The sequence below is a fragment of the Hemitrygon akajei genome, chromosome 4, assembly GCF_048418815.1.
Source record: "Hemitrygon akajei chromosome 4, sHemAka1.3, whole genome shotgun sequence".
In the NCBI taxonomy this organism is placed as follows: domain Eukaryota; kingdom Metazoa; phylum Chordata; class Chondrichthyes; order Myliobatiformes; family Dasyatidae; genus Hemitrygon; species Hemitrygon akajei.
In genome coordinates, this window is record NC_133127.1 from 20,644,456 (window position 1) to 20,757,834 (window position 113,379).

Consider the following 113,379-nt stretch of genomic DNA (forward strand, 5'->3'; position numbering starts at 1 on the left):
GAGAAGCTGGGAGGTGATAGGTGAAGCTGGGTGAACTACATATACCTGTCTGGACACGCCCCCCCTGCTGACTGCTCCTGTGGCTCCTCCCACAGACCCCGGTATAAAGGCGATTGGAGGCACTGCTCCTTCCTCAGTCTCCAGGATGCTGTGTGATGGTCACTTGCTGCTTGTGCTTTCTTCCAGCCAATAAAAGCCTACCTTAACCCACGTCTCAGAGTTATTGATGGTGCATCACTGGGCGAGGGGAAGATGGATGGATGGGTGAGAGAGGAGGGAAGAAGTGAGAAGCTGGGAGGCGATAGGTGGAAAAGGTAAAGGGCTGTAGAAGAAGGAATCTAATAGGACAGGATAGTGGATGGTGAGAGAAAGGGGAAGAGGAGAGGCACCAGAGGGGAGTGAAAAGCAGCTGAGGAGGAGAAGAGGGGTAAGAGGGGAGCCAAAATAGGAAAACAAAAAGGAGCGAAGAGGGAGGGTGAAGATTATCTAACATTTGAGACACACACAAAATGCTGGATGATCTCAGCAGGTCAGGCAGCCTCTATTGAAATGAATAAATAGTCAATGTTTCAGACCAAGACCTTTCCTCAGGGTCTTTATACCATGAGGATGGAGTCTACCAAAATGAAATAGAAGCTACCTTTGAACTTGATGGTATGTGTTTTCAATAAGATAAAGAACTCGATGATTAAACGCACACACACTGAAGACAAATATATTTGATAGCTTATATACATAGATTGATTGTATGTCCATAAAGTGACACTAGATCAGGGGTTCCTAACCTGAGGTCCTCGGATCCCTCAGTTAATGATAGGGGTTCATGGCATAAAAAATGCTGGGGACCCCTGGGTTAGATTAAGAATGATTGTCTCTGACAAAATACCATTATCTAAACAAACTGTCTGTTGGGTCACATGAGATGCTGGAACCTGGAGCCACTATCTACTGGAGGACACAAGAGCAACTACAGGTGCTGGAAATCTGGATCAAAAGCTGGACGAACTCATGGGGTCAGGCAGCATCTGTGGAGAATTATGAGTCCTGTTGAAGGTTCTCAGCTGGAAACCCTGACTGTTCATTTCCCTCCGTAAATGCTGAGTTTCTCCAGCATTTTCTGTATGTGTTCTGCTGGAGAAATTCAGTGGGTCAATCAGCAAAGGAGGAAAGGAACTGTTGACATTTTGGGTCGAAACTCTGCTTTTCTGTTAATCTTAATGCAGGTCTTGATCCCACGTGTCCTATCATACCCCCCAGCACAATTGTTTCTCAACGTGCTGGGAATTTCTCCACCATGTTGTGTATTGTTGTTTGGAACACACTGTGGCCCTGATTGGAATAGTTCTCTGTTTGGTTGCCTACCGAGGAGCTGTTCTAATGGTTTTCAACTCAAATCAAATCTGATCATTTAGCACTTTGGGAATAAACCTGGTGTTTTAGGAGCTAGATATTACTCTCCAGTGTGACTAGACCAAAATTATCTGGGGTACAAATAGTTAAAAAAGTTAATTTCAACAGTCCTGATAAGACTGCGAGACACAGAAGCAGAATTAGGCCATTTGGCCCATTGCGGCATCTCCACCATTCCATCAAAGCTGATTTATTATCCCTCTCAAACTCATTCCCGTGCCTTCTCTCTGTGATTATTGACACCATTGCTAATCAAAAACCTATCAAACTGCACCTTAAATATACCCAATAACTTGGCGTCCACAGACATCTGTGGCAATGAATTCCTCAGATTCACTATCCTCATCTCTGAATGCACACTTGTCTATTCTGAGGCAGTACCCACTGGTCCTAGACTCCCCCACTGAAAGAAACATCCTCTCCAAATCCACTCTGTCTGGGCTTTTTAATATCCAATAGGTTTCAATGAGATCCCCCCTCAGAGTAATCAAACACTCCTGATACATTAAGCCTTTCAGAATCACCATGAACCTTCTCTGATCCTCTCCAATGCTAGCACATCTTTTCTTAAAAAAGGGGTTCAAATCTGCTCACAATACTTCAAGTGTGGTCTGACCAAATCCTCAGCTTGATGAAGAGTCTGGACCCTAAATATTGACTCTTTACTCCCCTCTGCAGATGCCTCCTAACTTTCTGAGTTCCTCAAGCGTTTTGTGCGTGCTGCTGATAATTTGTGTGGGGGGGGAGGGGCATAGAGGTTAGCAGAATCGCTTTACAGCACCAGCGATCACCGATCGGGATTCAATTCCCGCTGCTCTCTGTGAGGAGATTTTACACTCTCGCTCGGTTTCCTCCTGGTGTTTCAAGTTTCTTCCAGATTCCACGGACCTGCGATTAAGGTTAATGAGTTGTGGGCTTGTGATGTTGCCAGAGGCGTGGTGACACTTGCAGGCTGCCCAGCGGAATCCTCGCTGATTTGATTTGATGCAAATGACAGATGGATGTTTTGATGTGCATGTGAGAAATGAAGCCAAACTAATCTAATCTAATTTCCGCAGCTCAGTCATTGCCTCTCTCAGATTACAACTTGGGCATTTACAGCGTCCTTTGTCCTCTCATGGGAAATTTAAATTCTTCTGTGCGTGTGAACCACCATCTGCTGTTACTGTACAGTCACCCGACCCTCTGAATGCAGTGCAGCTTCAAATGAAAGATAAGCCATGAAAGATAAAGAGAAAGATCAGCTTTATTTGTCACGTGTGCATCAAAACATTGGAACACAAAGTGAAATGAGCTTTTTGCATCATTTTAAATCAGTGTCAGTTGTGGTGGGGGCAGCCTGCAATGCTTCTGGTGCCAACTTAACATACCCACAACTTACTAACCATAGCCCAAACCATATGTCTTTGGAATGTGGGAGGAAATCAAAGTGGTCACCTGGATAATTTAAAATTTATTCCAGACCGCAGTGGCATTCAAACCCCAATTGGGATTGCTGGTGCTGTAAAGTGATTGTGCTAACCGTTACGCTATGCCACATGGCACCTAGCGGTAACTCTGTCTAGTCATCTCCTCTCTGGCTGATTACCCCTCAACTATCAGGCTCTTAAACCAGAGGAGATATCTTCACCCAACTTCACTTGCCCCCGTTCTGAACTGTTCTCATTACCTATGGGTTCATTTTCAAGGACTCTTCACCTCATGTTCTCGATATTTATTATTTTTAATTTATTATTATTTAATTTTTTTTATTTGCACGGTTTGTTGTCTTTTACACATTGGTCACTTGTCCATCATTGATTTTATTGTATTTCTTTGTAGAATGCTCACGAGAAAATGAATTTCAGGGTGGCATATTGGGACATTTATGTACTTTGATAATAGATTTATTTTGAATCTTTTTGATCTTTGATATTTGATAGCCCGCCTCAAAATGAAAATCAGATCCTTTCAGGCCCTTTTTCCATCTCTTTTGATATTTTTAAAATCAATGATCTGTCTGTCTCTGAATTAATGAAAACTTTCAATCTGAAACCCTTTCTCTTTCCACAGATGCTGCCCAACCTGCTGCTAGTTGCCAGCATCTCCTGTTTGTTTTCCTGCTGATTTGTGATTTTCATTCTGAATAGAAAACTTTGATTGTTCCCCCAGTACCAGTTTTGTCTTTCACTTCTAAAAAGCTGCACCCTAATTTTACATTTTTATCTGTCCTGATGAAGGGTTTTGACTCAAAAAGTCAACATTTTTTCTCCCTCACAGATGCTGAATTCCTCCATTGTTGCATTGTTGCTGCAGATTCCTACATCTTCAGGGCCTATCTTTACTTATTTAGAGATACAGCATGGTGCCAGATCCTCCCATCTAAACGAGCCTGCACCATCCAATTACAACCATGTGACCAACTGGTAAGTCTTTGGAATGTGGGAGGAAACCGGGGCACCCAGAGGAAACCCACACAGTCACAAGGAGAATAAAGTCCTTTCAGATAGTGGTGGAATTGAACCTGGATTGCCGGCACTGTTATAGCGTTTCGCCAACCTCAACGCAACCAGGCTGGCCTGGTTGTGTTTTCTTATTTCTTAATTTGTGATTTCCCCACCACCACTTGAAATAACTTCTCCAAATCCATTCTTCTAAATCTTTTTAACTCTAAAAACTCAGTTATGCTGGCAATTCCTGTTAATTCCTACCAATTGATGTTAGTATTTTGCATGAGTTGCTTGGATTTCCAGCATCTGCAGATTTTCTCGTTAGCAATTCCAAGGTCACTTTCTCTCTCCAACACCACTACCCGTAGCACAGACACAGGAGAGCTGGGAATAGTGTGGAGAGAGTGGAGGGCAGTCAAGATTTGGTCAAGCTATCTGTCGGCCATCCCTTCCCTCCACGACACAGGACACCCATCCACCATTTTGCTCAGAGCCATTGACAGAGCATTGTTCAGAACTGGTTGGACAGACAGGAAATGGGCACTAAAAGTAAATGTGTGTGACCAGGCAGTGCTCGGATGATTGCATTTACATATGTACCTTGTACTTCGGTGGGGCTCTGATTTCACGCCTTATGACCAAGCAGACAGTGAAATGATAAGAGCGGAGATTAGATGGGAACTGCAGTGTCTTTTTAAAGATAAAGATAATGGTTTGCTTTATTTATCACATGTTTACAAACATCAAAACATGCAGTGAAATGAGTTGTTTGCATAAATGACTAACACAGTCCAAAGATGTGCTGGGGACAGACCACAAGTATCGCCAATTTCTGGCACCGCATAGCGTGAGTTCAATTTACTAACCCTCACCATCTTTGGAATATGGGGGGAAACGGGAACAGCCAGAGAAAAACCACGCAGTCACGGGAAGAATATACAAAGTCCTTACAGCGGGAATTAAGCCCAGGTTGTTGGCACTGTAAAGCATTATTCTAACCACTCTGCTAGTGTGCTGCTCTCCTTGAAACATTATTTACTCTTTAAAGGTAAGCCCTTGGAGAATAATGTGATGGACACTGGATTGGGAAGGACCACAGTACAGGGTTCTTCCACGACTGGAGAATGAGGGGCTGGGCTGGGTGAGGAAGCCCCCCCCCCCCCCCCCCCCAGTCATCGTAGTAGTGTTTTACCCCAGGGTCCACAAGCGGCAATAGTGCTATTGGTTTTAAATAATAAAGTAGATACTCCTTAAACCATTGACTTTGAAAGGGTAGTAATCTCAGGATTGCTGCCTGTACCATGTGCTAACGAGCACAAGATAGCATGATCAGGCATATCAATGTATGTCTGAGAGACTGGTGTAGGGGGCAGGGCTTTAGATTCCTGGATCATTGGGGCCTCTTCTGGGGGAGGTATAACCTGTACAAAAAGGATGGGTTACACCTGAACCCAAAGGGGTCCAATATCCTAGCAGGCAGGTTTAATAGAGCTGTTAGGGTTTAAACTAATTTGGCAGGGGGATGGGAACCGGAGAGATAGGGCTGAGGAAGGGGAAAACAGAAGTACATCAAAGATAGCGTGTAACAGAGATGATAGGAAGGACAGGCAGGAGATGAGGCATAATCACAGCCAGTGGGATGAGTTACAGGGCAATAGAGATGTGGTGCAATTAAAACAGAATGCAACAAATACTGGACTGAAAGTGTTATATTTCTACTATTTAGATGGGGAAAGAATTCAAAATGCAGAGATGCAAAGGGACTCGGAGGGACTTGGGAGTCCTTGTGCAAGCTACCCTAAAGGTTAACCTCCAGGTTGAGTCCGTGGTGAAGAAGGCAAATGCAATGTTAGGATTCATTTCTAGAGGTATAGAATATAAGAGCAGGGTTGTGATGTTGAGGCTCTATAAGGCACTCGTGAGACCACACTTAGAATATTGTGTGGCGTTTTGGGCTACTTATTTTAGAAAGGATATACTGATATTGGAGAGGGTCCAGAGAAGATTCACGAGAATGATTCCAGGAATGAAAGGGTTACCATATGGAGAACACCTGGCAACTCTTGGGCTGTATTCCCTGGAATTCAGGAGAATGAGGGGGAAAACATTCAGAATGCTAAAAGGCCTGAACAGATTAGATATGGAAAAGTTAATTCCCATTGCAAGGGATTCTTAGGACAAGAGGGCACGACTTCAGGATTGAAGGATGTCCATTTAGAGCAGAGATGCGGAGAAATTACTTTAGTCAGAGGGTGGCAAATCTGTGGAATTTGTTGCCATGAGTGGCTGTGGAGGCCAAGTCATTGGGTGCATTTAAAGCAGAGATAGATAGGTTCTTGATTAGCCAGGGCATCAAAAGGTATGGGGAGTAGGCAGGGGGAGTGGGGATGACTGGAAGAATTCAATCAGCCCATGACTGAATGGCAGAGCAGAATCGATGGGCTGAATGGCTTACTTCTGCTCCTATATCTGATGGTCTTATGATCTTAATATAAGAATAAAATGCATTGCATAGTTTATTCTTGTAATTTTTAAAATGATGAAACAAGTTTATTTTGATATAAAAATGTGATGGACATTGGAATATCACTGGTATTAACTAGAAAGCCGTTGGGGGTAGGATGGTTGTTGCTATCTGGAACCACTGCGGTGCTGGTGATGGTGCTCTCACGGTGGTGTTAACTTAAGGACGTCCAGGATTTAAGGAGCTGTGTGACTTGGAAGGGAACCTGCAGCGTTCCCATGTGTCTGCTGCTCTTGTAGAACCGCTGTTGAAAGAGCCTTATCAAGCTGCATCTTGGAGTTCAAAGGTTTCAGAAGTACATTTAACTGTACCTCGTATTTACTGTATATATACAACATACATCCTGAAATGCTTTTTCTTCGCAACCATCCACAAAAACAGAGGAGTGCCCCCCAAAGAATGAACAACAGTCAAATGTTAGAACCCCAAAATCCACCCCCCCGCTCCCCTCCCGCGCGTAAGCGGCAGCAAGCAACAATCCTCTCTACCCCCAATGGCAAAAAAAAGCATTGGCACTCACCACCGAGCACTCAAGCATGAGCAAAGCAAAAGCAAAGACACAGACTTGTAGTACCTCAGGGACTTCACGTTTCACCCGGTATACAACATACCACAGACTCTCTCTCCCTAATAAGGGAGAAAGAGATTTCTCCGTTTCAGCGGGAGATGGGAGACATAACAAACAACTCACTGGTTTACGACTTTAAAAGTCCGTTATGTCGCTTCTTTCAAGCTCTGTGCCCAAAGATCTTGGGTCTCTGGGCACACAGCTGTAGATATTCCAACGCCCACAATTCCAACAATGATACAGTTGTCATGGGGGATTTCAACATGCAGGTAGACTGGGAGAATCAGAATGGTACTAGACCACAAGAAAGGGAGTTTGTGGAGTGCCTCCGAGATGGATTCTTAGAACAGCTTGTACTGGAGCCTACCAGGGAGAGGGCAATTCTAGATTTAGTGTTGTGCAATGAACCGGATTTGATCAGGGACCTCGAGGTAAAGGAACCATTAGGAGATAGTGACCATAATATGATATGTTTTAACCTACAATTTGAGAAGGAGAAGGGAAAATCGGATGAGTCAGTATTACAGTTGAACAAAGGGAACTATGGAGCTATGAGGGAGGAGCTGGCCAAAGTTCAATGGAACAATACCCTAGCAGGGAAGACAGTGGAACAACAATGGTAGGTATTTCTGGGAATAATGCAGAAGGTGCAGGATCGGTTCATTCCAAAGAGGAAGAAAGATCCTAAGGGGAGTAAGGGGCGGCCGTGGCTGACGAGGGAAGTAAAGGGGAGTATAAAAATAAAAGAGAAGTATAACATAGCAAAGATGAGCGGGAAACTGGAGGACTGGGAAGCTTTTAAAGAGCAACAGAAGATAACAAAAAAGGCAATACGCCGAGAAAAAATGAGGTATGAAGATAAACTAGCCAAGAGTATAAAGGAGGATAGTAAAAGCTTCTTTAGGTATGTAAATAGCAAAAAAATAGTTAAGACCAAAACTGGGCCATTGAAGACAGAAACGGGTGAATTTATTATGGGGAACAAGGAAATGGCAGATGAGTTGAACAGGTACATTGGATCCGTCTTCATTAGGGAAGACACAAACAATCTCCCAGATGTAATAGTGGCCAAAGGAACTAGGGTAAAGGATGAACTGAAGGAAATTTATATTAGGCAAGAAACGGTGTTGGATAGACTGTTGAGTCTGAAGGCTGATAAGTTCCGGGATCTGATGGTCTGCATCCCAGGGTACTTAAGGAGGTGGCTCTAGAAATCGTGGATGCATTAGTAATCATTTTCCAATGTTCTATAGATTCAGGAACAGTTCCTGCTGATTGGAGGGTGGCTAATGTTGTCCCATTTTTCAAGAAAGGAGGGAGAGAGAAAACAGGGAATTACAGACCGGTTAGCCTGACGTCAGTGGTGGGAAAGATGCTGGAGTCAATTATAAAAGAAGAAATTACGACACATTTGGATAGCAGTAAAAGGATCAGTCCGAGTCAGCATGGATTTATGAAGGGAAAATCATGCTTGACTAATCTTCTGGAGTTTTTTGAGGATGTAGCTATCAGAGGACAGGGAGAGCCAGTTGATGTAGTGTACCTGGACTTCCAGAAAGCTTTCGATAAACTCCCACATAGGAGGTTAGTGGGCAAAATTAGGGCACATGGTATTGGGGGTAGAGTACTGACATGGATTGAAAATTGGCTGGCTGACAGGAAACAAAGAGTAGCGATTAACGGGTCCCTTTCGGAATGGCAGCCTGTGACCCGTGGGGTACCGTAAGGTTCGGTGCTGGGACCGCAGCTGTTTACAATATACATTAATGATTTAGATGAAGATATTAAAAGTAACATTAGCAAATTTGCCAATGACACAAAGCTGGGTGGCAGTGTGAAATGTCAGGAGGATGTTATGAGAATGCAGGGTGACTTGGACAGGTTGGGTGAGTGGGCAAATGTATGGCAGATGCAGTTTAATGTGGATAAATGTGAGGTTATCCACTTTGGTGGCAAGAACAGGAAGGCAGATTACTATCTAAATCGAGTCAAGTTAGGAAAAGGGGAAGTACAACGAGATCTAGGTGTTCTTGTACATCAGTCAATGAAAGCAAGCATGCAGGTACAGCAAGCAGTGAAGAAAGCTAATGGCATGCTGGCCTTTATAACAAGAGGAATTGAGTATAGGAGTAAAGAGGTCCTTCTGCAGCTGTACAGGGCCCTGGTGAGACCCCACCTGGAGTATTGTGTGCAGTTTTGGTCTCCAAATTTGAGGAAGGACATTCTTGCTATTGAGGGAGTAAAACGTAGGTTCACAAGGTTAATTCCCGGAATGGCGGGACTGTCATATGTTGAAAGATTGGAGTGACTGGGCTTGTATACACTGGAATTTAGAAGGATGAGAGGGGATCTGATTGAAATATATAAGATTGTTAAGGGTTTGGACACGCTGGAGGCAGGAAGCATGTTCCCGCTGATGGGTGAGTCCAGAACTAGAGGCCACAGTTTAAGAATAAGGGGTAGGCCATTTAGAACAGAGATGCGGAAAAACTTTTTCACCCAGAGAGTGGTGGATATGTGGAATACTCTGCCCCAGAAGGCAGTGGAGGCCAAGTCTCTGGATGTATTCAAGAGAGAGTTAGATAGAGCTCTTATAGATAGCGGGGTCAAGGGATATGGGGAGAGGGAAGGAACGGGGTACTGATTGTGTATGATCAGCCATGATCACAGTGAATGGTGGTGGTGGCTAGAAGGGCCGAATGGCCTACTCCTGCACCTACTGTCTATTGTCTATTGTCTCCCCTGATGACACGCGGATCTCCTGCCGTGACACCGACCTTCGATCCGCCCGTTTACAGAGCCCTGAGATCCTAGGCCTCTAAAGTTGAGCTGAACACCTAGGCCAAGCCCTTGGCATGCCAAACAACAACGGCCGGTTATGAAACCCCAAGAGCAGGTCCCATTCCCACAAAGAACTATAGTCAGCATGTAACTCCAGGTCAGGGTCTTCAAAAGAACCCTGAAAGGGAAAAAAAAGAGATATTAGAGATGGAAATATAGTTGTTTCCAAAGATGCAAGCAAAGGAGTCGCCATTTAGTGCCATCATCACTTCGCTCCGCCCCTTCAGACACATTATAGTGCAATGTCCCTCTCCAAGGTGGCACCAAGCTGTGGTCTCCATAGAGGTTGTGGCTCAGATTCAATTCGTTATTATGGTCTTTTTAGGTTCGTAGGGATGAATTTGAGTTCAGAGAGGGTAGTTAAGGGCCAGGATGGGGATTAGGGATCGGAGTATAGGGAAAATGGAGAACAGGCCATGATTTTGTCTTTGAAAGTTAGCTGCATGGGTGTTGGATGTCAGACCAGCAGACCACTGAGGACTTTCGGGATCCTGTCATCAGTGAGCCCGGCATTTTAAGGTGTGGAATTTGTGCCCTCTTCCAGGGTCTGCGTGCGAGTGTTGGGTTGATAGTGAAGATTGAAGCTTGAAAGTTGGTTGGAAGTCTAGATCAAAGCCCAAACGTTGATCAGAGGTCCAAAATTTGACCTCTGAGTAGGCTGAGGAAGTCAGGGCCCAATGTCTGCACATCTGTGAGTCTGCTAGAGGTTGGAGGCCGAGAGCTGTGCATGTGTCTGGGTGGGGGGAGGGTGGAACAGGGATTATGTTACTGTTTGGGTTTCTGTTGCTTGGTATGTTCTCTGTTGATCTGCCAAACATTGCGGGCATGCTGAGTTGGTACCATGTGTGGCGACACTTGCGGGCTGCCCCCAGCACATCCTTAGGTTGTGTTGGTTGTGACTGCAAGTAGCACATTTCGCCACACGCTTCAGATAAATAAATTGGAATTGGAATCTGAATTAATATAGAGTCATAGAATCATTCAACACCGAAGCAATTCCTCAACCTAGCTGGTCCATGTTGACCAGAATATCCATCTAAACTGGTCCCGTTTGCCTTTATTTGATCCATATCCCATTAGGTATTTCCCATCCATGTATCTGTCCAAGTGTCTTTCTAAATGTATCTGCCTCAACTATTTCCTCTGGCAGCTCCTTCCATATACAGTACTAACCATACTCTGGGTGTAAAAGTTGCCCCTAGGGTTCCTGTTAATTTTTTCCCTCTCACCTTCAGCCTTTATTCTCCAGCCCTGGGCGATTAAAAAAAATAGTCATGTATACATGTGTACATTCCAGTTTGAGAGGACTAAAATGTAAAAGCAAGGATATAATGCCCCAGGAATGGAAGGGTTAACGTGTGAGTAGCTTTTGATGGCTCTGGACCTGTACTCAGTGAGTTTAGAGGAATGAGGGGGGTTGCATTGAATCCTACCGAATATTGAAAGGCCCAGATAGAGTGGACACAAAAAGATTATTTCCTACAGTGGGGGGAGTCTAGGACTAAAGGGTGCAGCCTCAGAAATCAGGAATGTGACTTTGGAACAGAGATGACAAATTTCTTTAGCCAGAGAATGGTGAAACTGTGGAATTTGTCGCCATAGATGGCCGTGGAGACTAAGTCATTAATTATAGATAAAGCAGAGGTTGATAGGTTCATGATTAGTAGGGGTGTCAAAGGTTACAGGGAGAAGGCAGGAGAATAGGGTTGAGAGTGGAAATAATCGGCCATGATGGAATGGCAGAGCAAACTCAAAGGGCCAAACGTTCTAGTTCTGCTCCTATGATTTAATATCTTAAGGCCTAAAAGGTCAGCAAAACATTGTGGGCCAAAGGGCCTGTACTGTGCTGAACTATTCTATGTCTTATGCTCTACAACCAAGCCCAACCTGTTAATATTTAGCAGATTTAACCGTTTTTATCTGGATTTCTCCGTGATCTGAACCGTCACCTAAGGAGACGACCGCTGTATACTTCTCTCAACAGGAACTGCCATGTACTTTCGGAACCTCAGTCAGTGTTCTGTTGCAGTTGCTATGGCTGAAAACCTATTATTTTAAACTATATTTACATAGCCTCAAGGGTTTGCATTGTGCTGGTGTGTGTCTGTGACACAGTGTCCCTGGATTAATGAGCAAACCATCTGGTTCACTAATGTCATCAGGGAAAGAAATATGCAGACCATTCAGACCATTATGTATGTCTCCAGGTACACAGTGTAAGGTTGTCTCCAAACAACCCAATGAAATGTCTGAGCAGCTCTCCCAATCTAAAGGCCATTACAGATGGGCCAATAAAAGCTGGCTTTACCTGTGTCACACAATTAAAAGAAATATTCAAGCTACAAACACTGATCGCAGCAGTAGTTAATCAAATTCTCACCTGAGCTGTCTTCAGATTCGTCTGGGGATCCAAGATGGAGCGGGTCAGACGGACCACCATGCACAAGTCCCTGGACAACGGGGGCAAAAACGTTCCCAATGTTGCCCTCACCCTGATGGCTAGCTTCGTGTGTGGCTGCATCGGGTTGTGTGTGGATCCCAGGTATGTGGGCACCAAGTACCACTATGTGCCCAGGTTCTACCTGTCGACCTGGCTACGAAGGATGGGTCTGGCCCCTCTCCCGCGCAACACCCCTGTCAGCTGGTCGTTGCCGCCATACCTGTCCTTCGTAGAGAAGTTCTTTCTCTACGATGACTACAGGGCCATCAGGCAGTGGTCAACATGTAAGGTCCTGCAGGCACTGCAGGAGAAGGACGAGATGGACACAGTGGGGTGGTTCCCTAAGCAGACTGTCCAGTTCATCTGGCAAAATGCCTCATTGCCAGACCTCACCCACATCTCCTCCCACATTCTAAAGACGTGCAGATTTGGAAGTTGTGGGTGTAGTCGCGTGCAGAGGGACGCACGGAGGCAGAGAGAGCTGAACTCAGAATTACTTTACTGATTCAAACTTGCGCGCTTAAGTCTCCCCTCCCATGGGTCCCTGCAACCAGCAGACCGTCCCTGGAAGGTCCTCCCCGAGCAGGTCGCGCGTCTGCCTGTGGCTACCGATGGCGGTTCGAGTCCCGTGTGTGCGGAACGCTACATGGGCATGTTATCTTGGCACCACGAGCAAGGTGACACTTGCATTTTGCCCCAGCAAATTGACACAAAACGACAGATTTCGCTGTATGTCTCAAAGTTTCGACGTACATGTGACAAATAAAGCTAATTCTCTCTTGGTATGGTAATTACTCTGTCCAAGACCGAAAGAAATTGCAGAAAGTTATGAAAGTAGCCACTCGAACCCGAAAATCAGCCTCTCCTCCATTGACTCCTTCGACAATTCCTGGTGCCTGAGGAAAGCAGCCAACACAAGCAAACACACCTCCCACCATAAACAAGAGAGAATCTGCAGATGCTGGAAATCCAAGCAACACACCCAGGATGCTGGAGGAACTCAGCAGGCCAGGCAGCATCTATGGGGAAAAGTGCAGTTGACATTTCGGGCGGAGACCTTTCGGCAGGACCGGCCACCGTAGTCTTTCTTTCTTCTCCTCTCAGGCCTGACAGCACCAGGCACAAAAAGGCAGCTTCCATCCAGCTGTTACGAGACTCTTGATCAGATCTCTCATAAACTAAATGAACTCTAGGCTTCCTAGTCTACGGCATTGCAACCCTTCGCAAACAAGAGAGAATCTGCAGATGCCGGAAATCCGAGCAGCACACACAAAACGCTGGAGGAACTCAGCAGGCCAGGCAGCAGCTTGTGTGTGTTGCTTTGCAACCCTTGCTCTTTATTTGTCTGCTTGTACTCGTTATTCTGCATTGAGATTTTTTTTACTGCCTCAAAGGACTTATGCCTGGCACAATTCATCCGGAGCCTTTCACTGCATCTAGGCACATGTGACAACAATTAACTAATTTGCCAATAGCTGTACCATTTTGCTTTGTTTATCATTTTAATAGGGGTGCATAGATTGTTGAGATGCATCACTAAACATACAAACACACAACTGCTACGATTAAATTTGCTTCCATGTAGCATGGCCCTCAAATGATGCAGCTCAGATGCAGGCCAACTGTGCTGCGGTTGGCTGGTTAAACAAACGAGTTCCATTCCCTTCATTCACCTCACTTGGGTCACCCATCAATGAATTGGCAGAGTGGAATACTTTCCCTATTTTTTGACCAAGAACGTTTTCTCAGCCAGAACACCTCATAATTCGCAGAGCGTTATGGAGAGGTACGACACAGAAAGAGGCTCTTTGACCCACTGAGTCTGCACTGATCATCGGAAACCAAATCCTATTGTAACACAATTTTATCATGTGCAGAGTACCGTTAGACGGCACGGTAGCACAGTGGCCGACGCAAATCTTTACAGCGCCGGCTGCCGGATTGGGATTTGAATCCCGTTGTTGCCTGTAAGGAGTTTGTACGTTCTCCCCATGACCACATGCAGTTCCTCTGGGTGCTCCAGTTTCCCCCCACAGTCTAAAGACGTGAGGGTGAGGGTTAGTGAGTTGTGGACAAGCTCTATTGGTGCTACAAATGTGGCAACAACTGCAGGCTACTGAGCACGGATTTAATTGACACAGGCAATTCCGATTCAGATTCAGATTCAGATTCAGTTTATTGTCATTTATAACCACAAATACAATGCAGTTAAAAAATGAGACAACGTTCTCCGGAATGATATCACAAAAAAGCACAAAAGAGACCACACAAGAAAAACCACATTACGTTTGGTAATCCCCAATCCAGAGTCCGGAGAGGCTGCTGCGTATCGATATCGCGCTACCGTCTTAGCACTTTCCCCGGAAAGGAGCTCCAAATCCATCAGACAAAACTAAAGCTACAAGACCTACACAAAACCACATAGTTACATATAGTTATATTTAACATATAGTTTCAACAGTGCAGACAATACCATAAGTGATAAAAGACTAACTGACAAAGACCACATAATTATACACAGTTTCAACAGTGCAAAGCAATACCGTAATCTGATAAAGAGAAGTCCACGGCACGGTTTAAAAGAGAGTCTCAAAGTCCCGGCAACTCATCATCTCATGCAGACGGTAGAAGGAAGAAAAACTCTTCCTGCCATGTTTCAAGGTACATGTGACAAATAAAGCTACCTTAATCTAATCTTTAGTAAATCTGACTGTAGGAGAATGAGAGATTATCTTTTCCTGGTGTATAAAATCATAAGGAGAATAGATAGCATTAAGTATGATAATATGAGGATGTTTGGGGTTAATGTTCTGTTTTTTTTGTGTGGGGGAATGGTTGTCTCTTGTGGGTCGATGTTCCTGTTTCATTTTACACAGGGACGGTATTGATAATCTGGATGCTGTTCTTTTTTGTTTGGGGGGGTGATGTGTTTGATGTTTCTCTCTGAATGACTTTCATGTTCTTTCTTGTTTCGTGGCTATCTGGAGAAGGCAAATTTCAGAGTTGTAAATTGATACATACTTTGATAATAAATAGACCTTTGAACTTTTGAATGCACATAGTTTTTTTTGCCAGGGTTGGGAATACAGAAATAGAGGGCATAGGTTTAAGTTGTGAGGGAAGACATTTAATAGGAATCTGAGGGGCAACTGTTTATCCTGAGGGTGGCCTGTTTCTGGAATGAGCTGTCAGAGGAAGTGGTTTAGGCAAGAATATTGACAATATTTAAAAGCTCCTTGGATAGGTACATGGATAGGAAAGGGATAGATATGGGCCAAATATGGCCAAATGGGACTAGTTTTGATAGGCATCTTGGTCAGCATGGAGCAGATGGGCCAAAGGGCCTGTTTCATGCTGTTTGACTCTGAGGCTGTGAATCCATGACTCCGTTCTCTACATATGTCCCCTGAATACAACCACTCAGCTACTCTCTAGCAATTTACAGCAGCCAATCAGCTTATCAACCGAACAAAACCAACAGGGTCACATTGGGAAAATTTGATGGCACATGCCGTGATATTAAACTTGATTCTGAATTCTGATTTCTCAGTAACTGTAAAACTATATTCCACATTCTATTATTGGTTGTCTTTTAGTACCCCTTCCATGTACTTACATATGAAAAGATTCATTTGAACAGCATGTAAACAACGCCTTTTGTTAATTACCAGTTACTGAATGCCACCCCAGCATTCACCATGCCAACATCTGTCAGAGTAGCACACACAAAGTGCTGGAGGAATTCAGCAGGCCACACTCTGACAGGTCAAAAACAAGAGAAAATCTGCAGATGCTTGAAATCCAAGCAACACACGCCAGCAGGCCAGGTAGCATCTATGGGAAAGAGTACGTCCGACGTTTCAGGCTGAGGACCCTTTGGTAGGACTTCTTGGCCCGAAACGTCGACTGCACTCTTTCCCATAGATGCTGCCTGGCCTGCTGGCGTGTGTTGCTTGGATTTCAAGCATCTGCAGATTTTCTCTTGTTTGCGACCTATCAGAGTGTTGTTTCAATAAGATCGCCTCTCGCTCTTCAAAACCCAGACACGTGTAGGCCTAATCTGCTCAACTGTCCTTTCACTTCAATGTCTTCATAGCAGAAATCAACTTGTTCAGACATTTCTGCAGTGGCTCCAGTGTAAGTATATCACTCCTGAAGCAGAAAGGTATAGTTTTAAGGTGCTTAGAAATAGGTACCGAGGAGATGTCAGGGGTAAGTTTTTCACGCAGAGTGGTGGGTGCGTGGAATGCACTGCCGGTGACGGTGGTGGAGGCAGTTACAATAGTGTCTTTTAAGAGCTCCTTAGATAGTTACATGGAGCTTAGAAAAATAGAAGGCTATGCGCTAGGGAAATTCTGGTTGCTAGAGTAGGTTACATGGTTGGCACAATATTGTGGGCCAAAGGGCCTGTAATGTGCTGTAGATTTCTATGTTTTATGAGACCAAAATGGTATGGTTTACTCTGCTGAGAAAATCTGCAGATGCTGGAAATCCAAGCAACGTACACACACAAAATGCTGGAGGAACTCAGCAGGCCTGGCGACATCTATGGAAAGGGCTGAGACCCTTCGTCAGGACTGGAGGCGAAGGATGAGATGTTAGAGCAAGGGGAGGGGGGGAACTCGAACTTCTCATCTTTTTTTCCCAGTTCTGATGAAGGGTCTCAGCCTAAAATGTCGACTGTTTACTCTTTTCCAAAGATGCTGCCCGGCCTACCGAGTTCATCCAGAATTTTCTGTGTGAAGCTTTACTCTGTGTTCCCAATGGATGTCAACATTCCCCTCCATTTGTACTTACTGTCTGTTCAACAAAGGCCGACATTGCATTGATCTTCCTAATAACTTGCAATACCTGCATGTGAACGTGTGTGTTTACCTCCAAATTCTTTTCTACTGCAACATTTTGAGTTCTCACTCTATTTAAAGTAATAATTGGCCTTTTCATTCTTACTTCTGCAGTGGATAGCCTCACATTTCCCACATTAAACACAATCACCTGCTTCTTTCGACCTCGTTAAACCAACTTCTATCCCCTTGCAGATTCTTTTTGTTCTTGCAACTTGCATATTCACATATCGTTGAAGCTGTCTACAGTGCAATCAGTGCCCTCATTAAAACCATGATAAACTGCAAATTGAGGCTCCAGTACTGATCCCAGGGCCAACTACGTGAACTGTTTTATTATCAAAGCAAATATATTGGTTTATTATTGTAACATGTACCAAGATACAGTGAAAAGCTCGTCTTGCGTATTGTACCTACAGATCACTGAGCCAGAAAAAAAAGGTAAAACAATAACAAAGCAACATAAAGAGCAAAAGACACAGGAGCAGAATTAGGCCATTTGGCCCATCGAGTCTGCTCTGTCACTCCTTCATGGATCATCCACCATCCCTCTCAACCCCATTCCCTGTATTCCCTGTATTCCCTGTCATCTTTGACACCCTGATTAATCAAGAATCTCTCAACTTCTTCCTTAAATATACCCAATGACTTATCCTGCACAACCATCTGTGGCAAAGGATTTCACCACCCTCTAAGCTAAAGAAATGTTTTCCTCATCTCTGTTCTAAATGGACATGCCTTAATTCTGAGGCTGTGCCCTCTGGTCCTAGACTCCCCCACTATAGGAAACATTGTCTCCACATCCACTCTACCCAGACCTATCAATATTGGATAGCTTTTAGTGAGATCCCCCCTCATTCTTCTAAATTCCAGCGAGTAGTGCAAAAGCGTAAAAGGGCGCCACAGTAGTGTAGCACTTAGTGAGACGTTATTACAGCTTGGGGCGTTGGTGTTTGGAGTTTAACTCTGGTGCCGTCCGTAAGGTGTTGGTATATTCTCCCAGGACTGCGAGTGCTCTGGTTTCCTCCCGCATTCAAACGACGCACAGATTCAAAGTTCAAAGTACATTTATTATCAAAGCATGTATACACTAAACAACCCTGAGATTCGTCTCCTTACAGGCAGCCACAAAACAAAGAGAGTGGTGAATCTGTGGAATTCTCTGCCACAGGAAACAGTTGAGGCCGGTTCATTGACTATATTTAAGAGGAAGTTAGATATGGCCCTTGTGGCTAAAGGGATCAGGGGGTATGGAGAGAAAGCAGGAACAGGGTTCTGAGTTGGATGATCAGCCATGATCATACTGAATGGCGGTGCAGGCTCGAAGGGCCAAATGGCCTACTCCTGCACCTATTTTCTATGTTTCTATGTAAAGAAACCTCAACAGAGCCACCAAAAAAAAGACGTCAAACACACAATAAGGAGGAAGGGAGGGAGGGAGAGTGGGACTGGGGAAGATGTAGGGGAGGGGAGAGGGAGGGGGGGCAGGAGAAGGAGGGGAGGGGGCGAGGAAGGGAAGAAGCAGAGGAAGCAGGATGGGGAGAGGGAGAGAGAGAAAACGAGAGAATTGTCCTGTGATTTGGCCAGGATTAAATAGGTGAGTTGCTGGGTGGAACAGCTCCCCGGGGAGGAGGGGCCTGTAACTCTACATAAATTTTAAAAAAAACTAATAAATGTTATTTAAAAAGTCTAGTGTAGGTGAACAATAAAGCGTAAGGTCATAACGAGGTAGATTATGAAATCCATTTTATCGTACAAGAGGTCCGTTGAAAGGTCTAATAACAGCGGGACGGAAGCTGGTGCTATGCCATTTCAGGCTTTTGTATCTTCTCTGATGGGAATGAGAATGTCCAGCATGGTTGGGTCCTCTGATTATGTTGGTCCTTGGAAAGTTGCTTTGCAGTCCAAATGAAGTGCTTTGGTCCAAATCATTCCTTGTCCATTCTCCCCTGACAGATGCTGCCTGACACGCTGAGTTTCTCCCACAGATTGGTTATTGGTCTCTAGATTCCAGCATCTGCATGCTATTGTGCCTCCAAATCATTTTAGTATTAGTTTTGTTAAGCTTTGCATATTTTTAAAGAGAAATACTTGTAAAGTGTGTGCTTCTTATGAATCATTCCTATTAAGCAAAGAGTATACGGGAAGAAGGCAGGCACTGGGGCCTAGTGTGTGAGAACAACACACTACATTACAGCTGAATGACTTAGGGCCAGGGAATGAGTTTAAAGCTCTGACAGGGGACTCTTGGTGAGTATGTTCATTTTTGTTGCATAGAGCAAGACTGAGGATTTACATGCAGCTGGAAATTGTAATGTTTTTTAAATTTAAAATGATTGCAATGTGAGGATAGATTTTCATCAGTATGGCAAGTAAGTTATAGAGTGAGCGCATTATGAATGTTGTCTGGTTGCTGGTTATGCTTTTAATAAGGGAAAAGGAGAGCCGAGGAGATTGCATGAAAGAAAGGGTTTATTTTCAGGGCTGTGAAAGCTTTTTATCCTTTAGCCGGGTTTCCTGCAGCTCCTCTGATTTGATCATGTACGGTCGAGTGTCACTGTAAAACATGGATCATATGACGGCTGTACAAGGTGCCGGTGAGACCACAGTTGGAGCATTGTGCGCAGGTCTGGGGACCCAGGTTTAGGAAGCATGTCATTAAGCCACAAAGGGTGCAGAAAAGATAGACAATAGACAATAGGTGCAGAAGTAGACCATTCGGCCCTTCGAGCCTGCACCACCATTCTGAGATCATGGCTGATCATCTACTATCAATACCTGGTTCCTGCCTTGTCCCCAATTCCCTTGATTCCCCTATCCATAAGATACCTATCTAGCTCCTTCTTGAAAGCATCCAGAGAATTGGCCTCCACTGAATTCCGAGGCAGTGCATTCCAGACCCCCACAACTCTCTGGGAGAAGAAGTTTTTCCTTAACTCTGTCTTAAATGACCTACCCCTTATTCTCAAACCATGCCCTCTGGTACTGGATTCTCCCAGCATCTGGAACATATTTCCTGCCTCTATCTTGTCCAATCCCTTAATAATCTTATATGTTGCAATCAGATCCCCTCTCAATCTCCTTAATTCCAGCGTGTACAAGCCCAGTCTCTCTAACCTCTCTGCGTAAGACAGTCCAGACATCCCAGGAATTAACCTCGTGAATCTATGCTGCACTTCCTCTACAGCCAGGATGTCCTTCCTTAACCCTGGAGACCAAAACTGTACACAATACTCCAGGTGTGGTCTCACCAGGGCCCTGTACAAATGCAAAAGGATTTCCTTGCTCTTGTACTCAATTCCCTTTGTAATAAAGGCCAACATTCCATTAGCCTTCTTCACTGCCTGCTGCACTTGCTCATTCACCTTCAGTGACTGATGAACAAGGACTCCTAGATCTCTTTGTATTTCTCCCTTACTTAACTCTACACCGTTCAGATAATAATCTGCCTTCCTGTTCTTACTCCCAAAGTGGATAACCTCACACTTATTCACATTAAACATCATCTGCCAAGTATCTGCCCACTCACCCAGCCTATCCAAGTCACCCTGAATTCTTCTAACATCCTCATCACATGTCACACTGCCACCCAGCTTAGTATCATCAGCAAACTTGCTGATGTTATTCTCAATGCCTTCATCTAAATCGTTGATGTATGAGATTCATGAGGATGTTACTGGGACTGGTGGGCTTGCGTTATAGGGAGGGACTGGAGGCTAAAGAGCAATCTTATTGAGGTATACAAAATCATGAGAGGTATGATAACAGACAGCACAGGAGCATGTTGGTTAGCACAACGCTTTACAGTGGAGGTGACCAGAATTCAATCCCCACCACTGCCTGTAAGGAGTTTTACCTCCACCCCGTGACCGTGAGGGTTTCCTCCAGGTGCTCTGGTTTCCTCCCACAGTCCAAAGGCGTGCCAATTGGTAGGTTAATTAGTCAATGTAAATTGTCACGTGATTAAGCTGGGATGAAATCGGGAGATTGCTGGGCGTCATGGCTCAAAGGGCCAGAAGGGCCTATTGTGTGCTGCATCTCAGAAAATAAATAATAATAAATAAGATGACTGGTCACCATGTTTTTCCCTCTATAGGGGAGGCTAAAACTAGATGGTATAAACTTAAAATGAAAGGAGAAAGATTTAAAGGAGATCTCAGAGAAAAGTTTTTCACCCAGGGGGTGCATGAACCACCAGAGAGTGGGTGAAGTGGGTAAAATCACAATGTTTAAAATATATTTGGATAGGTAGATGGATAAGAAAGGTTTAGAGGGATCTGGGTCACATTTAGGCAATCAAGTTCAATTCCCGCCACTCCCTGTAAGGGAATTGTAAATCTGCATCGCGTGGGTTTCCTCCAATGCTCCAGTTTACTCCCACATTCCAGACGAGCATGTTAGGGTTAGTAAGTCATGGGCATGCTATATTGACGCTGGAAAAGTGGCAACACTTCTGGGCTGCCCTTGGCACATTGCAAACGACACATTTCACTGTATGTTTTGATGTTTCAGTATACATATGACAAAAAAAGCTGACCTTTTCAATCATATAGGAAAAGTAACCTTGGGACCTGAAATACAAACTCTTACCTTTTTGTTCTTTTTCCAGCTTGACATCATGGCCCCCCAGGAACAGATCTGGTAAGTCTTCTCCTTCGAGGGCAACTATTGGAAGTTCTTAATATTGCAAATCTGTTCACTTTGTTTCCGTCTATGAACAAGGAGTATAACAAAACAATAGATACCAATTGTTCTTACATTGTGTGTTCAATGTTTATGTCTCTACTTTTGGACTCCCCTATCCTGGGATTGTTAACTCGACTATTTTGGGTCCCTTATCTAAGGAAGGATGTCCCGTCATTGGAGAGGGTCCAAAGGATATTCTGGAGAATGATCCTGGGAATGAAAGTGTTCACATGTGAGAAGCACTTGTTTACCCTAGGCCCATACTTGCTAGAGTTTAGAAGAATGATAGGGGATCTTATTGAAATCTATCAGATACTGAAAACCCTGGATAGTGTGGATGTGGAAAGCCATGTTTTCAATAGTGGGGCAGTCTAGGACCAGAGGGCACAGCCTCAGAATACAAGAACATCCCTTTACAACAGAAAAGAGGAGGAATTTCTTTAGCCAGATGGTGGTGAATCTGTGGAATTCGTTGCCACAGACAGCTGTGGAGGCCAAATAATTGGGTGCATTTTAAAAAAGAAATTGATAGGTTCTTGATTAGTAAGGACGTCAAAGGTTATGGTGAGAAGGCTGGGGAGGGTTAATCAATCAGCCATGAAGGAATAGTGGAGCAAATTTGATAAGCCAAATGGCCTAATTCTGTTCCCATGTTTTATGGTCATTTGGTCTTATGGGTTGGTGTTCGATCTGCTACTTTTCATGTTATATGCTAATGAACTTGATAATGAATTGATGGCTTTGTGACAGGATCAGAAGGTAGAATCCTTGTGAGTAGAGGTAAGAAACAGCAAAGATTAAAATACCCTGACGGGAGTCATATACAAGCCTCTGAAGAATAGCCAGGTTGTGGGCTGCAAATTATAATGGGAGATAGAAAAGGGCAATGTTATGAAGGTCATGGGAGATGTCAATGTGCAGTTAACTGGGAAAATCAGTTCGGTGCTGGAGCCCAATATGTAGAATGCCTATTGGGAGGCTTTTTAGAGTAGCTTGTGGTTGAGTCCACCAGTGAAAAGCCAGTTCTGTGTCACTTCCCCTTTACAGCACAACCAATGGGAGGTGGAGGAGCGATGTGACTGTGATGTATTGGGCAGAGTTCATTACTCTCTGAAGCTTCTTAAGCTAGTGTGCATTTGAATTGCTGTACCAAACCACGAGGCCATCAGTCAGGATTCTTTCAACAGTAGATACAGTGTGTAGAATTCACTAATTTTCTCTTTTGTCCCCTCCCACCCCAGCATGCATCTGTCACCCATGCCATGTTGATCAGTGGTCTGCAAGTTGTGTTGACATTTTCAATTGCACTAATTGTGGGTTTCACCTTCTGCATTGGAGCCAACGTTCGGTTTCTATCTTATCTCCAGAAGTCGTTGTCGTACTTTAAACCAATGACACAGCAAAATACTTCCATCAACGTGACCACGCACCCATGCAGAGTGGAGGTGACTGTAGCCCATTGCCTTCCAAACTGGACATTCAAAAATCTGACCGTCAATCTCACCTCAATCTATACGGACTTCATGGCATACTGACATCGCGCGGACTTCCCGTGAATCCATAAGGCCAATGTGTGCAATCAGAAGGACATTTTCCTGCTGCTGGTCATCGAGTCTTTGGCAGGGAACGATGACCATCGTGCTTCCATCCATAGCACGTGGGGACAAGAGAGGAGAGTGGATGGGTTCTTAGTCCGCCGTGTCTCCCTTCTGGGGGCCGTATCCATTCACAGGCTGTTCAGTCACTGGTGCATCAGGAGAACAAGGAGCACGGCGACATAATCTAGTGGAGCTTTCGCGAGTCCTTCGTCAACATCACCCTGAAGGAGACACTCTTCTGGAAGTGGTTCACCGAGGAATGCCAGGCTGTGAAATGTGTCCTGAAGGGGGATGACGATGTGTTTGTTAATCTGGAAAATATTGCGGAATATCTGAAGGAGTTTAATGCTTTCCAGGACCTCTGTGTTGGAGATGTTTCCAGTTAGGGTTGTTTCCAGTAAATAGTACATCTCCCTATTTCAGTAAGGGAAGAAACCTTATCCTCAATTCAGAAACTGAACGATGCATCCAAATACAAGGAACTCTTTGCTATCTAGGCCTAGGCCTAGATATCTAGATAGATAGAGATCTAGGCCTCATATGGAGCCAGTGATCATTAATGGAGAATGTGTGGAGCAGGTTAAGACCTACAAGTATCTGGGAGTACAGTTAGACGAGAAGCTAGACTGGACTGCCAACACAGATGCCTTGTGCAGGAAGGCACAGAGTCGACTGTACTTCCTTAGAAGGTTGGCGTCATTCAATGTCTGTAGTGAGATGCTGAAGATGTTCTATAGGTCAGTTGTGGAGAGCGCCCTCTTCTTCGTGGTGGCGTGTTGGGGAGGAAGCATTAAGAAGAGGGACGCCTCACGTCTTAATAAGCTGGTAAGGAAGGCGGGCTCTGTCGTGGGCAAAGTACTGGAGAGTTTAACATCGGTAGCTGAGCGAAGGGCGCTGAGTAGGCTACGGTCAATTATGGAAAACTCTGAACATCCTCTACATAGCACCATCCAGAGCCAGAGAAGCAGTTTCAGCGACAGGTTACTATCGATGCAATGCTCCTCAGACAGGATGAAGAGGTCAATACTCCCCAATGCCATTAGGCTTTACAATTCAACCGCCAGGACTTAAGAACTTTTTAAAAGCTATTATTAATGCTTTTTGAGATAGTGATTTAGATGCATATCATATTTTTTACTGAGTTAAGTATTAAGTTTTGCTACAACAAGTGTATGGGACATTGGAAAAAAAGTTGAATTTCCCCATGGGGATGAATAAAGTATCTATCTATCTATCTATCTATCTATTGATGATGCATTTCTGGGAATTTGTGCCCAGAGGGCCAAGATTGAAGTGATCTCTCACGAAGGCTTCCAGGCATTTGGAAATACTCTACATGATCCGTGCATTTACAAAATGCTAATGGTCATTTACTGAGTGACACCCAGTGAGCTGTGGCTGATTTGGAGCCTGCTGAATGATGCAATGAAGCAGAGCATCCACTCCTCGAAAGTTTAATGTACATTCAGTTGTTACTTTATTAGGCACACCTGTTCACCTGCTTGTTAATGCAAGTATCTATTCAGCCAATCACGTGGCAGCAACTCAATGCATAAAAGCATGCGGACATGGTCAAGGGGTTCAGTTGTTGTTCAGACCCAACATTAGAATGGGGGAAGAAATGTTTTCAAAGTGGCTTTGACCGTGGAATGGTGCCAGACAGGGTGGTTTGAGTATCTCAGAAACTGCTGATCCCCTGGGTTTTTCACACACAGCAGTCTCTCGACTTTACAGAGAATGGTGCGAGAAACAAAAAAAATGTCCATTGGGCGGCAGGCCTGAGGGTAAAAAATGGCGCGTTAATGAGAGAAATCAGAGGAGAACGGTCAGGCTGGTTCAAGCTGACAGGAAGGTGTCAGTAACTCGGATAGCCACACCTTACAACGGTGATGTGCTGAAGAGCTTCTCTGAATGTACAACACATGAAACCTTGCATTGGATGGGCTACACCAGCAGAAGAGCACAAACCTACAGAAATACGCTCAGTGGCCACTTTATTATGTACCTTCTATGCCTGTTAACGGTGCCATTGTGTGTAAAATACTGAAGAATGGTTGAATTTAATCCAAATCATTAGTTTTCTGATTTCAAGGGGGAATTAATATGTAAATGAGCAGAAATATAACATTTATATTTAAAGTCATGGAGTCGTAGAACACTACAACACCGAAACAGGCCTTTCTGCCCCTCTAGTCCACACTGAACTATTATTCTGCCTAGTTTCATCAACCTGCTCTTCTTCCATTCATGTACTTATCCAAAATTAACTTAGATGTTGAAATCTACCTTGCCTCTGGCGAAGCATCCACCACTTCTGCTGCAGGCTCGTTTCACACACTCACCACCCTCTGAGTGAAGAAGTCCCCCTTATGTTCCCCTTAAACATTTCAGCTTTCACCTTTAATCCACAACCTCTAGTTTGAGTCTCACCCAACCTCAGTGGAAAAAGCCTGCTTGCATTTCGCATTTACCCTATCTATATCCCTCATAATTTTGTAAACCTCCATCAAAACTCCCCTCATTCTCCTACACTCTAGAGAATAAAGTCTTAATTTCTTTCTCCTCTAATGTTAACTGAGGCCACCTACGCGTTACACCGGCCAACCAGGTTGAAATTTACATTTGTTTGCAGATGTAGTATTGACTCTTTAAATTTTGACACTCATCTGACACGGGATGTCTCGGATCGGGTGCAAAGTACGGTATTCTGAAGGGAGAGGGTGACCAGCCAGAAGTCTTGGTACACGTTGGTACTAATGACATAGGCAGAAAAAGGGAGGAGGTTCTGAAGAGAGAATTCAGGGAGTTAGGTAGGAAGCTGAAAAGCAGGACCTCTAGGGTAGTAGTCTCAGGAATGCTGCCTGTGCCACGTGCTAACGAGTGCAAGAATAGCATGATCAAGCATAATAATGTGTGTCTGAGAGACTGGTGTAGGGGGCAGGGCTTTAGATTCCTGGATCATTGGGGCCTCTTCTGGGGGAGGTATAACCTGTACAAAAAGGACGGGTTACACCTGAACCCAAAGGGGTCCAATATCCTAGAAGGCAGGTTTAATAGAGCTGTTAGGGAGGGTTTAAGCTAATTAGGCAGCGGGATAGGAACCAGAGTGACAGGGCTGAGGAAGGGGAAAACAGAAATAAATCAAAGATAATGTGCAACAGAGACTATAGAAAGAACAGGCAGGAGATGAGGCTTAATCACAGCCAGTGAGATGAGTTACAGGGCAATAGAGGCATGGTGCGGTTAAAACAGAAAACAACAAATACTGGACTGAAAGTGTTATATTTGAATGCACGCAGCATAAGAAATAAAGTGGACAATCTTGAAGTTTAGCTACAGAGTGGCAAATATGACCTTGTGGCCATCTCCAAAACTTGGCTAAAGGATGGCTGCCATTGGGAGCTGAACATCCAAGGATATGCTGTGTATCAGAAAGATAGGTTAGTAGGCAGAGAAGGTGGTGTGGCTCTGTGTATAAGAAATAGTAAATCATTGGGAAGAGATGACATAGGATCGGAAGGTGTAGAGTCCCTATGGGTTGAGTTAAGAAATGGCAAGGGTAAAAGGACCCTAATGGCAGTTGTATACAGGCCTCCAAACAGCAGCTGGGGTGTGGATTACAAATTACAGCAGGAGATAGAAAAAGCATGTCAGAAGGGCAATGTCATGATAATCGTTGGGGATTTTAACATGAAAGTGGATTGGGAAAACCAGGCTAGTACTGGACCTCAAGAGAGGGAATTTGTAGAATGTCTAAGGGATGGCTTTTTAGAACAGTTTGTTGGTGAGCCCACTAGGGGATCAGCTGTGCTGGATTGGGTGTTGTGCAATGGTCCAGAGGTGATATTTAAGGAACCCTTAAGGAACAGTGATCACAATATAATTGAGTTCATTTTGAAATTTGAGAAGGAGAAACTAAAAGCCTGAGAGTGGGAAGCAGGCAGGGAGAGGGGAGTCATGGTTGGGAAAAGGGGAAGGAGAGGGAATCACCAGAGAGACATTCTGTAATAATCATTAAACTGATTGATTGGAATCAAATTAGCTGGAAGTATCTTCTCCTTTGTAGGGAGGAGGGACCCACTGGTCAAATAGTGGGTATTGGCAGCCAAACTCGCCGCGGAGAATAAAAAGAGAAGAAAACTGGTTTTTGAAGATTGGGTAGTTATAGTATTATCGCCCTTTCATGAAAGTACTTGAGGCTATTTATATCCAATAAGGCTTAAGGTCTTCATTTGAGTTTAGAACTTCATGGTCAGCAAACCCGATATCATCGCACGTAAAGAGTCAGGGCAATGTTAATGGCAAGACCCCTAACAGTGCTGATGAGCAGAGGGATCTCAGGAACCAAGTCAATAGTCCTGAAAGGGGCTTCAGATTGAGAGGAAAGCATATGGCACTCTTGCCTTTACTACTCAAGGAACTGAATTCAGGAGTCTTGAAGTTATTTTCCAGTCTTATAAAACTTTAGCTAGGCTGCATCTGGAATATTGTAAACGGTACTAGTCACCCCATTTTAGGAAGGATGCCGAGGCTTTGGACAGGGTGCGGAAGATGCTTACCAGGATGCTGTCTGGTTTAGACAGCATGTGTTGTAACAAGAGATTGGACAAACTCGGATTGCTTTTCTGAAGCGGTGGAGGGTGAAGGGAGACCAAACAGGCTTTATAACATTACGAGAGGCAAAGGCGAAATAGACAGCCAATATATTCTTTCCCCAGGATTGAAATGTCTACCAGCAGACAGCATGCATTTAAGGTGAGAGGGATCCAGTCAAAGGAGATGGGCAGGGTGAGTTTATACAGTAAATGGTGGGTGCCTGGATACACTGCCTGGGGTGCTGGAGGGGAGCCAAGTACAAAACAGGCTTTGAAGAGGCTCTTTAAAAGGCACATGAACGTGCAGGAAATGGAAAGGCACAGACACTGGGTAGGGAGAAGGATTAGTTTCGTTATGTATTCAATTACTAATTTAATCAGTCTGGCACAACATCTTGGACTGAAGGGCTTCTTCCTCTTCTATTCTGTGTTCTATTTCTTAAATTCTCTGTAATATGGAACTGTAATTAATAAAGTAAAGATTTCATTATTTTACAGCGTGCTTGTTATTTGCTTTGGGTGAAAAAGCAGAATATTATTTAAACATTTGAGTTGCTTAAATGGCTGTGTAGGAGGAATGTAAGAAGGCGAAGCAAAAACCTTTTGATTCTTTGAGCCTGCTCTGTGGTTTACAGGTGATCATCTGACACGATACCAATTTCCTGATTTACCCACAAATCCCACCATCCCTTTACTGTCCAGAAATCTATTGATCTCAGCTTTGAATCCATTTAATAACTGAACATCCAAGGGTTTCAGATTTAAAGAGTTCCAAAGATACATTACCCTTCAAAGGAAAAGATTTCTGCTCATTTGAACCCTATTAGGTCTGCCCTTTTGGTTACCACTGAAATCCCTAGACTCCTGCACTTGCAGGAACATTCTCTTCACATTGAAGAGAGCAGCTCGGTAACGGAGTGATAAGTATAACATCCTACCGTGTCAGCTGTAAGATCAATATTCAATTTCTGCTGCTGTCTGTATGGAGTTTGTATACTCTCCCCCGACTGTGTGGGTCTCCTCCAGGTGCTCTGGTTTCCTTCCATATTCCAATGACATGTAGGTGAGGGTTAGTAAGCTGTGGGCATGCTGTCTTGGTGCTGGAAACATGGCTAAACTTGTGGGCTGCCCCCAGCACATCTCGGACTGTGTTGGTCTTTGACGCAAATGATGCATTTCACTGTATGTTTTAAAACACAAAAATACAACTGCAGATGCTGTGGATCAAAGAATACGAACACAACACTGGAAGAACTCAGCAGGTCAGGCAGCATCCGTGAGAAAAGGCATTCCTGATGAAGGGTCTCGGCCCGAAACGTTGCCTCCTCTTTTCTCACGGATGCTGCCTGACCGGCTGAGTCCTTCCAGCGTTGTGTCTGTATTCACTGTATGTTTTGTTGCACATGTGACAAATAAAGCCAATCTTTATCAATGCTTTAGTACAACTTCTAAAATTTTGTCCAATACAATGAGGTCACCTCCCATTCTTCTAAGATCCAGGGACTTTAGAACTGACATCCAGGAAGCCATCAGGAGAATTTTCACTGCAAAATTCTTGGTAGCAAGTATATTCTTTTTTCAGTCCAAGAGATCAAAAACATTACAATACTCTAGGGTGGACTCAAAAGACCTTACATAGCTGTAGTAGGACAACTTTATTCTTGTAATGAAGCCATCAAGCAATGAAGGCTAATGTACCACTTACTTTCCTAATTGCCTGTTGTGTCTGCTTGTCTGATTTTGGTAACAGACTCCCAGATCTCGTATATCATCGAACAGTATAGCCTTCAGCCAACTAAACTAATCCCTTATGCCTTGCCTACACAATGTCCATATCTCTCCATCTTCCTCACACTCACGAGCCTATCTAAACGTCTCCAATATGTCCCTAATATATCTGCCTCCACCACCTCCCCACGCAGAGCACTCCAGGCACCCACAACTCTCTGTGTAAAAAAAAAACTTTACCCTCGCATCTCCTTTGAAATTACCCCTTCTCACCTCAAATGCATGCCCTCTGGTATTAGATATTTCAATCCTGGGGAAAAAGATACTTGCTGTCTACTCTATCTATGCTTCTCATAATCTTAGAATTCTCTATCAGATCCCCCCCTCAGCTCCAGCGAAAACAACCTATGTTTGATCTCCTTGAATATCAACACTTCCCAATTTCTCATCAATTAAAACTTCTCAGAAATTCAGTTTTTACGAAGTGGATTTTCTCTGATTGTACTCAAGAAGTGTACAGGCCCTTAGAGTATCATTGCATCCTTACTACACTCCTATTTATGTCATCAGCAAACTTGACAATGCTTTGGGTCCCACGTTATCTTACCTTACAAACCAGCTTACTCTCTGGGACCTTATCAAAGGCTTTGCTGTCAATCCATGGGCCTATTGTGCCACCCTCAGGCTGGAGGAGCAACACCTTATATTCTGCCTGGATGGCCTCCAACCTGAAGGCATGATCATTGATTTCTCCATCTGATGATGTTAAAAAAAAATCCCTGCTCCTCCCCAATTCTTCTATTCTCCACTCTGGCCTCTTGCCTCTTCTCATGACTATCACCTCCACCGGTGCCCCTCCTCCTTCCATTTCCCCTATGATTCCCTCTCCTCTCCGACCAGATTCATTCCCCTCCAGCCCTTGTCCTTTCCCACCCACCTATCACCTTCTAGGGTTCCTCCTTCCCCTCTGCCCACCTTTTTAATTCTGGTGTCTTCCCCTTCCTTTCCAGTCCTGAAGAAGGACCTCGGCCTGGAACATTGAAATGTTGCTGCCTGACCTGCTGAGTTCCTCCAGCATTTTGATAATGTTGCTTTGGATTTCTTGTGTTTATAAAAAATCTCTGTCAGGATCCTTGCATTTTTCCCCTATAAAGGGATGTAAGCCAAAGACAAACAAATGAGACTAAATCAGGTAGACATCTGGGTCAGCATGGATATATTGTTTATTCTATGATGGTACACTCAGTAGTCACAATATTAGGTACAGTGGAAAATGGACAATCTGGTTTGGGACCATCCTGGATTGCTGTCACAATGATACAAAACTAACTTCACTGAAGACATCTGATTTAAAGTAGGCCAGTTAAGACAGCTTCATTGTTTTACATATGGATGATGCAGACGAGAAAATCTCAAGATCACGTCAATTTACAGTGGTTATAAAAAAGTATTCATGCCCCTTGGAGGGGGGGGGAAGCGATGGGGGCATTACTGGAAGTTTGAGAAATCGATGTTCCCTTGGTGTACAGTTACGTCACTCATCAAGAAATAGAAAGAATATGATACAGCTGTAAATCTGCCAAGAGCAGGCCATCCTCAAAAACTGAGTGACCATGTAAGCAGGGGACTAGAGAGGGAGGCCACCAAGAGACCTTCGATAACTCTGGGGAGTTACAAGCTTCAGTGACAGAGATGGGAGGGACTGTGCATACACCAGCGGTTGTCCGGATGCTTCACCAGTCGCAGTGTTATGGGAGAGCAACAAAGAGAAAGCCGCTGTTGAAAATAACTCACGTGAAATCTCAGCTTGAGTTAGCCAGCAGGAAGAGGGTTCTATGGTCTGAAGAAACCAAAATTAAGCTTCTTGGCCATCAGACCAAACACTACACATCATCAAAAACACACCATCCCTCCCGTGAATCGAGGTGGTGGCTGTGTCATGCTGTGGGGGTGCTTCACTGCAGCAGGCTCTGGAAGGCTTGTGAAGGTAGAAGGTAAAATGAATACAGAAAAGTACAGGGAAGTCCTGGAGGAAAACCTGATGCAGTCTGCAAGACAACTCCGACTTGGGCAAAGATTTGCTTAAAAACAACAAAGTTAATGTCCTGGAATACAAATCAGGTCCAGATCTGAATCCAACTGAGAATTTGTGGCTGGACTTGGAAAGGGCTGTTCACTCATGATCCCCATGCAATCTGACAGAGCTTGAGCAGTTTTGTAAAGAAGAATAAGGAAAAATTGCAGTGTCCAGATGTGCAAAGCTGATAGAGACCTGTCCACACAGACTCATGTCTGTAATTGCTGCCAAAGGTGCATCTACTAAATACTGACTTGAAGGGGGTGAGTACTTATTAAATCAATTTTTTTGTGTTTTATATTTGTAATTAATTTAGATCACTTTGTAGAGATCTGTTTGCACTTTGACACAAAAGAGTCTTTTTCTGTTGATCAGTGTCAAATAAGCCAAATTAAATCCACTGTGATTCAATGTTGTAAAATAATTAACTTCCGGGGAGAGGGTTGTTAAGTCTTTTTATAGGCACTGTACAAGCTATATCTCATGTGTTCTGTCAGCAAGACTGTTTGAGACATAGCTGTGCTTTTAGTCTCAAAACTGATAACTGCCTATAGTTCACAATTGAATAGTCTCTGCTTGTATTCGTATCTGTTCTGCATATAATTCCTGAAGGATCTCCCATGTCTAACAATCCCTTATACTGGGCCTGGCTCGAGTATAAACAATCAATTATCTAATGGTGTTTTTTTTCAGTAAAATAAAGATCCAGTAGCCTTTGGTATAGCTTTCTCACATGTTGATCCTCAGGGCTCTTCATTCATGCAATTCCTTTAAAAGTGCTGGTTAGGTGAACATTGTGGGAATATTACACTCAGTGACCACTTTATTAGGTACAGGAATTACCTAGTAAAGTGGCCACTGAGTGTACTATATGTTCGTGGTCTTCTGCTGCTTTAGCCCATCCACTTCAACGTTCACTGTGTTCTTCTGCACACCACTGTTGTAACGTGTGGTTATCTGAGTTACTGTCACCTTCTTGTCAGCTTGAACCAGTCTGACCATTCTCCTCTGATCTCTCTCATTAATAAGGTGTTTTCATCCACAGAACTGCCCCTCACTGGACATTTTCTGCTTTTCGCACCATTCTCTGTAAACTCTGGAGACTGTTGTGTGTGAAAATCCCAGGAGATCAGCAGTTTCTGAGATACACAAACCACCCCATCTGGCACCAACAATCATTCCATGTTAAAAGTCACTTAGATCACATGATTGGCTGATTAGATATTTGCATTAACAAGCAGGTGAACAGATGTGCCTAATAAAGTGTCTACTGAGCGTATGCTGGTGTTGGAGTGTGTGGCTGCCCCCAGCACATCCTTGCATTGTGCTGGTTATTGTATGTTTCGATGTACATGTGATAAATAAATGAATGTGAATCTGAGCTAACATTGTCTTCTCATCTTTCCACATATATCCCTCTGCATCTGTAATGTCCATCCACTGCATTATTTACTTATTGATTGGAAATATAGCATATAGATATAGCCACGCTGCCCAGCAATCACCCGATTTAATCCTAGGCCTGATCATAGGACAATTTACTATGACCGATTAACCTACCAACTGCTACATCTTTGGACTCTGGGAGCAAACCAGAGCACCCAAAGGAAATCCACATGGTCATGGGGAGAACATGCCTAGGCCGAGGCAGATTAATAGGTTGGCACAGACTAGATGGGCTGAAGGGCCGGTTTCTGTGCTGTGTTCGATGACTCTCTGCCCAGTTGGTGTAGACTTGCATTGAGTCTATTATGGATTATTGTTATTCTTTAATGGATTTATTGACTATGCCTAGCAAGAAAATTAATCTCAGGGTTGCATATGCTGACATGTATGTATTTCCAGAATAAATTTATTTTGAACTTTGACTCTATAACTCTAATGTGGAATTAGGCAGCATGGTACCATCATGCTTTACAGCACCAGCGACCCGGGTTCATTTCCAGTTGCTCCCTGTAAGGAGTTTGCACGTTCTTCCCCTGACAGTGTGGGTTTCCTCCGGGTTCCCTGGTTACCTCCCACATTCCAAGCGTGTGCAGGTTAATAGATCAATTGTTCAAATGGGAGTGATTGGGCAGCATGGGCTCATCGGGCCAGAAGGAGGGTCTGTTATCGTGCTGTATCTCTAATAATAAACTCTCTGTGTCCCTTGGGTGTGGTTATTATATTAGGACCTTGCCCTACACTGCTGCTTAAGAAGAGACCAGTTCTTTTCTATTCTTTTCTCTCAAGCCTCATAACAAATGGCTGCCTCTCTCCAGCCGTCACACTTTGATGGATAAGGACATCTGATTCCCAAAAATAAAACCCTCGGCTCCAGCCTCCTTCCCAGAGCAGGGGAAGAGCCAAAACATCCATTATTCCAGGATTTATAAAATCCCTCAGGAAAATGTTACACTTTCTGGTATCTTTTAGCAAGATCCTACTCCTGTGGTTACACCAGTGCAGCCATTATAACCTGATCCAGCATGTTGTGTTTGACAGGTTGTATTTCCCCCCTGTCCTCCGTGCTCCCCCTCACCGTTTGACTTGGTCCAGCCTGACTGAGGCAGACCATTTATAGAAGCTCAGTTTCAGGCATCTGAACGGTGTCAAGATAACTGGAGATCAGTCACTAAGGTTAAAGTCTGTCCTGTTGCACGTAGCCTCTCTCATTCCCTCAAATGACGGTGGGTGACATGGATAAGGCAGAAGTCTTCGACGCGGAGAGCAAGGGAAGGGGTCTGAAGACGAAGCAAGAAGTTTGGAGTGGGGACGTGGTCTTCGCCGAGCCAGCTTACGCTGCGGTTGTGTTCGACAAGTGAGTCAATGCGCCTGCTTACTGTACAGTACAAACCAATGCATATTGCTCCATTGTAGGTGGAAAATTCTGTCTAGGTAAACTTGTTTCGAGAAAGCAGCAATCAGGCAGTTTCCCATTGATGTCTTATTGAGCAAGTTACTTTGTGCTGAGAGCTTTTCCCTCTCCTGTTATTTTTCGTACTGCTCTGCGTAAGGAGGTTTCCCCAGACTGATTGCATTTGCAACTGTCCCCAGGATGGTGCATGGGTCTGTGGGGACACAGGTGAACTACAGGTCTCAGTAACTACACGTGGCAATTTTTGCACAGTGGAATAGAGATGTGAACTCTGCTAACGTTGTGCAGAATCCCTAAATAAGTGCCTTTCTGAGGCTTGCTATGAGGGTGTACAGAGATGGCATCCGTCCCTGCTTGTCTGTGACTGAAGCCCCTGTTATGGCATGTGCTGGAGAATTCCAGGCCTCCGAATTACAGGAAGGATATTAATAAGGTTGAAAGAGTTCAGAGAAGGTTTACAAGGATGTTGCCGGGACTTGAGAAACTGAGTTTTCAACCAGAGAAAGGTTGAATAGGTTAGGACTTTATTCCCTGGAGCGTAGAAGAATGAGGGGAGACTTGATAGAGGTATATAAAATTATGATGGGTATAGAAAGAGTGAATGCAAGCAAGCTTTTTCCACTGAGGCTAGGGGAGAAAAAATCCAGAGGACATGGGTTAAGGGTGAAGGGGGAAAAGTTTAAAGGGAACATTAGGGGGGGCTTCTTCACACAGAGAGTGGTGGGAGTGTGGAATGAGCTGCCAGATGAAGTGGTAAATGCAGGCTCACTTTTAACATTTAAGAAAAGCTTGGACAGGTACATGGATGAGAGGGGTATGGAGGGATATGGGCCAGGTGCAGGTCAGTGGGACTAGGCAGAAAAATGGTTCGGCACAGACAAGAAGGGCCAAAAGGCCTGTTTCTGTGCTGTAATGTTCTGTGGTTCTAACTGGGAAATGTGGAAGGGCAATGGAGCTCTGGTTGGGACAGCTTTGATGTTAAGGAGAACTTGGTGATGTTGGCTTTTTATTTCTTCATGGGACATAGTTATCACTGACAAGCCAACAACTGTTGTCCGTTCCTAACTGCTGATTCGAACGGCTTACTCGGCCATTTTGGGAAGTAGTTAAAAGTCATCTGCTTTGGTGGCGGCTGGTGACAGAAAGATCAGACCATGTTGGCAGCAAGTTTCATAGCCACAAAGTCATTTACACGGAAACAGATCCCTCAGCTCAATGTGTTGACCATCGCACTAATCTTCCAGCTATCCCATTGTATTGGAGTTGGAGAGTCACAGATTACAGAATCAGACCCTTCGGCCCAAATTCACGGTACTAATCCCGCTTGCCTGCATTAATCCTATATCCCTTTATATCCTGTTCATTCAGGTACCTGACCAGATGTCTCTTAAATGTTACCATTCCTACCTCCATAATCTCCCCTGGCAGCTCATTCCGGAACCCAACTACTCAGCCTTCTGCCTCTCACATTAAAACAATGCCCTTCGATTTTAAACCCCTCTACCATAGGAAACACTGGCTACCTACCCTATCTAGGCCTCCGATAATTTTATTTTCCTCTATTATGTCACATCTCAGCCTCCTTCACTGGAGGGAAAACAGACCCAGCCTATCCAATCTCTCCTTAAAACTCAAGCCCTCCAATCCGGGCAATATCCAGAACATAGAACACCACAGCATAGTACAGGCCCTTCAGCCCACAATGTTGTGCCGACCCTGTAACCTGTTCTAACTAACTAACTAACTAACCAACCAGCTTGTACTTATCTTCTGCACTTTGGCTTAGAACATTTTACTGACTTTGTCCACTTGTATGGATAGTTTCAGTGATCCATGAACTCTAAATAGTTTTCTATTTATAGAATATCAGCTTGCCTTGGTGCATCTCCCAGAATGCAAGGCTCACACCTCACTGGATAAAATCCATTTGAAACTCTTCTGTTGCTTTCGCCTGTGCTTACGTGTTCAGTAAGATGTACGTAACCCTCCTCTCACCAGTGCTCGTGTACAAACTTGACTCTTTAGCTAACTTTGCCAACAGCCACATGACTCGCCAGTGAGAAGGCCACCTTTCATAAATTACATATGATTTGGGGTTCAACCAAACAGGAACAACGTGATGTTCCAGTTAAAGGAACCTTGATTTGAGTGAATGCTGTGTAAATACTGCCCATACACAGTTATCCGTTGGCAAGAAATAACAGATTGTACACCGCATAAGATTATAAAGTGTATTTACCAATTTCAGCTTTATCAGACAGTTAATAGGAAAAAGGAAATAAAAGAAGATATAAGGACCTACTCCAATGTGGACATAACATTGGAGCTCATATTGGAGTCATAAGGGAAGTATCTCTTTATTCATGAGCTGGACCCATAGTCTGCTACATTCTAAACTTCCCTTGAAGTCCATCGCAAATGAACTGGCTCTCTCTCAGGAATGTTCACCCCTCCTCCTTGGAGCCATTCATCTGCACAAAGTACTTCTTGCCACAGGGACTCTCCTTCTAATGGCATTCTGCAGCATCTTTCCTCGAGTTCCGCTCCACAGCTCCTGCTAAAAGACTCCAAATGAGACTGTCTGTCACAAACCTCTCTCCGCCCAGCTCTCTCTGGAATTTTCTCCCGACCCCACCATCCTAATTGACTGATACAACTTTCCTAAGTTGAACAACGTGGCTTCTTATCTTTAGCTGAAACCAAAACATTCTACTAGTGGGACACACAGCTTTTACAGAAAACTTCTGAATTAAAATACCTACGGCATAGCAGTAGAAATCTTAACCAGGGCGTTACATATATAAAGCTAACTTCTGTCTAATCTGCCAACTGCTTTATTGTGCCTTCTCTTTATGGGAGGAAGTGGAAGGAATAGGTTTAAGATGAGGAAAGACCTTGGAGGCAAGATTTTCACATAAAACTCAGTGGATATGTGGAACAAGAAGTCAGAGATATTGGTAGGGTCAGGTATAATTACCTTAAAAATTACATTCAGACAGGTTAAATGTTCAGGAAGGCACCTTGGTAAATATAGACAAATTGGACCAAAGGGCCTGTGTCTGTGCTGTATAACCCCATGATTAAATCTCCAGTGCTTGACAGGATGTTTCCTAGAATGTTAAACGGAGCAAGGGAGGCGATAACTGGTGCTCTGACAGACAAAGTTGCATCTATGTTTGACACACATGAGATACCAGAAGACTAGAAAAAAATCAAATCATAATCAAAGTAAATTTATTATCAAAAGTACATTTATGTGACTACATGCTATCTTGAAATTCATTTTCTGTTATCCTTTAGTTTCATAAATGGCCATAGGGAATACCCTGAATACATCTGCAAACTTGTAGATTGGAGTCCAGCCATGCAATCAAACGTGTCCAGGGTGTAGAATGGGATGTAACCTTCTGCAGGACCATTGTGGAGGATAATTGTGTTGGAGATGCTGCTGTCTGCCCTTACTGATTGTGGTCTGTTGGTCATGAAGTCAAAGATCCAGTTGCAAAGGGAGATGTTGAGTCCTAGATCTAGGAGTGTGGAGATGAGTTTGCTTGGAATTATGGTATTAAAGACTGAATTATTCAGTTATCAAAACCATAATCACTACAGTTCAACAGCACTATGACCACGTTGATCACTTTGCACAAAAATTTATTTTATTTTTCTTTGCTCTAATCGTGTTCATTCTTGTAAAAATTTGGTATAATTTATGTTTAATTTATAGTGTTTGTGAATACTGCCTAAGTGATTCTACATACCTGTGACAGTGGTATAAATATGTTTTTCTTTTTTTTTGGTGATTTTTTTAATTGAAGTTCATCATCAAACAAACATTTCCATAAGATGTATTTCAGACATTGTACATATATATCATATAATCATATATGTCACAAATCTCCACGAAGTATTTATCTGAGGTTTACACTCATAGAAAAGAGTGGAAAGAAAAAGCAAGCAAAAGGAAAAAAAACTATGTACAAGTAGAGAGTGATCTTTTTTTTTACAACATATTCATTGATTTGTGAGAATAAAATCAGATCTTATGTAGTTAAACCACTTTTTCCGGTATGAATCAAATTGTTCCAGCTTAGATAGATAGATAGATAGATAGATAGATAGATAGATAGATAGATAGATAGATAGATAGATAGATAGATAGATACTTTATTCATCCCCATGGGGAAATTCAACTTTTTTTCCAATGTCCCATACACTTGTTGTAGCAAAACTAATTACATACAATACTTAACTCAGTAAAAAATATGATATGCATCTAAATCACTATCTGAAAAAGCATTAATAATAGCTTTTAAAAGGTTCTTAAGTCCTGGCGGTTGAATTGTAAAGCCTAATGGCATTGGGGAGTATTGACCTCTTCATCCTGTCTGAGGAGCATTGCATCGATAGTAACCTGTCGCTGAAACTGCTTCTCTGTCTCTGGATGGTGCTATGTAGAGGATGTTCAGGGTTTTCCATAATTGACCGTAGCCTACTCAGCGCCCTTCGCTCAGCTACTGATGTTAAACTCTCCAGTACTTTGCCCACGACATTTATGATTAACAGATGCTGTTATCTTCTCCATTTTGTAAATGTCCATTGTAATTTCCATCCATGCGTTTAAAGTTGGGCTCTCCTGTGATAACCATTTCCTAGTAAGAGTCTTTTTACCAGCCATAAACTTGACTATGACTTTTATCATTAGATCTGAATTATTTCATTTTGTTATCAGATTACAGAACAAGAACAGAACCTAAGGAAGATTGTTCTTAAAAGTTGCAATGACAGTTGGGTGCCATGGTGTCATCGTTGATTCATGGGTAGTGTAGTTGTCCACAGGGTTTTCATGGCAAGATACGGAAGTAGATACAGGCCAGGCCTTTCTCACACAGATACTGCTGCTGACCAGGTTGGGACCCGGCCGGATTTGAACTCAGGACTATCCGCCTCCAAGTCCAGTGCTGATGCACTACACCACCGGCCAGCCTAAATGACAGTTCTTACTCATCAGGCTCTTAAACCAGAGAGGATGACTTCACTCAAACTCACTCGCCTCATCACTGAAATCTTTCCACCATCTACGGACTCACTTTCAAGGATTCTTCATCTCAAGTTCTTGAGATTTATTGCATATTTATTTATTAATAATATTATTTTTTCTCTCAGCTCAAGCTGGTAAAAGCTGAGGTACGGGCATAGCAAAGCACACTCATCTGTTAATTGCTAGGAACTTTCGGATTACTCTAGTGGTGTTTAGTATTGTGGCTTTCTGAAGATTTACATAGATATTAAAGTGTAGCCCTAATTGTTTAATGCTATTGTGTAGTGACTTTGGGATGATACCAGTTGTAGATACTACTATTGGGACAATGTATACCCTGTTCTTGTTCCAAAGTCTTTCCATTTCCTCTTCTAATTCAGCATATTTCTGGTTTGTTCACTTATTGACTTCTGTATTTTTGATTACGATTACTTCTTTTTTCTTTTTTCTTTTTCTATTTGTCCATTTTGTTGTTTATGCACACTGGTTGTTGTCCATCTTGTTGCATGCAGTCTTCCATTGATTTTAATGTGTTTCTTACACCTACTGTGATTCCCCCAAAAAATGAATGTCAGGGTTATCTATGGTGACAATTGTACTTTGATAATAAAGTTACTTCAAACTTTGAAGAAGCCATGAATGGAAGTCATTGGTTTCTATTCTTACTGAAGTTTGTTGACCTCAGAATCCATCCTTGGTGAATAGTAACAAGTAATTGTGCAATGACACCAGCACCGGAGTTCAGTTTGCTGAGACAGTACAAAATGAATCTTGGAGGCAGAGTAAATGTAGTTCTGCTATGATGTTTGAATCCATACGTCAAATTGGATATAACTCAATTAAGGAGCACTACTTGTATTATGCAGGCCCAGTTGGCTATCGTGCAGTTTTGATCCTGAAATAGAGAACCACTTAAAGAGGTACTTTGGAAATTGACAAGCAGAAAAGATAGCATATTGGATAAAAGACAGTCTTGAGTGGAGAAAACCTGTTATCATTTAACCTCCCAGTAGTAATCAGACATCTTTGTCTCGAAAGAACACAGGCTACCAGTTTCTCCACGGGAAATTGACCAGCACTTCTACTGATATTTGTACAATGAGACTCTATTAAACAAAGTAATTTATAACATTAAGTAACAAAATTAGCTGAGAGTTATTAAGTACACTTTTATCTATGAAGTTTCTGTGAGGACAAATAAAGTTGCTATTACAAATCAACGCCACAGTTGTTCTGTTACGTGAGGTTTCATCTTCATCTGCAAAGTTCAGAATAAATTTTATTATCAAAGTACATATATGTCACCATACACAATCCTGAGATTCATTTTCTTGTGAGCATGCTCATCAAATCCATAGAATAATCACAGTAACACATATGAGGATGTGAGTGAGCATGCTGATGTGTGTCTGAGTGATACGAGTGTGTGTTTGTGAGTGTGTGTGCATGCGATTGTGTTTAGGTGTTAGTGGTGAGTGTGTGCATGCGATTGTGTTTAGGTGTTAGTGGTGAGTGTGTGTATGCGATTGTGTTTAGGTGTTAGTGGTGAGTGTGTGTATGCAATAGTGTTTAGGTGTTAGTGGTGAGTGTGTGCATGCGATTGTGTTTAGGTGTTAGTGGTGAGTGTGTGTGCATGCGATTGTGTTTAGGTGTTAGTGGTGAGTGTGTGTGCATGCGATAGTGTTTAGTTGTTAGTGGTGAGTGTGTGCATGCGATTGTGTTTAGGTGTTAGTGGTGAGTGTGTGTGCATGCGATAGTGTTTAGTTGTTAGTGGTGAGTGTGTGGGCATGTGATTGTGTTTAGGTGTTAGTGGTGAGTGTGTGGGCATGCGATTGTGTTTAGGTGTTAGTGGTGAGTGTGTGGGCATGCGATTGTGTTTAGGTGTTAGTGGTGAGTGTGTGGGCATGTGATTGTGTTTAGGTGTTAGTGGTGAGTGTGTATGGATGCACAAAGGAAAAAGGGAGGGCTATGTGGGAGGGAAGTATTAGATTGATCTTGGAGTAGGTTAAAGGGTCAGCACAACATCATGGGCTGAAGGGCCTGTGTTCTGTGTGTGAGTGTGTGTGTGTGTGCATGCTTGTACTAGACCAGGATTACGCAACAAGCTTTTGTATGGTGCCTGTAGGCACTGTGCTCAGCAGTGGAGGTGATTTGACTGCTGGGCCAGCAGATGGACTGGGATATGGGGCTGACTACAGGTCCTAGCAGAATCATCCTGGTCAGAATCAGCACCTTAAGGACAAGAAGAAAATGGGAATGGGTTTGAGGGAAGATGTAGATTCTAATGAAGGAAGAGCAGAATCACTTTACCAAATGTGTTTAGCACATGGCGACACTGAAGAGTGAGACTGCTCAACGAAACGTTAAACTTCCTTTGCTGGGCTCTGATAGGTGATATGTCAATAGAAGGTCAAAATGAAATGTCAAGTGCACTTCAACAACCTAGTGCCAGAAGGGAATGGGATAATTCTCCTGTGGAAAGTATTTAATGCCCACAGGCCCCTCATCACTTGGGGATTTTTAACCAGAACGTGACTAATTACTGCTGCTCAGGAGTCGTGTCAGAGGATCGTGGATTTAGCTGGACTCAAATGATCATCTCCTCCCCTCTGTGTCTGAGTAGGAGAATTTCAAACCCCTTGTCAAAGTTGAGAGAAGACACTCCATTCATCTATAGACTCCATCATACAGCACAAAAACAGGCCTTTCAGTCCACTGAGTTCATGGAGGTGGAGGAGATGTTTGCTATAGTGGGCAAGTCAAGAACCAGAGGGCACAGCCTCAGAATACAGCATCGACCATTTAGGACAGAGATAAGGAGGAATTCCTTTAGCCAGAGGGTGGCGAATCTGTGGAAGTCAGTGCCACACACAATGGTGGAGACCGAGTCATTGGATGTATTTAATGCAGAGTTTGATAGGTTCTTGATTAGTAAGGGCATCAAAGGTTATGGGGAGAAAGTAGGAGAGTAGAGTTGAGAGGGATGATCAATCAGCCATTTTTTTTTCACTGAAAACTTTTGATTTTTATTTCACAATAGCACTGGTGCAACAAAGCAAGATCTAGTTCTATACGTCCATATGCAAGTATGGAAAAGCCACAGACAGTAGCACCAATATAACATTAACTTTTTTTTCCATGTTTAACCAATTTCTGCACTAGAAAGTACAAACTGACATTAAAAAAAAACCCAAAATATAACTAACAATAAACAGCAAACCGAATTAAATTCTCAAAATCTGCTTGCATGGAAAACACTTGACAGTCCTTTCACCTCAAATTGTTTGTTGTGCTTCAGTAAGGAAAAATAGCATTAAGAGAGCAAGGGCTTTTTGGTCCAATTTATATTAAGTTCAGTTTTAGTAACTGCTTCAGCCACTGCCCCGTCAGAGCCATTTCCTCCACGCCCTGATCCACGATTTCCTCCGCGGCTTGAGCTGCTGTATGAATCGCGTGGAGGATAGCCTCTTTCCATTGGAACACCTGGGCCTCTATCTTGCCTATCAACACGATCATTGTGGCCAATCAGCCATTTTAATGATAGAGCAGATTCAATGGGCCAAATGGTCTACTTGTGCTCCTCTGTCTTATGCAGTCATTAACCACCTAATTGCATTCATCCCATTTTATTCTTCCCACTTGTCCATCACCTCTCACCCAGAGTATACCACCCAACTACATTAAGGGCAGTTTCATAAACTGAAGAGATTCTGCAGATCACCGCACTAAGTCACTGTTTGACTGAGAAATGCCTTTGCTTGAAGCTCCCATATCCTGCAACTATTAACATGAGTAAAGCTCAACTGAACTCCAACAGGATCCAAGACAGACCTTAGGATATATAGTGACTGGCAACAAGGATTAAAAAACTGTCAAAAAAAAAGGAAAATTATGCTATTCATTCACAACTCCAGCATCCCATGTAACTTGAGAGTTTCTGGATTATTCTCTCAGAGATACAGTCACATGTGGTCTAAAAGACAAAAGGACCAGTCAAAACTATGAAGCAAAAACAGCCTTGGATTTGATTTAATGTGCAGGATTGCGTCTTCCATGGAGATGGCAGCTGGGAACGCTAAGGAGCTCTGTCCCAAGATGGCCAGAAATATAACAGCAGGAACTTCCAACGTTGTGGTCTAGCAACAAGGTTGGTGTCATATGACCACAAGTGACACATGTCATTGTTCAAGATGGAGTAATAATTATTCACACATCTGTTTGTTTAGAGAGTCTTGGAGCTTGTCAGAAGAAAGGATCTGGTGCACATCAGACGATAGGGCACAACAAATGCAACAGTAGAGAACAGAGAGAAGTTCCTCAGAGGAAGATTCAAGATTCAGGATTCTACTTTACTTATCACTTGTGCTTTGAAGCATACAGTGAAATGTGTTGTTTGTGTTAACAACCAAAGGTGTGCTGGGGGCAGCCTGCACCAACATAGCATGCCCACGATGCTCTGCAGAACAACACAGAGCACAAGAAGTAACAAGCCCCATTCCTCCCTCCCAGCCACAGTGAGTGCTGTAACGACAGGAGAAGTCATCCTCCAGCCTCCAGCAGACTCAGACTCACAGACACTGGCCTTCAACTTTTCCAATGGACCCTCAGAGAATCAGAGACTCGGGGTTCTGGTCAAATGGGCCTCGATCTGCATTTCTGATTCAACCCTTAGAAATGTCACAGAAACGAAGGCAGTTACAGTATCATAACTGCTGCAGATCACACAGGCATCTATCTTACACTCACTTGCAACATGAGACCTCAGGACTTTAAGGTCAGCCCTGACTGAAGGAAAGCCCACTGGAGATACAGATTACCACAGCTGCAAAACATTCCATTAAGGAGAAGACAGGTATGACAAGCAGCCCAGTCATCTAACCCTGGTAAGGGACAAAGTTAGTTTCAGGATTGATTTGGGACATGTTGTGAAAGACTAGGACAGAAGTAATGGATCGCAAACAAGAGAAAATCTGCAGATGCTGGAAATCCAAGCAACACACACAAAGTGCTGGAGGAACTCAGCAGGCCAAGCAGCATCTATGGAAAAAAGTACAGCTGACGTTTTGGACCAAGACCCTTCGGCAGGACCAGAAATGAAGGGGTTAAAAACCAAAATAAGGTCAGGGGAGGGGAAGGAATACAGTCTGGCAACTGATAGGTGAGACCAGTGATGGGTAAGGTGGGTTTTGTGGAGGAGGGGGATGATGTAAGAAGTTGGGAGGTGATATGTGGAAGAGGGAAAGGGCTGAAGAAGAAGGAATCTGATAGGAGAGGACAGTGACCATGGAATGTGATGATCAGTAGTTCATCTCACCCATAGCTGTAGTGGGTGACATGGCTGGCCAACAATAATAGGCAAAGACTGGGTAACAAGGCTTGGGAAGCACAGTGGAGTTTCTGGCTGAGCCACTGCCTCACAGTGCCAACTGTGAGCACGAGTCCTGACTGTGTGGAGTTTGCACATTTCCCTTAAGACTGGTTTCTCCCAGCGCTCCTCTTTCTTTCCACATTCCAAAGACACGAGGATTATGGGCATTGTAAGCTGCCTCTGGAGTGTTGGTGAGTGGTAGGAATTGGAAGAACTTGAAGTGGGAGTATAGAAGAAGTGATTAATGGAGGATTAGTATAAATGGGGACTTGATGGTCAGTGAAAACTCAACGGGCCAACCAACTGGCTTCCACACTGTGATGAAAAACCCATGACTCTATGACTTCATGGTTACTGCTTAATCTTCCCCATCAATATGAACTTTACCTCACTACTTATTTTAATTTCTGTTTTTGCTCCACTATATACATGTACACATACTTATTGCAATTTAGTATTTTTTTCTATATCATCATGTATTGCATTGTACTGCTGCCGCAAAGTTAACAAATTTCACAACGTAAACCTGATTCTGATCAGATGGCACCCACTTCTCCCTGGGGCTGAGCTCTGGGTTACTGTTGGATGAAAGAAAGAGAAACACCTCCATTCTGTTCCCCGCACTCCCAGTGGCTGGACTCACTGCCGATGCTCCTCAACTCAAAAAGCTGGAGGGAGGTGCCCTCATGGCATCAGCCATCTCACCACCTGCCCAGCAAGGGAAGGGTCCAGGCTGTGAAGCAGAGCAAGCAGCAGATCCCCAGAAAGTTCACCAACCCTTACCTGACTGAGCACTGCAAAGGGTTAATAAATACTCTACCCTAGGGGGAAATTAGAGAGGAGCTAGAGAGATATTTATTCTTTCAAAAGACGCTGAAGTTTGGAACTCGGCCCAAATGAGTGCTGGAGATAGTTCTGATTATTTAAAACAATAAAGAATCTAGATCGCTACCTAGGATTGGATGGATCAGTTGGTACCTTCTTGACCAGTATAAACATAGTGGGCTGAATGGTCTCCAGCACAGGGTGCACATCTACCTGGATTCAATTCCAGCGCCATCCATAACGGGTTCTCCCTGTGACCATGTGGGTTTCCTCAGGGAGCTGCAGTTTCCTCCCACATTCCAAAGACATATGGGTTAGCAGGTTAATTGTTCATGTAGCTGTCACAGGACGGGCTTGTGAGTTGGACAGTCCGTTACCATGCTGTATCTCTAAATAAAAATAAAAATAAAATTAAAAATATATATGTTGTAACTTCTATTATATGGTTTATGAGGTTGGAGGCACATCTGATGTAGCTTTGCAGATACTATACATTGCTCTGAAATTCAGTTCTATTGTTTTTAATTGAACCAAATGTTAGAAATAAGTTTTGACATTCCTGTTTTGCAAAGATCAAACAGTCATATTGTTGTACAGCGTGACACAGATCCTTTGGCCCAAACCCATCCATGGCAGCCAAGCTTTGAGCTAGTTCCATTTGCCTGCATTTGGCCCACATCCCTCTAAAGCTTAGAGTCTAAACCTTTTCTATCCTTGCACCTTTCCAGATATATTTTAATGATTGTACTTGTACCTGCCTCTGTACATTTCTCTGGCAGCTCATTTGATATGTCCTCCACCCTCTGCGTGATAAAGTTGCTCCTCGGTCTACTTGAAATTCCATTTATTTATTTACCTATTTATACCTATCTATGTATTTATTCATTCATTCACTTGTTTATTGAGATACTGCACAGATTAGACCCTCCCTGCCCTTCGAGCCACACTGCTTGGCAGTCCCCTGATGTAATCCTAGCCTAATCACAGGCAGTGTTACATTGACCAATTAACCTATGAACTGGTGTGTCTTTGGACGGTGGCAGGAAACCAGACAATGCTGAAGAAACCCACGCAGTCACGGGGAGAACGTACAAACTCCTTACAGGCTATCTCCCTTCTCACCTTAGATCTGTGTTCTTCAATTTTAGACTCCCAATTATGGGAAAAGGATAATGGGATCCCACCACCAGGCACATCTTTCCCTCCCCCCCACTTTCTGCTTTCCACAGGGATTGCTCCCTATGCAACTCCCTTGCCCATTCATCCCTCCCCACTGATCTCCCTCCTGGCACTTATCCTTGCAAGCAGAACAAGTGTTACACCTGCCCCTACACCTCCTCCCTCACTACCACTCAGGGCCCTAAACAGTCCTTCCACATGAGGTAATTCTTCTTTTCTTTCTTTCCCCTCTCTCACCCCTCCACCCCCAGCATTTCTCTCCAGTCCTGCCGAAGGGTTTCGGCCCGAAACATTGACTGTACGTTTTTCCTAGATGCTGCCTGGCCTGCTGACTTCCTGCAGCATTTTGAGTGCGTTGCTAAGCAAGTAAATAAATAGATCAACAATGGCAAACATGAGGCGTGGAGGACGGGGTCCTTGATGACGTTGGTTTTCTTGTGGCAGCTCTCCTTGTGAACATGCTCAAAGGTAGGGAGGGCTTTTTCTGTGATGGACTGGGCTTTATTCACCACTCTTTGTAGGCTTTTCCATTCTTGGTCATTGGTGTTATATACAATATAGTTGGTTAACAGTGGTTCTAGCAAGCTAAGTGAATATTTCACCACAAGAACTGCTGGAATTCAGGAAATAACTCACCAGCTACTTCCTGAGGGTTTCTAAGGACTTGTCTTCACTGGCATAATTCCAGTGGGTGAAATGACTTTGGAGCAGAGGAGAATGAGAGGTGACTTGAAAGAGGTGTAAAAGATGATAAGAGGCTTATATCGACTGATTTGCTAGAGACTTTTCCTGCGGCGGAAATGGCTAATGTGAGGGGTCCTAATTTTAAGGTGATTGGAGGAAAATATGCAGGGATGTCAGAGATATTTTTACACAGAGAGTGGTGACTGTGTGGATCGCCTTGCCAGAGTGGTGGTAGAGGCAGATGTATCAGGGACATTTAAGAAACTCTTATCTAAGCATACACTGGAATTTAGAAGGTGAGAGGGGATCTGATTGAAACATATAAGATTATTAAGGAATTGGACACGCTAGAGGCAGAAAACATGTTCCCGACGTTAAGGGAGTCCAGAACCAGAGGCTACAGTTTAAGAATAAGGGTTAGGCTATTTAGAACGGAGTTCAGGAAAAACTTTTTCACCCAGAGAGTTGTGGATCTATGGAATGCTCTGCCTCAGAAGGCAGTGGAGGCCGATTCTCTGGATGCTTTCAAGAAAGAGTTAGATAGAGCTCTTAAAGATAGCGGAGTCAAGGGATATGGGGAGAAGGCAGGAACAGGGTACTGATGGTGGATGATCAGCCATGATCACATTGAATGGCGGTGCTGGCTCAAAGGGCCAAATGGCCTACTCCTGCACCTATTGTCTATTGTAAAGTGGAGGGCTACAATATGTGTGAGGGATGGGTTAGATTGATCTTAGTGTGGCTAAAAGATTGACACAATATTGTAGGCTGAAGGGCCTGTACTGTGCTGCATTTTCTATGTTCTATGAAATGTGAAGCGACAAGGTCAGAGTGAATGGGTAGGTGTGGCATTTCTGTGTGGTAGTACTTACCTACTCAAGTCTCTTCAAAGAGGACATGAGGGAACTCTGACCTACTCCCGTATCCCTCAGGGAACTAGATCTGTCAGCCTTAGTTCCAAAATTAACAGTTGACATATGTCAGCACTGGTTTGCTGAGAAGAATTCCAAACTTTTGTCACACTTCCAGTGCAGAACACAGTCCTAACTTTCCCTGGCATTTAATATATAGTCTATCAGTCATTTCTGGTCTCCCCTACCCAGTACAAGCAATAAAAACAGCCACAAGAGAAGGCCAGCTGCTCACTCAAGCACTCCCCACCATTCAATACAATCATAGTTGATCTGAACTGGCTTTGTTTTCTGTGCCAGTTCCTCATAACCTTCAATTCCCCAATCTTTCAAAATGGATCTAGACCAGGGGTTCCCAACCTGCAGTCGACGGATTCCCTCGGTTAATGGTCGGAGTCCATGGCATAAAAAAGTTGGCAACCCCATGATCTAGAGTCATAGACTCATAGAACATTACTGCACAGAAAAAGGCCCTTTGGCCCATCTAGTCCATGCTGAACTGTTACTCTACTTCGTCTTATTGACCTGCACCAGGACCACTCTCTGCCTTCCACAGGAATCACTCACTTTGTGATTCCCTTGTCCATTCGTCCTTCCCCACTAATCTCCCTCCTGGCACTTATCCCTGCAAGCAACAGAAGTGTCACACCTACCCATTCACCTCCTCCCTCGCCTCCATTCAGGGCCCCAAACAGTCCTTCCAGGCGAGGCAGCACTTCACCTGCGAATCAGTTGGGGTCACCTATTGTACCCAGTGCTCCTGATGCGGCCTCTCCTAAATTGGTGAGACCTGACATAAATTGGGGGACCGCTTTATCAAGCACCTCCACTCCATCCGACTGAAGTGGAATTTCCCAGTGGCCAACCATTTTAATTCCCATCCCCATGCCCATTCTGACTTGTCGGTCCATAGCCTGCTCTTTTACCACCCTGGCCTCTTTTACACACCTCTTCTCCTCACCTGTCCTCCTTCCCTTTCTCCCATGGTCCACTCTCCTCTCCTATCAGATTGCTTCTTCTCCAGCATTTTACCTTTCCCACCCATCTGGCGTCACCCATCGTCTTCTATCTAGTCTTCCTGTCCCACCCCACCGTTTGATTCTGGCATCCTTCCCTTCCTTTCAGTCTTGAAGAAGGATTTCAGCCCAAAATGATGACTATTGCTTCATTTCCATAGGTGCTGCCTGATCTGTTGAGTTCCTCCAACACCTTTTGTGTCTAACTTCTTTAACAGCCTGCGATCAGAAATGCCCCACCTCCCAAGAATTTGCCAAACAAATCTCCTCTGGCCTGTCCCTAATATCTATATATTTATTCTTAAATAAGGAAAACAGAAACAATACTGATAGCCTCACTAATACCTTGTACTCTATAACAACGCCTCCCTCTGTCTAAACCCAAACCTATACTTTCCAGCATTAAATTCTGTTCAGCATCCTTTCTGTACAGGGTGAGCAGCTTCAGGTTCCTGGGCATCAACATCTCAGTGGATCTATCCTGGGCCCAACATATTCAGAATCAGGTCTATTGTCACTGACATCCGTCGTGAAATTTGTTGTGGCTGCAGTACAGAGCAATACATAAAGAGAAACTATAAATAACAATACAAAATATATCATCATCATGCGCCATGTTGTATGATGTGGGTGATCATTGTCTATCCATGACCATGATTGTTCTTGGTCAATTTTTGTACAGAACTAATTTGCCTTCTTCTGTGCAGTGTCTTTACAAGACAGGTGACCCCAGCCATTATCTATACTCTTCAGGGTTTGTCTGCCTGGTGTCAGTTGTCGCATAACCAGGACCTGTGATATGTACTAGCTGCTCATACGACCCTGCTCCTATGGCGTCACGTGACCCTGATCGGGGGACTGAACGGGTGCTACACCTCGCCCATGGGTGACCTACAGGCTAGCAGAGCCAAGGAGCGCCTTACACCTCCTTTGATAGAGACGTTTTTCCACCCTGCCACCCAAAAGAAATATATAACCATATAACCATATAACAATCACAGCACGGAAACAGGCCATTCCGGCCCTCCTAGTCCGTGCCAAACTCTTAATCTCACCTAGTCCCACCTACCCGCACTCAGCCCATAACCCTCCACTCCTTTCCTGTCCATATACCTATCCAATTTTACCTTAAATGACTCAACTGAACTGGCCTCTACTACTTCTACAGGAAGCTCATTCCACACAGCTATCACTCTCTGAGTAAAGAAATACCCCCTCATGTTTCCCTTAAACTTTTGCCCCCTAACTCTCAAATCATGTCCTCTCGTTTGAATCTCCCCTACTCTCAATGGAAACAGCCTATTCACGTCAACTCTATCTATCCCTCTCAACATTTTAAATACCTCGATCAAATCCCCCCTCAACCTTCTACGCTCCAATGAATAGAGACCTAACTTGTTCAACCTTTCTCTGTAACTTAAGTGCTGAAACCCAGGTAACATCCTAGTAAATCGTCTCTGCACTCTCTCTAATTTATTGATATCTTTCCTATAGTTCGGTGACCAGAACTGTACACAATATTCCAAATTTGGCCTTACCAATGCCTTGTACAATTTTAACATTACATCCCAACTTCTGTACTCAATGCTCTGATTTATAAAGGCCAGCGTTCCAAAAGCCTTCTTCACCACCCTATCTACATGAGACTCCACCTTCAGGGAACTATGCACTGTTATTCCTAGATCTCTCTGTTCCACTGCATTCCTCAATGCCCTACCATTTACCCTGTATGTTCTATTTGGATTATTCCTGCCAAAATGTAGAACCTCACACTTCTCAGCATTAAACTCCATCTGCCAACGTTCAGCCCATTCTTCTAACCGGCATAAATCTCCCTGCAAGCTTTGAAAACCCACCTCATTATCCACAACACCTCCTACCTTAGTATCATCAGCATATTTACTAATCCAATTTACCACCCCATCATCCAGATCACTTATGTATATTACAAACAACATTGGGCCCAAAACAGATCCCTGAGGCACCCCGCTAGTCACCGGCCTCCATCCCGATAAACAATTATCCACCACTACTCTCTGGCATCTCCCATCTAGCCACTGTTGAATCCATTTTATTACTCCAGCATTAATACCTAACGACTGAACCTTCTTAACTAACCTTCCATGTGGAACTTTGTCAAAGGCCTTGCTGAAGTCCATATAGACTACATCCACTGCCTTACCCTCGTCAACATTCCTCGTAACTACTTCAAAAAATTCAATAAGGTTTGTCAAACATGACCTTCCATGCACAAATCCATGCTGGCTACTCCTAATCAGATCCTGTCTATCCAGATAATTATAAATACTATCTCTAAGAATACTTTCCATTAATTTACCCACCACTGATGTCAAACTGACAGGTCTATAATTGCCAGGCTTACTTCTAGAACCCTTTTTAAACAATGGAACCACATGAGCAATACGCCAATCCTCCGGCACAATCCCCGTTTCTAATGTCATCTGAAAGATCTCCATCAGATATATACAGTATATATCAAAAATAAACTAAATTAGTGCAAAAAGAGACCAAAAACAGTGAGGTAGTGTTCATGGGTTGTTTCACGGCCCATTCAGAAATCTGGTGGTGGAAGGGAAGAAGTTGTTTCTAAAATGCTTTACGTACAGGCTCTTGTACCTGCTCCCTGATGGTAGCAATGGGAAGAGGGCACATCCAGGGTGATGGGGGTCTGTAATGATGGATGTCACCTTTTGTAGATGTCCTTGACTAGTGCCCATTACGGAGCTGGCTGAGTTTGCCACCCTCTGCAGCTTTTTCTAATCCTGTGGAGACGGCCCCAGCATGCCAGATGGTGATGCAACGAGCTAGAATACTCTCTGCGTTACATCTGTGGGGATTTGCAAGAGTTTTTGGTGACACGCCAAATCCCCTTGAACTCCAAATGAAATACAAAACCACTGGCATGTCCTCTTTATGACTGTCCCAGTACAAAAGGCCCAGAACTGCATCACATTGGTACGATTATGAAGAAATCATACCAGTGGCTCTACCTCATTAGGAATCGTGGAGCATCACAGCACAGAAAGAAGGAATTTGAGGAGATTTGGTACATTGGTAAAGACTTTTACAAATTCCTACACATGAACGGTGAAAAGGATTCTGACTGGTTGCATCACAGCCTGGCATGGAGCCTCCGGTGCACAGTATCACAAGAGGGTGCAGAGGGTTGTAGACTTAGCCATAACCCTCCCCAACATCAAGGACATCTTCAAGAAGCACAGATCATGAGAATAGGAGCAGAATTAGGCTTTTAGGACCATCGAGTCTGCTTGCTATTCTCGAAAACTAGTGCCTCAAGAAAAACAACAACCACCTTTAAGGACCGTCAACACCTGGGACATGCCCTCTTTTCATTACTACCAATAGTGAGGAGGTACAGTGACCCTGAAGACATATGCAATGATTTAGAAACAGTTTGTTCTCCTCTGGCGTCAGATATCTGAATGGTCCATCAACCAATGAATGCTAACTTGTCATTGTTTTGTGTTGAAGGGTCTCGGCCCGAAACGTCGACAGCGCTTCTCCCTATCGATGCTGCCTGGCCTGCTGTGTTCCACCAGCATTTTGTGTGTGTTGTTGTTTGAATTTCCAGCATCTGCAGATTTCCTCGTGATTGTTTTTTTGCACAGTTTGTTTATTTCAGTAATTGATAGATTTCATGTTTACAATACAACGCATTTCGCATCATATTCCAGTGACAGTAATTCTGATTCTGATTCTTTGTATCTTAGTGATTTCGTTCCTGTAGTTAGGCATCCAGAAAGGGTGCAGAATGTGTAGAGTTTTGGTGCCCCTGTTATAGGAAAGACTGGAAAAAGTGCAGCAAAGATTTACGAGGGCCTTGAGGGCCTGAGCTAGAAGTAGAGGTTGGACAAGCTTGGTCTTCATTTCTCAGAATGTAGGAGAATGAAGGACAACTTTATAGAAAGGTTTAAAATTATGAGAGGCACAGATAAGGTGGATGTTAACATTCATTTCTCCAGGTTAGCGTATCCAAAACTAGGGGGCATAGAGGGGAAATATTTAAAAGGGACCTGTGAAGCAACTTTTCACACAGAACGTGGTGGCTATTGGAATGAGCTGCCAGAGGAACCGGCTGAGGCACGTACGACAAGATCATTAAAGAGGCTTTTGGATAGGTACATGGAGGGATACGGACTGAGTGCAGGAAACTGGCATAAGCAACTGGTTAGGCAGAGGGTTCCATATCCATGTTGAATTGCACTATTACTTCTGAAATTTAAACGATTTACCTGTGCCTCTAAACCAGGGGTTCCCAACCTTTTTTTATGCCATGGACCCCTACCATTAACCAAAGAGTCTGTGGACCCCAGGCTGTGAACCCCTGCTCTAGAGATGATTACCTTTGGTTATGCATTTCATGTTTGTTTATTAGTATCACACACACAGTGAAAAATGTGTTTTGCCTGCCAACCATACAGATCTTTTTATCACAACAGTGCATTGTAGCAGCAATAACAGAATGCAGAACCAAGTCTTACAGAGAAAGAGAAGTGCAGGCTGACATTAAGGTGCAAGACCACGATAAAGTAGATTGTGAGATCAAGGGTCTATTAGTTGAGAGGGGACTGTTTATTAGTCTTGTAACAGTGGGGTAGAAGCTGTCCTTGAGCCTGGGTGGTATGTGCTTTCAATTTTGCCCCAAACTGCCTCATGACCTGTTTCTCAGTCCTGCCTACGACACTGATACCTGTGTAGACCACAGCAATTGGATCCCTCTTAGTCCCTCTCCGACACAGAAGAAGATGCCCTTTACCTTAGCAACAGGCAGGCAACACAGCTTTCAGGACTCACTGTCCCTCCTGCATAGTACAATGTCTATTATCCTAACCAAACTATCCCTGGGACTACAGATTAAATCCCTTTAGTCAAGGGGGTTCCCATCCTTTTTTATGCCATGGACCCTTATCATTAACTTAGAGGTCCAGGGACCCTGGGTTGGGAAACCCTGCTCCAGTCAAAGTCAAGTTCATTGAAGGCACATGATAAAAAAAGCCATAGTCAGCATACTTTTCTTAAGGGGAAATCTTGCCTTATAGACAAAGGAGAATGGATGGATATTGTGTAATTGAATTTTCAAAAGGCCTTTGACAAGGTGCCACACATGGGGATGCTTAACAAGTCAAGACGTCATGGTATTACAGGAAAGACATTAGCATAGAAAAGGCATTGGCTGGTTGGCAGGAGACAAAGAGTGGGAATAAAGGGATCTGGTTTGCTGCCAGTGACTAGTGCTGTTCCGCAGGGGTCTGTGTTGGGACCGATTCCTTTAATGTTATATGACTTGGATGACAAAATTGATGGCTTTGTGGTGAAGTTTGTGGAAGATATGAAGATAGCTCGAGGGACGTGTCGTATTGATTAAGTAGAGAGACTACAGAAGACAGATTAGGAGAATCTCGGCATTCAAAATGAGGTAGTAAATTGGATTAAACATCGGCTTTGTGAGAGAAGCCAGGAAGTGGTAGTAGAGGGTTACCCCTCTGACTGGAGGCCTGTGACTAATGGTGTGCCACAGGGATCTATGCTGGGTCCTTTGTTGTTTGTCATCTATATCAATGATCTGGATGATGATGTGGTTAACTGGATTAGCAAATTTGCAGATGACCAAGACTGGAGTTGCAGTGGACGTGAAGAAGGCTATTGTGGGCAGTGAGAGGGACCTTTCCTCAGTTGGGAAAATGGGCTGAAAAATGGCAGATGAAATTTAATGCTGATAAGTGAGAGGTTTTTGCACTTCAGTAGGACAGGGTAGGTCTTACACAGGGAATGGTAGGGCACTGAGGAGTGTGGTAGAACAAAGGGATCTGGGAATACAGGTCCATAATTCACTGAAAGTTGTGTCACAGGTAGATAGGGTCGTAAAGAAAGCTTTTGGCACATTGGCCTTCATAGATCAATGTATTGAGTACAGGCAATGTGATGTTATGTTGAAGTTGTATAAGACAGTGGTGAGGCCCAATTTGGAGTTTTGTGCGCAGATTTGGTCATCGACCTACAAGGTTGAAAGAGAACAGAGAAAATTTACAAGGATGTTGCCGGGTCTGAAGGACCTGAGTTGTAAAGAAAGGTTGAATAGGTTATGACTGCATTGTTTAGAATGTAAAAGATTGAGAGGAGATTTGATAGAGGTAGACAAAACAATGAGGGGTTTAGATAGGGTAAATGCAAGCAGGCTTTTTCCACTGAGGGTGGATGGGTCTACAACCAGAAATCATGGTTTAAGCATGAAAGGGGAAAAGTTTAAGGGGAATATGAGGGGAAACTTCTTCACTCAGAGGGTCGTGAGAATCTGGAGTGAGCTGCCGGTGCAAGTGGTGCATATGACCTCGATTTCACCATTTAAGGGGAGTTTGTATAGGCATATGGAGGGCTATGGTCCCTGGCGCAAGTCGATGGGAATAGGCAGTCTAAGTGGTTTCAGCATGAACTAAATGGGCCGAAAGACCTGCTTCTCTGCTGTATGACTCTGTGACTCTAATAGGCAAAGAAGTGACAGATGGAATACAATGTCAGCAAGTGCATGGTCATGTACTTTGTTAGAAGAAATGAAAGGGTTGACTATTTTCTAAATGGAGAAAAAGTTTAAAAAAAACCTGAGGAGTAAAGGGATTAGAGAGTCCTCGTGCAGGATTTCCTGAAGGTTAAAGTGCCAGTTGAGTTGGTGGTGAGGAAGACAGATGCGATGTTAGCATTCATTTCGAGAGGACCAGAATATAATTCCAGAGATGTAATTTTGTGACTTTATAAAGCACTGGTGAGGCCTCACTTGGGGTATTGTGAGCAGTTTTGGGCCCTTTATCTAAGGAAGGACGTGCTGACGTTGGAGAAGGTTCAAAGGAGGTTCATAAAAATGATCCTGGGATTGAACGGCTGATGGCTCTAGGTCTCTAATCACTGAATTCAGAAGAATGAGGTTCATTGAAACCTATCGAATGTTGAAAGGCCTCAATGGAGTGAATATAAAGAGGATGCTTCTTATGGTGAGGGAGTCTAAGACCAGAGGACACAGACTCAAAATAGAGGGATGTCCTTTTAGAATGGAGATGAGGAGGAATTTCTTTAGCCAGAGAGTAGTGAATCTGTGGAATTTTTTGCCACAGGCAATTGTAGAGGCCAAGTCATTGGGTATATTCAAGACGGATCTTGTTAGATTCTTGATTAGTCAGGGTGTGAAAGGATATGGGAAAAAGACAGAATATTGGGGGCTGAGAGGGAAAATGGATCGGCCTTGATGAAATGGCAGAGCAGATGATGGGCCAAATGGCCTAATTCTGCTCCTATATCTAATGGTCTTACGGTCACATGTATGCACTGCTGTTTCACCCTTGGAGTCTGACCAATACTGGAGCACAGAAATTGACCCAATAACCTTGTACATAAATATATGTCTAACGCCTAGACCTGTCAGTTTATTCTGCCCCTTTATTATATAAAAATTATAACTAATATTAATTCCATCAGAAATAGCTCCCATCATTTCAAGAAATGTAATAGCAAGCTTACACTTGAAGCCGAAGTGTGGTTTCACTTGCACTGAATGCTGTATATAGAAAACCTGATGCTGCTAATGCAACCACTCTGGTGGCCACTTGGCAAACTAGCAGAGGAGCTGACAAAGATGCTGTGCAGAGCAAGTCCTTTACACAGAGTATTACATGGGCACATGGGTGCAAGTGGACAGTGCGAATCATTAGGCAGAAGTGCTATATCAATAATAAATAAATAAGCACATATATATATCGTGAGAGTAAGCGTTCGGCACGGACTAGAAGGGCCGAGATGTCCTGTTCCCGTGTTGTAATTGTTATTGTTTTATGGTTATATAGCTAGAGTGTCAAAGAACTCTAGTCGTTTTATGTATTACACTGGACTGCTGCCCCAAAAAAAACCAAATTTCATGACGTACGTGAGTGATGATAAACCTGATTCTGATATGAGTCTCTATTGTGGACTGAGCGTGGGAAGAGGGCAGGGAGAGGGGAGGGAGCAGGCAGAGATACATTCTTTAATGACCAATAAGCCAATTGTTTGGAATCAAATGACCTTGTCTGGTGTCTCAGGGCTGGGTGTGTCTGCACCCACACCACCTCCTCCACGCCCCTGGCACTCCCTCTCTGCCACCTGTCCCACGCCCCTCCTGCAGTGCTCCCCCCTCACCATTCCCATTATCTTTTGCTCCTGCCAGATTTACAAATTCGGTCTCTGACGAATACAGCGTACTGTGCCAAAGTCTTAGGCACCCTAGCTATATACACAGTGTGTGCCTAGTACACTGTACAGGAGGTAATGGTGGAAGCAGATATGACAATGGTCTTCTAAGAGATACATTAATATGTAGGGAATAGAGGAATATAAATCATGTGCAGGCAGAGGGATTTAATTTAATTCTGCATTGTGTTCACACTGACATTGTGGGCTAGTTCCTGTGTTGTTCTCATGATGCTACAGTCGAAATAAGCCAGGCCACGGGAATTGTTGGATCACAGAATGCAGGACCAGAGAGTTATAACGCTATGCTAATGTTCTTTTTCCTTCCCCACTTGAATAATCTCAGAGTTACGATGCTCTGAACAGGTTTTTCTCATATCCTTTCTGAAATACTCAAACATTGAGCAAGAGCCTTGTATCTGTTTAGGCTGCGGCAGCTCTGGAACCACCTTCTGAGTACCTCCGTCTGCTTCTTTGGTTGTCACACCACCCTGACCCTGATCAAACATGAGGCACCTAATCTCAGGGGTGTGCTTCCTTCCTGGCACACAGTATCTCTTCCTCTCTCTGATGTCTGCAGCTCAAATCCTGTTTCCTTCCACACCCCAGAGATGTGTCAGGAACCTCCTAACAGGTACATGATAGGTATTTGATTCAGCATGATCCCAATATCCACCTGTCCCCATTTATTATTCCTAGGACAATATTTCCTTCCTGTTTGGTGACAAACACCAGTCACAACGTGTGAACCCTAAGCAACAACTCATGAACAGAAAAAGTAGAACAACATCTTTACTGAAGAAATGAGAGTGAATCAATGTATGTGGAATTTAAGCTTTTCATTCAGTTTCATTTTGCTCTGTAGATTTGATTTCTAAACTTTGCAATCTCCTTCAGCCCCCAAACATCTTTGGGCTCTTTCTATTTAACCATCCTGCGCACCCGTATTTTCTTTGTCCAACGTTGCTAATGAAGTCTTCCCCTGCCTGGACCTTAGGCTCTGAAATTTTTCTCTTAAAATCTTTCCATTCTCGCTATTCTTTTAAACCTCCATTTTTACTGGTTTTAGCATCTCCTTGAATGGCATGCTATCAACTGATGTTCTAGTAAAGTACCCAGGGACACTTAACTAACATGGATAATTTCACTCACCTCAATGCTGAAATGACTCCACAACCTATGGAGTCACTCTTAACAACTCTACAACTCGTGTTCTCAGTGTTATTTATTTATTTTTTATTATTTGCTCAAGAAACGGGACAAGTCTAACCCATCCAATTACCGCCCTATCAACCTACTCTCAATTGTCAGCAAAGTAATGGAAGGGGTCATCAACTGTGCTATCATGCAGCACCTACTCGGCAATAACCCACTTATTGATGCCAATTTGGGTTCCAGCAAGGCCATCGATGAACAGTTGCAGCAGTGTGTACGATCTACAAGATGCACTGCAACAACACACCAAAGTTCACTTTCCAGACCCATGACCACTACCATCTAGAAGGATGAAAACTGCAGATAATCTGGGAACACCACCAGTTGGAAATCCCCCTCCACGTCACTCGCCATCCTGACTTGGAAACAGATTGCCCTTTGTTCATTGTCTCTGGGTCAAAATCATGGAATTCCCTCCCTAACAGCACTGTGGGTGTACCTACAGCTCGGGGACTGCAGCGGTTCAATAAGGCGCCTCATCACCATTTTCTCAAGGGCAACTAGGGATGGGCAATAAATGCTGGTTTAGCTGGCGACGCCCACATCCCGTAAATGAAAGAAACTGTCTTCTTATGCACATTGGTTGTTTGCCAGTGTCTGTTTATGTATAGTCTTTTCAGAACTAGAATCAGAATCAGGGGCAATATCATTGGCATATGTTGTGAAATTTGTGACTTTGTGGCAGCAGTGAATTGCGATACGTAATAAAAATAACTATAACTTACATTAAGAAATATGACATATACATGCACACACAGAATATATATGTACATACAAATTAAATGAAATAAGTACAAAAAAGAAAGAGAAAAAAGTAGTGAGATGGTGTACATGGCTTCATTGTCCATTCGATAATCTGATGACAGCAGCGAAGTAGTTGTTAATAAAATTTTGAATTCGCGTCTTCGTTCCCCTGTGCCTCCTCCCTGATGATGGCAAAGAGAAGAGGGCATGTCCTGAGTGATGGGAGTCGTTCATGTTGGATGCCGTCTTTTTGAGGCATCACCTTTTGAAGACATCCTCGATGCTGGGGAGGCTAGTGCCCTGATGGAGCTGGCTGAGTTTACAACTTTCTGAAGCTTTTTCTGAACCCGTGCAGTGGTTTCCCCCCTCCCCCTCCATAACAGACCGTGATGCAACCAGTTACAATTCTCTCCACGGTACACATGTAGAAATTTGCAATGATGTTTGGCGACATACCAAGTCTCTTTAGACTCCTAATAAAACAGCTGCTGTTATCCCTATTCGTAATTGCATCAATATGTTGGACCTGGTTTAGAACTTCAGAGATGTTGAGAGCCAGGAACTGAAACTACTCACCCTTTCCACTGCTGATCTCTCAATGAGAACTGGTGCGTGTTTCCTCAACTCTCCCTTCCTGAAGTCCGCAATCAGATCTTTGGTCTTACTGACATTGAGAGCAAGGTTGTTTTAAAACCACTCAACCAGCTGACCAGTGATATCTATAGCTGCGACAGGCCATCCCAACTCTTATATTCAGCATTTCAATCTATAGAGGCAAGCATTACTAACCTAACTGAATCAAAGAAATATCATCCTAGTCTGTCTGATGTCACTGTAATCTCCAGCAAGGACCCTTTAGACACAAGTACACATACATTCCTGTGCTAAAAATGAACCACGCCTGAGACATGCCAGGGACAGATGAGATCCATGTCACTCAGAAAGCAGGAGAATGTGGATGGTGTGAAATTCCATGTCTTGTACAGCTGATTCTGGGAGTTGGTCGAGACAGATAAGAAAGTCTTTGTAGGGGATCATGTCAGCTACAAAAATATATCCTGAGCAATGGTTTCCATTCCAGCCCTGCAGGAGAACTGACTAGTTACGTTGAGCTACAGCAATGTGGAACAGAGGTAATCCAGCCCTGGAGAGATACAGAGACAAGCTGGCCTGGAACGGTCCAAGCCAACCCATGCTGGTGACACAAGAGAGTGCAGATGCTGGAATCTGCAGCAGGTCGAGCAGCATCTGTGAGGAGAAAGAAATTGTTGGGAGAGAGGTGTCGGAGCCAGTGCGCTCCACCGGGGGAGGGGGAGCAAAGTGGCACGGCATCTAGGCTGGTGTCAGTGCGGCCCCCTTCCCCCAGTGTTTGACTACAGACCTCTGTGGCATTCATGGCTCGGGTCTGGACTGTTTCTTTGCATGGCTGTATCTTTATCTGCTTGCTATCTTGTAAGTGCTGTGTGACCATTAGTAATGCATTTTGCACCTTGGCCCCGGAGTAACGCTGTCTCGTCTGGCTATATTCCTGGCTATTCGTGTATGGTTGAATGGTGTAATGGTGTAAAATGTACAGTGCATTGCACAGGATCAGCATAAACTACAGAGAGTCAGCTCCATCATGGACACTAGCCTCCCCAACATCCAGGACATCTTCAAGGAGTGATGCCTCAAACATATATTTATATATTTTTTTGTAGTTGTAGAATCAGTTCAGAGTAATGGTGATGGTGATTGAAGTTATCCACCTCATTGCATTGGGCTGAGGCCAGGCTTTGTGCCTATGTGTTTAACTCCTGAATGCTCTTCAAAGTAGCCACTCAACTGCAGTTGGCTCACTACCATCTCACTGAACATAGAACATAGAATAGTACAGCACAGTACAGGCCCTTTTGCCCAAAATGTTGTGCCGACCCTTAAACCCTGCCTCCCATATAACCCCCCACCTTAATTTCCTCCATATACCTGTCTAGTAGTCTCTTAAATTTCACTAGTGTGTCTGCCTCCACCACTGACTCAGGCAGTGCATTCCACACACCAACCACTCCCTGAGTAAAAAACCTTCCTCTAATATCCCCCTTGAACTTCCCACCCCTTACCTTAAAGCCATGTCCTCTTGTATTGAGCAGCGGTGCCCCGGGGAAGAGACGCTCGTTGTCCACTCTATCTATTCCTCTTAATATCTTGTACACCTCTATCATATCTCCTCTCATCCTCCTTCTCTCCAAAGAGTAAAGCCCTAGCTCCCTTAATCTCTGATCATAATGCATACTCTCTAAACCAGGCAGCATCCTGGTAAATCTCCTCTGTACCCTTTCCAATGCTTCCATATCCTTCCTATAGTGAGGCAACCAGAACTGGACACAGTACTCCAAGTGTAGCCTAACCAGACTTTTATAGAGCTGCATCATTACCCCGTGACTCTTAAACTCTATCCTTCAACTTATGAAAGCTAACTTAACCCCATAAGCTTCCTTAACTACCCTATCTACCTGTGAGGCAACTTTCAGGGGTCTGTGGACATGTACCCCCAGATTCCCTCTGCTCCTCCACACTACCAAGTATCCTGCCTCAGGAACTGGATGGGGACAGGCTACCAGTGCTGGTTCAGATGCTGTAAAATGGTGGAGCAGCACGGTAGTGTAGCAGTTAGCATAATGCTTTACAATGCCAGCGACTGGAGGATCAGATTTCAGTTCTTCACACCTTCTGTAGGAAGCTTGTATGACCTCCCCATGACCCCATGGATTTCCCCTGGGTACTACAATTTCTCCCACACTGGTGACCCGGAGTTGAAATGTCACACATACGGCTGCCCCCCCCCACCCCCGCACATCCTTGGATTGTGTTGGCCATTGACACAAACCACGCATTTCACTGCATGTTTTGATGTACATGTGACAAATAAAGCTAATCTTCAAAATCTTTAAAAAATTTAGAAATAAAACTTGTAGCCTGAGGCTCTGCAGTGATCACAGAATTTGGCTGGTCACTGATGCCAGGATTCATTTTTCTCCCCGGTGGGACAGAGTTGAGTTTCTCACTCATTACCCCACTATCGACGATAAGACAAAAAAAAGGCCAAAATATAATTATTTACTAAGATCAAACAAAATGATGCAACACAGACGAACAAAGGCTGGAAATGCAACCAGCAACTTGCATCTAATCTCCTTAGTGAGCTGCCACTGCGTTTGAGTTGACAAAAAGTTTGCAAGTCAACTTAACCACCGGGCCAGAAATAGAAAGTTTGTGATAGAGAATAAGAGAACTTGGCCAAAGAGGTAGAATTTTAGGGGTATGAATGGGATGTAGGAGGCCTAGGGATAGAGAGCCAGTTCAGGTTGTGAGATTAGAAGGTAAAAACTCTGAAGATCAAGTTCAAGTTTATCATTGTCATAGACATGGCGTAAATGCAAAGGGACTTGAGAATCCTTGTGCAGGTAAGGAAGGCAAATGCAATGTTAGTATTAACTTCAAGAGGACTAGGATATGAAAGCAAAACATAATGCTGAGGCTTCATAAGGTGCTGGTTAGACCACCTCTGGAGAATTGTGAGCAGTTTTTTGGCCCTATATCTATGAAAGGATGTGCTGACACTGAAGGGGGTCCAGAGGAGGATTACAAGACTGATTCTAGGGATGAAAGGGTTAAGGCACGAGGAGTACTAGAGGGACTGTGGCATATGTGCTTGCATATTATATAAATTCCTTTTCCCATTCCCAAACCAAATGTTCACCCTTGACCTTCGCCACTGTCATGGTGAGGTTAGGTGCAAACTAGAACAATACCTCATATTCAGCTTGAGTTGCCTACATCCCAGTAGAATGAACATCACATTTTCTAATTTGAGCTAATCCCCATCCTTGGTGTTCCTTCTTCCCTCTTACTGATCCACTCAATTCCTTTGTTCAGCACTTCATTCCCTCCCTGCCCTCTCTCTCATTACCTTCCTCTAACTAGTTCCATCTGACCATCACCCACATACCCATCCATCTGTGATTTGTCCCCTTTGGTTTACCTTTGCTATCTCCTCCCACTCCCCACCTGGCTCCATCTGCCTTTCAGCTCTCCCTTATTTCGTTCCACCTAGCACCTGCCAGTTTCTGTCCCTACCCTCACTCTCCTCTCTTCCACTTGGTTCCACCTACCAAGTCCCATCTGTTTTCACCTACCACATTGGCCTTCATAAATGAAAGTACTGAGTACAGAAATTGAGATGTTATGTTGCAGTTGTACAAGACCCACAGCAGGTGTGAGATCAGTGGTGAAGCCTAACTTGGAATATTGTGTGCGGTTCTGGTCACCTACCCATAGGAAAGATATCAAGAAAATTGAAAGAATATAGAGAAAATTTACATGGATTTTGCCAAGACTTGAGGACCTAAATCATAGGGAAAGGTAGTGTGTCCCAATGGCACCAGAAAGTGGTGACTCTTTAGGTGTAGCTCTTAAGGGAATAATTAAATGGGCTCCTTATCTTAGAAAGGACATTCTGAAACTGGAGAGGGTTCAAAGTAGGTTAACAAAAATGATTCCAGGATTGATTGGCTTGTCATATGAAGAGCGTTTGATGGCTCTAGGCCTGAATTCACTAGAACTCAGAAGAAACCTTATGAATGATGAAAGGCCTTGATAGAGTGGATGTGGAGAGGATGTTTCCAATGGTGAGAGAGTCTAAGACCAGAGGACACAGCCACAGAATAGAGAGGGCTTCCTTTTAGAACAGAGATGTGGAGGAATTTCTTTAGCCAGAGAGTGGTGCATCTATGGAATTCATTGCCCCAGGCAACTGTGGAGGCCAAGTCTTTATGTAAATTTAAGTCAGTTGGTGATAGAATCTTGATTAGTCAGGGCACGAAGGGATATAGCAAGAGGCAGGTGTCTGGGGCTGAAAGTAAAAATGGACCAGCCATGATGAAATGGGGGAGCAGACTCGATGGGACAAATGCCAAATCCTGTTCCTATATCTTGTGGTCTTATTTACCGTAGATTCCGGATTTTAAGCCGCTACTTTTTTCCCACATTTTGAACAGCTTTGAACTTTGCGGCCAATAATCCGAAGCGGCTAATGCAAGGTTTTTTTCATGCCGCCTCGTAAACATTTTGCCTCGTAACAGTAGACCAATAAAATTGATGAGTAGTTCACAGAGGTCCAATGAAATTGTACGATAAATCAAGCGCACTTTCACAATTAAATTATTGTAAATCAGTCATTTGTACTCACCCTCATCAACATGGAAAACACTCGAAGCATTGTGCTACCTACCCTACTTAGTTTAAACTATATTTGTTTTCTGTACTACATCGCGGGATGCTATGACGTCACACCCGGTTTCGCGGCGTCTTGTGGGAAAATGCCGTTTGCGATGAAACGGAAAGGAGGGGGGAGCGCATTACGCGAGCGGCTTTGGATCCGAGCGAACTCTGCTTTTAAATGCCGTTTGCGATAAACGGAAAGGAGGGGGGAGCGGATTACGCGAGCGGCTTTGGATCCGAGCGAACTCTGCTTTTAAGTTAAAGGTATCAATAACTTTTCCTGGTAGGCTGCAGTATATATATTTTTTACCAGTCGTTAGGAGATATTGGAATGTTGTTCAGTAAAGAAGTATACGCAACGTATATTTAAAAGTAGCCGCGTACGGGCACGGTTTGAAAAAAAGCATTTGCAATATGTATTTGTTTTTGTTACCATATGGATTTAATTAAAAGTTAAAAAAATCCTCACGTGTAATATCTTTCTGTGTAAATATCTCATATTACAACGTGGGACACCTGCGGCCGAAAATCCGGTGTGGCCTAAAATCCGGTGCGGCCTTTACATTTAAAAAAATGATTTTATTTCTAAAATTAGTGCCAGCGGCTTAAAATCAGGTGCGCTCTGTAGTCCGGAATCTACGGTAATATTCCTGGTTAGGTCTTCCACAGCTGAAATCAATAGACACTGCCATGGGTAGTTCAGTAAGCAACATTGATTTATTTTATGGAGGGGCCACAGCACAGGATCAGAAAACTCTACAAAGGGTTGCAAAGTTAGCCTCCACAGCATCAAGGATGTCTTCAAAAGACAGTGGCTCAAAAAGACTCATTAAGAACTTTCATCACCTAGGACATTGCTACCATCAGAGAGAAGGTACAGGAGCCTGATGACACATACTCTATGTTTTAAGAACAGCTTCTTCCCCTCTGCCATCAGATTTCTGAAAGGAAAATAAATCAACCCATGAACACTACCTCACAACTTCGCTCTCTTTTTGTACTAATTTAATTGTTATATAAGTATCCATTTCTTATTCTAATTTATAGTATTTTATGTATTATTCTACACTGTTGCTGCAAATCAACAAATTTCACAATGTATGTCAGTGATACTACCTTGAGTCTGAAAGGTTGAATAGGTTAGGACTTTATTCCCTGGAGCATAGAAGAATGAGGAAAGAGTTGATAGAGGCATTCAAAATTATGAGGGGTCTTGATAGGGTAAGTACAAGTAGGCTTTTTCCACTGAGGTTAGTTTAGACCTGAACTAGAAGTCATGGGTTAAGGGTGAAGAGTGAAATGTTTGATGTTTAAGGGAGCCTGAGGGGGGACCTCTTCACTCAGAGAGTAGTGAGAATGCAGAATTAGCTACCAGCAGAAGTGGTGGCTATCAACATTTAAGACAAATTTGGGCAAGTACATGGATGAGATTTTGTATGGAGGACATTGGTCCCAGTGTGAGTCGATGGGACTAGGCAGATCAATAGCATGATATGGACTAAAGAGGCTAAAGTCACTTTAAAGTCACTGTAGAGACTCTATGACTTACCAGCCCCTTCCTCACCCTCTTCTTACCTCTTTAAAGTGTCTCCCTTCTCTCTACACTCACAATCCTGATGAAAGTCTTCACTATCTATATCATCTCTTTGCTTCCACAGATGCTGCTCAACTTGCTGAGGTCTTCTGGCAGTTTATTTTTTATATACACGTTCCCTATCAATCCCAGTACGAAGACCCAAAGATCTGAGAGTTCACATTATGCTTCCCTGTGGCATGCTAGAGATTCCATCATGTTAAACCATGGAAGAACATCCAGCCCGTGGCTTACTGAAAGTGGCTGCACAGGTTGACAGGGTGGTAAAGAAGGCGTATGGCATGCTTGCCTTTCTTAATCGATTCAATTATAAGAGGCACCGATGCAGAGGGGACCTCTTCCATAGAGTTGAAAAAGTGAGAGGGAGAAAGTTCAAAGAAGACATGCAAGTTTTTTACACAGAGGGTGGCGGATGCCTGGAATATGCTGCCAGTGGCGATGGTGGAAGCATTTACCATACAGGTATTTCAGAGGCTTGTAGGCACGTGAATGTGCAGACAATGGAGGGTTATGGACCATAAGGTATAAGAGCAGAATTAGACCATTTAGCCCATCGAGTCTGATCTGCCATTTCATCATGGCTGATCCAGTTTTCTACTCAGCCCCAATCTCCTGCTTTCTCCCCAAATTCCTTCATGCTCTGACCTCTGCCTTAAATATACATAAAGTCTTTACCTCAACACCTACCTGTAGCAAAGAGTTCCATGCATATACTACTCTTTGGTTAAAGAAATTCCTTCTGAAAGGACGCCCCTCTATTTTGAAGCTGTGTCCTCTGGTCTTGGACTCTCCCACCATTGGAAACATCCTCTGCACATCCACTCTATCAAGGCCTTTCACCATTCGATAGGTTTCAATGAGGTCATCCCTCATTTTTTTGAATTCTATTGAATACAGGCCCAGAGCATTCAGGCGCTCTTCATATGACAAGCCATTCAATCCTGGATTCATTTTCATGAACCTCCTTTGAACACTCTCCAGTTTCAGCAAACCCTGTCTAAGATAAGAGGCCCAAACCTGCTCAAAATACTCCAAATGAGGCTTCACCAGTGCTTTATAAATTTCAACATTACGTCCTTGCTTATACATTCTACTCCTCTTGAGATGAATGTTAACATTGCATTTGCCTTCCTCACCACAGACTCAACCCGCAAATTAACCTTTGGGGAATCCTGCACAAGTCCCTTTGCACCTCAGTTTTTTTGTATTTTCTCTCCATTTAGAAAATAATCAACCCTTTCATTTCTTCTACCAAAGTGTGTGACCATGCACTTCCCAACACTGTAATTTATCTGCCATTTCTTTGCTCATTCTCCTAATCTGTCTAAGTCCTTCTGTAGCCTCTCTACTTTCTCAAAACTAGCTGCCCTTCACCTATCTCATACCACCTGCAGACTTTGTAAAAAAGCCACTAATTCCATCATTCAAATCATTAACATAAAAAGAATAGGTCCTAACACAGATCCCTGTAGAACACCAGTAGTTACTAGTAGCCAGCCAGAAAAGGCTCTCTTTATTCTCACTCCTTGCCTACTGCCAATCAGCCACTGCCTTATCCGTACTAGAAGCTTCCCTGTAACACCATGAGCTCGTAGTTTGTTAAGCAGCTTCATCTGCAGCACCTTGTCAAAAGCCTTCTGAAAGTCAGTCAACCAATCAACATCAACATCAACCAATTCTCCTTCGTCTATCCTGCTTGTTATTTCTTCAAGGAATTCCAACAGATTTGTCAGGCAAGATTTTCCATGCTGACTATGGCCTATTTTATCATGTGCCTCCAAGTCTCCCGAGACCTCATCCTTATTAATCGACTCCAACATCTTCCCAACCACTGAGGTCAGACTAACCAGCCTATAGTTTTCTTTCTTCTGCCTCTCTCACTTCTTGAAGAGTGGAGTGACATTTGCAACTTTCCATTTTTCTGGAACTATTCTAGAATCTAGTGATTCTTGAAAGATCATTACTAATGCCTCCACAATCTCTTCAGCCACCTCTTTCAGAACTCTGGGATGTACACCATCTAGTCCAGGTGACTTATCTACCTTCAGACCTTTCAGTTTCCCAAGAACCTTCTCTCTAGTAACTTCACACATTTCATGGACCCTCACACCTGGAACCCACCATACTTCTAGTGTCTTCCACAGTGAAGATTGATCCAAAGATTAGTTCATCTGCCATTTTGTTGCCCCCATTACTACATCTCCTGTATCGTTTTCCAGTGGTCCGATACTCACTCTTGCCTCTTATGTATTTGAAGAAACCTTTTGCATCTTCTTTAATATTATTGGCTGGTTTACTTTCATATTCCATCTTTACCTTGTTAATTACTTTTTTAGTAGCCTTCTGTTGGTTTTTAAAAGCTTCTCAATCCCGTAACTTCCCACAAATTTTTGCTCTGTTGGTTTTGACTTCTCTTGTTAGCCACAGTTGTATCGTCTTTCCTTTAGAATACTTCTTCCTTTTCAGGATGTATATATTCAGCGCCTTCCAAGTTGCTTCCAGAAATTCCAGCCATTGCCGATCTGCTGTCATCCCTGCCAGGGTGACAACGCACAGACAGAAGCGATGAGGTCTCATTAGCTTAATTACCTTGTGACCATGCTGTACTGCTCTTTGTTCTGAGTTCTACGAGCAGGGTTTTCTCTGCTGTGTCCTGGCTGACAATGAAAGCCCGACACAAGACAGGAGCAGGTTCGTACAATGCGGTTCACGGGAACTCGCAGTGCCCACACTGGCTACCACATTCCCTATGTTCTAGTGTGAAACTGCATCAGTCATTTAGTCTATGATCCACACTTGACCTCTCTGTAAAAGGGCCAACGAACACTTGCAAGTTTGTGCTAGGGCAGCTCTCAGGGCTGTTACAGAAACATAACCCGTTAGTGAAATCCTGCCAGGTCAAAGCTGCTCGGGGGTGGAAACCAACTTCTAAATAGTGCGGCTTTATGGAGATACTCACTATTCTCAGTGAGAGGGGGTAACTTAGTGTGACAACACCCGAAGTGCAAATTGAGTCAAAGTCAAGTTTATAGTCACATGTACATGTATGTACAGATGCATGAAAAACATACTGCAGCAGTACTACAGGCACACAGCACCGGGGCATGAGTCCAAAACTAGGGGGCATAGGTTTAGGGTGAGCGGGGAAAAATGTAAAAGTGCCCTGAGGAGCAATTTTCATGCAGAGCATGCTGGGTGTATAGAGTGAACTGCCAGGGGAAGTGGCTGAGGCGGGTACAATAGTATAACCTAACCAGCACTTGGATAGGTACGTGGCAGGGTAGGGCTTAGAGGGGTACGGACTGAACATAGGAAAATGGGACTAGCTATGTGGGCACCATAGTCAGCAGGAAATATTGCAGCTGAAGGGCCTGTATCTATGCTGCATTGCTCTATAAATTTCCCCTCGGACAACTATGACACAAAATTTGTCACCAAGCCACAGCGGATGGACTCGAGGCAGATTTAAGAAGTTATTTGAGGGGAACATCCCAGAGAGAAAGAGGCCAACATGGAGAGCGTTAGGGTAGGGACTCCAGAGTTTTGGGCTCTGGCTGCTACTGGGAGAATCCATGGAGGGATCTGACACCGAATGTGAAACATCAAGATGTTCCTCAGCAACAGCAAGCAGAGGGGTGATGAGTGACCGGGACTTGGTTCAGGCAGCACAGTTCAGAATGACAAGTCTTTGGAGGGAGAATAAGGCCAGAAGCCCACTGAAATGATCAAGTCTGGCTACAAAACCATGGCTGAGGGGCCAATACACACAGGAGCACCAGGAGAGGTTTGCGTATCCATGTTTGCAGTAGGGTATGAAACCAGAACCATTGAAAAGCAGATGCAGTTCCTACTGAGACAATGGATAGCTTCCATTTCTCAGGTAAAGTGGCCTTGACGTCTACATGCAAGCGTTTCATCATGAGGAAGTGAATGGATTATGTGGGAAGGTGGGTTTGAACGTCCATGGAATGACAGAGCAAGGCTTAGTCGCTACGTGTCATGCTTTACTTCAATATCCACTGATGCTTTGTTTTTGACGTCTTGCCATTCATCTTCCTAAGTAATTCTTTGTGCTGAATGTTTGTAAAGATAAAAGCTGTCTTTATTTGTCACACGCACATTGAAACACACTGTGAAATGTATTGTTTGCATGAACAACCAACACAGGCTGAGGATGAGTTGGGGGCAGATTACGACTGTTGGCATGCTTCCTATGCCAGCATAGTACGCCCACAATTTACTACCCTTAACCTGCACACCTTTGTAATGGGAGAGGAAACCAGAGCACCCGGAGGAAACCCATGTGGTCATGGGGAGAGCGTACAAACTCTTTACAGACGATGGTGGGAATTGAACCCTGATCACTGCACTGGAAAGAGTTACCCTAACCACTACACTAATGTGTCACCCAGGGTTTAAACAGTATCACAGTGAAATGTGGACTCCTCCTTCATTTCTCTCGTTGCAGCCTCACGCAGCAGGTGTGCCATGGGTGCTTCAAGAAGCAGGGGAAGCTCCATCGATGCACCCAGTGCAAGTTCGCCCACTACTGCGACCGCACCTGCCAGAGGGCAGCGTGGACGGAGCACAAGAACGAGTGTACCGCCATCAGGAAGCTCGGCAAGGCCCCCAGCGAGAGCGTCAGGTGAGCCCAAGCTGTTGCCCCTCCTCTTCCCCGCGGTATGGAGGACCTCACCACTCCCTGGAGGCACAGGGTTTCCAAATGGATGGGAATGGGAGAGGCAGGCGATGCTGAGGTCAACAGCATTGCTTAGGTTCTCACAAATACACGGAGTTTAATCTGGTCAAGTGTGAGGTGTTTTCACTGTGGGAGGGCACACGTAAAGGGGAAGTACATTTGTTAATGGCAGGGCCCTTAACACTGTTGATGCACAGGGGGATCTTGAGGTCCAGCTCCCTGCAAAAGTACCAGTTCATTTTTCTAAGAGGTTCTCTGACATATTGATCCTTATCACGTCTCATTGAAACCTACTGAATATTGAAAGGCCTAGATAGAGTGGATATGGAGAAAATGTCTCCTATCGTTGGGGAATCTTGGACGAGAGGGCACAGCCTCAGGATAGAGGGACGTCCATTTAGAACAGAGATAATGAGGAATTTTTTCAGCCAGAGGGTAGTGAATCTGCGGAATTCTTTGGCACAGACAGCTGTGGAGGCCAAAACAGAGGTTGGTAAATTCTTAGAGCAAACGTGAGGAAATCTGCAGATGCTGGAAATTCAAACAACAACACACACAAAATGCTGGTAGAACACAGCAGGCCAGGCAACATCTATAGGGAGAAGCGCTGTTGACGTTTCAGGCCGAGACCCTTCATCCTCCCTATAGCGCTTCTCCCTATAGATGCTACCTGGCCTGCTGTGTTCTACCAGCATTTTGTGTGTGTTGCTGTTGGTAGATTCTTGATTAGTTGGGTCATTAAAGGTTACAGGGAGAAGGCAGGAGAATGGGGTTGAGAGGGGTAATAAATCAGCTATATTAGACTGGTGAAGCAGACTTGATGGGCCAAATATCCTAACTCTACTCCTACGCCTGATGGTCTAAGATTGGTTCCAATATCCTTTAGAGAGAGAAAAAAAGATTTTAATAGTTGTGAAGATTCCATAATAGCATAATTTTAAAAAAACAAAAATTAGTCATTTTTGTAGATGAAGTTATTGGAATTTGTAAAACACTGCCAGAGTGAGCAATGGAAGCAACTCTACAATTATGCTAACAGGGACTTGGATAAATACTTGTAAAGTATTGTGTGTGATCCATAACTCTGCACCGTCCTTAGACTGGCCTCCCATATCCTGTGGAGGATGAGGAGAGAAGGAGATATTGTCTCTGAGGATCGCCTCACGTCCATTGAGAACCTGCAAGACCATCTGGATGACCTCAGTGAGGAAGAGAAGAAGCAGCTGACTCTGGATATTGAGGTCTTCCAGAAGTACTGGGACTCCAGTGACCAGCAAGTTGGCACACAGTCCATATCACACATTTTTGGAGTGGTAAGTAGTGTGAAATTGTAAAAGAAATCATTCCTGACCTGAGCATTCTTGAAAAACAGTTGCTGCTTTGGTAAATTTGATTATACTGTACTTTCATAGAATAAGGAAAAAAGGCCCTTCAGCCCAACAATATCATGCTGAGCATCAAACACCTATTTACACTGGTCCCAGTTTGCTCTTGCACTAATCCCCATCAACTTCCCCTGAGGTTCTACCACATGTACACACCCTGGGCAATTTACACTGTTCATTTTACCTACCAAACTTTGTAGCCAAGTTTGCAGACGATACACAAGATAGGTGGAAGGGCAGGTAGTGTTGAGGAAGCAGAGAGTCTGCAGAAGGATATGGATAGATTGGGAGAATAAGCAGAGAAGTGGCAGATGGGACTATGGTGTAGGGAAGTGTATGGTTATGGACTTTGGTAGAAGGAATAGAGGCATAGAACATTTTCTAAACAGCGAGAAAATTCAACAATTGGATGTGTAAAGGGACTTGGGAGTCCTTTTGCAGGATTCCCTAAAGGTTAATTTGCAGTTTGAGTCAGTGGTGAGGAAGGCAAATGCAATGTTAGCATTCATTTCAAGAGGACTTGAATACAAGAGAAGGATGTGATGCTGATGCTTGATAAGGCATTGGTCAGACCGCACCTGGAGTATCGTGAACTGTTTTGGGAAACTAATCGAAGAAAAGACGTGATGGCATTGGAGAGGGCCCAGAGGAGATTCGGGAGAATGATTCTGGGAATGAAAGGGCTGGCGTATTTGAAGCATTTAATGGTTCTGGGCCTGCACCCTGGAAGAGAAGCAGCAGCTGACACTGGATGTTGAGGTCTTCCAGAAGTACTGGGACTCCAGCGAGCAGCAAGTTGGCACACAGTCCATATCACACATTTTTGGAGTGGTAAGTAGTGTGTATTCTTCAAAAGAAATCATCCCTAACAAGGAGTTTAGAAGAATGAGGGGGGATCTCATTGAGACCTATGGAAGACCTAGATGGAGTGGATGTGCAGAGGATGTTTTCTATAGTGGGTGAGCCTTGGACCAGAATGCACAGCCTCCGAATAGAGGTACATCCATTTAGAACTGAGATGAGAAGAAATTTCTTTAGCCAGAAGGTGGTGAATCTGTGGAATTCATTGCCACGGATGGCTATGGAGGCCAAATCATTGAGTATAGTAGGGGTATTGAGGGCCAGATTCCTGGTGCAGGCCATTGGGAGTAGGCAGTTTAAATGGTTTCTGGTTGGACTAGATGGGCTGAAAGGCCTGTTTCTGTGCTGTACTTTACTCTGACTTTATGACTCTATATTTAAAGTGGAGATTGATAAGTTGTTGATTAGCCAGGGCATCAAAGATCACAGGGAGAAGGCAGGAGAATGGGGTTGGGATGGATAATAAATCCACCATGATAGAATGGCAGAGCAGACTCGATGGGCCGAGTGGTCTAACTGTGCTCCTATACCTTATGGTCTTTGAAATGTGGAAGCAAGCCAGAAACTCATACATTCACGGGTGGGGTGTGCAGGCACCTCACATGCACGTGTGCACACACACCACCAGAGGTCAGTATTCAACCCAGGTTGCTGAAATAGTGGGGCAGCCGCTAAACTTTCTGCATTGTTAAGTAAATTAACTCAGAATTCCACTAACTCATGGAACTACACAACATATAAACCTTCTCTTTCAGCACATCTTGTTCCCTTGCCAACCAAAGTGTCTACCTGAGCCTTTCCCATTTGCATGTACTTGGTCCATAACCCTCTAAACATTTCCTATCCCTGTATCCATCTAAATTTCTTATAAACATTGTAACTACAACTGGCTCTACCACCTCCTCTGGCAGCTCACCCTCTGTGTGAAAAACATGCTCATGTCTCCTGTTTATTTTTAAGACTTGTTCCACCCTGGACAGTACAATAGTCAGGTTCCCCTCTGCTATCGGTGCTTGTTTGACCCCCAAACTAACTGATGTGATGATCATAGGACTTGGACGTACATCCAGTGCAAGCCCACTTGATTGGCACTCCATCCAGCATTCATCCCTTCACTGGTGGCACAGTGTCTGCACTGTCCAGCACCTACAAAATGAATGGTAGTTACTTGCCCGGGTGACTCAACAACATATCCCAAACCTGTGACCTTTACCACCAAGAGGAACGAGGGCAGCAGATGATCTCAGAACAGTACAGGCCCTTCAGCCCCAATGTTGTGCCGACCCTTTAACCTACCCCAAGATCAATCTTACCCTTCCCTTCCCAGATAGTCCACCATTTTTCTCTCATCCATGTGCCCATCTAAAAATCTCTTTAATGTCCCTTATGTATCTGCCTCTACCACCACCCCTAGCAGAGTGTTCCATGCACCCACCACTCCCTGTGTAAAAAAAACTACCTTTGACATCCTTCCAACACTTTCCTCCAATCACACTAAATTTATGCCCCTTCGTATTAGCCATTTCCACCCTGGGGAAAATGTCTCTGGCTGTCCACTCCATCTATGCCTCTTATCATCTTGTACACTTCTGTCAAGTTACCTCTCATCCTCCTTCACTCCAAAGTTAAAAGACCTAACTTGCTCAAACCTAAATTCATAAAGCATGCCCTCTGGTTGAGGCAGGATCCCGGTAAATCTCCATGGACCTTCTCTAAAGCTTCCACATCCTTCCTATAATGAGGCAATCAATACTGAACACAATATTCCAAGTGTGGTCTAACGAGGGGTTTATAGAGCTGCAACATTACTTCGTGCCTTGAACTCAATCCACCACCCCCCCCCCGACTAATGAAGACTAACACATCATCACTTTCTTAACAATTCTATCAACCTGTGCAACAACTTTGGGGGATCTAAAGATCTTTAATAATATCAATAATATATTACAAGGAAATATGCATCGGTGTGCTTGCTCTTAGAGGTAGCATGTACTAAGTGGGCTTCTCCGTGGATTGTCACCTTGTTGTGGTGGAGTAGCTTGTGTGGTCCTGAGATCCCGAGACCGATGCTGTCTGGAGCTATGCTCCTGGTAGGGTCACTCATGGTGGTAAGGTCGAGGGTGAGGTCCCTGACAAAGAACAATCCAACCAAGACCTCAATGGTGGAACAGGTGGGCGAAGTTACTTCGAACTCAACGGCTGTGAAGGCGGATGAAGGCCGCCACAAATCCATCAGCTCCAATCACCGTGGTTTCCATGCCATTGGAATCAGTTGGTTGATTTGTGAAGCATCGTGTGCTTCTGGGAGTGCAACATCAAGTACACGTTAAACAAATACACGCACAGGCGTCTTCGCTCTGTGCGGAACGAAGACCATCACCCTCGACCTCGAGGGATAGCCACGACAACTAAGTGGGCTGAGTGGCTGTTTTTAAAGGCATAAGAATATATAGAATTGGAGTCACACTTGGAAAGGGAAACAGAGGATGGAAGGGGAGAGCAGAGTGAAGACATCTCACTGGATAGCTCTTTCAACCACTGGGCACTTTCATAACAGAGACGGTTAGAAATTAACCTCATCTCTCTCAGTGGTATTCCCATATCATTCTTCATCTTAGACCAGGATTTCTCAACTGGGGTTCAGCGGAACCACAGCATTGCATGAGAGGTCACTAGGGGTTCCGCAAGAGATTTGATTTTAAAAAAAATCCTTTTTGAACTTGGTGCAATGTGTGATGCTAGCACTGGCAGTGGTGGGCAGAGACTGAGCAGCCCCGTTAGCAATCTCGTTAGAGGTCTCTCAGCCCAGTACCCAGTTCTCTCAGGCAGTGTGCAGTCGGATTGTGTTTATTTGATTGAGACCATTCTCAGTTTTTGATGCGAAATAAGGGGAGGCCATTGATAATTGGTGAGTGCTGTATTACATGGAGGGGAGGGTGGTAGGCTGATGAGGAGCATGAGGTGGGTTTTCCGAGCACTGAATGGACTCACCCAACTTGGGCTGTGACATCAGCCTCTCCCTCCCGAATCATTCCCCCCCAATGCACTGCCAGCTGACTTCTGGGATTGAGGAAGGTTATCAGTCTTAAGTCTTATTGAAAATGACCTGGAAGAACTGCAGAACAAAAATGAACAGTATTTTGTCCCCCTTTTCAACACAAGTGTATGACTGGGTGGGGGACCCTTTCTCTGAATCTTCTGCTCAGCCTGAGAACTTGACTTTGAGAGAAGAGGAAGAACTTTGTGAGCTGCGGTCTGATCGTGCACTCAAGATGAGATTTACTGACTTGCTCCTGGGCAACCTCTGGGTTTCTGTGAAAGGAGAGTATCCTGCCATTCATAGGAAAGCAATGAACATTTTGCTGCAGTTTTCAACTTCTTACATGTGCGAGCAAGCTTTTTTTTGGGTTAAGAAGCATCAAGACTAAGGATAGAAATTGTCCCATTTCAGTTGAAGGTGAAATCTGTGTGTGCTTATCTCAAGTCCGATCCAGAATTGAGTATCTGTGCTGCAAAAAAAAAGCACAGGCCTACACACACAAAATGCTGGAGGAACTCAGCAGGCCAGGCCGTATCCATGGAAAAGAATATTGTCAGCGTTTTGGCAGGACTATATTTGAGGCCTACCCTTGAGCTTGATCACGTCACTTAGTAAGAAAATGTATTTTTCAAAGCCTTGTACAAAATTGTGTCCTCAGCAATATTTTCATTCAAATTGCTTTGGCTTATGGTTTTTAGTAACTTTACTACTCAACAGTGTCAATAAATTTTCATGTTGTAACTGGTATTAATTGAAATCAATTTAGAACCTTTATTAAAATTAAATCTATGGAGCCTTTAGAAAAATTAAATCCCATTTTAGCTTAAGCTGGATATTTAACATAAATTTATTATGCTTGCCTTATAAGTTTTAAAAATTTATGAAAGAAAGAGATTAATTTCAAGAAAGGTTGGCTAAGAATTCATTCTCTACTCAAAAGAGCATTGATAATTATTTTTGTATTATTAGATCTACAACTTACTGATCGCGCTAACGTATGGCGAGCTGTAGATATACTAGTTTTTATGCAGGGGTTCCTTGAGACCTGAAAATTATTTCAAGGGTTGACAACGGCTGATTTAGACACTATTTAGAAATTGTGCCGATTGCTTGCTGAAGTGGTGACTCTCCACTCAGTGATTCCTTGTGAAGAGATAGTATAAATTAACTGCACTTATATTGTGCACAGACTGCTAAATTCAGACAATTGAATTAGAATGCAATGCAGGAATCAATTAACTTACATTCAAAGAATTGCATAGAATTCGTAGCAGAGAAACAGTCCAAATAGTCTACACTTGTGTTAAAATTGCACATTATCGCTCGCAGTTCTCCAGTCTTTACCAAACTTTCAGCTCTTACTCCAATTCTCTTTTTTTCCCCCTTTTCTTACATGTAACATCATTTCTTTTTCAGAATGTTTCCAAACTTTTTTGCTTTCAAAGGCATCCTAACTAATCAATGAATTACAAAACCTCGGAACTGTCTGCAGTTCGGGTTCCAGTCCACCCAATGTGACTTTCCCAAACCTACCAGTGCGGAGAGCGCCATCTGGTGGAGCTCCTGCGTCATCTCAGTTGCTGGGATTTTCAGCACAGGACAGTGATTCACCTCAGAGTCTTCTGGTACAGCACTAAAACACCCGGCTCGTCCGCGCTGAACCAGGTGCCTAGCTAATTTAGTCCCATTAGCCTGTTCTTGGCTCTCTAAACATTTCCTATCCATATACCTGGACAAGTGTCATTTGAAATTGTTGAGGCTTTATAAGGCATTGGAGGCAGAATTGATGGCTTTGAGGACAATGTGAATGTAGGTGGAGGGTGATGCACTATCAATTACTCCAAAAGACTGGAAGTAGAGTAAATACTGAAAGGCTTTTATTAATAGTAAAATGGATCCATGTCCATGCTGTATGTCTGTCCAGGATAGTCGGAGGAGCAGTGACACAATCGTCTTTATTCAGGGGTCTGTGGGAGGAGCCACAGGAGCAGTCAGCAGAGGGGCCTGTCCAGGCAAGTCCAGACAGATAACCCAGTTACAACCTATATACATGGTTTACCACAGAGGGGCAGGTAGTTTTTGAGGAAGCAGAGAAACTACAGAAGGACTTGGACAGATTTGGAGAATGGGCAAGGAAGTGGCAGTGTTGGGAAGTGTATGAACATGCACCTTGGTAGCAGAAATAAAAGTGTAGACAATTTCCTAAATGGGGAGAAAGTTTTTAAAAACCTGAGGTACAAAGGGACTTGGGATTCCCTAAAGGTTAATGTGCAGGTTGAGTCAGTGGTGAGGAGGGCAAATGCAACGTCAGCATTCATCTCGAGAATATAAAAACAATGGTGTAATTTGGAGGCTTTATAAGGCATCGCACTTGGAGTATTGTGATCAGCTTTGGGCTGAGACTGTATTTCAGAGGATTCAAAGAAGGTTCACAAAAATTATTCTGGGATTGAATGGCTTATCAAATGAAGAACATTTGATGACTCTGGGCCTGTACTCACTGGAATTCAGAAAAATGAAGGGGGAATCTCATTGAAACTTATTGACTGATGAAAGGGCTCAACAGAGTAGATGCGGAGATGATGTTTCCTATGGCGGGGAAGTCTAAGACCAGGGGATATAGCCTCAGAATAGGCGAATGTCCATTTAGAATGGAGATGAAGAGGAATATCTTTAGCCAGAGAGTGGTGAATCTGAGTTCATTGCCGAACCGGCTGTGGAGGCCAAGTCATTGGGTATATCTAAGGCAGAGGTTGATAGGGTATGAAAGGACATGAGGAGAAGGCAGAAGATTGGGGCTGAGAGGTGAATGGATCAGCTATGGTGAACTGGTGGAGCAGACTCGATGGGCCAAATGGCCTAATTCTGCTCCTATATCCTATGGCCTTAAAAAGTTATTAAGGCACCAACCTCGGCAGCTTCCTTTGACAGCTCATTCCATATGATTCTGATTCATTTTAGTTTAGAGATACAGCACAGTAACGGGCTCCCTGGCCCCATGAGCCCGTGCCGCCCAGTTACACCCACGTGGCCAAAAACGATAATAACCCAATCATCTTTGGAATACGAGAGGAGACCTGTGCCGTGACAGGGAGAACTTACAGACAACAGTGCAATGGAACCAAGTCACTGGTGCTGTAACAGAGTTACGCTAACGGACAGTACCAAATGTATGGACCAACCAATATGGGGAGAAGTTGTCCAACAGTCTCTTTAGAATCTTTCCCTCCTCACCTTAAACCCATGCCATCTAGTCTTCGATTCCCTTTCCTTGGGAATAAGACTGTGCGTTCATTCTACCTGCACCCCTCATTATTTTATGCACCTCTGTAAGGTCATTGCTCTGTCTCCTATAGGCTTCAAGGAATAAAGTCCTTCCCTACCCAACCTCTCCCTAGAAATCACTTTCAATTCTTGCAGATCTCCTTTGAACCCTTTCTAGCTTATTGATGTCTTTCCCATCAGAGGGTGACCAAAACCGACATAACCCAGCACAAGTACATTAGGCATAGGAGCAGGATTAGGGCATTTGAGAAAATGGGCTTGTTCCGCCATTCCATTCAGAAACCCCATCAACCCCCTTCCTCCGCATTCTTCCCGTAACCTTTATTAATCAAGAACCTATCAACCTCCACTTTAAATATACCGAATGACTTGGACTCCAAAGCCGTCTGAAGCAATGAATTCCACAGATTCACCCCTGGTGACAGAATTTCCTCCTCATCTCCATTTTAAAGGGATGTCCTTCTCATGCAGTGGCAGTTTCCAATGCTATGTCTTGCTTTTTGTGAGTAACTGGTGCAGAGATCAAATGGATTTCTAGAGCTAGGGTTCCAGTGGAGTCTCGCACCTGTTGGAAGTTTAGCAAGAGTCAAGGTTCAAGATTCAAGTTTATTTGCCATGTGTATATTGAAACATATAGTGAAATGCATTGTTTGCATTAGCAACACCACACCCAAGGGTGTGCTGTGAGTCCATGGGTTGTGTTCGGTGATCAGTTTGGTGTGGAGGTGAGTGAAATTATCCACGCTGGTTCAGGTGCCTGATGGTTGAAGGGTAATGACTGTTCCTGAATGTAATGTGGATATGAACCTAATGTGGGAAACCACAACATCAGAACAGTACAGCACTCTTTTCTTAAGCCCATCTCCCCTACCGAGGCATAGGCCACTGACAGCAGCTCGCCAGACACCTCTGTCCCGGGCCAGTCTTTCCAGTTGTCCCCAAGTGTAGCCCAGCCTCGAAGATAACTTCCTCTCCTGAGTGTAAGGTCTTTGGAGCTTCTGTTGGTGTTTCTGTAGCTTTAGATTTTATGGGCTAGGGTTGCTAGGCCCCTTGCCCAACCCTCCTCCTTTCACAGCTGAGCTTGGGATTGTCCGTGATGGAGTTAACAGGATATCAGAGGCATGATGTTTGTGCCAACTGTGCCAATTTTAACTAATCTCATCCACCTACACACGATGTAGATAGTCCAGAAATGTCTGTGTGAGTGTGGTGGACTGAACAGCTTATTTCCTGTGACTCTACGGAAGTTATTCACATCAAAGAAAGCAGCCTGGGATATCTCAAAGGGCACGGGAAGGAGCAAGATTAGTGCAAATCCCTCTCGAAGGGAATGCAAAATTGATCAAAAATTAGAGAAAGTGGGGGAGTGCAGAATTTTGATTGTGTGTTTTTAAACTGCTTGTGTTTAATTCTTCAGATAAACTGCAATGGCTTTACCATCAGTGACCAGCGTGGGCTGCAAGCCGTGGGCGTCGGGTTATTTCCAAACCTCTGCCTGGTGAATCACGACTGCTGGCCAAACTGCACAGTCATGTTGAACAATGGAAAGTGAGTCCACAAAAGAGCTTTACTGAGATAATGCGGTGAAATCAGCTTGCTGGAGATTATCTTTCTGCAATAGGTCAATGTGTCTGAATAGGCAATACTGAACCAAATGCAACGTGAGCAGATGTTAGTTATTAGACCCTGTTCTGCATTATCTAACTAGGTGGTATGGGGGGGGGGGGGGTGGGTGAGTGTTGTTAGTAAAGGGCCATTCGCTCCTCAAGCCTACTCTCCCATTCACTTGGAGTGCAGCTGATCTGCATCATAGAGTCAACAAGTACTACAGCACAGAAATAGGCTCTTCAGCCCATCTAGTTCATGCTGAACTGACATTCTGCCTAGTCTCATTGACTCACACCTGGATGATAGCCTTCCATACTCCTCCCATCCATGTACTTATCCAAACTTCTCTTAAATTTTGAAATCAAATCTACATCCACAACTTCCTCTGGCAGCTCATTCCACATTTGCATCACCCTCTCAATGAAGAGGTCCCCCCCCCCCCTCAGGTCACGTTTCACCCTTAACCTATGACCCCTGGTTCTAGTTTCACTCAGTTTCAGTGGGATGAAAACCTGCTTGTATTTACCCTGTCTATACCCCTCATAATTTTGTATACCTCTATTAAATTTCCCCACATTCTCCAGGGAGTAAAGTTCTAACCTATTCAACCTTTTCCTACAACTCAGTCAAGCATCCTAGGTTCAAACCCTGGCCTCAGTTCCATAACCGTAGAAACATTCTATCAAGGGTATATATATATTAAAAGGTTCTTAACGTGTTAAACACACAGGCCAGTAGCCATAAAACAAGATAGACACTGAAAACTCATACTACCAGACTTAGAGACTCATTCTATAAGCCAATAGAATGGTTGTCTCATATGACAAGATGGACTCTTGACCTCACAATCTACTTTGTCATGGCCTTGCTGACTGCCTGCACCTCACTTTCTCTGTAATTCTATTCTGCATTCTGTCATTGTTTACCCTGGTATGGTTGATACTGTAGCTTTACGGCGGCGCCTGTAAGATCGGGATTCGACCCACGCCGCGGTCTGTAAGGAGTTACTACGTTCTCCCCATGACTGTGTGGGTTTCTCCCGGGTGCTCCGACATTCCAAAAAGACCTAAGGTCAGGGCTAGTGAGCTGTGGGCATGCTGCGTTGGCGGCGGAAACAGGACCACACTTGCGGGCTGCCCAGCACAACCCTCACTGATTTGATTTGACGTACACGTGACAATAAGGCCAATCTTTAAAACGTTCACTACCTCAGTGTACCAAAGTGATGTAATGATCTGTACGGTGGCATGCAAAACAAAGCTTTTCACTGTTACTTAGTACCTACGATAATAATAAATCAGTTTACCAATTTGCCAATAACATTTAGTTCCTGTCAATAATTGGAATGTCTGGAATGAATTAAAAAGCAGAATAAACACTCAACCAAAGAAAGTTGGGGCAGCACGGTGGCGTAGTGGTTAGCACAACGCTTTACAGTACCAGCAACCCGGGTTCAATTCCTGCCGTTGCCTGTAAGGAGTTTGTACATTCTCCCTGTGACTAGGTGGGTTTCCTCCGGGTGCTCTGGTTTTCTCCCATAGTCCCAAGTCGTACCAGTTGATAGGTTAATTGGTCATTAGGTATGGATTAAAATCAGCTTGAAGGGCCAGAAGGGCCTGTTCCACACTGCATGTCAATAAATTAATTAAAATAAAAAAGAGAGGTTAAAGCAGAATGCAGAAGTCCCAGGGCAGTCTAATTCGTATGTGTGAGTGATTCAACAGTCCCTCGGGACTGAGGGTGAAATGCTTGCACTCCAGTTCTATGGAGTGAACTGAGGACATTGAGGACAAAGTGTGAACCGCAGACTTCCGCAGACGGGACAAGGGATGACTGCCGGCTTGGGCACTTTGTGCAACGGTGCAGTCCTACCACTTCCGCAGGTCTTCTGTGAGCTCCCAGTACGTGGACTAGAGGTTCTTAATGCCACGTCAAAAGTTCCTTCCCCCTTTTCAAAGTCAAAAGCCAAAGGCAAGTCGAGTTTATTGACATACGTACAAATAAATAAATAAAGTACATGTATGCACAGCATAATACAGGCACGTAGCATCAGATACACAACTTTCCTCAGGAGCATGGATCCTGAGGTCAAGGGTTAACTACCGTCCGAGCCAAGATAAATTATTTTAGCAATAGGCAACGAACAGACAATTGGACTTCCAGATCCACATGGGTTCCTAGTGAAGCCCCAGAAAGGTAAAACACTTCTTTGATTCCAAGTGATATTTAAAAGGGAAACATTTACAAAAAAACCCACAAAATAAGCGACACACGCAAAATACTGGAGGAACTCAGCGAATCAGGCAGCATTTATGGAGGGGAATAAACAGTCAATATTTTGGGCCTTGACCCTTCGTTAGGACTGGAAAGGAAGGAAAGTGAAGTGTGGTGAACTACATATACCTGTCTGGACACGCCCCCTGCTGACTGCTCCTGTGGCTCCTCCCACAGACCCCTGTATAAAGGTGATGGAGGTCTGAGCCCGGCCTCTCAGTCTCCAGGATGTAGTATGGTGGTCACTCACTGCTTGTTCCTTCTTCCAGTCAATAAAAGCCGATACCTCGCTTTTACGTCTCAGAGTGAGTTATTGATGGTGCATCATGAAGTCAGAATACAAAGGTGAGGGGAGGGGAAGGAGTACAAGCTGGCAGGTGATGGGTGAGACCAGGTGAAGGGGAAGGTGGGTGGGTGGGATGAAGTAAGAAGCTGGGAGGCGAGAGGTGGATGAGGTAAAATGCTGAAGAAGGATCAATTTGATAGGAAAGGACAGTAGACCATGGAAGAAAGGGAAAGATGCCCAGCTTCTTATTCTGGCTTCATCCCCCTTCTTTTCCAGTCCTGATGAAGGATCTCGGCCCGTAAGAGAAACTATTTATTCCCCTCCATGGATTCTGCCTGTCTTGCCGAGCTCCTTCAACATTTCATGTGTTGCTCAAGATTTCCAGCATTTGAAAATCTCTTGTATATTTACAAAATAAGAAATTTTTTGGGCTCCAAAATATTTAGAAGGCTGCGTAGTGGACAGTAGAGCTGCTGCCTCATAGCTCCACTCAGTTCCGACTCCCAGCGCTCTTCACGTAGAATTTGCAGGCTCTCCCTCCGATGGCATGGGATTCCTCCAGGTGCTCTTCTTCCCAAAAATGTGTGGGTTGGTGGGTTAGGTGGCCAGTGTAAACTGCCCCTTTTGTCTAAGTGTGTGGGTTGGTGGGTTAGGTGGCCAGTGTAAACTGCCCCTTTTGTCTAAATGGGTGGGTTGGTGGGTTAGGTGGCCAGTGTAAACTGCCCCTTTTGTCTAAATGGGTGGGTTGGTGGGTTAGGTGGCCAGTGTAAACTACCCCTTTTGTGTAAATGGGTGGGTTGGTGGGTTAGGTGGCCAGTGTAAACTGCCCCTTTTGTCTAAGTGTGTGGGTTGGTGGGTTAGGTGGCCAGTGTAAACTACCCCTTTTGTGTAAATGTGTGATGGAATTTGAGGGAAAGTTGCCGAGAATATGGTGTAAAGAAAGAGTTTAATTTGGTACTTGCCAATATGTATAAAACAAAATGGTAGTCTGAAAACTAAATGGTGTCAGCCAGGAATGTGGTAGTGCATGAACACACATTAAAGTTAGTGTGCTCCTATCCTCGCTCTGAGCGAAAAGGATTGTTCTCACGTCAAAACGCAAGAGATTCTGCAGGTACTGGAAATCCAGAGTGATACACACAAAAATGCTGGAGGAACTCAGCAGGTCAGGCAGCATCTAAGGAAATGATGAAGGGTCTCACCTCGAAATGTCAGCTGTTTATTCCTCACCATAGATGTGGTTTGACCTGAGCTTTATTTTAGTTAGCATGGTAACAGGCCCTTCCAGCACAACAAGCCCAATTACACTCATGTGACCAATTAACCTATTAACCCACATGTCTTTGGAATGTGGGAGGAAACTGGATCACCTGGGGAAACCCATGTAGTCACGAGGAGAACGTCCTTACAGACAGCGGTGGGAATTGAACACGGGTTGCTTGCACTGTAACAGTGTTTTGCTAATTGCTACACTACTGTGCCATGTTTTTGGTTCCTCCAGCATTTTGTGTGTGGTCTTCACATCAACATCTCTCACTCACAATGTCAAACCTGTGCCTCTGCTATCTGAACTCTGTCTTGATGAACAGCTTTCCTCTATCTGTCCTCCCAAAATATGCTATGATCTTGTTTACCTCCAAATCTCCCCACAATCTTCTCTAATTTAAGGAGAACCCACCCCAATTTCTCCAGTCTAAACTTGTGGTTGATATAGAGTCAGGGAGCAGAGAGTTCTGGAGTAATGCAGCGTGAAGACAGGCCTTTTGGCCCGACTGGTTCATGCTCACCAAGGTGCACATCCGAGCTTGTCCCATTTGCCCATGTTTGGCCAATATCTCTCTAAGCCCCTCCTCTCCATGTACTTATCCAAATGTCTTTTAAATGCTGCTACTATACCCGTCTCAACGACTTTCTCTGCAGCTCATCCCGTGTACACACCATGTACGCATAAAGCATTTGCCCCTGAAGTTCCCTTTTAAATCTTTCATTGCTCACCTTATGATCCCCTTCCCTAGAAAAAAAAATGGTGTGCATTCACGCTACCTATGACCCTCATGATTTTATACATATTTATAAAACTCCTCATCTCTGGACACATTCTAGCAAATCTATCAATCCTCTTTGGAACTTTCTGAAGTGTGGAGACCACAATTATGGCTGAACCAATTGGCTGTATGTGTTCAATATAACTCTCTTTCTTCTAAGACCATAAATAATGTACAGGATTTGGCCTTTCAGAACTTCAAACATGTTTCAATGAGGTCATGACCCATCCTCTTTTTGTAAGTCCCTTGTATTTGAAGTTTGACTTGATCTGGGAGTTAATTTTTTTTGTTCCAAAGCTCTCTACCATCTTTCATACTAGACATCTTAAACTCCGTCTGGGTAGCATTTTATATTGTGTTTGGGTAGCCTTCAGCCTGATGCCATGAATATTGATTTCTCCTTCTCATAAAAAATAATTTCCTCACCCTCTCCTCTTCTTCTGTTCCCCACTCTGGCTTCTTACCTCTTCTCACCTGCCTATCACCTCCCCCTGGGTCCCCTCCTCCTTTCCTTTCTCCTATGGTCCTTTCTCCTCCCCTATCAGATTCCTTCCTCTCCGGCTCTTTTCCTTTCCCACCCACCTGGCTTCACCTTTCACCTTCTGGCTATCCTCCTTCCCCTCCCCCCACCTTTTTATTCTGCTGTCTTCCCCCTTCCTTTCCAGTCCTGAAGAAGGGTTTCAGCCTGAAACGTCATATCCGTAGATGCAGCCTGACCTGATGAGTTCCTTCAGAATTCTCTGTGTGGTCAACTTAAACTCTGCTGCCTGCACGTTATCCTGGTCAACATTCCAGGATGCTCACTGGCATCGTTAACTCGCTGACCTGAATAGAATGTTGTCTTTTCTCAGTCCCGCCACCTCTCCCCCTCCCTTTGTCAGCTCTTCCAGCCCAACACCCCTCCTGGACATTCACATTCCTCCCAGTCCGACCTCTTGTGCATTCCTGAATCTAATTGCTCTGCTTTTGGTAACCATACTTTCAGCAGTTGGGTCTTGTACTCTGGAAACTCCATCATGGACCCCTCCCACTCACTTTCCTGCTCAAAGATCCTGCTGTTTGATCAACAGAGAACCGTACAGCACAGTACAGGTCCTTTGGCCCACAGCAGTGAGCTGACATCTTAACCTATTCTAAGATCAACCTGACCCTTCTTTCCCACATAGTTCTCCATTTTTCTATCATCCATGTACCTATCTAAGAGTTTCTTAAATGTCCCTAAAGTATCTGCCTCTATCACCACCGCTGGCAGCACATTCCACACACTCACCATTCTCTATGTAAAAAAGTTACCTCAGACATCACCCCCATAGTTTCCTCCAATCTCCTTAAAATTATGCCCTCTTTTATTAGTTATTTCCATCCTGGGAAAAATTCTTTGGCTCTTACGATCAAATCGCCTCTCATCCCCCCCCCCCCCCCTGCCCCCGTCTCCAAAGAGAAAAGCCTACCCAATTAATACATGCCCTCCAATCCAGGTAGTATCCTGGTAAATCTCCTCTGCACCTGCTCTAATTCTTCCACAAATGTTGCTCACTGATGCCTATTTCTCATTACTATAGCCCGGCGCTATAATTGATTAAAGGGCTCTCCTTCTCAGTATCCTGGGAAATGTTGCCATGTTGAAGATGTTCTGAAAATGTAATTTGTGCCGTATGATTTATTTTTCCTTTGGTTGTGAAATGTGGATTTCGATTTTTGTCTTCCAGTCACGATGCGGTTAAATCAATGTTCCACACGCAGATGAGGTGGGTCAAGCCACGGTTGCTATTTGTTTTCTCCCCCTGTGCAACTGTCCAACATTAACACTGCACCACTTAATACTTATCTTCTGCAATGGCCTCTACTTCTTCTAATCACAATTCTCCTAGGCAAACGGAACCTCTGGAAAATATACCCCATCACAACCTGAGCGGGCAATGAAAGTGAATCAAATCAAAACAGGCAGCATGTCTCAAAAGTAGTTTTCTTTAGTCACCAAGACAGTCAGCTCCTGAAGAGAAAGGGTCTGATGGTCTGAGCTGGGAACCTATGTCATAGTGGGTGGAGAGGCTGGAAAAACTAGATTGCTTTGACTGAGAGGGATGGGGATGGTCAATGCAGAATGAGGAAATGGTGTACAGACTTAAAAATTAGATTTATTTGTCACATGTATGTTGAAACATCAAAACATGCAGTGAAATGTGTCGCTTGTATCAACAGCCAACACAATCCGAGGATGTGCTGGAAGAAGCTCGCAGATGTTGCCATGGCTTAAATGCCAACATAGCATGCCCACAACTTACTAACCCTAACCCGTATGTTGTTGGAATGTGGGGTAAAACCAGAACACTGGGGGGAAACCCACGCGGTTACAGGGAGAACAGACAAATTCCCTACAGGCCGTGATGGGAATTGAACCCCGGTCGCGGCCGCTGTAAATTGTTACACTACGGTAGCTGTGCTGTGAGAAATGCAGGATAGCGGTAAAGGATTGGATGCAGAAGATCGTGGGATGGTGGGGGGCACAGGGGGTACGGAGAGGGTGTGGGTACAGAGGGTTTTGGAGAGGTGTTGGTACAGGGGGATGGAGTGAGGAGGATGTACAGAGGTATTGTGTGCATGGAAGGGTACGAGTTGGTGGGGGGTGTACACACTTTGGTATAGTGAGAGAGTTGAGGGATACTGAGGCAGTGATTAAGGGACGGAACGATGTGGGGATGGGGTGTTGTGATTGGGGATTCAGGTTCCACATTGAGTGGTGATACTGGCCAGAAGCATGGAACAAACTGAGCTCACTCCTCTGTTGATCCCCATTTACATCAATGCTCCATGTGTGGCCTCACCAGTACCCTGTATAGTTGCAGCATGGCCTCCCTGCTCTTGAATTCAATCCCTCTAGCAATGAAGGCCAACATTCCATTTGCCTTAACAACCTGTTGTGCCTGCAAGCACTTCACTGGCTGAATGTGTGTTGGACATCATGAGGCAGAATCCAAATCACAATCAGATTTAAGATCAAGAAATTTGTTGTTTTACAGCAGCAGTGCAGTGCAATACACAAAAAGTATAACTTACAATAAAAATATAAATATTGTACAGTATAAAAATAAATTAAGTATGTAATGCAAAAAGAAATCAAAAATAGTGAGGTGGTGTTCATGAATTGGTTCATTGTCCCCTCAGAAATCTGATGGTGGAGGGGAAGAGACCATACCTAAAGCATTGAGTGTGCCTTCCGGTTCCTGTTCCTCCTCTTTAATGGCAGTAATAAGAAGAGAACTTGTCTTGGGTGGTGGGGGTCCTTAATGATGGATGCCGCCTTTCTGAGGTTGAAATCACCCTTTGAAGATGTCCTCAATGGTGGGGAGGCTAGTGCCCATGATGGTGCTGTAACTTTCTGCAGCCTTTCCCGATCTTGTGCAGTGGCCCTTCCATACCAGGCGGAATAGTCTCCACAGTACATCTGTAAAAATTTGTTCAGAGTTTTTTTGTGACATAACAATGCTCCTCAAACTCCTAATGAAAAGTAGTCACTGTTGTGGCTTCTCATTGGTGGAATCATTATGTTGGGCCCAGGATAGATCTTCAGAGACGTCGACACCAGGAACTTGCCACTCTATTGTTGCACTCTAAGGAAGCATTAATTCCTTCCATAATAGTCATCTTGACTAAGTATTGCTTTGACTTCATGCACCCTGACCCAATAGTTATTCATATAATGTTACACGTATTATACTGTAAGCATTATTTGCCATCTGTTGTCAATGACTGCTGACTGTGCAGAGGATTCTGACTGTGGATAACAAATTTCTCATCACATGCCGATGATAATAAACCTGGTTCTGATTCTGGACACACTGGATGTGTCCTCAGAGAATGTTGGTCCACTGAATCAACACCAATCACCAAGAACAACTTCTGTTTAACAGAAAGTGACGTTCCTTCCCTCCCGTGGCACTGCTGCCTCACCGTTTTAGCAACCCGCGTGCCATTCTGACTTCTGGTTCTGCTTATGTGGAGTTGAAGCTCTACTTGTGATCGTGTGGGCTTACTCCCCTATGCTAAAGTTAATTCACCACTGCAAATTGTCCCTAGAGTGCGGGTCAGTGGCTGAACTTGGAGAAGAGAGGGTTGACGGGAGTGCAGGGAGAATAAAAGTGGGATCAGTGTAGAATTATGAATGTGTGCCCATATTATGTCGCTTATGAAAGAAGACCAGTCCTAAGAAAACATGGCGATTCCAATTCAAAAGCCTCGAGAACAAAGCACTTCCAGTCAAAAACATTGAAAATTGTCCCTCTCTCATTATTTCCCTGTACCCCTGCAATTTATTTCCTCCGTCAACTTGTTCCCTTCCATACACGAATGCCCTGAATCGTACAAAACACGACAGACCTCAGTACGTGCGCTTGCAACACTGTGTGTCAGACAGAGTGGTCAGCAGCACTGGGGCTCCACAGGGGACTGGCCTGTCTCCCTTTCTCTTCACCATCTACACCTCGGACTTCAACTACAACTCAGAGTCTTGCCATCTTCAGAAGTTTTCTGATGACTCTGCCATTGTTGGATGCATCAGCAGGGGAGATGAGGCTGAGTACAGGGCTACGGTGGGAAACTTTGTCACATGGTGCGAGCAGAATCATCTGCAGCTTAATGTGAAAAAGACTAAGGAGCTGGTGGTGGACCTGAGGAGGGCTAAGGCACCAGTGATCCCTGTTTCCATCTAAGGGGTCAGTGTGGACATGGTGGAGGATTACAAATACCTGGGGATACGAATGGACAATAAACTGGACTGGTCAAAGAACACTGAGGCTGTCTACAAGAAGGGGCAGAGCCATCTCTATTTCCTGAGGAGACTGAGGTCCTTTAACATCTGCCGGACAATGCTGAGGATGTTCTACGAGTCTGTGATGGCCAGTGCTATCATGTTTGCTGTTGTGTGCTGGGGCAGCAGGCTGAGGGTAGCAGACACCAACAGAATCAACAAACTCATTCGTAAGGCCAGTGATGTTGTGGGGGTGGAACTGGACTCTCTGACGGTGGTGTCTGAAAAGAGGATGCTGTCCAAGTTGCATGCCATCTTGGACAATGACTCCTATCCACTCCATAATGTACTGGTTAAGCACAGGAGTACATTCAGCCAGAGACTCATTCCACCGAGATGCAACACTGAGCGTCATAGGAAGTCATTCCTACCTGTGGCCATCAAACTTTAAAACTCCTCCCTCGGAGAGTCAGACACCCTGAGCCAATAGTCTGGTCCTGGACTTATTTCCACTTGGCATGATTAACTTATTATTTAATTATTTATGGTTTTATATTGCTATATTTCTTCACTATTCTTGGTGCGGCTGTAATGAAACCCAATTTCCCTCGGGATCAATAAAGTATGTCTGTCTGTCTGTCTGTCATCACCAACAATGGTGATGCGGCCTACAGAGAGCAGGTGGAAGAGCTCGAGACTCTGTGCCAGACTGTGGAAAAAAAATGACTTTAGAGACAAGACGTTGAGCAGCGATACCTTATTCTCCATGATATCCTGGAGAGCCTGCAGAAATATGCAAGCTCTGACAGACCTATTTCGGCATATACTTCTAAACAGGTGAATATATGTGACTACTGACATGCAAGTTATTCTGTTACACAAGAAGATATATATAACCAGGAGCAGATAGCTACGTTTGTAGCACAAGCTATTTAAAATCAGAAAACAGACAGTAATGAAGTCATATGAATGCATGTTCCTCTTTTCTGCTCTCTCTGCTACATCCTGATTGTGAAAGACTCTCTGCTGTAAGTCTAAGCTTAGGACACTGGGTGACAAAAGTTCATTCGGTCACAAAATTCAAATAGAAAAATGCAAGTTCATTAACCTTTTTTGCGGACCCTTCTTCTACAATTTCCTCATTTTTAATCATAAGATCAACTTTAAAGATCAGTTTCAGCAAAGGGGGCTTCATACCTTGAAGGTAAAGGTCCCATAGCAAAATAATCCTTCTCTTTGTTTCCCTCATCCCCCGGAGCTCGCCTTCCTCTATAATATACAGGAATAAGAGGCCGATTCCTTCCCTTTGTGGGTATTGCACTGCAGTATTACTACATTTTTAATTACTGTGCTCAATATTGTACTGTGGTGAACTAATATAGCCCCTACTACCTGCTCAGGATTCCAAATGGCCACCATCCACCTGGACAATTGTAATTATGAAACTCATCCCCGAGTCTTTTTTCCAGAGCTTGTGGTAGTTATATTTTCTGATTCATCAGGGATACAAGTACACCGTTCTTGTGCTATTAGGGTGCAAGTGCCTCCTTTATCAGACAACATAAAGTCTAGGGCCATTCTACCTTGCAGTGCTACAGTTCTCACTGCCGCTAACTTGGCTGATATTTCTGGAAAGGTTTTTCTAGTTTAACCAACAACATATGATGTTTCATTTGCTAATCTCTCTAATGTGGAAGCCACATTCATCCCACCTTGAATGACCATGAGGGAGGATGCTACGTAGCATTTACATCAGGACCACCAGACTCAAAAACAGTTACTTTCCCCAAGCAGTAAGGCTGCTCGAAAACTCCATTCACAAACCCATCCCACAAACCTCCCACCACCACTATATCATTTCCTACCAGAGTCACCTTATGTACAGACACTCCTGTGCCTAGTTGATGCACCATCAATAACTCACGCCGAGACTTAGGAAGTGAGATATCGGCTTTTATTGACTGAAGAACAACTACATCCTGGGAAAATGAGGGAGAGCAGCAGGCCACAGTCACCTTTATACAGGGGTCTGTGGGAGGAGCCACAGGGGCAGTCAGCAGGGTCTTGGGAGGAGCCACAGGAGCAGTCAGACAGGTATATCTAGTTCACCACACTAGTGTCACGTTATGCACATGTAGTCATTCTTTGCATATAAGCTATCTTATTTATTTATTTATGTTGTGTTGTTTTATTAATGTGTTCTTTGTCTTACTGAGTTTTTTTTGTGCTGCACTGGATCCAGAGTAACAATTTATTTGTTCTCCTATATAATTTATTTGTTTTCCTTATTGATCTGTTCTCCTCACTTAATGGAAATGACAAAAGACAATAGGTGCAGGAGTAGGCCATTTGGCCCTTTGAGCCAGCACCGCCATTCACTGTGATCATGACTGATCATCCACAATCAGTATCCCGTTCCTGCCTTCTCCCCATATCCCTTGACTCCGCTATCTTTAAAAGCTCTATCTAACTCTTTCTTGAAAGCATCCAGAGAATTGGCCTTCACTGCCTTCTGAGGCAGAGCTTTCCATAGATCCACAACTCTCTGGGTGAAAAAGTTTTTCCTCAACTCTGTTCTAAATGGCCTACCCCTTATTCTTAAACTGTGGCCTCTGGTTCTGGACTCCCCCAACATCAGGAACATGTTTCCTTAATAATCTTATATGTTTCAATCAGATCCCCTCTCATCCTTCTAAATTCCAGTGTATACAAGCCCAGTCGCTCCAATCTTTCAACATATGACAGTCCCGCCATTCCGGGAATTAACCTTGTGAACCTACGCTGCACTCCCTCAATAGCAAGAATGTCCTTCCCCAAATTTGGAGACCAAAACTGAACACAATACTCCAGGTCTAGTCTCACCAGGGCCCTGTACGACTGCAGAAGGACCTCTTTGCTCCAGTACTCAACTCCCCTTGTTATGAAGGCCAACATGCCATTAGCTTTCTTATTAATGACATTAAATAATCTTGAATCTTGAATCAATTCCCTTTCAATTCGTTAGCCATTTAACTTACAGCAGCCAAATAGCCTGCTGACATCAAGCACACCTCCTTTCCTCACGTCCCACGCACACAACCTCAATATTTCTCTTCTGCAATATTATTTTTTATTGCAACTTATCATAATTTGTCTGCCTGGATTATACTACTGCTAGAAAACCAAATGTCCTTCCTTGTGGAAAAAGCGTGTGTTCATAACTTTACACATTTATATTTAGTTATTTTTAGAGATTCAGCACGGAAGAGGCCCTTCTGGCCCAAAAAGCCACACGGCCCAGCGACCCACTGATCTAACGCCAGCCTGAATACAGGATGGTTTACAATGATCAATTAACCCACCAACTGTGGACTGTGGGGGGGATTCCGGAACAGCTGGAGAAAACCCATGCAGCTCAGAATCAGCTTTAGTATCACCATCGTGTGACGTGAAATTTGTTAACTTAGCAGCAGCAGTTCAATGCAATACGTAATCTAGCAGAGACAGAGAAAAAAATAATAATAAACAAAATAAAACATAATAATAAATAAACAAGTAAATCAAGTACGTATATTTTGATTAGATAGAAAAAAATGTGCAAAAACAAAATACTGTATATTAAAAAAGTGAGGTAGTGTCCAAAGCTTCAATGTCCATTTAGGAATCTGATGGCAGAGGGGAAGAAGCTGTTCCTGATGGTAACAGTGAGAAAAAGGTATGCCCTGGGTGCTGGAGGTCCTTAATAATGGACGCTGCCTTTCTGAGACACCGCTCCCTAAAGATGTCCTGGGTACTTTGTAGGCTAGTACCTAAGATGGAGCTGACTAGATTTACAATCTTCTGCAGCTTCTTTCGGTCCTATGCAGTAGCTCTTCCATATCAGAATGATACAGCCTGTCAGAATGCTCTCCAGGGTACAACTATAGAAGTTTTCGAGTGTATTTGTTGACATGCCTAATCTCTTCAGACTGCTGATAAAGTATAGCCGCTGTCTTGCCTTCTTTATAACTACGTCGATATGTTGGGACGAGGTTAGATCCTCAGAGATCTTGACACCAAGGAACTTAAAGCTGCTCACTCTCTCCACTTCTGATCCCTCTTTGAGGATTGGTATGTGCTCCTTCATCTTACCCTTCCTGAAGTCCACAATCAGCTCTTTCGTCTTACTGACATTGAGTGCCAGGTTGTTGCTGCGGCACCATTCCACTAGTTGGCATATCTCACTCCTGTACGCCCTCTTGTCACCACCTGAGATGCTATCAGCAATGGTTGTATCGTCAGCAAATATATAGTTGATATAGATGGTTCAGGGGGAGAATATGTCATCTCCTTTAGATGGTGCTGGAATTGAACTCAGAACTCCGATGACCTGAGCTGTAATAGTGCTGCACTAACTGTTATACTACCATGGTGTCCCATTTGTTCATACTGTATTTATTCCACTCACTGTTGTGCCAGCATCATTGATTTGTTCGATGTGAATGGGTTCACAAGCCCTGTTGGACGGGCTGGTACAGCATCTCCACATGGAGGGGGATCACGTGTAGAAGGGAGTTCTGTGATGTTTACTGCACCACCTCAGTGGTGAAATGAATGTTTTCTTGATCAACAGAATTGAACTTCGGGCCATCCAGCAGATCAAGGCCGGGGAGGAGATGACGGTATCATATGTGGATTTCCTGAATCTCAGTGCGGACAGGCGCATGATGCTCAAGAAGCATTATTACTTCGACTGCAGCTGTGAGCACTGCCAAAAGGGAATCAAAGATGACCTGATGCAGGGTGTCAAAGATGTAGATGGCAAAAAGGTAAAATTCGTGGCGTTGTGGGCCTCTGTCCCCTCATGTCTCATCAACACTTCCTTGCAATACCTCATTTACGCTGTTATTTTTTAATTGCAGCTTACAGTTCTGTGCAAAAGTCTGAGGCACATGATTATAGCAAGGGCATCTAAGACTTCATCATGGTACTAAATTTGTCAATGTGGAGTAGACAGCAAGTTTGTTAATCTGGTGGGAGCAAAGAATGTTGAGAATGGCGAGGGTAAAGTGCAGCAGGTGGGGTGTGGGACAGGTAGCAGAGAAAGAGTTCCAGGGATAGGGGCATAGCGCGGATGCAGACACAATCAGCCCCGAGACACCAGGGAACATCATTTGATTCCAAACAATTGGCTAATTGATCACTACGAAATGTCTCTCTTGTGCTTCCTGCTCCCTCTCCTCGCCCTTTCCCTTCTCCCAACCATCATTCCCCTCTCCCTGCCCGCTTCCCAACACAATCTCAGTACACATTAGACAGACTGAAAGACTGCTACTTGGGAGAGTTTAAACTAGTTTTGCAGGGAGATGGGAACCAGAGCCCCAGGTCAGTAAGGGAAGGATCAGACCAGAAAGTAGATATCAGGAAAAATATTGAAAGGCAAAATCAAAATAACAGCTTTGATGGGTCGGATAGTTTCAAGTGTGTATATTTTAACGCAAGTAGTATTATGGGTAAAGGTGATGAACTTGGAGCATGGATCAGTTCATGGAACTACGAAGTTGTAGCCATTACTGAAACTTGGTTGAGGGAGGAGCAGGAATGAGTGATTAATCTACCAGGTTTTCCAAGTTTTGCAAAAGATAGAGGGGGAGGTAAAAGAGGGTGTGGAGTTGCGCTACTAATCAGGGACAATATCACACCTGCACTAAGAGGAGATATAATGGAGGGGTCAGACATTGAGTTCATTTGGTTGGAACTCAGGAATAGGAAGCGTGCAATCACACAGGTGGGATTGTATGACAGTCCCCCTTCATAGCCATTGGGACATTGAGGATCAGATAAAAAGATCAGATTAAGGAAATGTGTTAAGATAACAGAGTTGTTGTCATGGGGGATTTCAACTTCCCTGATATAAACTAATTTTTCCTCAATAAATAAATGAACAAGTATAATGTTTTTTGTGTTATTTATTTAATTGGGTTCTCTTTATCTAGTTTTAGGACTTAAGTGAAGATCTGACCACATTTTAGCTCTTATTTATGCAGAAATAGAGAACATTCTACAGGGTTTACAAACTTTCTAGCACCACTGTATGTCACCATATATAACCCTAAGATTTGTTTTCTTGTGGGCAGACATTCGGCTCCCTCAATCTCAGGACATTAAACAGATAGTCCAAACTCATTCAACATTCTCAATTTTAAAAAATCAATATTCCCAATCCTGCTCAGCCAACATTCCCAGTCCTACTCACTTAACGTTCCCAATCCTACTCATTCAACATTCCCAATTCTACTGACTCAACATTTTCAATTCTACACATTCAACATTCCCAATACAAACTCACTCAATATTCCCAATCCAAACTCACTCAACATTCCCAAACCAAACTCATTTAATATTTCCCCTCCAAATTCATTCAACATTCCCAATTCTATTCATTTAACATTCTCAATATGAAGTCTTTCAACACACCCAAATCCAAGTTCATCCAGCATCCTGAAATCTAGTACATTCAGTATTCCCAACTCATCCAAAACTCACTATTCTAAGACACTGAAGCCTTTCAGTCCTGGACTTTTGACAATCTCAATCCAATCATATTGATTAATCCCAGATCCTTTGTCAATGTGATTAAAATTTGCTCATATTGAGTAATAGACACCACTGCATACTATAAATGACTTTTAATTCCAGTGAGAAATATGGTGGGCCAAATAGCCCATTTCTGTGGTTTTTAACTCTATGAGAATACAAGAAGGATTGGAAATGAGAAGATTTTCAGGATTTTGTCCTGAAGTGCTGGCAATTCTTTCCCTCCCAAGGATGTTGCTCGACACATTGAGTTCCTCCAACAGATTTCAGCATTTTGTATTGCTATGAGAATGCAGACAGGAACAACTGTAAGACTCAGAGAGGTGGAAATTATTTTTTAGATAATATTATAATGCCAGTGCCTTACATATTTGTACAACTGCAGCCACCAGAAGAAACAGTGAAGGAAGTCATTGAGTTTTCAAAGAAGACATTGGAAAAAGTTGAGAAGGATCGACAAGAAGGTCTCTGGGCGAACGTAAGTGAAATCAAGTTTACTAAGCTTTAATCAATCCTGATAAATAGATACTTTATGATGTTTAATTGTACCTGTGCACCATTTCTTTGGGTATGGCACTTGAGTTTGTAGAGAAGGAAGATCTGTCCAATACTTTCAGCAGGTTTTATCTATTCAAGTTTAATTTAGGTTATTTTTGCAGCATTTAATGAGGTATCTGTACAAAGGGAGACTAATAAAAATATATTGGTAAATAGTTATTTACATTTTCCCCCTTAACTGCCCCATTATTTGTTATCTTTCTTTCCTAACGTGTTGCCCTATTATATTACCCTTCAATCATCAGGGTCCTGAACCAGCATGGATAACTTCACTTACATCGGCACTGAATTGATTCCACAATCTATCGACTCATTTTCAAGAACTTTACAGCTCATGTTCTCAGTATTATCTATCTATCTATCTATCTATTTATTGATTGATTTTTTGATTGATTTATTAGTTCATTAGTTTTGTTTTGTATTTGCTCAGTTTGTCTTCTCTTGCACATTGGTTGTTTGTCAGTCTTTGTTGATAATTTTAAAGTAATTCTATTGTATTTCTTTGTTCTACTGTGAATATCTGCATGAAAATGAATCTCAGGGTACTATACAATGACATATACTTTGATAATAAATCAACTTTGAAACATTGAATCTCTGAACCTTTGGTAGATTAGTTCGTCTGAAAGGCAAAGAGATCCACGTAGAACAAAATATTTTCTCTACATGTCCTTTGACTAATACAGGGAATATTTAGGCCCTGAATCTGTCATAAAGTTAAGGTCTGTGACTGGCACATCATTATAATTATGTGGTGTGCAGCAGATCCTGGATGAACTGTGAGTCTCCACCATTTGCTGATCATTCATTTCATTATCTTCAGAAAAGTATCACCTAATCTTCATCCTTCTTCCTCATTCACCACTTCATTTGATGCAATTCTTGTATTTAAATAATAATTGGCCAAGCTCACCACAGTGGTTGGAGTCTGTATTAGTGGACCATACTGCGTATTGTGTTCAGTTCTGGTCGCCTCATTATAGGAAGGCTTTGTGAATGCTTCAGAGAGGGTGCAGAGGAGATTTACCTGGATGCTGCCTAGATAAGTGAGCATATCTATGAGAAAAGTTTGAGCGAGTTTGGACTTTTCTCTTTGGCGCGTAGGAGGATATGAGATGACTTGATAGAGGTATACAAGATGATAAGAGGCGTAGATAAAGTGGACAGCCAGCACTTATTTCCCAGGGCAATAAGGACTAGTACCAGAGAACGTACTTTTACAGTGCTTGGAGGGCTGTCAGAGGTAGTTTTTTTTTACACTGAGATTGGCAGCTGAATGGAACGTACTTCTGGGGGTGGGGGTGATTTGGTAGGGACAATCAAGAGTCTCTTAGTTAGGCATGTAGATGATAGGAACATAGAGGGCTATGTGGGGAGGTAAGGGTTAGATTGATCTTAGAGTAGGTTAGGACCTATACTGTGAAGTTTATTTTCATTTAGAGATACAGTGTGTAATGGGCTCTTCCCACACCTAATAGGTGTGCCTTTGAGGAGTGAGGAGACTGGACTGCCTGGATGAAACCCACATGTTCATGGGGAGGATATAAAAACTCCTTACAGACAGCACTGGAATTGAATTCCGAACTCCAACGACCCGAGCTTTAATAGCGTTGTGCTAACCGCTACACTACTGCGGTGCCTTATGTTCTATTCCTGTTCTACGGAATGTTCTATGCTCTGTTCTAAAGATGACTGAAGTATTGGCACTGACGTTCCTCACTTCACAAAGCTGTCAATAACTTGGTGCTCCTCTGAATGTGTAAATGACTGCAGAAATTAGTTAGGAGCGATCCTGTGCACATTGAGGCAGTCTACGTTTACAGATTAGTCCAACTGTCCTGAAAATCTTACACTTCACATCCAGCAGAGTTTTCAATGGTCTGCTAATTTTTTGGAACATATAACATAGTACACATAACAATACAGTACAGGACAGGCTGTTCAGCCCACAACATCTGTGCTGAAAATGATGCCAAACTCAGCTAAACCTCTTCTGCCCGCAGATGATACATGTTCTTCCATTTCGTGCATATTCATGCACTTATTGCAAAGCATCTTGAATTCAGTACACTGCCTGGTTCGGAAATTGCACCACCTCAGATTGCAAGACCCTGCAGCGGATAGTGAGGTCAGCGGAGAAGATCGTCGGGGTCTCTCTTCCCGCCATCACGGACATTTACACTACACACTGCATCCGCAAAGCAAAAAGCATTATGAAGGACCCGATGCACCCCTCATACAAACTCTTCTCCCTCCTGCCATCTGGGAAAAGGCACTGAAGCATTCGGGCTCTCATGACCAGACTGTGTAACAGTTTCTTCCCCCAAGCTATCAGACTCCTCAATACCCAGAGCCTGGACTGACACCTTACTGCCCTATTGTCCTGTTTATTATTTATTGTAATGCCTGCACTGTTTTATGCACTTTATGCAGTCCTGGGTAGGCCTGTAGTCTAGTGTAGTTTTTTACGTAGTTCAGTCTAGTTTTTGTATTGTGTCATGTAACACCATGGTCCTGAAAAACGTTGTCTCATTTTTACTATGCACTGTACCAGCAGTTATGGTCGAAATGATAATAAAAGTGATTTGACTTGACTTGATTGTGTGACTATGAAAGGGTCACATGGAGGCCTGAGATGCAGATGTAACAGGTTCAACATGACTTCATTCACTCTATCACAGAACTGTTTGCACAACCTACAGACTCACTTTCAAGGACTCTTCATCTTCTTGATATTATTTATTCATTCATTTATTATTATATATTATAATTACATATTTATTCTTTTCTCAGGTCAAGCTGGTAAAACCTGAGCCAAGCACATTCATCTCTCAGTTACTGGGAATTTTCAAACTATTCTGGAGGTGTTTAGTATTGTGGCTTTACATAAATATTGTTGTGTAGGCCTAATTGTTCAGTGTTATTGTGTAGTGACTTTGGGACGATATCTTTTGTGGATATTACCATTGGGAGAATGTATACCCTGCTCATGTTCCATAGTCTTTTAATTTCCTCTTTTAATTCAGTATATTTCTGGTGTTTTTCACTTACTCGTTTCTGAGGGTTGTGTGTATTTGGAAAGGCAATATCTATTAAGTTAATGTCCTTGCTTGTTTATCTTGTAATATTATATCTGGGTGGTTATTCTGGATTGTCCTATCTGTAATAATGAATCAGATATAATATAATTTGTGGGACTCTGACTCTAAAATTGGATCAAGCTTGTATTTATAGCAAGGTATAGTGTCTTTTATGAGTTTGTATTTTAAATCAAGATTTATTATTAACAGACAGACATACTTTATTGATCCCGAGGGAAATTGGGTCTCATTACAGTCGCACCAACCAAGAATAGTGTAGAAATGTAGCAATATAAAACCATAAATAATTAAATAATAATAAGTAAATAATGCCAAGTGGAAATTAGTCCAGGACCAGCCTAATATTATTTCTTTTTTATTCTCTTGTATTTGCACGGTTTCCTGCCTTTTGCACACTGGTTGTCCACCCTGTGGGTGTGGTCTTTCATTGATTCTATTGCGGTTATTGGACTTTTTGAGAGTGCCCACAAGAAAATGAATCTCACGGTTGTGTATGGTGACATATATGCACTTTGACAATAAATTTACTTTTAACTTTGACATGCAGAGGAGACGTGGTGGAAGAAATTCCAGGGGGAATCTCCCAATGCTCAAAATATGTTGAGATATTATTCTCCTTATGTATAAAGGTAACAACAGGTGAATAATTCCTCCCATCTGGTAGGTGCTACAGGAGCCTCCGCTCTCGCACCAGCAGGCACAGGAAGAGCTTCTTCCCTGAGGCTGTGACCCTGCTGAACCTCACATCACAGCGCTAAGCAGTATTGCATCCATATTGTACTGTCTCAGTACTTTTATATTTGTGTGCTGTAGCACTTATTTTTTATTCACAATTATTTTGTAAATAATGCTATTCTTTGCATTTCTGGTTAGATACTAACTGCATTTCATTTGGCTTTGTATCTGTACTCAGCACAAATACAACAAAGTTGAATCTAATCTAATCTAATTACAAATTCAGTAGTTATGGTTGCAAAGTTTACTTCAGAAGTTTGGGTGCAGACAAGTGGTTCCATAGAAGGTGAGGAGGACATTTCACTCTCTGGACTCTGGCATTGCAGGCATCTGATAATCTAAAATTTAGAGGTGACTCCAGCCGATTCAGGCTTGCAGAGCTCTGCTCCTACTCAAGAGTTGCACTAACCCAAAGTTATAGAGTCATAGAAGCTGGCCATTTGGCCCATCTAGGTCATGCAAACTGTTACTTTACCTCGTCCCATCGACCTGCACTGGGACCATGGCCCTCCATACCCCTCCCATCTATGTACGGAACCAAACTTCTCTGAAATGTTGAAATCAAATCTGCAGCCACCACTTCAACTGGCAGCTCGTTCCACACTCTCACCACCCTTTGAGTGAAGAAGATTCTCCTCGAGTTTCCCTTAATTATTTCACCTTTCACTCTTAATTATGAACTCTGGTTCTAATCTCACCCAACCACAGTGGAAAAACCCTGCTTGCATTTACCCTATCTGTACCCCTCATAATTCAAAGTATGGTAAATTTATTTTCATATAGTACATGTACAGTATGTCTCCATATACTGCCTTGAGATTCATTTTCTTGCAGGCATTCACAATAGAACAGAGAAGTTTTGTATCCCTCTATGAAATCTCCCCTCTTTCACCTATGCTGCAAAAAAAACAGTTCAACCTTTCCCTTTAACTCAGGATCTCAAGTGCCAGCAAAATCCTTGGAAATTTTCTCTGTACGCTTTCAATCTTATTGATACATTTCCTTAAGGTAGGTGACCAGAACTGCACACAGTACTCCAAAATCTCCCTCATTCCCCAACGCTGCAGGGAATAAAGTTGCAAAGTAAGCAGATAAGGAGGGAGGGAGAAGACTCCAGAGATGAAATACTACCAAAGGTGTTATTAAACACAGTCTTTATTCCTCTTTTCTTGTCGTCTTCTCTTGGTGCATTTGTGGTGGCTGATTTATGCATGGTCAGATTGTGAAGCGGTGCCGGGAGTGCCTGAAGAGACAGGAGCCTGTTCTGGCAGATACAAATCTCTATCAGCTAAAGATACTGAGCCTCGCCTCCGAAGTCCTCTCTTATCTGCAGTACTTTGAAGAAGCAGCAGGGTACGCCAAGCAGATGGTGGAGGGATATCTGTAAGTACCAATCAGCACCTCCCATAACCAAGGAACTCTTGTAGATCAGAAAATCTGTGTCTGTAGCATGGGGTGCTTCTCATTATTTTGCAGTTTCTCCCTACATTCTGAATTACTTTTGCGCCAGTTGCTTGTTCTCTTGCTCTTGGCTTAGTAGTTATAGGTTCAAGTAGGTCAGTCCAAGTCAAAATCAAGTTTATTATCAATGCACAGGAAGCATCTCCATGGAGGTGTATGTGAGGATGAAAATTAGCTTTATTATTTATCACATGTACATCGAAACGTATAAAAATGTTTTGCCTGTCCACGAAGACTGTGCTGGGCAGCCTGCAAATGCTGCCTCACTTCCGGGGCCAACGTAGCATGCTCACAGCTCACTACCCTGACAGCATGTCTTTGGAATGTGAGGGGAAATCGGAGCACCCTGAGGAATTTCATGCAGCGACAAGGAGAATGTACAGTCAGTGGTAGGAATCGAACCCTGATCTTACAGATGCCTGCTGAAAAGCATTGTCTTGTGATAACTGCTTAGCTACCATTCACCCCATTGATAAAGTGGACAGCCAGCACCTTTTCCCCATGCAGAAATGGCTATTATCAGAGGGCTCAAATTTAAGGTGATTGGTGGAAGGTTTGGGTGGGGGTTTGTCAGAGGTACAGTAGTTTTAATTTTTACACAGAGAGTGGTGGGTATGTAGAACGCGTTGCTAGGGGTGATGGTGGTGGCAGATACATTAGGGGCATTTAAGCAACTCTTAGCTAGGCACATGGATGAAAGATAAATGGAGAGGTATGTGGGGGAGAAGCGGTTGTTTGATCTTGGAATAGGTAAAAGCTGATTACAGGTTACAACATTGTAGGCTGAAGGGCCTGTACTTTTTCTGGTCAGTGAGTAAATGGGAGGATTTAGAGAGCAGGAACACAGAAAAAAGTATGTGAGAGTTGTGAAAATGTAGAGCAGTAAATGCCCAGGATCACAAGATCACAAGACAAAGGAGCAGAAGTAGGCCATTCGGCCCATCGAGTCTGACTGGATGTCAGACTGGACACATCCTCCGCTCCCAGAGGCAGGAAAAGGAGGTAAAAAACAATAGATATCACCAACAGATGGCTGATATAGACAGAAAGATCACGTTACCTGGAAGGTTTCTTACACATAAAGGCTGGGTGTAATTGTTGATGGGAATTAGTGGGACCAAGGCTGTGTTTATATAAAGAGTTCCTAACAAAATATTCTTATCATTCATAGGAAGCTCTACCATCACAACAACGCCCAGTTGGGAATGGCTCTGATGAGGGCTGGAGTGACCCACTGGCACGCTGGGCTCATAGAACCAGGCCATGCCATGATCTGCCAAGCATATGGGATTATCCTGGTGACACATGGCCCAACCCATCCCATCACCAAGGATCTTGAGGTTAGTGCCAAGGGTGCTATTTTAACTGGAGGGTGACGTTGATGGTTTGGCGGTTTTGAATCTTGAATGCATGGATGAACCTGATTTTCTCAAGATTGAGACTGCCTGCTGCCTCTCAGACATAAAGCACACAAGCAGGAGTAGGCCACATGGCTCTTAAAGTCTGGGGTGGGTTTGTCAAATGTTTATGTAGGTTCTTGTGTGTTTCTGTAGCACGGGTTGAAGGTTCACATTTCCATCCCACTTTGAACAGTCAATGACAGCTGATGCCTCTTACCAGTGAGATGGGTGCACTGTTTCAGATTGGCTTTGGTGACATCCCTGAGTCTTTTCCTCGGTCCACGCTAGTAATCTTTTCCCACATCACAGCTTGGAAGAGAGTGCTTGCTTTGGGAGATTAGTGTAAGACATATGAACAATGTGGCCTTTCAAGACAAGACGAGTATCAGTAGGTCACTATAATATTCAGGAATATTCACCCGGGAGAAGTTGCTGACATTGGTTCAGTTATCTTTACTGTGGAGTTGAAAGATTCAGTAGAGACTGGTATTGTGAAAGGCTATGGTGTCAACCACCTCTCAGTCTGTCTTGCTGTAATACTGTACCTCACCTCCAACAAGATCACCTCCACATCAGTTCAGTTACAGTGCTAGCAGATCTTGAGGTCAATGTCCAAGACATTGTCAACTTGTTCAAAGATGCACAGAAGAATAAGGTGAAGAGTTGTAATGGCATAATAAAAGGGAAACAACTTTTATCAGTGAGATTAATCTCTGCTATAAATTCCTGAGATATGGGGGAAACGGTTCCTGTTTTTCAGGGTTGCTTTCTGGATTTTTATTGTTGTTAGTGTTGCACAGTGGGGAGAAGTTAATGGAGCACCTTTGCTTTGAGATATACACTTCACTGAACAAGTTGGTCATGGCTTAGAGAGACTGACCTCAGGCCTCATGCATCCTGCAACCTGACCCCTGATGGTGTAGTGACCTTGCTTTGAAGAATGTATTGGCGGTGATGGGCTGTGTTGCAGTCAGACAGATTGTAAAATGCATTGGGAAGACAACACAGCCTTGCTTAACTGCTGTCTTCACCGAGAATGACTCTGTATTGGATCTGTTAGTTAGGATCATAGCTTTCACAGCATCATCAAACGTAAGGCAGAGATTAATACATCAATAACGGAAGGCAGGTGAAGACATCTGTTGTTCTTTGATTTTCAAGAATGTATATATACTACTCACTGCCTTGGTAAAACAGCCAACACCTCTCCCAGCACAGCCATTCTCTTTTCTCACTCCTTCCTACCCCCTCCCATTGAGCAGAAGACACAAAATCTTGAAAGCATGTACCAGTAGGTTAAAGGACAACTTCTCCAGGTACCTAGCTGTAATAAGACTATACAACAGACCTCTTGTATGATAATATAGACACTTGACCTCACAATTTAGCTCATCACGGCCTTGCATTTAATTGTCTGCCTGCTTATACTCTTGTAGCCGTAACACTATTTTGAATTCTGTATTTGCTGTTGCCTTTTACTGCCCACGTACTGATATGATGAAATAATCTGTATGGTTGTCATGCAAAACATTGCAACTTGGAACATGTGACAATAATAATTTAATTATATCATAATACAACTGATTTTCTGGGAAAGTACAAGACAATAAGTCATGGGAACAGAATTCGACTATTTGACCCATCAAGTCCATTCCACCATTCCATGGCTGATTGCCATGATGAACTTCCAGCTCTGTGAAAGTTCTGGGATGGAACCCAACAGTAGAACCCCAGTCGCTTGATCGAATGTGTTTTCAAATTGTCAAAGTGTGCATTTTGCTGTGTTAGAACATAGAATAGCACAGCAGAGTGTCAACCTATATAAACCTCTTCCATGATCAGTCTAACCTTTACCTCCTACACAGCCTCTACCTCTTCATTTTTCTTACATCCATGTGTCAGAGTCTTTTATGTGTCCCTATTGTACCTACCTCTATCACGACCCCACCATATATTCCAGGCACCCACAACTCTCTTTAAAAGAAACCTTCCTTTGCCATCTCCTTTAAACTCTCCTCCATTCATCTTGAATAGATGTCCTCTGGTATTGACCATTGCTACCCAGAGTAGAAGGCACTGATTGTCCACTCTACCTATGCCTCTCACAACCCTATGCACTTCTATCCTCCTACTTCTCTGCCCAGCTCTGCATTTTGTCTATATCTCTTTGTAACCTATGACAACCTTCTACACTATCCACAACACCAAACTCTGTGTCATATACATGAAAACTTACTAACCCACTCTTCCCCTTCCTCAGCCACATAATTTATAAAAAGAGTGGGGAACCTAGAACAGATCCCTGAGGAACACCACAAAATATGCTCCATCTTCTGCCACCTTCTGTGGGCAAGCCAGTTCTGAATCCACACAGCCAAGTTCCCTGAATCCCTACCATGGTGAACCATAAGATATAGGAGCAGAATTAGACCATTCAGCCCATCAAGACTGCTCCACCATTCTATCATGGCTGATTTATTATCTCTCTCAACCTTATTCTTCTGCTTCTTCCCATAATCATTGACACCCTTACCAATCACAAACCTGTCAACCTCTGCTTTAAATATTCCCTACGTCTTGGCATCCACGGCCATCCGTGGCAAAGAATTACACAGGTTCACCATCTTTTGGCTAAAGAAATTCCTCCTCATCAAACTTTAGTAAAATCATATACACTACACCCACTGCTCTACCTTTTGGATTGGGTCCAATCAAAAGTGCATTTGTTTATCTTGTAAGTCTTTAAGATCACGTCACTGCTAGATATTAGAAACATCAAATACTGCAGGACAATAGCATCAGTGATAGAGCTGGATTTTTTGTGTATTGTTGTGTTGTCACCTGAACTTGTGGCATACCTTTGTGCTGAGGCGGTGCACGATCCAGTAAATGGAGTAGGTGATTATCTCGGGTGTTCTATTGGGATTGCAAGATGCTGCTGGACATTGATAACGTAGAGTACTGCAAGTCCATTCACTGGCAAGACTGACAGCAGGGGAGCCGCATCGCCTCTGTTGTGGCGAGCAGCAGACCTCGGCTGTGAGGTCACCTTGGATGCAGCAACCTGTCGCAGCTGCTCAAGGGACAGAGCAAGGGCCTTTGCTGGGCACACTGTTGTTGTGATGGGTTGGGCGTTGGCCCCTCTTGTCGATGCTTCCCCCTGGTGTTGGCTTGTTGCTGCCTTGGAAGAACAATCTGGACCAGGACAATCTACAGCCATAACATTCAGAGACTTGGGCTATATATTTTTTTTCTTTGTGACTGTATGTTTTTTCTGAAATTGTAACAACACGTTCTATTTGATAATGTGTGCTGCACCTTGGACCCAGAGGAATGCTGTTTCATTTGGCTATATTCAAATATGATTGAATGATGATTAAATTTGAACTTGAACCTTCATCAATTCGTTTTGTCACATTTTGTTGGTAATTTTTTACTGCAGATGGTATAAATGGGTATGATGGTGCTGCTTCTACCAGGCTGCCAGTGTTTCAGCCTAAGTTAGACTGACGATCTCTATTATGTCCGCTTCACAGACAATGCGATGTCAGACCGAAATGGAACTTCGAATGTTCAAGGAGAACGAATTCATTTACTATCAGATGAGAGAGGCGGCACTGAAGAATCAGAAAATGCAAGTCATGGCAGAACCTGCCGGCGAATACATCAAGGAGCTTTTCCACAGAAGAAAATAAGATCCCAAAGTTTAATTATATTCTGCAGGCATTTGGAACTCATTCATGTGATGTGACTTGTTGCAAAACACAAAGTGCTGGAGGAACTGAATGGGTAAGGCAGCATCTATGGAGAGAAGTGGACAGTTGATGTTTTGGGTTGAGAGCCTTCATTTGGACTCATTTCTCAATCAGAAATGTTGACTATCCATTACCATTCACGGATAATGTCCGATTCATTAAATTCCTCCAGCACTCTGTGTGTTGATGCAGATTCTAGTATCTGCTGTCTCATCTGTCTCCTTATGGTAAAATGTGGGGAGAAGAAAAGGCTGGGAATTAATCACAGATTCAGCCGAAGAACAGGACTTGTTTTAGAAAATGCTAATTAAAAAAATACGGTCCTGTGGTACAACATCATTCTCCTTTCTATGCTGTAAGTTGCACTATTTGTAACCTCGACATGTTAAACACAGCTTAAACCAAAACAGAAAATGCTGGAACCGATCAGCATATGAGGCAGTATCCGTGGAAAGAGAAACAATCAAAGTTTCAGGTCTGGTACCTTTTGTCAGAACTCAGTCATTGACTACATCTCTTTCCACAGATGCTGCCTGGCCTGCTGAGTTTTCCCCATGTCAGATTTCCAGAATCTGTAGATTAAAAAAAAATCTTTATCAAACACAGCTTCACTCACTTAAAGTGAGCTTTTCATTTACTTATTCTGATTAATTCATCATGCCTACATCAAAACATACGGTGAAGTGCATTATTTGTATTGACAACCAACACAGCTTTATTAGGGATAGTTGACATAGACTTGAGCATGATAGTTCATGTCTAACCAATCTTATAGTTTCTTGAGGAAGTTATAAGAAAAGCTGAATTCATGGCAGTAGATATTATCTATTGGACTTTAGCAAGGCTTTTGACATGGTTCCTCATTAAAAGTTGGTCAAGGTGCCTTAGTTGCTTGGCATTCAGGATGAGTTAGTAAATTGGATTAGACAATGGCTTCGTGAAGAAGGCAGCGTGTGGCTGTAGATGGTTAACTTTCTGAATGGAGGCCTGTAATTAGTGGTGTGCTGGGTCCATTGTTGTTCGGCATCTATATCAAAAATCTAGATGACACTAAGATTGGGGGTGTAGTGGACAGTGAGGAAGACAGTCAAAGCTTACAGTGGAATCTGGACCAGCTGGAAAACTGGCAGATGGAATTTAATACAGACAAGCGTGAAATGTTGCATTTTTGGAGGATGAACCAGGGTAGGTCTTACACAGTGAATGGTAGGGCACTGAGAAGTGCAGTAGAACAGAGGAATTTGGGAAACTGCATTCATAATTCCTTGAAGGTACTGTCAGAAGTAGATAAGGTTGTAAAGAAAGCTTTTGGCACATTGGCCTTCAATGTATTGAGCGCAGGAGATGGAATGTTATGTTGAAATTGTATAAGTCATTGGTGAGGCCTAATTTAGATTATTGTGCCCAGTGTTGGTCACTTTTCAAAAGAAAGGGGAACATGAAGGGGAACGTCTTCAGGTGGTGAGAATGTGGAATGCACTGCCAGCACAAGTGATGGATGTGGGCACGATTTTCACATTTAAGAGAAATTTGGATAGGTACATGGGTAGGAGGATATGGTCCAGGAGCAGGTCAATGGGACCAGGGAGATTAATGGTCTGGCACAGATTAGATGGACTGTAGTGCTCAATGATTCTATAACTCAGGGATGTGCTGGGGACAGCCTGTGAATGTCACACATTCCGGCATGAACATAGCATGCCAAAATGCTTGGCAGAACAACACGGAACACAACATAACTGATCATAACAAGCCTCTTTCCTCCTTCCCACCAACTCTCACCCATGGACAGTTGTTTCACGCACTTTAATATATTCAAATTTCAGAAGTGGAGTTCAGCATGCACCAATAAGATGTTAAGATAAACATCAGATAACAAATTTCTACTCCTCAGTCTCAAAGAATAATTTAGAAGACATGACTTGAAATTTTCCCTCACTTGTGACATTTTGTATTTGCTCATAACTTATTAAATCTCAGTCACAAACCACAAATTAGAAGATAAGCCCATAAGACACAGGAGCAGAATTATCTACTCAGCCCATCGAACCTGCTCCACCATTCCACCATGACCGATTGATTATCCTTCTCAAGCCTATTATCTTGTTTTTTCCCGTAACTGACACCTTTACTGATCAAGAACTGATCAGCCTCCGCTTTAAATATATCCAATAGCGAGGCCTTCACAGTCATCTGTAGCAATGAATTTCAGAGATTCACCATGCTCTGGCTAAATAAATCCCTTATCTGTGTTTTAAAGGGACACCCTGGTTCAACTACCGTATATTTTTTCCAGAAAAAAATATTTCAAGCAGCAATATCACTTGTTGAGAACGAACCAATTAGTAGTTCATTTCACTCTGGGCAGACTACCTATTTAGTGCTGCAGACTACAATAAAGATCAAAACAAATATTCTCGGCAAATATTTACAACACTAACTTTGGGTTTAAGTGAATTCAGTGTAAACTTAATGAGCACAAGACATGGAAAGTGGAGGAAAATGTGATTACTGTAGATTGGTATGGATGATCAATATGGAAGTATCAAAAGGCCCATATAGAGCGTACATCTCTCTCAATAGTCCAATGCCAAGATTAGTCAGTTCCCTCTGTGCCAATTAAATTGCACTCATCCCGTTTTCCCTCTGACATTCTACTTCCACCCACCTCCACCAGGGGTCATTTACAGGCGTCAGTTAACCCAAGAACCAGCACAGCTTTGGGATACCAGAGGAAATGCCCGTGATCACAGGTAGAACATGTAAAGTCCTCATAGGCAGTGCCAGAGGCCAGGACTGTACCTGGTTTATATGGAGATGCAAGATGGCAGCACAAATACTGTGGCATGTCATGTATAAAGACAGCTTATCATCCTCCAGCAGTTTTGAAGGCAAATATAAAGCTAAAAGCTCTAATCTCTCCCCAGTCCATGTTATCAATCGAAATTATTTTCATTAAGGATGAAAACAAGGTTTTTGTTGAGGGATGCTGTGGACTCCTCACCTAATGTCAATGAACAGAATAGAATAAATGAAAAGCTACCAGGCTGTAATTTGGTGTTTGTGTCTTTAGTAAAATGTGCGAGATCTTGCATTTATTTCCAAAACAGTATCTTGAATAAAAACAATTTGGGGACTTTTCTCCTTTACGGTTTAGTTCAGTGAGGTCAGTGGTAGTGATAATGCCTCTTACATTTAGAATGCTAACTTTGGATCAAGGCTCAGGGTTCAGCTTTATTTGCCACATACATTTACATGTATTAGGAATTTGCTGGGGGAGTTATAACACAACATACAACAAAAAATCCATTTAAAAATAGAGTTTAAAGTACAGATATGGAAAAATACACACTAAGAATGTATCACCTTGTATTGAAGATGTAAATACCATGTCTGCTTCTGGATCAATGACAATATTTTCACTTGCCTGGATAAAAATAGGTCCAAAGAGCACAAGATGTTCATCATCGTCCAGAACAAGGTAGGATATCTGAGCAACATGCTGAAAATTCGTTCCTCCCATCACATGTACATAATGTTGGCAGTTCAGTTAAAACAGATTAGCTTTATTTGTCACGTGTACAATCAAAACCGTGAAATGCATCAGTTTTGCATCATATCAGCAAGGATTGTACAGGGGACCCTTTATATTTCTGGTATGCCCAAAACTCATTAACCCTAACCGTATGCCTTTCGGAATTTGGGAGTAAACTTGATTATCTGGAGGTAGTCCATGTGGTCACAGGGAGATTATACAGATTCCTTACAGGCAGCAGTGGGAGTTGAACCCTGATCAGGGATTGCTGGCACTGTAATAGCATTTCACAAACCACTGCTCTACCATGCCAACTTTATACAAACGAGCCCCATGACTGCATATACTAGGTTGTCATCTGAAACCAGGAATAAAGAGCAGCACGCAGGCAGGAGAAACAAACCCCAAATTTAAAAAATCCTTTTATAAAAACAGATACTTTAGACTGCTGTCCATAAAAGGTGATGAGCTTTGGAACTGGAGTGGTAAGCTGAACGTCTAGTGTGTAGACTCACGTTACTGGATATATTTCAGAGGGAAATCTGGGCCACAGTCTGCAATAGTTTATACCATCAGAATCCAGATAATTAACCCAACAGTTTAGAGCCCAGGTCCAAATTCTACAGCAATGATAGAAATTAAATTCAGTTAATAATATGAAATTTAAAAAGAACCATGTTTTACTCATGGTCTGGACTGTAATAGAAACCAATCAGGTTTGTGTGTCCTTGTTTGCTGTGCTCCACATGCACCTCCACTATGATTGATACTTAAATACTCCAAAAGAGCTTCAATACATAGCAATAATAGAGAGCGAAGTCTGGCCTTGCTAGTAATGGCCACATACCTTTCCAGCCAAACCAAAAAAAAAAAAACGCACTCCAGTTATGCACCTAAGCAACATCTTTCAAATAGACATACCACCATCCAGTGATTAATATCAGGGCTATAAATTGTTGCTCATTCAGCACCTTGTTTGGTTTCCAATCTCAGTGGTCTATCTACCAGACCTGGGAGCACCAGGCAAAGGGTTGAGGCAGCAGGAAAAATCTCCTTAACGTCATTTAAGGATGGCTGTACAAAATGGCTTCAATTATTGCACTGGCAGCCAGCAGATGTGGATATGGGCAAAACCTGTAGAGGGAAAGCCTTGAATAAAGTTAGTTGGTTCACAAGGGCCGAATGGCCTACTCCTGGACCTATTTTCTATGTTTCTATCTTGAAGAAGGTTCTACTCAAAAAGTGAAGATCTGGATGTACTTTAAAAAGTAAGAGCTTTATCTGTGTCTAAGAGCAGATGAGATTGGACTTCATGATGGACAAGCTCAGAAGCTAAAGTGGTGTGTGGAAGACATCACAAAGACCT

General features: G+C 43.5%; 1 protein-coding gene across 2 annotated transcripts; it reads left to right on the forward strand.

The window, feature by feature from the left end:
* The first annotated feature begins 34,316 nt into the window (after nucleotides 1-34,316).
* Nucleotides 34,317-111,531, forward strand: smyd1b (SET and MYND domain containing 1b). Of its 2 annotated transcripts, XM_073042140.1 has the most exons (10): nucleotides 34,317-34,540; nucleotides 71,152-71,328; nucleotides 72,482-72,695; nucleotides 81,371-81,501; nucleotides 87,876-87,914; nucleotides 95,505-95,700; nucleotides 97,854-97,946; nucleotides 103,082-103,245; nucleotides 104,495-104,663; nucleotides 108,260-111,531. In XM_073042140.1, the coding sequence occupies exons 1-10, from the start codon at nucleotides 34,404-34,406 to the stop codon at nucleotides 108,416-108,418; spliced, it is 1,479 nt and encodes a 492-aa protein (XP_072898241.1). In that variant the 5' UTR covers nucleotides 34,317-34,403; the 3' UTR covers nucleotides 108,419-111,531. The 2 variants fall into 2 exon arrangements, with proteins under 2 accessions (XP_072898241.1, XP_072898242.1); XM_073042141.1 differs by lacking the exon at nucleotides 87,876-87,914.
* Nucleotides 111,532-113,379: the final 1,848 nt, after the last annotated feature.

What these genes read in the sequence shown, in the direction of transcription:
- smyd1b (XM_073042140.1), top strand. Translation starts at nt 34,404, where the DNA reads ATGACGGTGGGTGACATGGATAAGGCAGAAGTCTTCGACGCGGAGAGC. An exon ending in GTCATGTTGAACAATGGAAA is followed by an intron (nt 81,502 to 87,875) that starts GTGAGTCCACAA and finishes TTTGTCTTCCAG; the next exon opens with TCACGATGCGGTTAAATCAA. An exon ending in CCATCACCAAGGATCTTGAG is followed by an intron (nt 104,664 to 108,259) that starts GTTAGTGCCAAG and finishes TCCGCTTCACAG; the next exon opens with ACAATGCGATGTCAGACCGA.